The 144,179-nt window shown below is 33.2% G+C and overlaps 2 protein-coding genes and 1 non-coding gene across 4 annotated transcripts; 1 reads left to right on the top strand and 2 right to left on the bottom strand.

Moving 5' to 3' along the window:
- The first annotated feature begins 51,563 nt into the window (after positions 1-51,563).
- Positions 51,564-59,748, top strand: LOC107900981 (copper-transporting ATPase PAA2, chloroplastic). Of its 2 annotated transcripts, XM_016826787.2 has the most exons (18): positions 51,564-52,422; positions 52,507-52,584; positions 53,334-53,431; positions 53,565-53,618; positions 53,827-53,913; positions 54,093-54,257; positions 54,470-54,580; positions 54,912-54,980; positions 55,173-55,282; positions 55,830-55,935; positions 56,408-56,474; positions 56,975-57,054; positions 57,188-57,633; positions 57,915-58,089; positions 58,385-58,516; positions 58,701-58,851; positions 58,949-59,114; positions 59,419-59,748. In XM_016826787.2, the coding sequence occupies exons 1-17, from the start codon at positions 51,783-51,785 to the stop codon at positions 59,074-59,076; spliced, it is 2,697 nt and encodes an 898-aa protein (XP_016682276.1). In that variant the 5' UTR covers positions 51,564-51,782; the 3' UTR covers positions 59,077-59,114; positions 59,419-59,748. The 2 variants fall into 2 exon arrangements, with proteins under 2 accessions (XP_016682276.1, XP_040951295.1); XM_041095361.1 differs by lacking the exons at positions 58,949-59,114; positions 59,419-59,748 and having other exon boundaries at positions 58,389-58,516; positions 58,701-58,737.
- A 22,380-nt stretch (positions 59,749-82,128) lies between these two features.
- On the bottom strand, positions 82,129-85,194 carry LOC107900980 (dolichyl-phosphate beta-glucosyltransferase). Its single transcript, XM_041095559.1, has 8 exons — positions 85,177-85,194; positions 84,771-84,804; positions 84,401-84,518; positions 83,807-83,909; positions 83,600-83,731; positions 83,415-83,498; positions 83,219-83,283; positions 82,129-82,677 (listed from the first exon to the last, which is right to left on the bottom strand). Exons 1-8 carry the CDS (start codon positions 85,192-85,194, stop codon positions 82,491-82,493), a joined length of 741 nt encoding a protein of 246 aa, XP_040951493.1. The 3' UTR covers positions 82,129-82,490.
- Positions 85,195-100,936: 15,742 nt separating this feature from the next.
- LOC121218830 (small nucleolar RNA R71) lies at positions 100,937-101,042 on the bottom strand. The gene has a single exon (XR_005915307.1). It is a non-coding gene; the product is annotated as a small nucleolar RNA R71 (small nucleolar RNA).
- Between the last annotated feature and the right edge of the window lie 43,137 nt (positions 101,043-144,179).

Raw genomic sequence — 144,179 nt, 5'->3', positions numbered from 1 at the left:
TGGCCGGCCACAATTCATGGAAAATGGGATGACTTAGTCTCATCATTTTGAATTCAAACCAAGGCTATTAATAGCTATAGGGTGGATGGTTTCAACAGAAAAGTTCTTGAGCTAATTTCTAATTATTTTCCAAATGTAAAGACCTTCAATTAAATACCCCAAAGCTTCCTTTTCGGCAGCCACCTACTTGTGTCGAAACTGGGCTTTAATTCCCCTTTGTTAGACCGTTTCTCAGTCTAATAATTTAGCAAACATGTCCATCTTTTAGCACATGTTTTACTAGGTGAAATTATCAACCTCATAATCCAGTTTGCATGGTCTTGCCGTCCACATGAATTGATTTGTGCATGTCCATGTTTCATTCATATTAATCATCTTCAATGGTTCTCCTACATAGTAAAAAATCACATATTAATAAATTAACATGAAATAATATAAAATACGTACAAAAATCATATAATTAAGCACAGTTTCACATACTTTATAAATTTGTTCCCAATATTACTAATTAAGTAAAATTCACTTATTTTAATAACAATTACTCAATACTAACATATTTATTAAGTAAAAAAAGGTGGTAAAAACATATAGAAAAACCCTATATAATTTTGAGTTTACAATAACAGATAGTGGTTGGTTGATTTCTATGTTGTTAATTAACCCTCATTAGGGATCTAAATCATTAGCACTCCTAAATTGATTCCATTTTACCTCTCAGTCACAACTTTACCAACTTAGACAAATTAGTCTAGTTTATCTCTCGATCTCGCCGGCTAACCTAAGACTAATGAATTGGTACTAAAAAAGATTACCTCTCGGTCTCACTTAGCTTGGTATTTCCTTAGGGTCATCAATCCTATGTTTTGAAGTGTATTGAATTTAGTATAGTTTTATGATTTAGTCCTCGGACCTAAAAACTAACCAAACAACATTTCCATTAACCACCTACCTAGGGTTTAGTTACGAATTACCATATTAAATCTAATAAATATGAAAGGAACATACATGGAAGCCATTAACTTAAAATTGAACAAAAAGATGAAAGTTTTGGTTTTTAACTTGATAAGCTTAACAACAATGTAAAACAAAAGCAATAAAGATAAGAAATGTTGTGAGAAATGAAGTATGGATGTAGAGAAATCGTGAAAACTAGTAAGCTTTTCAACCTTCTTGTGCTAGAGATTTTGAGAAATGAGGGCTAGAACTCCTAATAAGTTTCTGTAAATTGGGTTCTGGGTTTAAGGTTGAATACCTCCAAATTAGCTTATGAATGAATGTCGTGCTTAGCTTCTAGGATGAAAGAGACTCCGGTGTTTAGAAAAGCTAAGCTATCGAGGATAAATAAGCTCAGGTGAGTTTTTGTACTTTGTTTTGGGTGGTTGATAAGATTGAGTTGTTAAATGAATTGTATTGAGATTGTTCTGGGTTATTTGAGTCCATTGATGTGTGCAAAATGGTGACAGAGAATGTTGTGAATGTATAATTTTGTACAAGTATGTGATTCTAGGAAAGTATGATATTGAATATTAAACAAACATTACATGGTGTTGAATACGTGGTATACTTTGTCTTATGCAATTAGTATCTTGATTGTATAAAATATATTATTATATTATATGTAGAATATGAAGGTAATTTACTTTGACGGGGTAGATGCATTTAGGCAAATGGGTAGAGCAGAGGAATGGGTGGATGGGTAAGGAGATGAAATTTCCATGATATTCCACAATCGAGTGTTGTTGGGTGCAATCGTGATATGCAAAGCTTCGGACTTTGCTAAGGGGACACTGCGGTGTTCGAGCATTAAATTCAAATATAAGACAGAATGATATCGATTGGCTCACTAAAGTGAAATCGTGACGACGATTATCGACTGGTCCTTCAGGGTGACATTGTGATAATGAAAATTAGGTTCTATAGAGAAACACCGTTACGATGGTCTATAGGTTCTATGAGGTGACACTGATACGGTGGTAAGGTTCTATGGGGCGACACCTCCAAAGAGGTCTAACGTGTAAGACCGTAGCTCGACTATGTCCACCAGTAGAGTCTGCAAAACGTTAAACATAGGGTTATAAGGTGTAAGACCATAGCTCGGGTATGGCAACCAATGAAGTCCGTCAAGAAAGTAATCACGGAGTAGTCCACCGAGATAGTAAACACGGGAGAGTCTACCAAGACATTAAACATGGGATTACACTACGTAAGACCATATTTAGGCTATAACAGTAGATTAAGTGCGCCAAAATGTGGAGCCAGGGAAATTTAATAGGGTAAAGTGAGGGAAGTCATTGGAAGGCTTTGGTAGCGAGTAGCATATTGAGATGAGTCGACCCTTCTTAAACCATGTAAATATTAAAGAGTGAAACTAAGTAAAACCAGAAAGAAACATAAACTAAAATCCTAAAACTATAGAGAAGAAAATTACACTACTCATAAGCTAAAAGATGGAGAAAAACCTAAACTAACAAGCTTTCTAACCTAAAACTACAACCTTCTTTTCTTCAACCAACTTTTGGATTTTTAAAGCTGATTACAACCCAATTTCTACTGACCTAAATGCCCCTAGGCATTTAATTTTGATTGGTGTTGGTGCTAGAAAAAATCTACCCCTATAGTCATTTTTCTCCTTGTCAGGCAACAGTTTTGTGATACCCAAGCTTGGGTATTGTGATACCCACGACAGTCTTAAAATGGGGGGTCCTTTGGGAGTTGGATATCATGATACCCGTGCTTGGATATCGCGATTTCACTATGAAGTGCCTCGATCTTCTTCAATTCAGCACTATCAAGGGTATCACGACTTCCAATCTTTGATGTCGCGATACCCCCTTCTAGGTGATATTTTTGCTTACGTTCCAGCCTTCGATGACTTCTTGCAACAATCAATTGATCGTTAGGGTCCAAATGACACATTTGGCCAATTTGGGTCTCAAAATGAGCATAAAACACACTATATCATTTATTAAAGTGAAGAACGAAAATTCTAAAAAAAACACAACAAAAACATAAAATTTGCTCAAAACAAATCGTAAAGTGTAATAAGGAGCCTAATTTGACATATCAAATTATAGCAGATCACCCACTAACATACATTAGAAAATGGTTTAATTGATATTTTATTTCTTTGGCTAATCAAACACCTATAATGATAAGACTTTTACAATTTAGTCCTTCTACCCTAATTAAGCAATTAATTGAAAAAATTGAAGGACTAAACTTTAATAAACTTTTATACCAAATTTTTAAATATCCATACTTAATATTTACGGTATTGATTTATGAAAACAAAGTCCTGAACCACCTTTTTTTGACATCACTAAAAATCGAACTATTATAATTCTCCCCCTTAAGAAATTTTGTCCTCGAAATTTACCTGAGAAAAGATGAGGGTACTAGGATTTCATAGTTTCTACTGATTCCCACATAGCTTCTTCTGTACCATGAAAGTTCCACATTACTTTCACTAATGCTAAACGTTTATTTCTCAAATATTTCACTTCTCGCGCTAAAATCTTAATCGGTTCTTAATTGTGCATCAAATCAGGCTATAACTCGATTTCATTGGGAGATAACACATGAGAAGGATCATATCTGTTTCTTCGTAGCATTGATACATAAAAACCATTATGAATCTTTTCTAATTTTAAAGGCAGAGCTATTCGATAAGCTACAAGCTCAATTCTCTCTAGAATTTCATAGAACACTATACATCTTGAACTAAGCTTCCCTTTTCTGCCAAAATAAATCTTGGACTAAGCTTCTCTTTTCTGCCGAAACACAAAACCTTTTTCTAAGGTGAAACTTTTAGGAAGAATTTGTTGCCAATGTTGAATTCAATGTCTTTTCTTTTTAAGTCAGCATATGACTTTTTTCGGTCAGAAGCAATTTTCAAGCAATCTTGAATAATCTAGACATTTTGTTCTATCCCATGGATCAAATCAGTTCCCACTAACTTTTTTCACTCAACTTTGAATAACATAAAGGAGTTTGACATTTACAACCATATAATGCCTCCTAAGGTGTCATTCTGATGCTTAACTAATAACTATTATTGTAAGCAAACTCGACTAATGGAATGAATTTTTCCCAGCTTCCTTCAAATTCAATTACACAACAATGTAACATATCCTCAAGTATCTGAATCACTTTGTAACAACCGATTATCTTTATTGACCCAAAATATAGGAAAAGTTAAGATTAAATTGTAAGAATTAGCGAATTGAAGGGCTCTACTAGGAAATTTAGATATCTTAGTAGACAAATTGTGATTAGTTGGATCTCAATTCTGGTTTGGTTAAGATGGAACCGACTAGTCCCATAGTGGGAAACATAATGATTGCCGATGATTGGCTAAAAAGATTGAGAGACTGTGTATAAGATTTGTATATATAGGTGAATCGTCGACAATCTAAAGGAAGGAAAAATTCCTCTCCAATTCTTTTTACTAACTCTCTTCTCATTGGTATTGTGTTCTTCGGTTTCTCCGAGAAAGAGGAGAACTTGGGAGAACTTTGCATGGAGCTAATGTTGTGAGAAATGAAGTATGGATGTAGAGAAATCGAGAAACTAGTAAGCTTTTCAACCTTCTTGTGCTAGAGATTTTGAGAAAGGAGGGCTAGAACTCCTAATAAGTTTCTGTAAATTGGGTTTTGGGTTTAAGGTTGAATACCTTCAAATTAGCTTATGAATGAATGTCGTGCTTAGCTGCCAGGATGAAAGAGACTCCGGTGTTTAGAAAAGCTAAGCTATCGAGGATAAATAAGCTCAGGTGAGTTTTTGTACTTTGTTTTGGGTGGTTGATAAGATTGAGTTGTTAAATGAATTGTATTGAGATTGTTCTGGGTTATTTGAGTCCATTGATGTGTGCAAAATGGTGACAGAGAATGTTGTGAATGTATAATTTTGTACAAGTATGTGATTCTAGGAAAGTATGATATTGAATATTAAACAAACATTACATGGTGTTGAATACGTGGTATACTTTGTCTTATGCAATTAGTATCTTGATTGTATAAAATATATTATTATATTATATGTAGAATATGAAGGTAATTTACTTTGACGGGGTAGATGCAGTTAGGCAAATGGGTAGAGCAGAGGAATGGGTGGATGGGTAAGGAGATGAAATTTCCATGAGATTCCACAATCGAGTGTTGTTGGGTGCAATCGTGATGTGCAAAGCTTCGGACTTTACTAAGGGGACACTGCGGTGTTCGAGCATTAAGGTCAAATATAAGACAGAATGATATCGATTGGCTCACTAAAGTGAAATCGTGACGATGATTATCGACTGGTCCTTCAGGGTGACATTATGATAATGAAAATTAGGTTCCATAGAGAAACACCATTACGATGGTCTATAGGTTCTATGAGGCGACACTGATACGGTGGTAAGGTTCTATGGGGCGACACCTTCAAAGAGGTATAACGTGTAAGACCGTAGCTCGACTATGTCAACCAGTAGAATCTGCAAAACGTTAAACATAGGGTTATAAGGTGTAAGACCATAGCTCGGGTATGGCAACCAATGAAGTCCGTCAAGAAAGTAATCACGGAGTAGTCCACCGAGACAGTAAACACGGGAGAGTCTGCCAAGACATTAAACATGGGGTTACACTACGTAAGACCATATTTAGGCTATAACAGTAGATTAAGTGCGCCAAAATGTGGAGCCAGGGAAATTTAATAGGGTAAAGTGAGGGAAGTCATTGGAAGGCTTTGGTAGCGAGTAGCTTATTGAGATGAGTCGACCCTTCTTAAACCATGGATAAACATGCTAGTAAGAGAATCTGCCAACGTATTACGAAAAAGTAAAGATTTGCCTATGTGGCCTTATTAGGGTCGAGGTACCCTCTTTGAAATATGTGGTAACCATCAATATGAATTTGCCAAATATTGGAGAATAAACTGACTTTGGGTTTGATTGGTGAGTCCATGAAGCAGATTCTAAGCCAAACATTTGAATTTGGTAAAGTCCGCCAGAGATATACAGAGAAAGGAATGATAGGATAGGACAATGTGGCGCAGGGAAAACCCGTAAGGATTTATTAGAAGAGGAAGTTCTGCCTAGGACTACCTTTAACGGAAGTTCTGCCTAGGACTACCTTTAACGGAAAGTCCGTTGAACTATAACAAAGGAAATGAGAGCCCATCAAGGACAAGTAGCGTGAGAAAGGCTAGGTGAGAATACCCAGGGAGAAACGGTCAAGGGGATCAAATGTGGGCTACCTAAAAGGGTAGGTTATCACCGAAATGGCACGTCAGTTCCCTATGGTATTCAGAATGAATTAAAGGGGACCAAGTTATGAATTCGATGTTATGGTGAATACATAGTTAAGCGTCGATAATTGACAGCAATCCGAAATGGTGAAAATGGGTGTCAGTAAAGAGGACTATCTTGAAGAGCATAAGTAATGATTGGGTCAATGAGGAACAAGGTTAGGACTTACGAGAGAGGAATTCTAGATGGACCATAATTGTAATCAAATCGATGGTTATATCCACCCAGATTTGGCTCAGTGAGAAGGCAAGGCACATGCTACGCCAACAGTAAATGCAAATTATTCCAATGAAATTTTGGGAGTTCTTAACTCTATGCATATGATCTTATCTTCTTAAATTTTTAATCAAATATTTATGAATAATTGAGCGGATCACACTAAGTTCACTAAACTTATAAAATTTACCATTTGTATGCAAATCTAACATGGACTCGGAGAATAGAGTGGTGGGACCAAGCCAGACACCGCCAGATTCTAGTAGCGGGTATGGTAGTTGTTCATGTATATAGAGGGGTGCCCTTAGAGTCCATGCCTCAAGGGTTAATTAGAGTATGTTTGTATCCAAGTTTAAATTTTAAGTTTGTAAATTTCTATCTGATTGTTTTAAGAAGAAAAGTTGTAAAAATTCATACTTGAAATGATGAGAGTTCTAATAGTAGTTAAATTTTGAATTTAGGTCATCTAAGTATGTAATCAAATTAGATAAAAAAATGGTTAAGTGAATCAGGTTATTGCAATATCTAGTACCCAAACCAAATGGTAGGGTCTGGTATAGGGTGTTACACACTCACTCTGATTGTCTATCAATCTGTGGGTGAAAAGCCGTATTGAAATTTAGCTTGGCGCCCAAAGCATAGTGTAACTTATCCCAAATTCTGGAAGTAAATCTCAGATCTCAATCTAAAATAATAGACAAAGGCACATCATTTAATCTCACAATCTCAGAGATATAAATTTCAACCAATTTCTCGAGTGAATAGTCGATTCTAACAGGAATAAAGTGAGTCAATTTAGTCAACCTGTTAACTATTACCTAGACTATATATTTCTTTTTTGGCATTAATGATAAACCTAATACCAAATCCATAGTGATTCGTTCCCATTTCCACTCTAGAATCATTATAGGCTATAATAAACCTGATGAGACCTGATGTTCTACTTTAACCTGACATACCAGACATTTTGCCATGTATTCAGTGATCTCTCTTTTCATTTTCGACCACTAGTATAATAATTTCAAATCATTATACATATTATTTTTGCTCGGATTTATCGTATACGTACTATTGTGAGCTTCATACAGAATGTCTTGTTTCAACTTTTAATGTTTCAGTATGCACAAATGGTTTCGAAAGTATAAACTCCCATTATCATCAATATTGAACTCAGTGGTCTAATTATAAAAGTTTTCGTTTAGCTTGTATCTCTGTATCATTTTTTTGCAACTCTTGGATCTTCCTTCGAAAATCAAGATTGGCTCTCAACTCAGCTAAAATAGAGTCGTATCGCTCTAAAGTCAAACAAGCTTTTACCGTCTTTTAAGAAAACAGGGATTTTCGGTTCAGAGCATCTACTACAACATTGGTTTTAGTTGGATGATAATCAATGATCAAATCATAGCATTTAAGTATTTTAAGTCACCTAAGCTGTCTCAAATTCAATGTGACATTTTCCCCTGTACAAATAGTGTCTCCAAATATTTAGACTGAAAACTATCGCTGCAAGTTCTAGATCATGAGTAGGATATTTTTCTCGTGTAACTTAAGCTGTCGAGAAGCATAAGCAATCACTTTTCCTTCTTGCATTGGTGCACAAACCAAAACGTTGAGTCGCACGTTGTTGAACACAAAAAATTCTTTTCTTAATTTAGGTTGAGTTAAAACTGGAGCTTCAATTAACATTGTTTTCAATTCGAAACTTTGCTGGCACTTTTCTGACCAAACAAAGCTGACATTTTTCTGTAGTAATTTCGTTACCATGAGTATAATTCATACGTCCAAATCAATGTTTTTGTGTTAAAAATAAGATTGAACATCTTTTAAACTACTAATTAATATGCAAGCATGTACCGATACCTTGGACCTTATTTTAATACAAGTCCAAATTTGTAGATGCTATTGACTTTGAAAGTACTAATAGACTTCTTGAAAAGTATCAGTATCTAGGTATGAGGTTTCAGTACCTCATTCCAAAACCTATTAAATTTGCAGAAATTTGACAGTTTAGACCATTAAACTAAGGCTCACAACACGCCCAACCACGGTCAAACGTGCACCAAAACCATACACACCTTAACATGCTAAATCAAGTTCAAAACACCAAATTTCATACATATAAACATATTAGATAAAAATAGCTATCTAAGTAAAATTTCATGCATAAAAATAATTTGCATAACATTCAATTGGATTCCAAAATTCAAATAAAATCTTGAACATAACATCAACATACCAAATATGTGCCAAGAAACCAAGTTCAACATAGTAACTAAACAATTATCAAAATTCAACATAGGGTATTTAGTACATGCCCAAAACTAAGACAAAAGTGCAAAGAATTGTTATAAATAAATAGGTAGAGTTGATGATTCCCGCTTTCCTAATGTTGCTTGGGCCTAAAGATCACAAACCTCAAAATGCTTGCACACAAAAAACAAGTCTCAGCAGTCTTTAACATATTGTCAACTTCTAAAAAACACAATAAAATCAATGTCCTAATATAGCATTATGACATAAACAATGATCCACTTTAAGGCATCATACATAGTTCCAATACCAATATTGCATGATCCTATCTAAAGTCACATCACAAAGTAGTATAACACAATATCAAGTATTGTTTTCATATTGTAGTGCCTGAATAATTGAAATTAGACTTGCAAATGGATACAAGAATATCCAACTAATTCTCCAAAAGTTGGTTCATAAACACATATATAGGCACACAATAACAAATCTTTGGTACGTGTATAACATGCCTTAATCCAATCAATCCCCAAAGTTGTGCAAACCGTCGCAAATCAAATCTTCTGAGTACATAAGGCAAACCCGTAACACAAAATCTTAAAACATATACCCTATGACATGCCAACTATACCCGAGAACTATCAAAAATCATTTAAATAAGCCAAATTCCATATTTTACCATATTTCAAAAATTAATTATTTTTTTAACAAAACGAATTAGCAACACATGCACATTCGAAATTCAACCATACACATCCATCTAACATCAATATAACATTTCATACTTACTTTCAATTTGAACACTGAACATGTAACCATGGCATCAAATCAAATTTATCACCACAAAATCATATATTAGCAACTCAATTTAGATTATAACACAAGATAAATTCAAAGATCAAATTGTACTAATTGAAAACTACGCAAGCTTCATCAATCTTCTCATTGCCTTTGCCTTCGAGCTTTCTCAAATCTCATTTTCTTCAAAATTGATATCGAAACAATAAATCAAGTTAGAAAAAGAAAAGAAACAATAATTAAAACCTCTGAAATTCAACTATAGCATGCAAAATGCTAAACCAAAACTCTCATCCATTACAATGCCTACTCTCAAAAACTCCAACCAAACCTTACCGTAACTTGAATCTAACCTTAGATTCACACTTAAAAACCTAAAAACATTGAATTCTCAGCTGGAAACTCAACTCCTCTTCACTTTCTCTTAAGCATTCATCAATGGAACCTTCTAGAAAATAAGTCCAATCTCCAATCAAATCTATTTCCTAGCATTCTAATAACATTCTAAACTCATTAGCAACACAAATCTAATGTGAAAACAACAAGAAATCCAAGAAATCTCAACTATCTCTCTAACCCCATGAACTTTAACATAGCTTTCAAAATAATAAAATCATAATAAATCAATTTTCATGGATAGAAAAATCATTAGATTGAGTTAAAATTACCATTAACTTGTTGATTTTTCAAAATCAAAGCCAAGAAAAATCAAGAACTTATTCTCCCACCAATTCTACGTTCTTGCAAAAATAAAGAAAATAGAGAGGGTTAATATATATTTTACCCCCTGAATTTATCCACTTATATCTAGTTGCTATCTGAACTTATATTCTATCATACAGTTTGTTACAATCGCACTAACATCGTTAGTTTGTGTTGACGTGGCACTGATAATCAATTTGGTGGTGGCATGCAGTAGCCTCTTAGAATGCCATGTGTTGAACATAAATAAAAAAATATTTAAAAATTTAAATTAATATAAAAAGTATAATTTTTTCACATCAAGAATGAACCTAGACTAATGGTTGTACAGATACATCTGAATTTGGACAACCACTTGTCCATATTCATTCAACATGTGTTTTTTAGTATTTTATTTTTTTAAAAATATTAGGTTATTTATATTATTATTTTGAACTTAAAAATATTAAAAATTTTATAAAATTTTAAATATATAAATTAAGAAAAAGTATAAAAGGTTAACCTAAACAAATAGTTGTCTAAATTCAAATGCATCTGGACAACCATATGTCAACATTCATTCTAAACATGCTTTTTAGTGTTTTTATAAATTTATAAGTTCTTTATTTTTATAAACTTATAAACTATATATTATAATTTTTTATGTTTTCCAAAATATTATAGCCTTTTTATATATTTTTAATTATATATATTTTATATTTTATATAATTTAAAATTATTATAACATAAAAAATTGATATTTTATAAAAAAATTAAAAATATATAAAATTACGAAAAAAAAACACATTTGGAATTAATCTAGATAAATGGTTGTCTAGGTTCATTCTTGAGGTTAAAAAAACCAGGTGTTAGTGTAGAGGTATAAAAGTATGTCCAAAAAAATTAGGTACCAACTTGGAGCAAATGGACAAGTTCAGGGGGCAAAATATATATTAAAACAAATAAAAAACAAAAATGGGAAATCAGGTTTTGGCCTTGAAAATATGGATGATTTTGCTAGAAAACAAGTCTACCTTTCAAGATTAATGATTTGAGATCAAAACCTTTGCGAATTGTTGAAAGAATTTTGAAAGAAAAGTTTTAAAAATCTTACAATTTAGTCCTTACCTCATTATCCATTAATTAACACTAATTAAAAACACAATAATCTCAGTAATTAACTTAAAAATCATTCTCAAAAACCTCTCAGTTTGACTTCCAAGAATAGTTCAATTTACGATTCTAGCCCTAAATCAGCTTTCTTGATTCTAAAAAAATCCAGGGCTTTTTTGTAATACTTTCACTGAAGGGATATGTTTATTCCTCATCTCTTTCACCTCACAAGCCAATATTTCCATTGCCTACTGGATCCTCATACGATAAATTCGATCTAATCTCAATTGACTCCACAGAAATAACATGCGACGGATGTAATCTTTACCTTCGAAGCATTGAAACATGAAACACATTGTGTTGGGGATAAACCCAATTAAGCAATGAACAAGTAAAATAACGAATAAATTGAAAAGATCAAACACAAATATTTTACATGAAAAAAACCCTCCGAAGAGGATAAAAAACCATGGACAGAGATAATTTCACTAAAATGACAAAAACAAATAGTACAAAATATGGAGATAAACCTAAACTCAAAACCCGAAATAAGAACCCTCAAAACACAAACTCAAAATTCTCTGAAAGCTTGTAAAAACTAATACTTAAATGTGTTATGGGTTATATTTCTAGGGTGGAAAAGGGCCTATTTATAAGTTAAATTCGTAGGTCAAATAATATTAAAATAATCCACACTAATCAGAGTTTAAGTGGGAAACTACAAATAGAGTTTAACAGTGAGAAGAAAAGCTAAAAAATACGAGGCATAACCCCACAAATCTCAACCTTGACTCTTATTTCCACAATGCCTTCTTTGCTAAAGCCTGCCATGGGCTTATCTTGAACTATGTAGGATATTATTTGAGTCAAAGTTATGTTTAGAAGCTGGAAGACTTCTAGTCTTCGACTTGTGCACTGCAAAATCAAAACTAACCCAAGTTTGATTTCCATAAACACATTGCCCTATCTTTTCAAAACCTACACTCTAAAAAAGAACCTCTCTTATACAAAACAATCATATATTTTTCCTTTCTATGACCAAGTTGTCTCCACTTCAAACGAGTCGAGTTCAACTCCTTAATAGACAAGGGACGTCCTGTTTCGTCGATCACCATTGATTCTTTTAGAACATAAAGACTGCCAATCTTTTTGCCTTTTATCAAAACAAGAGCCCCACGAGATACCTTACTTCCGCTTGACTCGATGTTAATTCTACAACCCTTCAAGTCTAAAATTTCCAAGGAGATGAGATTTTTCTTTAATTCATGCACATGTCTGACATCTGACAGTGTCTTAATTTTCCCGTTGTGTATTTCGATCTGAACAGTACCAATACCAATTACCTTACTGGATGAATCATTCCTCATGCGCTCAACTCCACCTTCCATTGAATTATATATGGAGAACCAATCCTTATTGGGACACATTTGGAAAGAACACCATGAATCTAGGATCCACTCAGATGTAAGCTCGGAGCTTTCAGTTGTTTACAGCAACAAGAAATCATCACCCTTGTCATTGGCCAATTAGCACCAGTTAAATCTTCCTCGTTTCTCACAAGAACCCTTTTATTTCACAGTTTGTAACAATTTACCTTGGCGTGACCTAACTTTTTACAATAGCGACATCTCTTGTCTCGCTTTCTTGATGCTACCAAAATCGAGGTTTGCCTATCTAACCTCATATCTGAACCAAACTCAATGTCGAGTTTGTCTTTTTTCAACAGATGACCCTTCCCATTCTTGAATGAGAGATTATCTTTTCCATAAATCAGGGTCTCCCTGAAAGAGTTGTATGAAATAGGTAAATAACATAATAATAGCATAGCCTAATTTTCATCATCAATCTCTCAACATTTTTTAAACCATTCAAAATATTAATAAATTGACTGATGTGACATTTAAGGTGCTCGCTTTAGTCCACGCGGAATATGTATAGACATTGTTTCAACACCAATTAGTTAGCCATAGACTTTTTTGTGTAAAGAGTTTCTAGGCTTTTCCATAAGGTAAATTACGTTTTCTCCATCAAAATCTCGTGCAACACATTATTTGTTAGACATAATTGAATCATGGACAATGTTTTTTATCTAACCTATCCCATTCTAATTTATCCATGCATGCAGGCTTCTTCTCAAGATTGCTCTGAATCAAAAATGATGTCATCCAAACTTGCCACAGATTGAAATTTTTGATGCCATCAAACTTATCAATATCAAACCTTATTGTTTCCATCTCTAAATGGGTTGAATGCAAAAATTGAACTAGCTCTAATACTAGTTTGTTAGGGATAAACCCGGTCAAGTAATGAAGAAATTGAAAAGATCGAACAAAAATATTTTACGTGGAAAAACTCTTCGGAAGAGGATAAGAAACCACGTGCAAATATAATTTCACTAAAATGACAAAAAAACGAAGAGTACAAAAGATAGAGATAAAACTAAACTCGAAACCTGAAATAAGAACCTTCAAAATGTAAACACAAAATTCTGTGAATGCTTGTAAAAGCTAATACCTAAATGTGTTATGGGTTATATTTCTCGGATGGAAAAGGGTCTATTTAGAGGCTAAATTTGTAGGTCAAATAATATTAAAATAACCTACACTAATCAGAGTTTAAGTAGGAAACTAATATTAAAATAACCTATACTAATCAGAGTTTAACTGTGAGAAGAAAGGCCTAAAAATACAAGGCATAACTCTACACACATTATGAATGCAACCTAGCTCTAGTGGAAATGTCAAATAGTGAGCAAAAAGACCAATCCACTCTAAAATCTCATATAGACAATTGAATCTCAAACTTAATTTCCCTTTACTCCTAAACCTTAACACCTTCTTGATGGAAAAACTTTCAAAATCACTTTGTCTCCCATTCTATACTCAATTTCTTTCCTTTTCAAATCAACATACGATTTATGTCTATCTAAAGCAAATGAGTCACCATGATGCGTAGAGGTCGGTCAATGCCCTCCCCTCCATTGCAATGGGCACATTTCTATTAACTTGGCACATCAAATGCAAAAAAAGGTCAGATCAAATTTGGCTATTTTGGGAAGCCCAAAAAATCATACAAGGACCAAATCAATCAAACGACGTCATCATCAAAACATGTTAACAATTACGACAACACTCACACCAAAAAAGACAAAACCATCACAACAGTGGGGATGGCCAAAGATGTTACCAACGACAAGCAAACTGAGGTTGCCATACTATTGTGCCAAAAAGCGAAACAAGTGGGAAAAGAAAAAAAAGTGAGTGGTGGAAAGGCCAAAAAGCTTTGAGCCTCACACTCTCACCCCGTCTATGGCCAAAACTTGGAAAATAAGGCTAGAAAAAGTAAAGAGACTAGTTAGGCTAACAGAGAGACAAAGGAAAAAAATGAATGGTTGGAATAGGGGAGGGAAGAGAAATCAAGACTTGTTTCCAATAAGAGACACCCTTAAAGTACCACTGGTAGCCACATTATCAGCAACAGAGGAAGAGGGGCACAAAGAAAGAAAAGAAAGATTTGAAAGAAGAATAACCTAGTAGAGGAAGAGGGGAGAAGGGAGAGCAAGAAAAGAGGGAAAGGAAAGAGGGGAAGAGAGGGGGACGATGGCCAACGCTAAGGTTGTCAACAACAATTAGGAGAAAACAAGGGTTAGGGTTGCTTTTTCCTAGTTGAAAGAAAATGAAAAAGATTGGGAGGGACAATGGCTATAAGACATGATTAGATTACAAACGATTACATCCGAATTTAATTACTAAATAGCTATTCAAACACAAAACTGCTAAATCAAAAAAAAAAAGCCTAGGCAATACTAAAATCACACTTTGATATATTTATTAATTATCTATACTATTATTAAGCTTTTGACCTAGTTTATTGTTATTTAACTCGATGACACTTACATAAAAATTAAACTATTAAATAAACAATACAAATTATTAAAGATATGCTAGTAAAATATATATTTAAAATAAAAATAATGAAAAAGGAAATAAAATATTTATATTAGAAAAAAATAAAAAAAATGAAATGATTGAATATGAAGAGAGTGAGATTAAAAGCTAAAATGAGAGGTTGGATGAATAAGGGAAAAAATTATGTAATATTTGTTCCTTAATTATTCTTTGGAATACCAACCCTCAAATCTTCAACCCAAAAGATAAATGCTAAAGCACGTACCGTTCAAAGACAAGGGAGAGATGGTTGTTCCTTAATTAATCTAATATTCTTTGTAGGATAATGTTTTGCTGGATTTTAACTTCTACTTTATATAAATTTATTAAAAGAATAACAAATTCACATTATCAAACTAATTAATCCCCTTTTGGCAAAAACAAAAAAACAAAAAAAAACCTAATAATCCCTTAGTTGACATCTTATCATTGGGAGAAAGAAAAAAGTTGCTGAAATTATTGATTGTAAGTTTGTAACAACGTTTTAAATGGGTGTAATTAAAATGTAACGTGAAAACCAACAGTTAGTACCACAATTTCAAAGCTTTGTTTGAAAATAGAGTAGTTTTGTGTTTGGTTGTTGTTGTTTTTCCAATTCACTCTAAAATGTTTTACATGTTTCAAAGCTTACATAATTTCTTTCATTACTCAATTTTTATAAATTTTTATTTTGGGTACTGAAAATAAAAAAATTACAATTTAGGCACTCACCCTACATATTTTTATCATTTTAGTCAAATTTGCGATCAAATACACTTATTTTACTTTCCCAACTTTAATAAATTTTCATTTTAGTCTTTCATTATTAATTTTAGTTTTTTTTAATAAGGGATAAACCTGAGATTTTATAGGGGAATTTGAGTTAGAAAAACCCTTTTATCTTTTTAGTTTCATTTCTTTTAGAATTGATCTCAGTTTAATCTCAGTAAAAGGAAAGGAAAAAAAATGTAGGGCTTTATAGGGAATTACCGGACATTTATAGAAAATAAAATACTTTAGTTTTTACTAGAAAAATCAATTTATCTTTTTCATTTCTCTTTTTTATAATTAACTTTAATTTTTGAGGGAAAAACTTGTGATTTTATAGAAAATTACTTGTATTTTTATAGAGAAAACTTAATTTTTTTACAGAAAAAACCAGTTTATCTATTTAATTTCCTTTATTATTTCTTTAGAATTAATTTTAGTTTTTTAGTAAAAGGAAAATATTTGGGGTTTTACCATGAATTACCTGGGTTTTTTTACAAGAAAAACCTTGGTTATTTGAACCAAGCTAGACCAATTGGACCAGGAACCATCTAAGGTATCGATCCGGAGAAAGCATTTAGATTAATTGAGCTGGGAATCGATACAGACTGGTTCAACCAAGTTAAAAAAATCAGTTCAACTAGTTTTTAATATTTTTTATTTTTATTAATTCTTTAATGATTTATTCAATCGAATCGTTTAGACTAGCGAACCGATGTTGGTGCGAAACTTCTAAATTGTTGGTGAGGAAAATCTCAAATACAATAACGAAATACGAACCATTAAGATTCTATTCAAGCCACTATCAATGAGATAGGGCTCCAAGGCGTATATCAAGCCACTATCGTTAAGATTCTATTCACCCCACTTATACTTGGTGTCTAGATGAGTTTCAAGCAAATGATCCTCAAGGATACAATGAAGCTTGATAATTATTTGCACTGACGAAAATAATGCACTAAGCATTGAGTAGAGTATAACAAAAAAAATCAATTTCTATAAAGAATTTTTGCAGTAATTATTTATAGAACAATCTAAGAATTGAAGAAGATGAAAGAGAAAAGAGAGAACTTCCTTTAGAACTTTTGGTATTTCTTTGTATTTATGCAAATGAAATTCAACTCTTGTTTATATTTATCATGTCTTTTCATGGAGACATAACTTTTCTATATGTGTATTTTCTAAATAACTTACTATTCAAGTAATATAACTCTTTGTATAATTATTTGTTAAAAACCAAGTGATATAACTTTTTGTATTTAAGAGACATAACTAATCACTATAACTATTGATTAATAAAAAGTAATAACTTTTGATTGCTTGCACCATGTTATTTATAACTATTGGTTATTTATAATTTTTCATTTGCAACTATTGAGACAGTATATATTTTAAAAATGTTCTAATAACCAATGACCTCACCGATTCAACCACTGGTTCGATTCTAAAAACCTTGATAAAAGCCTGAGTTTTTACATTGAATTGAGTTAAGAGTGAAAAACTTGGGTTTCATCTCAGCAGTTAAATAACTTAATTCCATGTAAAAATCTAAGGTTTTTTTTTTTTGAAAAAAATAAAATTGATTCTAAAAAAAATGAGTGACCAAAATGAAAACTTACTAAAGTTGAGTGACTAAAATGAGTATATTTAATGGGAAAATAATAGTAGGTGACTAAAATGATAAAAGTATGTAACAATAATGCCTAAATTGTAATTTTTTTATTAATGTTGCTCAAAATGAAAATTTGTAAAAATTGGATCACCAACTATGTAGTTTGTGAACTTTTTAATAAAGTATAAAATCATTTGAGTTGAAATTAGTAAGGTGTTTCTCAAAATCTCATATTCAACTTTGAACCGTGAAAGGTTGATTTTACGGAGTAAAAGAGAGATTGTTTTTTCAAAATATGTGATGGAAAATATAATTTTATTACACCGAAAAGAAAGTAGTATGTTTTTATATATATTATCAACATTAAATTATTATATTTTGGATTAATAGGCAAATTTGCTACTCTACTTTTAAGTAAAACTTAAAAATTATTATATTTTATTTTTATTAATATTTTCTGTTACACTTTTGGAGTAAAGAATTAGACTTTTAAATCGTCTCGACACTATTATCAAACACAAAAACAGGTTTGATACTCTGCCGTTGATGCATCGGCTCAATGAAACAATTTAAGTAGCAATAATCTAAAAAAATAATAGGATGTATGAAATTTTATTGATCTAACGGAGTAACACTAAAAGGAAGGTTCTACGTTGGAAAAAGAAAATTGCAAGTACTAACAGAGAGGATGAGAAAACCATAAATGAATCACAACTCAGGTTTTGCATAACATACAATTCTATGCTAGTCTTGCTATATTCAGCAACCCAGTATGCATTTCCTCATACCTATCATGAGTCGAGTCACTCGTTTAAGTTCAAAAGTCCATTCGAAAATTAAGAGGGTGAGCAAAAATATAAACCCAAAAATGAGCTTAAACAAAAAAAATAATGCTTGTTTCCCAAATGAGCCAGTCTTGGGTAGAATATTTTTCACTTGAACCAGGCCGAGTAGACCCAACTCGGATTAGACTAAACTTTCTTTTTTTGCTATTATTTTGTTATCATTTCACTATTGTATTACTACTATTTTTTGTTATTATTTGGATATTGTATAATTCTTGTTTTATTGTTAATTTTGCTACTATTTTAAAGATATTTGTTTGCTAAGTTGCAACTATCTTAGTATTATTTAAGTATAAAGACTTTTTTTAATGTATTTTTAATTTGTTGGTAAACATTTATTTTAATGTTTTTAGTATACTTGATATCTTATAGTTTTTAAATTTGTTTTTATATAAAAAAATAATCCAAAAAATTAATATGGATGGACCAACCTAACCTGAAAATGAAACTAAAATTTTACTCAAACCCGACCCGAACTCAACCCGACTTGGCCCATAATCATATCTACTCCCATCACAAAGTCCGTGTACCTTGTATTAGTTAGAGTATGTTTGTTTCACTAAAAATAACTTTTAGAAAATGATTTTTGGACAATAATTTACTTTCTTGGAAAAGTTAATATTTTCTAGTGTTTGGATGAATTTTGTAATATATTTCTGTTGTTTGGTAGATCTCTTAAAATATTTTATAAAAATTGTTTTTAATGAAACAAACATACATTTGATATTTTCTTATCTTTTCATTTTTAATTAAGTTTTTTATATCTATAAAATTATATTTTACATTGCTTTTGCATATATTAAAAATATTTTGTTAATTCAGGTTCATTACAACGTCATTTTTTAGTTACATGACTACCAAATGAGTATTTTTTATTTAAAAATGTTATATCAACAAAATTGACAAAAAATTTAACAATGTCAACAATTGGACTTGATTTTCAAATCTAAAAAGTAGATGAACTAAATTCTTGAAAATAAAAGTATAGAGACTAGATTGCAAATTTGTGACGAGTACATAGACTTTGACATATTTTAACCTTTATATTGCAAAAAAAGTATTAATATATTTATAATTGTAATAAATTTTTATTATTAAAATATTTATATTTTTTATAAAATAAAGAGAGATGGAGAGAATAAAGAACAAAGAAAATATGAAAGCATAGATAATGTACTTTATTAATCAAATGGATGATTACAATGTTTCATCAAAGTCTCTATTTATAGGCATAAGAAGTATAAAAGAAGTTGAGATCTAATTCTAATAACTATTAGAATTTAAAGTACATTAAAACTTTTATCTTAATCATGATGGACGTCCACTTAATAAGATATTCATAACACTCCCCTTGGATGTCCATTGGTAGATAATGTGCCTTGTTAAAACCTTATTAAGAAAAACCCTGTCGGATAAAAATCCAATGAAGGAAAAAGAGTACACAATTTATACTACGCATAATATGCTGCCTCATTAAAAACCTTACCAGGAAAATCCAATGGGACAAAACCTCGATTAAGGGAAAAAGAGTGCAACACGTATTTACTCCCCCTCATGAAAACATCACATATTTTCTCATATTCTATGTATTCAATCTTGAATACTAGTTTTTCAAATGACTATTTGAATGTATTTGCTAAGCATTTATATTACCATTCTTTTAAAAGTCATGAGTGAGGGAAATTTGGGGAAATATATTTTGATCTCTTTAGAAGATTCAATAATAATCATAACAAATTTTAATCATGATTCTTTTATAAAAACACAAATAGGTATTTTGGATCATTTTATAATCCTTCTTCAACTGCTATTCACTAAGTCAAATTTACCACATATGTTCAAATTATTTCAATTCATATAAATGAATAATTTCCCGAGAATTTCAATATGCTTCTAGCATTCTAAATCCTTCAAGGATTTTAATATAAACTTTACTATATAGTGATTTATAAATGTTGTAACAGCAACCATTAGACGCAAGTCAAATCTTTTATGAATTGTCAATTTAATTTTAAATGTTATTGCATCCACCACAAAAGAATATTATATCTTTCCATAATCAATACCAGTACTTAGCGAAAAAATTCATTTTTTTATTCCTCTTTTACAAAACTACTTCATTTGCACCCTCAGTGGCTTTATACCTTTAGATATTTGGACTACTAGTCTAAAAACTCCACGAATTTAATTGTACTTGAGTTGTGTCTTTCTATTTTGATCAATTTATTCCATATCTATATTTTTCAATAGATTTATTCAAGATCCCCCTTTTATTTTATTATTTCAATAATAATATTACATGCAAAATCATTTTCGACCACTTTTATTATTCAGTTCCACAGTTTCTTAAATTGACATAACTTATCTAGATCTCTTATTTTCATTATTTTAAAATTCAGTTTCAGGTACCTGAATCTCTTCTGAGGTTTTACTTATTAGTTATGTCTTGGGTTTCTTCTAGAACCCCCATCTCCACTATATGATCATCTTGAATGTTTGCTCATTTACTTTTATGAGGATTTTTATCTTTGGTCCCGACCGATCTTCCACTTTTCAGGCATGGATTACTTTTTTCTACAATAACAGTTTGCCCTATTATAACATCAATTCGTATTGGAGTATTTTCAGCCAGTATGTAAGATTTAATGAATCTGGTAGTTGATTTGTAAAATGAATCATCTGTTGAACTTCTAGTTCACATTACTTTGTAAGAGGATTTTAGACATTGATAATTCATTTCAAGTACTTTATTAATCCAACTTTTTATCCTCTCCCCCTTATGTTGGGAAAACTGACAACTCATGTCATAATTAAGTTTCGAATTAATAGCTCAAAAATATTATAAGGAGACTCATATAAATATACATTCTCAATCTTTTATTATCACCCATCTTTGTGCTTTGTGGTGGAGCAGTTGGAACATATATCGTACATCCAAAAATTGTAAGACGGGAAATATTTGGCTCTTGACTAAAAATCAATCGTAATGGGGAGTATTTATAATTTATTGATTTGATGCGTTCGTGTAAATCAATACAATCTCATGTTGAAATAGAATGCTTTGTTGTCATAAGTAATGATTTAGCTATTAGTTAGAGGCATTTGATAAATAATTCAGCTAAATCATTTTGTGTGTGAACTTGAGCTACAAGATGTTCAGCTTTTATCCCAATTGACATGCAATAATCATTGAAAAATTGGGATGTAAACTAACCAACATTAGAAAGATGAATTGTTTTAATTGCATAATCTGAAATTAATCATTTAAACAAGCAATCTCGCAAACGACAGGTTACGAGTTGATAATGTATGTGATTATTTTGTAGATGCATCTATCAAAATCATATAATATTAAAACCATCCACATGGTGGATGAATGAGCCCATATTCATTTTAGAAATGCAAGACATTAAATCTCAACTTTAGCTAGTGAGTTTCTAAGAATCAATTTTTATTGAGAATAAGCAACAAATGAGAATTCTTTAAATTAAAGAATCTTCTGGTTCTTTAATGAATGTCCATATGAATTCTCAATTAATTTTCGCATCATATATGATCCAGGGTGGTCTAACTGGTCATGCCAACTAGTAAATGTATTTGTATTAGTAAACTTCTAGTTTACTTTAACATGTGTTTCAATTGTACTAAATTGTAACAAATTGATAATCCTATTATTATTCATTTTAATTTTATCCACATATAAGTACTACTGTGACATTTACTACTAGAAATGTCTAAATCAATGTGAATTCTATAATGCCACTAATACAATAAATATAAATTCAAAATAATTATATGCAGTATTCACTTCAAGGAATATGCCAAAATTTTCAAATGCCCAAAAATCTATTAATAGCAAACTTTGAGAGTGGATCTAACAAAGCTAACAATACTATTTCTTAGGCCCCTTTGACTGAGTATTCTACTTTAGATAAATCTGTTAACATTTTGTTTTTTATTCAAATAGGTTGTTACTTATTTAAATAGGTTGTTAAGCTTTACTAGTTAAGTCAGGATCACATTTGTAATCTGTATATATATTCCACACTCTATCAAATGTATAGATAAGCTCTTCACTCCATTCAATTACTTATCTCTTTATGGTAATCAGAGCCTCTTAAACTCACACGAGTTAAAGTTTTTTCCCCCTTTCTTCTTTCCCACTCTCTCTTACTCTGAAACAATGGCAGTCACGGTTGTTAACTCTAAAAACACTACTCCCTCAGCCAATATAGTTATCCAATTCAATCCTACGTCCAAGCTGCCGATCAAATTAATCGGTAGCCAAAATTACTCCACATGGAAAGCTCAAGTCTCTATGTTGATGCACAGCCACAACATCTTTGGCCACCTTGATGGCTCTTTATCCGCCCCACCACCAACGATCACAACCGACAACCACAATGTCATCAATCCAGCGTATCAAAAATGGTTTCAACAAGACCAGCTTGTTCAAAATGCTCTCTTAGCTTCGGTTAAACCAATACTTGCCTCAACCGTAGCCAATGCCACAACAGCCCACAAAGTCTGGCTTGCCCTTACTTTCGCAAACAAATCACAAACCCAACTTATTACTCTGCAAGATAATCTTGCCTGACTCACAAAGGACACCCATCCTGTTGCTGATTATCTCCATGATATTAGAACCATTGCTGATGAACTTGCCACTGCAGGTGAACCTTTGACTGATGTTCAACTCACAGTTCGCATCCTACAAGGGCTTGGGCCAGAATATACTGCCATCTCTGCTGTCGTTCGCTCTCAATCAACTCCGATCTCATATGAGGAATTGTATGAGAAGCTTCTTGATCATGAACTCTTCCCTCAAAATGAAGAGAGAAAGAAACCACCAACTGTTGTTGCCGCTGTGGCCCAAAACAATTCCAATCAAAGGCCATCCACCCTAAGAAATCAAAATTGGCGCTTTACATCCAAAAACAATGCTCCATGGTGTCAACAGTGCAACTCGACCACCTCCTCATATGACAAACCTCGCTATCAGTTGTGTGAACGTATTGGTCACACGGCCAAGTTGTGTCGGTCACAATCTCATAATCATCATCAGGCTCGTGCTAATTATGCTGGCTACACTACTCAATCTGAACAAACATGGGTGGTTGACTCCAGAGCAAGTCACCACATGACATCGGATTCCGGAAACTTGGTCCATGCACATGACTACCACGGACTGACTGAGATCACCATGGGCAATGGTAATACCATTCCAATCTCTCATACTGGTAACACTTACTTAGATACTTCAAATCAACAATTTCAACTATCCAATACCCTATGCTCTCCTAATATTGCCTATAATCTTATCTCTGTCTCACAATTTTGCCTTGATAACAATACATCAATTGAATTCTTTCTTTTCTCTTTTGTTGTGAAGGATCTGAGTACGGGAGTACCTCTAATGCAAGGACCGAATAGATATGGTTTGTATGAGTGGCCGCGAAACAATCTGTGTCTGCCCACTCCTAAATGTAATGTGGCGGTGCAAAATTTAGACCTGTGGCATCGACGGTTGGGATATCCCAATCGTCGAACTTTACTTCAAATTTTAAATAAGTTTTCAATTCCATTTTCTACTTCAAAAATTTCATTTGTTTGTAATTCATGTGCTTCGAATAAAATGCACAGGTTTCCATTTTCTGAAAATACATTGCCCAGCACCAAACAGCTTCAAACACTTTAAAAGCGATATTATGTTCTTTTTGTTGATCAATACTCCCGCTACATGTGGTTATACACTTTAAAAACAAAAGCTGAAGTTCAAAACATTTTTAAAACACTTCATCCTCTTTTAGAACGACAATTTGACACTAAAATTTATTCCTTATATACCGATAGTGGTAAAGAGTATCTTGGGCTAATATCGTATGTACACACTCATGGCATTCAACATCTAATTTCCCCTCCGTACACACCACAACGAGTAGCCCTTGTTGAAAGACGCCACCGACATGTCATTGAACCCGCAAAGACCCTAATGCACTAAGCCTGTCTACCTAGTACATTTTGGACCTTTGCTTGTCAACATGCTGTTTTTCTTATCAATAAAATGCCGACACCAACACTAGAAAACATAACTCCTCATGAAATACTATTCAAGGTTAAACCAAAACTAGACAACCTCAAAACCTTTGGCTGCTTGTGTTACCCATGGCTCCGACCCTATGCGAAACATAAACTAGTCACAAAATCCAATCCGTGTGTATATCTTGGTTTTTCATCCAAGTACTATAGTCACCAATGTTTTGATCTGGTGTCCTCTAAAATTTATCTCTCCCGAGATGTTGTGTTTTATGAAAATGATTTTCCATTTCAAACTAGGTGTAACCGTTTCAAATTGAATTTCAAACTTGCATCTTGGGAATCAATTGATCAGCAACAAGAGGCCAATAATCTCAATCAAAATATAGATTTTAGTGTGCATGTAGGTGATTGTTTCCGGCTATTGTCTCCCATCTCCATCGACCAACATCGAAGGTCGCATTCGTGCTCAAGTACTCTTGCATCTCCTACTGCCCCTATGCCCAACGTTGAACCCAATTCAACCGAAACCACCACCTGCCCCACTTTTCTCCCATCGCCTTGCACTCCAGCTGAAACCAACACACCTACACCCTCGGCTGATCCCGCAAACAATGCAAGCCAACTTGAACCCACAGCCAACACGCAACCCACCACCAACATGCATCCCATGATGACTAGATCCAAAAATAATATAACAAAGCCAAAACTGTTCGCAGCTTGTACCACCACCAAAATCGAACACCTCTTGCCTACAAATTACAAACAAGCCTTGAAACAACCCCATTGGCACAAAGTAATGCTAGCCGAACATGACGCATTAATTAAAAATTAGACATGGTAATTGGTTCCATATGATCCCTCTCGAAATGTGGTTGGTTGTAAATGGTTATTTCAGATTAAATATAAGCCCAATGGTACGATTGACAAGTACAAAGCGCGTTTTGGTTGCAAAGGGCTTCACCCAACGAGAAGGCCTAGACTATAAAGCAACATTCAGCCCTGTAATCAAACCGGCTACCGTGCGGCTTGTGCTCACATTGCCACTCAAAATTCATGGCTGATTCGTCTGCTTGATGTTAACAATGCTTTCTTACAAGGTACTCTTGATGAAGAAGTATACATGAGACAACCTCTTGGTTTTGTGCATTCCTCGAATTCATCTTATGTCTGCAAATTAAAGAAAGCAATTTATGGATTGAAACAGGCACCATGGGCGTGGTACACGGAACTCACTCGTTATCTGGTTAGTGTTGGATTCTAACGTTCAAGGTCAGATACGTCTCTCTTTATTTATCAACAATCTGGTTGCACGGTATATATGTTAATCTATGTTGATGACATCATTGTAACAGGCCATGGCACTACAATTGTTGACAAATTCATTTCTGGATTGGCACAACATTTTTCAATCAAGGATCTTGGTACATTACATTACTTTCTTGGGATTGAGGTAGCCCCATCTCAGGGATGTTTGTATTTATCTCAACAAAAATATGTTACAGATTTACTGCATGAGGCCAATATGCAGGACTCTAAGGGCGTCTTGACTCTAATGAGCTCTGACACAATGCTTGTTGCTTTCTCTTCTGATTCGATAGTTGATGGCACAGGATATCGTAAGCTTGTGGGTAAACTTCAATATCTTGCCTTCATACGACCAGATATAGCCTTTTCTGTAAACAAATTGGCTCAGTTTATGCACTGTCCTAGAGCATCACATTGGAGGGCCCTTAAACGATAGCTTCAGTACCTCAATCGGACATCAAACTAGGGATTGCGAATAGTCAAAGAGAACAATCCACGTCTTTTTGTCTACTCCGATGCAGATTGGGCTGGTGATCTAGTTGATCGTACATCCACAACGGGGTACATTACTTACTTGGGCAGTACACCTATCTCCTGGTCGTCCAAGAAACAACGAGCTGTATCTCGTTCCTCTACAGAGGTTGAATACCGCACTGTGGCTGCTGCTGTTGCCGAGACTAATTGGCTCACTAATCTGCTATGTGAGCTACGGTATACTCTCGCGACACCACCAGTTATACATACAGATAATGTCGGTGCTACTTATTTGTGCAAAAATCCAATTTTCCATAGTCAGATGAAGCATATTGCCATCGATTTTTATTTTGTCCGTGACCAAGTTGAGAACAAACGGGCTATAGTTCAGTATCTTCACTCTGCTGATCAGGTGGCTGACTTACTTACTAAATCGATTTCTTGCAAAACCTTTGATCGATTTTTCACCAAGTTGTCGCTTGTCGAGCCAACCACCAACTTGAAGGGGCGTAACAAAGCTAACAATACTATTTCTTAGGCCTCTTTGACTGAGTATTCTACTTTAGATAAATCTATTAATATTTTGTTATTTATTCAAATAGGTTGTTACTTATTTAAATAGGTTGTTAAGCTTTACTAGATAAGTCAGGATCACATTTGTAATCTGTATATATATTCCATACTCTATCAAATGTATAGATAAGCTCTTCACTCCATTCAATTACTTATCTCTTTAGGATCTTATTTTTCAGGTGTACAACAGGTATAACCAATGACTTTTCATACATAAGTTTTCTCTCTTGCAAGTTCTCATCAGTAATATTTTACCACGTAATTTTAATTGAAGACTTATTTTGAATACTGTAGAGTTATGCTCATAATTTTTAAAAAAAACTTGCAACCTTAATTGCATCCAACCATAATAAGCTTTAGATAGAATTATCATACTCTATTTCTCATAAGTAAATCTTTCACAATCAAATATTTTGTTTTCGACCCATTAATAGGGATGATGACAAAAGAATATCACAAAGATTATAAGATAAATATAAATTAATAACCCAATCCCCTTTTTTATTCATTTGAAATATAATATTTTCCTCATTCACAATCACAATATGAGATCCATTACAAATATCTTTTAAAAGTAATGCATTAACCATCATAAATTTTGTGTTTTTTAAATATTGATATATTAGCTCTTCTAGAGCTTTCAACTAATTTTGTACTATCAAATATTGGAATAATATTTGTTTGTTTCAGTATCAAATAAGATAAATATTTTCTATCTGTAATGATAAAATTCATTACTACATTTTCATATCCTTCTTCAAAGAATATCAACAGAAACAAAATATTTGGGCATACGCCACATATGTGGCCAATAATATTTCATATCACATTGATAACATAAGTTATCTTTACCCTTTGAAAAGTTAACTTAAGAACTCTCATTGTTCTCTTATTTATTACTATGTTCCTACTTTTAGTGGTCCATGAGTATATCTTTTTATTTTCTTTATGTTTACATTCACTTCGGGGAATGCAAAAAATCTGGTAGGACAGACTTCTAAACACCTCTATTGATTTTTTATTTCATAATTACCATCGCAAACATGCGTGGATTTTAAATCAGAATCTATCCATTCATGTTGTCATGATTATTCTCCAATTATAATAAACATGATATAATAAATAAAACATAGTAAAATATACCTAGAGATCTTTAACATCATCGCCATCACCTTGACTATTATTATGAGCACTATTACAAGTAGTAAAACAACTTTGTCTTCGTAATAACATTTATAATCTAATAGTAAAAATTATTTAATAAATAATCAAAATTTTCATGTATGGTCTTGAAAATTATGCGATACACATTGTATCAAATTTCAATACCACATATATATTATAAAATCTTATCTTGCTCTAATAAAATATTTATAAGTTCAATTTAAAAGATATCATACAATCATTCAATATTAGCAAGTTAATAAGACTAAATAGATCCTATCAAATTTCTTTTTAATTAACAATGGTAGGTTAATAACACTTTCCACCATAATTTTAATAAAATTTCAAGAATAAATAACAAGAAAAAAATTTTAAACATAAAAATATTATGCATAATATAACTTAATTAAAAAAACTTCAAAAAATTTAAAAAAAAACATATCATATTAATAGCAAACGTATCTAATCAACAATTATGTCTTTTACATAAAAAAAATTTAACCTAAAAAGACAAAAATCAAATACCATCAGAATATCAAATTTATGTCAAAAAAATAATAGTAGTCATACCTTAATTGAAAAAGAAAATATGGTCGAAATATAAAAGTTTCTTACGAAATCTATACTTTCCCCATGCTTGTACAACAAATCAAAGATCGAGAATAATAACCATAATCCATTCTGAGATTGAATCTTTCAACATCCTGAAGATGAAGTTGTAAGGGTGAAAGTTTAAGGTGAAAAAAAATTGATCTGTAGGATGATTTCGAAAGATTTTGAAAAAATAGAGAACTATCATGCTAATAACGTGTTATAAAATAAAGAGAGATGGAGAGAATAAAGAACAAAGAAAATATGAAAGCATAGAGAATGTACTTTATTAATCAAAGTGATGATTACAATATTTCATCAGAGTTTCTATTTATAGGTATAAGAAGTATAGGTCTAATTCTAATAACTATTAGAATTTAAAGTATATTAAAACTTTATCTTGATCATGATGGACATCCACTTAATAATATATTCATAACAATATTAAATTTTTTAATAATATGTGAAGATTATTATTTAAAATTATCATTTTAAAATTTTTTTATTAAAATAAAATTCAATTATTAAATAATTTATTAAAATAATAAATTATATTAATAATTTATTATATGACTAAATATAAATAATTAAATAGGTATGTTTAATGATATTGAAAAATATAATATTTTATATTAATATTTTAAATATTTTTAAAAATAAAAATCATTATCAATATAATAATATTAACCTTGATTTAATTTAATTTTTATATAAAAATAAAATTACCTGTATAGAAGTTCTTTTTTGGAAAATGATTTACGCTTTTTAAAAGGATAAGCCATTTTACAGAAAAATAGTTTATTTTACGTTGACCTGTAAGTCATTTTTCATTGACTAAATTATTTTATGTGAAACAAATACAGAAAAATATAAAAAAATATTTTTCGTAAAACATTTTACATATAAACAAATAGAGCTTATTTTCCAATTTTGTCCAAAAAAAAGGTAATATTTACTATTATCAATCATCATAATCATATTTCATACTTTTTTTTTACTACAATACTTAACAATTTTGTAATATAAATTTAATAGTTATAAAACTCGACATTTATTTTTTTAAACAACACCATACTTGGTTTCCATGGCCATTAAGTCTAACATTTCATTCAATTAACTAGTCATTTAAAATGTGAAATTATTTTCGTAAACTTGTCAATTAAAATAAATTAGTTCAACCTCGTAAATTGAATTTTTTTTATTCTCATCAATTGCATAAGCTCGATCCTAGTTGGGTCGGTTCGAGCGGGTTACCCAACCCTTGGCAAGTCTAATGTAAATCGAAAAACATAAATTTTTAATGGTATTAGTAGTTTAGACTTGTAACGGGCCGAATTTTCAATGGTACCGAAAAATACGGTTTTGAAACTCCATTTCTATAAATTAGGTTTATAAATATTAAATATGAATATTTACGGGAATAAAATAAAAATGTATTGAAGATTGATCCAATAATTTTGTTGAGTTAATAGTTAATTAAGACCTAGAGACTAAATTGTAAAAGTCCAATCGCTGTAGATTTTTAATTGACCAAAGGTTTAGGGACCTAAACAGTAAATAGCCAAAGATCTAAAATAGTAAATAAACCATTTTATAATATAAAATAGTGGATGATGGAGTTATTTTCAACTAATAAGGTTAATTTTAATTAAAGTAAACTATTTAAGGTTAATTAATGTTTAATCAATGTATAAAAGCTTAATTTAGTGGGAAAAAATGTCAGCTTCCTCATTTGTTCTTCTTGCCATCCATGGAAGGAAAAAAAATAAGGAAAATTCAAAAGACATTCAACCATTGATTTTTAAATTAAATTCAAGTTTTTTTTTGTAAATTTTATGAATTTGGGGTTATGGAAGCTTGATTTAGTTAGCCCATGTACCAATTTGTAAAACTGTTAAAGTTTTAACGTCAAAGAACTGTATCTTGAAGATAGGTGGCAAGAGTTTTAGTTGTTAAAGAAAAGTGGGATGTCAGTGGCTAATTATGAACGTGAGTTCGTACGACTCAATAAGTACGATGTTAAATTTGTGTCATCTGAAATCAAAAGTTGTAAGCGATTTCTACGTGGGCTACGTGATAAACTCCGGGTACAGTTGGAATTGCACCGAGTCACAGAATTTTTCGATCTAGTCGAACGGGCAAAGATGGCAGAGCAAACTCTTGGTCTTGATAAAAAGGTTGAATTTACTCGCGCTACTGGAAAGAGGTTTGGAGCTACTAGCTCGCATCTACAACCGAAACGAACTAAGAAATTTTACGCTGGCTGGAAATTAACTTTTAAGTCCGACAGATTTGATAAAAACCATGATCGACAACCGACTGTGTCCACGGGTAGTGTGCGAGGTCCGTCCAGGGATACATTATATTCTAAATTGTGAACATTGTGGGAAAGAGCACCGTGCTGAATGTTGGAAGCTAACTTGAGCTAGTTTTTATTGTGGATCTATGGAGCATTTTACTTGAAACTGTCCAAAGAAGGAGAATGCTATTCCTGTTTCTTCTCAAAGGTCTGTGCATGCATCTAGGGGCCGCGGAACCAGTTGCGGTGGTTCTTTTGCTAGAGGAGGTGCTAGGAAGGGAAATGATACTGTTACTCACCAGGCAGAGGCTAGAGCACCAACACGAGCTTATGTTGTATAGACATGTGAGGATGGTGATGCTACCGGTGTTGTGGTAGGTATTTCTTTATTGCATTTAGAACCTATTTATGCTTTGATAGACTCGGGATCTTCACACTCATATGTTAATGCTGAGTCAGTTAAATCGGGAAGTTTAAAAGTCAAGACGTCTAGGGTGTCGATAGTTGTGTCAAGTCTTTTGAGACAGCCCGTAATAATGGATCAGGCGTGCAGACGATGTCCGTTGGAGACACAGAATATAACTTTTCTTGTTGATTTACTAATAATGCCATTTGGCGACTTTGATTTAATTTTGGGAATGGATTGGCTTACTGAACATGGAGTGATTCTAGACTATCGTAAAAACAAATTTGTGGTTTAGAGTGAAGACCATAACATAATTAAAGTGAATGGTGTTCGAACGAGTAGGTCAACTCGTATCATTTCGGCAATTTGAGCTAATAAACTTCTCTATCAAAGCTATGAAGCTTTTCTAGCCTATGTTATAAACTCGAATTCTGGTGATAGTCAGAGTAGTAAGATTCGAACTGTTTATGAATTCCCTAATGTGTTTCCCTAAAAATTACTAGAATTTCCACCAGATCGGGATGTTGAGTTTACAATTGAAGTGTTTCCTAATACGACTCTGATGTCCATGTCTCCTTATCATATGACACTTACAAAGATGAAAGAATTGAAGGTGCAATTGCAAGATTTGTTGGATCGTGGCTTTATATGCCTTAGTATATCACCTTGGGGAACTCCAATGTTATTTGTCAAAAAGAAAGATGGCTTGATGCGACTTTGTATAGACTATAGGCAATTGAATAAGTTGACGATTAAGAATCGATACCCCCTACCTCGTATCGATGACTTGTTTGATCAACTAAAAGGAGCTTTTGTTTTCTCTAAGATTGATTTGAGATCGGGTTACTATCAGTTGAAAGTAAAAGATAGTGACGTACCTAAGATAGTATTTCGTACGCGTTATGGCCATTATGAATTCTTAGTGATGCCTTTTGGTTTGACTAACACTCCTGCAGCATTCATGGATCTTATGAACCGTATTTTGCAACCATATTTGGATCAATTTATGGTAGTTTTCATTGACAACATCTTAATCTATTCAAAATTTGAAACCGAGCATGAGCAACACCTTAAAATTGTTTTACAAGTGTTACAAGAGAAACAGTTATATGACAAGCTTAGCAAGTGTGATTTCTAGTTATTAGAAGTTGTGTTTTTGGGACATGTTATCTTAGCAGATGCAGTTAGATTTGATTCGAAAAAGATTGAGACCATTGTTCAGTTGAAAGCACCGAGGAATGTGTCAAAGGTTTGCAGTTTTCTTGAGCTAGATAGTTATTACAGAAGATTTGTAAATGGATTTTCGAAGATAGCTTTGCCGATGACACATTCCTCGGCCGATGACACATTTGGATCAAAGAATGCCAAGAGGGTTTCGAGAATTTAAAATAGATGTCGACTGAAACGCCCATTTTAACTTTACCTGAATCGGGAAAAGATTTTATAGTCTATAGTGATGCCTTATTGAGTGCTCTCGGCTGTGTCTTGATGCAAGAAAGAAAAGTGACGCATATACGTCTCATCAACTAAAAACGCATTAACGTAACTATTCGACGCATAACTTAGAGTTAATTGCTGTGGTCATTGCTCTAAAAATCTGGAGACACTATCTATACGGTGAAAAATTTTACATTTATACTGATCACAAGAGTTTTAAATACTTCCTAACATAAAATGAGTTAAATTTAAGACAACGATGTTGGGTCATGCTTCTAAAAGATGACAATTGTGTTATTAATTGTCATCCTGGTAAAGCTAACGTCGTAGCTGAAGCATTGAGCAGAAAGACAATCGTTGAATTACAAGTGATGTTTGCTTAACTTAGTATCAGTGATGATGGAAGCCTGTTGGCCGAGTTGAAGGTCAAGCCGGTGTTGTTTGGTCAGATTAAGGGAGCACAATTAGATGGTTCCAAGTTAGCGAAGAAAAGAGACATTGTTCAAAATGGCACAATAAAAAGTTTTAGTATTGATGATTGTGGTTGTTTGAGAATTCAAAATCGAAGATGTGTTCTAGATGTTCCAGAATTAAAAGACTTGATACTTCGTGAAGCTTACGATAGTCCTTTTACTTTCCATTCTAGAGGAACGAAAATGTATCATGACCTACGAGAAGTGTATTAGTTGCCCAGAATGAAAAGAAAAATAGTAAAGTTCGTAGCTAAATGCTTAACTTTTCAACAAGTTAAGATAGAACATCAGGTTCCCAAATGATTACTTCAGCCCATTTCTATTCCTGAGTGGAAATGGGAACGCATCACGATGGGTTTTGTAACGGGATTACCATTATCTCCAAACAAGAAAAATGTTGTTTGGGTGACAGTTGATCGACTTACGAAATTGATTCATTTCATTGTAGTCAAGACTGATTAGTCACTTCAAAAACTTGCTGAAGTGTCAATTCAGGAAATTGTGAGATTGTACGATGTTCCTATGTCGGTTATCTCTGATCAAGATCCACGTTTCACTTTGATATTTTCGAAACAGTTGCATGAATCTCTTGGTACGAGACTCAATTTCAGTACAGCCTTTCATCCGAAGACAGACGGACAATCTGAACGTGTTATTCAGATTTTGAAAGATATGCCTCGTACTTGTGTAACCAATTTTGAATCAGGTTGGGAACGTTACTTACCTTTGGCTGAATCTGTATACAATAATAGTTTCCATTCGAGTATTCAAATGGCTCCATATGAAGTTTTATATGGTCGTAGGTGTCGAACACTTATTTGTTGGATGAAATTGTGTGAAACAAAAGTTGTTGGGCCGGAATTGATTCAAGAAACGGAAGATATTGTTAAGATAATCCAAGATAGATTGAAAATAGCTTTCGATAGACAAAAATCGTACGCATATTTGAAACATAGAGATATTGAGTTTGCTGTTAGTGACAAGGTGTTTTTAAAGGTTTCACCATGGAAAAAAGTTTTGAGATTTGGCTGAAAAGGGAAGTTGAGTCATCATTTTATTGGACCGTATGAAATCATTGAAATGTTGGATTGCTGGCACCCCTACGGCGTAGTGGAAAAATTTAATAATCGGCGACCCTAACCACAGATCCATGTGTGAGGAACAAAAAGGGGTGAAAAAGGGTTACGAAATTACCTAATGTTTGTTCTGAGTAGACAGCAACTTCTCAACAATGTGTAGTCTGATCTACAATCGAACCAAGCTACAATCTATCGAGACTCCGACCTCTACGTAATCCACCCAATTGACTACGAACGGAAGAAATCCCCAAAACAGTTTTGAAAGTAATTTTTCTTTAACGGCTGCTAGACCAAAAACAAAGAAAAACGGGATTCTTATATCCTATTATTTTAGGGTTTTAAGGAATTAAATAAATATAATAATATTTTAAACCGAAAATTATAATTACATTAATTATAATATAATTTCGGTAAACCATATATTTATTTGAATTCTTATGCTAACCAAATTCATGTCCTCATTATGCGTACAACAAACTTGTACATAATGTGTTGGAAATTTGATTACCGAATTAAATTAATTCTATAATTAATTTAATTCAAGCGAAACCCAAAAATAATACCAACTATGGTTTATTCCGTTCATTTCAACTATAGGGTGTGACCCTGTACGTTCCTGTAACGTTAGCAGTAATACTAGAACGATTCCAATGTTACAAACAATGAGTGGCATCTAGCAATGCATCATTGCTACCTAAGTCACAAGAGATCATGATTCGACATAACCTTTTTTTTTATGATTAACCTTTTATGCAATAATTCTTAAGTCATTTATCTCTGGATTGGACACAAGTCATGGAATAGTCACACTTGTATAGTCCATTCCATGTTCCTTGATACCTTAAGCAGACTACAATATACAAATAAGTATGACATCTCATATCAACTTATTTGAGCATGGCCATGCATTTCTAGTCTCACTTAATCAAGTGGCCCAAGATATTACTCCCATTATGTAGGAGGGACTTATTCTATATCGACCAACCATATCCCTCTACATCGATTGTGGTATATCCAACATCAGCCTTTATAGAACAACCAGTTATGATGTACATTTGACTGTATCAAAATATACTACTCACGATGTTGGGATTATGATGATCTCAAGTCTGAGGATCATATACATATTAATCACTATGAGTAATGTCATGACAATTACATAATAATCCAGGAAACATACTCATAATGGGTCAATTCAATATGTTGTTCTCTAACACACATATTCATGCATCGATTCTGACATTCCATATCAATGATAACTCTTTATCATCAATCAACTACATGTTAGTCTGAATGCATTATCGTTTTCCTATCTAACAACAATACTTGACTAAGGATCTTTTAAGAATAATCATATTATTCTTAGGACATTATTATAAAATAGTTTATTTATACACACAAAAGAAACTGAAATAATAATGGTAACGATAAATCAAGTATGTTATTACAACCATCCCATGATTGATCTTTGGGTATACTCTAACAATCTCCCACTAGCACTAAGACCAATCACTTATATATCTAATACCAAGTGACTTAGTGTGACGATCATGCTTCTGCTGTGTCAGAGGCTTGGTCAGGGGATCAGCAATGTTATCATCTGTAGGTACTCTGTATATCTCTACATCTCCTCGATCGATAATCTCGAATGAGATGGTAGCGCCTAAGTATGTGTTTGGATCGCTGGTGAGATCTAGGTTCTTTAGCTTGTGCAATGGCTCCATTGTTATCACATCGGAGTTCTATAGCATTTGATATGCTAGGCTCAACCCCTAGTTCAGTAATGAACTTTTTGATCCAAACTGCTTCTTTTACTGCCTCACTGGCTACAATATACTCTGCCTCTGTTGTAGAATCGGCTACTGTACTTTGCTTTGAACTCTTCCAGCTTACAGTACCACTATTAAGGCAAAACACAAAACATGATTGTGATCGAGAATCGTCCTTATCGATTTGGAAGCTGGCATCAGTGTAACCTTTTACACTTAACTCTTCCTCACCTCCATATATTAGGAAAGTATCATTAGTCCTTCTCAAGTACTTAAGGATATTCTTGACTGTGGTCCAGTGACCTTCACCAGGATCTACTTGGTATCTGCTCGTCATGTTAAGGCATATGAGACATCTGGACGGGTACATAACATGGCATACATGATAGATCCAATAGCGGAAGCATATGGAATTTTACTCATGCGTTCTCTCTCTTGTGGAGTTGAAGGACACATTTCCCTCGAGAGTGAAATACCATGTCTCATAGGTAGGAATCCTCTCTTAGATTCTTTCATACTGAACCTTTTCAGTACTTTATCTATGTATGTACTTTGGCTTAGACCTAATAGCCGTCTTGATCTATCTCTATAGATCTTTACTCCTAAGATGTAAGTTGTTTCGCCCAAGTCCTTCATGGAAAAACAACTTCCTAACCAAGTCTTAATAGGCTGCAGGGTAGGTATGTCATTTCCTATGATAAGTATGTCATCCACATACAGTACCAAGAATGTTATAGTGCTCCCACTAACTTTCTTGTAAACACATGGCTCATCTTCATTTTTGATAAAACCAAACTCTTTGATTGCATCATTAAAACGAAGATTCAACTTCGAGAAGCTTGCTTTAATCCATAAATGGATCTTTGTAGCTTACATACCTTTCCAGCATCATTTGGATTGACAAAACCTTCAGGTTGTGTCATGTACACATCCTCTTCAAGTTTCCCATTAAGGAAAGCTGTTTTGACGTCCATCTGCCAGATTTCATAGTCATGAAATGCAGCTATAGCAAGCAAGATCCTGATGGATTTAAACATAGCTACAGGAGAAAAAGTTTCATCATAGTCAACACCATGAACTTGGTGAAACCCTTTAGCGACTAATCGCCCCTTGTATGTTTGTACATTACCATCCATGTCGGTTTTCTTTTTGACAACCCACTTGCACCCTATGGGCTTAACCCCTTCAGGTGGGTCAACCAAAGTCCATACTTGGTTTTCATACATGGAATCCATCTCAGATCTCATGGCTTGAAGTCATTTCTCAGAGTCTGGGCTCGTCACCGCTTCTTGATAAGTCCTAGACTCATCTTGATCTATAAGTAGAACGTCACCATGCGTTGTGATGAGAAATTCATATCTCTCGGGTGCTTGGCGTTCTCTTAAAGATCTACGCGGTGGTTGTGTTTCTACAGCAATTACTTGTTCCTCAATCCCTTGTGGAACTTGCTGTTGTTCTATCTCTAGTTCAGTGGTATTTTGCGATTCTTGAACTTCATCAAGTTCAATCTTTTTCCCACTTCCTTTTCTAAAAACAAATTCTCTCTCTAAGAAGACACCAGTCCGAGCAACAAGTATTTTGTTCTCAGTGGGATTAAAGAAATAATATCCTTTAGTTTCTTTTGGATACCCCACAAAAACACATTTTTCAGATTTGGGCTCAAGCTTAGTAGACGTCTGACGTTTAACATAAGCTTCGCAACCCCAAATTTTCATAAAAGAAATACTGGGACATTTCTCAGTCCACATCTCATATGGTGTCTTTTGAACCGATTTAGATGGAACACGATTTAGTGTGAAAGTAGCTGTTTCAAGTGCATGTCCCCAAAACGAATTCGGCAGATCAGCATGACTCATCATGGATCGAACCATGTCTAACAAAGTTCGATTTATTCTTTCAGAAACTCCATTCCATTGAGGAGTAACAGGAGGAGTAAGTTGTGAAACAATCCCACATTGCTTCAAAAGATCATCAAACTCTAAGCTCATATACTCCCCACCTCGATCAGATCGAAGTGTCTTGATAGTTTTTCCTAGTTGATTTTGTACTTCATTTTTGAATTCATTGAACTTTTCAAGGGATTCAGACTTATGGCGCATGAGATAGATATACCCATATCTACTGAAATCATCAGTGAAAGTAATGAAGTAGTGAAATCCTCCTCTAGCCTGTGTATTTATTGGCCTACATACATCAGAATGTATTAAGCCCAATAAATCACTAGCTCGTTCACTTTTACCAGTAAAAGGAGATTTAGTCATTTTCCCAATAAGCAAGATTCACATACTTCAAATTGTCAAAAACAAGTGAATCCAAGAGACCATCTTTATGGAGCTTGGATATGCGTTCCTCGCTTATGTGGCCCAAATGACAATGCCATAGATAAGTTTGATTTGAGTAATTTATTTTTGATCTTTTAGTATTTATGTTGTAGATGGGATTTGTTTGATCTAAAATATAGAGGCCATTAATCAATTGTGCCGAACCATAGAAAACATTATTGAGATAAAAGGAACAACAATTATTCTTAATAATTATCTCAAAACCAATTTTGTCTAAACAAGAAATTGAAATAATGTTTTAGTCAAACTGGGCACATAATAACAATCCTCTAAACGTAAACCAAGTCCACTAGGCAAAGATAAATTATATGTTCCTACAGCTAATGCAGCAACTTTTGCTCCATTTCCAACTCGTAGGTCCACATCTCCTCTAGCCAAAGTCTTACTCCTTTGCAGTCCCTGTACAGAAGTACAAATGTGAGAACCACAACCAGTATCTAATACCCATGAAGTAGTAGTTGATAAATTAATATCAATAACATAAATACCTGAAGTAGACGTTCCACTTATTTTGGCCTTCTTGACTTCCTCAAGATAGATAGGGCAGTTTCGCTTCCAATGTCCAGTCACACCACAATGAAAACAATTTCCTTCCTTAGCCACCCCTCCTTTAGGTTTCAATACAGCCTTTACTTTTCCAGGCTTGGGCCTACCTTTGCCCTTGGGCTTTATTTGAACTTTGGCCTTTCCCTTGCCCTTATTATTACGGACCATCAGTATAGGCTTGGGTCTAACCTTTTTCATGTTGCCTTCAGCAGTTCGTAACATACTGAGCAACTGTGGCAGAGTCTTATCAATTTCATTCATATTGAAATTGAGGACAAACTGGCTGTAGCTATCCGACAACGATTGTAGAATAACATCAGTGGCCAACTCTTGGCTCAATGGAAACCCAAGCTTAGATAGGCTTTCAATATATCCAATCATCTTAAGGACATGAGGTCCTACTGGGCTTTCTTCAGCCAACTTACATTGGAATAGGGCCTTAGAGATATCGAACCTCTCTTGCCGTGCTTGCCCCTGATAAAGTTCTTTCAGGTGCTCAATCATTTCATAAGCAACCATGTCCTCATGTTGCTTCTGAAGCTCAGGGTTCATAGTGGTAAGCATAAGACATCCAACGTCTACCATGTCATCGAGATACTTCTTGTAAGCATCTCTATCAGCCCTCGAGGCATTAGCGGGTGGTTCGTTAGGAACTGGTTGTTCAATGATATATAATTTTCGTTCTTGTTTGAGGACAATCCTCAAGTTACAGAACCAGTCAAGAAAATTTAAACCATTCAACTTGTCCTTCTCAAGGACCGATCGTAATGATAGTGTATTTGTGTTTGCAGCCATAATATATTTACAACAATGAAATTATGTGTGTGAAAAATTTATCAAATTTATATTAATCATTAAAAGGACTTAATTAAATGATGTTCCCACTATTTTATTACAAAACTAATACCCTCATAGATTAGTTTCAGAAAGACTTTCTCGAAAAGTAGTGGGTTAAGGATCCATATTTCACCTCCTCTTAAGTCAGCTTTGGCTTTACTCTCAAGATTATGGTTATCTAGGTAAGCAACACTTTGCTAATTACATCATATGTAACTCCTAAAGTTTGGTGAACAACTCTTGTTCTAATCATCTAATGATTTATCCAAATTACTCGCTTCTAGGTTTCTAATCCTATTAGAATAACCTAGTTAAGTCATTAACCAATTTTAACCAGCAAATATCACTTATTTATTCTTCGCGTTTAACCAAGATAAATACTAGTACTTCACTTTAGCAGAACCTACACAGTATTGATCGAGGCCTTAATGAGGGCAAAATTGGAAGGCTATGTTGACTTAATATTTTAATAGAGGGATTTTCTTAAGATCATTCCATCTCACCAATTATGGTTTACTTTAGTCCATTTAGCCATTTAATTGATCTCATCAATTAATGTGGTTCAATATTATCAAATTTTAACATGGTTAAAATTTAGCATGTTTTAGACATCCATAGCATCTCATACATGAATAACGCAATAAATAAATGCAATAGTTATAGCCCATAAACTAAGGTGGCGCAACCCAAGCCAATGGGAGAACCAAAAGGAAACCTAAAGGTGTAAGCCGCTTTTCAAGCTATCAGTCCACACTGGTTGGCCCATCTTCCTTCTCGGCTAGCCCACAGCAACTCTTACAAATTACAATATGTAAAAACTCATTTTACATACGAGGGAGTAAGATGAGAAGAGAAATACAAAAGAATAGTAGCAAGGCACGACACGCAGGCCGTATTTGTAAAATTACAACCTTTTTATCAAATGGGCTGTCGGGCTATAACTATGCATTTCAAGCACCGTGCATGTCAAAAATAGCATACATAAATAAACATTTTTGTTAAGGTGTATTAAAACATATCCTTTCAATTTTTATGGCCCACTAAGTTTTATTTATTATTATTAAAAAAACATACGATTTGATAACTGTTATCAACAGAATCGTGTTTTCGGGATTTTAATCCCTGAGGTTTCATGCCGGAACAACCCTTGTTCCACTAACCAGTTAACTCTTATCGGAATCTGTCAACACCACCGTCGCACCGTCATAGATCTATTAACGCTTAACAGTAATAACATAAAACCGATTAGGCCATAACACCATGATTAACATTTTAATCCATTGTCAAAAGGAACGATTATCAGGTTACTCTTAAATGATTTAAACAGTCGTAAATTTAATAAAATTGAAGCATGCATCTCATACAATTGCATCACCCAAGTATTTAAACACGAGTCCGTGTCATACAAGTGGCTCTGATACCACTGTTGGATCACCGGCACCCCTACGGCATAGCGGAAAAATTAAATAATCGGCGACCCTAACCACGGATCCATGTGTGAGGAACAAATCGGGGTGAAAAAGGGTTACGAAATTACCTAATGTTTGTTTTGAGTAGACAGCAACTTCTCAACAATGTGTAGCTTGATCTACAATCGAACCAAGCCGCAATCTATCGAGACTCCGACCTCTACGTAATCCACTCAGTTGACTACGAACAGAAGAAATCCCCAAAACAGTTTTGAAAGTAATTTTTCTTTGACGACTGCTAGACCAAAAACAAAGAAAAACGGGATTCTTATATCCTATTATTTTAGGGTTTTTTAGGAATTAAATAAATATAATAATATTTTAAACCGAAAATTATAATTACATTAATTATAATATAATTTCGGTAAACCATATATTTATTTGAATTCATATGCTAATCAAATTCATGTCCTCATTATGCGTACAACAAACTTGTACATAATGTGTTGGAAATTTGACGAATTAAATTAATTCTATAATTAATTTAATTCAAGCGAAACCCAAAAATAATACCAACTATGGTTTATTCCGTTCATTTCAACTATAGGGTGTGACCCTGTACGTTTCTGTAACGTTAGCAGTAATACTAGAACGATTCCAATGTTACAAACAATTAGTGGCATCTAGCAATGCATCATTGCTACCTAAGTCACAAGAGATCATGATTTGACATAACCTTTTTTTTTATGATTAACCTTTTATGCAATAATCCTTAAGTCCTTTATCTCTGGATTGGACACAAGTCATGGAATAGTCACACTTGTATAGTCCATTCCATGTTCTTTGATACCTTAAGCAGACTACAATATACAAATAAGTATGACATCTCATATCAACTTATTTGAGCATGGCCATGCATTTCTAGTCTCACTTAATCAAGTGGCCCAAGATATTACTCCCATTATGTATGAGGGACTTATTCTATATCGACCAACCATATCCCTCTACATCGATTGTGGTATATCCAACATCAGCCTTTATAGAACAACCAGTTACGGTGTACGTTTGCCTGTATCAAAATATACTACTCACAATGTTGGGATTATGATGATCTCAAGTCTGAGGATCATATACATATTAATCACTATGAGTAATGTCGTGACAATTACATAATAATCCAGGAAACATACTCATAATGGATAAATCTAATATGTTGTTCTCTAACATACATATTCATGCATCGATTCTGACATTCCATATCAATGATAACTCTTTATCATCAATCAACTACATGTTAGTCTTAATGCATTATCGTTTTCCTATCTAACAATAATATTTGACTATGGATCTTTTAAGAATAATCATATTATTCTTAGGACATTATTATAAAACAGTTTATTTATACACACAGAAAAGAAACTGAAATAATAATGGTAACGCCTTATATTAATAAACATGATAAATCAAGTATGTTATTACAACCATCCCATGATTGATCTTTGGGCATACTCTAACATGAAAGAGTGGGACCAGTGGCGTATCAGTTGGCATTACAAAAAAAATGCATGACGTTTTCCACATTTTCATGCTTAAGAAGTATCGATCAGATCTGTCACACGTTATTTCAATGGAAGAAATTGAAATTCAACCTGACTTATCTTATGAAGAAGAACTGGCTGAAATTTTGGCTTGCGAGGTGAGAAAGTTACGTAATAAATGTGTTTTGTTAGTAAAAGTTCTATGGCGTAGTCATAGTGTTGATGAAGCAACCTGGGAGCCAAAAGAGACGATGAGATCTCAGTATCCCTACCTATTTTCAGGTAAACTTCTGGGACGAAATTTATTTAGAGGGGAGAATTGTAACGACTCAATAGTCAGTGGTGACAAAAAGTAAGATTCGGGACTCCGTTCCCGTAAAACATAAATGTTGACGAGGTTAGTGTAGTAGTAAATTTGATTTTAGTTAAGCAAATTTTTTGAAATTAGGAATTGTTATGGAACAATGGCTAAATCACGTTAAAGTTAAAAGTTGAATTATAGATTGAAATAAACTAAAGGGGATAAAGTAGCAAGTATACAATTTAATAAATGGTTGTGTATAGATGGTCGGTCATAGGTTAAATGTTATACATGTGTATATTATATATATGTTATATATATTAAGTAATAATGATAATTTAAATGAAAACAAAAATAAAAGAAATAAGAAAGAAAGTGGAAGGAGATAGAATGAGAGTATGTAAAATTAAAAGAAAGAACAAGAGGCCGACGACAACCTAGGGGGTTTTTGAACATTTAAACTTTAATCGGCTAGTTAATTTAGTCTGTTTTCTTGTAATTTTTACATTTTTGGAATCCTGGTACCTAAGTCAATTTAGTCAAGATTTTAGATGTTGACATTGTTAAATAGTTTAAGTATTAGGGATTAAATAGATAAAATTTTAAGTTAAAAATGGAAAAGGATTAAAATGAGAAATTTGTGAAATTAAAAGGTCAAACTGGAAAAGAGGGAGCTAAATTTATTTAGAGTGAAATTAGCATAAAAATATAAAGTTAAATGTGGAGGTTAAAACTAGTCTTGATTTAAGGACTAAATTGAAGTTTAAGCAAATATAATGTAAAAATTGAAAATTTAATGTGAAATTGAATTGTGTAATATTAATGTATTTTAATTGTTTTACTCCATAGCTAACGTTGTATCAGAATCCTTGAGCAAAAAGGAGAAGAATAAAATCGACGATGAATAGCTCGGAATTCACAGTTTGTGTTTCTATAATCCGAATTAAATAGTAGATTGTTGCATATTTAATTATTTGCATATGATAAGCATTTGAGGTAAGTACTTTGGTACTTTGAGATTGAATTGAATTCATAATGGATTTAAAATGGATTGATTTTGTATATTATAAAATACATTGATTATATGAATATTGAAATGACTATATATGATCATGTGTATATATGTGAAATTGCAACATTGGTTGTATTGAAAAGTGAAATGAAACCCTATTAATTGTTCAGGTTGAGTCGGATATAGATGGCATGCCATAGGATAGGAAGAGTTCAACCTCGAGTCGATAAGGCACTGGGTGCCAAACTGGTGTATTGGTTGGATCCATGTATCCGTCCAAGTCTAAGTCATGTTAATAGGGGGAATTAAATGATAAATTTATGTGTTTGAGATTGAGATGGAAAAGTTGAGAAATGAATACGAGATGAGAAATGAAATACGAAATGATGAAATGAGATGTAAATCTTGACACGAATTCAAGTATTAATCTAAATGATGAATCATGCCATTATATGAGTTGGATTACCAAATGCTATATATATGGAATACCATTGATATGTGCTTGAACATATGAAATATTATTGCCATGTGCTAAAATTTGTGAACTCTATTGAATGTGAATGAAGAAAGAGTAAGTTGGCATTATTGATTTGATACATATGTTTTATAGCATTACTTATTGCATCTTTATATCTTATCTATTCATTTCAAGTTTAAATTATTCGAATTATAGAAATACCACTGAGTTATACTCAGTGTGCAGTTTTGATTTCCGTACACAGGCTAGGTACTTTTCAACTTATTGCCAACTCAGCATCAAACAACAAATCCCAAGCTCAAGTGTGGTGATTTCTTTTTTTGTAATGGCATGTACCTAAGGAGTCATTTGTTGATGTTGTTTATAAGGTGTTGTTATTTTAGTTTGCTAGTGAAATGATGGATAAATGTATATGGTTGTGGTTGAGGCTATGTTGGTATGTTAGCCTAGTTTATATTTTGGTATTTGTTAGTTTAAAGTTTAGTAGCTTAAGTAGCTAAGTGTTAGTCCAATTATGATAAAATTTTGGCATGAAGGAAATCTTGAATGGTTGATTGCTTTGCTATTGTGTTCATGATATAAAATGTGGTATCAATGAGGGTACATTGGTTAGGTACTTAAAATGGATTGTTTTGGCTTATTTTAAGCATGTTCAATCGTGTTTTGAATAGGTTAAATGGCTAAAAATTGAGTTGCTTAGTGCCCAACTAAGTAGGAAATGGTAAACTTGAGTTTTAAGGTACTTATAAGTGCAGACGGCCTAAGACATGATTTGCCACACGATCGTGTGCCACACACAGGCAACACACACGGGCGTGTGCCCTGAGCATGTTGAAAAATAGTATAGGTGTTTCCACAATAGTTGACACATGGCCTGGGACACGACCGTGTGACCCAAGTCAGTGAGTTACACAGGTAGAGACATGGGCTGGGACACGGCCGTGTGTCCCTTATTTTTAGGAATTTTTTAAAATGGACCCAAACTTTCAAAATTGTTCAAAATTAGTCCTTGCGTATTTTTAGACTATTTTTAGGTTCCCGTAGACTCGAAATATGGGCTAGAGTAACTTTTACTCTGAATTAGAATGAATTAGCAAACCTGAATTAAGTGTATTCTACTAACATCATCGAAGGTAATAATAGTCAGAGTATGGACCAATATTCTGATGTTAATAATTGGAATAGTCTTGTTATGTATCCGACTTCTAGCAGTCTATTAAGACTTGGTTAGGAAGTTGTTTTTCTATGAAGGACTTGGGCGAAGCCACTTACATCTTAGGATTCAAGATCTATAGATATAGATCAAGACGACTACTAGGTCTAAGCCAAAGTACATACATAGATAAAGTACTGAAAAGGTTTAGTATGGAAGAATCTAAGAGAGGATTCCTACCTATGAGACATGGTATTTCACTCTCGAAGGAAATATGTCCTTCAACTCCACAAGAGAGAGAACGCATGAGTAAAATTCCATATGTTTCCGCTATTGGATCTATCATGTATGCCATGTTATGTACCCGTCCAGATGTCTCATATGCCTTAAGTATGACGAGCAAGTACCAAGTAGATCCCGGTGAAGGTCACTGGACCACAGTCAAGAATATTTTTAAGTACTTAAGAAGAACTAAGGATACGTTCCTAATATATGGAGGTGAGGAAGAGTTAAGTGTAAAAGGTTACACTGATGCCAGCTTCCAAACCGACAAGGACGATTTTCGATCACAATCAGGTTTTGTGTTTTGCCTTAATGGTGGTGCTGTGAGCTGGAAGAGTTCAAAGCAAAGTACAGTAGCCGATTCTACAACAGAAGCTGAGTATATTGTAGCTAGTGAGGCAGCAAAGGAAGCGGTTTGGATCAAGAAGTTTATTACTGAACTAGGGGTTGTGCCTAGCATATCAGATGCTATAGAACTTCGATGTGATAACAATGGAGCCATTGCACAAGCTAAAGAACCTAGATCTCACCAGCGATCCAAACATATACTTAGGCGCTACCATCTTATTTGAGAGACTATCGATCAAGGGGATGTAGAGATATGTAGAGTACCTACAGATGATAACATTGCTGATCCCCTGACCAAGCCTCTGACACAGCAGAAACATGATCGTCACACTAAGTCACTAGATATTAGATATATGAGTGATTGGTCTTAGTGCTAGTGGGAGATTATAAGAGTATGCCCAAAGATCAATCATGAGATGGTTGTAATAACATACTTGATTTATCATGTTTATTAATATAAGGCAATATAAGGCGTTATCATTATTATTTCAGTTTCTTTTCTGTGAGTATAAATAAATTGTTTTATAATAATGCCCCAAAAATAATATGAATAAGGTCCTTAGTCAAGTATTATTGTTGACTAGGACAACAATAATGCATTAAGAGTAACATGTAGTTGATTGATGATAAAGAGTTGTCATTGATATGGAGTGTCAAAATCAATGCATGAATATGTGTGTTAGAGAACAAACATATTGGACTGACCCGCTATGAGTATGTTTCTTGGATTCTTATGTAATTGTCATAACATTACTCATAGTAATTAATATGTATATGATCCTTAGACTTGAGATCATCATTATCCCAACATCGTGAGTTATATATTTTGATACAGTCAAACGTACACCGTAACTGGTTGTTCTATAAAGGCTGATGTTGGATATACCACAATCTATGTAGAGGGATATGGTTGATCAATATAGGATAAGTCTCTCTTACATAATGGGAGTAATATCTTAGGCCACTTGATTGAGTGAGACTAGAAATGCATGGCCATGCTCAAATAAGTTGATATGAGATGTCATACTTATTTGTATATCATAGTCTACTCAAGATATCAAGGAACATGGGATGGACTATGCAAGTGTGACTATTCCATGACTTGTGGCCAATCCAGAGATAAAGGACTTAAGGATTAATGCATGAAAGGTTAATCACAAAAAGGTTATGTCGAATCATGATTTCTTATAACTTAGGTAGCAATGATGCATTGCTAGATACCACTCATTGTTTGTAACATTAGAATCGTTCTAGTATTACTGCTAACGTTACAAAAACCTACAGGGTCACACCCTATGGTTGAAATGAACGGAATAAAACATAATTGGTATTGTGTTTGGTTGTCACATGAATTAAATTAATTATAGAATTAATTTAATTGGGTAATCAAATATCGAACATATTATATGTACAAGGTTGTTGTACACATAATGAGAATATAGTTCTATTAATATATGAATTTGGTTCGTATATAAATTTAAATAAATATGGTTTACCGAAATCCTTGTTATAATTAATGTAATTATAATTTTCGGTTTAACGCATTATTATATTTATTTATTTTTAATTATGATTATTATGTTCAGATAAAAATTTTATGAATTATGATTCATTATATATATACCAATTATAAGAGGGTTAGTGTGGGAGAGTTTAAAAAAACCCTAAGAAATAAAATCCCAAAATTTTGCTTGTAAAGTCTAGCAGCTGTCAAGCAAAGAATTCTCCAAAATAGTTTTGGGGATTTCTTCCGTTCATTGTCAAACCGGGTGGATTACGTAGAGGTCAGAATCACGAAAGGTTGCGACTTGGTTTGATAGTAGATTAGAATTCTCATTGACGAGGCATCGCTGTCTACTCAGATTGAAATTATGGTAATTTTGAAACTATTATTTCACCCTGATTCGTTTCTCGCACATAGATCCATGGGTTTGATCGCTGGAATTATTTTTTATTAATTTTCGCTGCGCCATAGGGGTACCGGCATTCCCAACATATATTATGACAATATTAGTTAGCTTATACTACTACTTACGATGTAATTAAATGTTCTGATTGGTTAGTAATGCCTGTGACCCTAGTCTGACGACAGAGAGGGGTTAGGGGTGTTACAAAAGTTAACTTTATTGTGGGTTGAGGATTTTGCTTGAGGACAAGCAAACGCTTAAGTGTGGGGATATTTGATAAGTGTTAAAAGTAACATGTTTTAATCCCATTCTTAATGCATTTTTGGATGACTAATCAATGCAAAATGGTGAATTTTATGCTTCTAATCCTTTAAATTCATGTTTTTATACTTAGGAGAGTATTTAGGAGCAAAACGAGTGAAAACAGAGCGAAAGTCAGACAATTGGAATAGATTTCAAGAGCCACACAAGTTGGGCCTTCCCACACAAGCTGGACACACGACCGTGTGCGCTACACAGGTTGCCACACGGCCATGTGTCAGACTGTGTGGATTTCGCGATTCACACACCAAATAAGCGAAAAAACATAATTTTTAGGTTTTTCGGACATTCTAAGACCTATATATACCAAATATAAGAAGAGAGGGGAGAGTTGTTAGAGAATATTGAAGAAAACAACTTGGAAAACACCATTGAAAACGACTCTGAAGCAGATTTCCACCAAGATTGAAGATCTCCTTTTGATTTCTTTGAAGTTTATTATGAGTTTCTCTATTTCTTGTGGTTATACTATTTTTGAGATGTTTTTATTCGCAATTATAAACTAATTTTCTAAATACCTAAGGGAGATGAACCCTATGATGAATTCTGTCTTTTGATTTCTGTTTTACGCCATAAATACTTGAATCTTATTCTCAATTATGCATGCTTAATTCTTGATTTAATATTTTCGGATTATTAATTCATGTTTGATGTGCTTAATTCAGAGAAGGAATAGACCCTATTTAAGAGTAGATCTAGCATAATTGAGTGGAGTTGCATGCAATCCTAAAAATAGGATGACATAAATCTATCGGATTAGAGTCAAATCTAATAGGGGAATTCATAGATTGAGTTAATGCGATAATAATGATTTTAATTAGAAAGAAATTTCAATTAATCAACCTAGAGTCAGTTGCTTTTAGTCTTGATAATATTAACATAATTTAAGGATTTCTACAGATCAAGATATTAAGTGAATAAATTGTTTAATTCAGATTGATAATGATAGATGCAGTTTAGGTGGATTCTTTCATGGATATTGTTTCGCTTCTTGGTTATTATTCAATTATTTTCCCGATTTGTTCTTTGTCGAGTTCTTAGTTAATTAATTTAGTTAATTTTAGTTTAATTCAATCACTTCAATTTATCGGTAAAATAATAGAAAGACGGAAATTACTAGTACTTTTAGTCCTCGTGGGAACGATATCTTTGCTCACCTTAGCTATACTATTTGTCGATAGATGCACTTGTCTTTGTTGTATTTTTAGTTGGTTTCGTGGACATCAAGTTAATAGGGTAACTAATTATCCAATTCATCATTTCATTACATAACGTAACATGATTCAATCCAATTCAAGGCCAATTTCATATTTTCATCAAGTTACACTAGTTTTAGTTCTATTCAATTTAGTCCTCTATTTCAACAAGTAATCTCAATCATAATAATTCAAATCAAATAATCATTTTCAACTCACCTCAATATCATACTATGCAAAACAATATAAATATGAAACAATTATAATGATTCAAATTATATAAATACAAACTGAAGACTCAAGTTACTCGGCGTTGGCTCTCGTCTTTCCTTTCCCTTTTGATGGCCTTGCGTCGTCTTTAGCTACAAATAATAATCCAACAATACACAACATCAAATTCCAATTCAAATCACAACCAATTACAAAGTCACACATATTTTGCAATTTATTCAATTTAGTCTCTAAACCCGAGACAAGCATAACTTTCAATCTAAACCCTCAAATTAAAATTCGATTTCACCTATTTTCATTAAGGACCTTCTATTTCCTATTCCTACCAAGATTTCATAATAGTTTTTTATTTTATTCAATTTGATCCCTATTGTACGAAACTATCAATTGAACTTTACAATTTAGTCTTTTTTTTAAACTAAGCTTAATTTCTATCAAATTCACATCAATTTCATCAAGTTCTCAACTATGAAAACTTTCTAAAACTTTAACAGTTTCACAATTTAATAAATGTGTTAGCCAATTCAAGCTCCTATGACCTCAAATCTATAAAAATTAATGAAAAATGACTAGGGACTTATTTAGCCAAAAGCTTCAAAGTTAGCAAAAATGGTGTTTTCCTTTTATGTTTCTTTTTTTGTTGAGATGAAGAAGATGAAACTCTCTTCTCTCTTTCCGCTAATTGCATTTTATACTATGGTTTTATTTTAATTAAACTAGTTTAATTAAATTAACCTTAATTATTTAAGCTTAATAACTAATTAAATTAAGTAAATGACACCATCCATCACCACCCACTAACATATATTTAAAATCGGTCTGTTTTCTATTATATTCCTTTGGTTAGTTGTAATTTAAGTCCTCAAGCCTTATTCTAATTAAAAATCTATAGTAATTAAACTTTTATAATTTAGTCCCTAAGCCTTAATTAATCACAATTTTGATTAAATCACTTAACCAAATTTCAATTAATCAATACAATAACTTCGTAAATATCTCTATTAAATATTACGGATTTGGATTACGAAAATGAAATTCTGAAACTACATTTTCTGATACTATTAAAAACCGGGTCGTTACATTTCAAACTAACTTTTAGACCCAACCTCAAAAGCTAAAAAATAAAGCTTTTTGCTTTTGACTTTTGACTTTTGAATGTAAAATTGTCAAAATATCCTCATTTATTTCATCAATCAAATATATTTTTAAGCTTTAACTTAGCATTTTGCAATGAGCATGTAAATTAATAAAAAAATTAATTTTCTCTAATATTGTTTATATATTTAAATTAAAGTTTACAAATAATTTATATTAATTTCTTTAAAGCCATTTAAATTTTATATTTCATATATTAACATATTAAATTATTTAAATATTATTTCACTTATTTTTTACTTACCAATATCGTATTTAATATATATATTTAATAACAGTGAACAACATTTTTTTAACAATGGTAACCTAGCCCCAAGTGTAATGGATTAAAACGCAGCGTTTTGGAATTTTAAGTAAATTGAATATCTCAATTGCTGTTGTCGAATTTCGACCACAAGGTTAGGTGAAGTTCAGTTCGATAATACCATACAAAAAAACGTGCGGATACAGTTTCAAGATTACATGGCGGATTATAATTGGATAATGTTCTAAAAGGAAAAAGGAAATTACGGTTCTCTGCGTTTCAACTTTCAACAAGGATCAACATCATTGTCTTCAAATCTTTCTCAGTGCATTTCTTTGGTCATCTTTTTTTTTTAAAAAAAAATCCTTATGCGAGCAAACAATGGCAATGGCGGGGGATCTGTTAAGACTCTCTGTATTAAATCGGCCAAAGCTCTCTTTCAGTAATGGCGCGAAACTCAAAGCTGACCGCTTTGGCTTGCTAAAACGATGCCCTCGTGGTCGTTTCCATTGTCGGCCTCGGTCAACTCCTGGATTCGTCTTGTTCAGTTCACTGGAGACTAGATTAGAGTCGGAGGAATCGTCTATACTGCCGGTAGGACAGAAGCTTAAAGACCCGTCGGTTCTCCTCGATGTCAACGGGATGATGTGCGGCGGATGCGTGTCCCGAGTCAAATCGGTTATCTCTTCCGACGAGCGAGTCGAATCAGTAGTAGTCAACTTGTTGACCGAGACGGCGGCGATCAAGTTGAAGCGGGAGGTGATGGAGAGGGAAACCGTGGAGAGTGTTGCGGAGAGTATAGCTCAGAGGGTGAGCGAGTGCGGGTTCATGGCTAAGAGGAGGGTTTCGGGGATTGGAATCGCGGAGAACATGAGGAAGTGGAAGGAAATGTTGAAGAAGAAAGAGGAATTGTTGGTGAAGAGTAGGAATCGAGTGGCTTTTGCTTGGACTTTGGTGGCGCTTTGTTGTGGAGCTCATGCTTCACATATTTTGCACTCCCTAGGGATTCATTTCGGCCATGGTAATTTAATTTAATGCAATTCAATTTCTTATTTAAATTTGATATGTGATAATGACGCCTATGGTTTAATTATGTTTGATTCAGGATCGTTTCTGGAGGTCCTTCATAATTCTTATGTCAAAGGAGGATTGGCTTTAACGGCTTTGTTGGGTCCAGGAAGAGGTTTGTTGTTTTATCCCTTATTTTCACATGCATTAACATTTAGGCGGCATGTAAGAAATTCTATGTTTGGATATATGGATTAGAAAATTTTGGATTTATATTTGGTTTGTTGTATTAGTTGTCAGAATGAATTGCATACTATAAATTAGTTAATATTTAATATGATATGTATTTGAAATGTATAGAAACTTGCATGTCAAATTCACAAATGCCTTTAGGAATTTCAAATTCACCGTGAAAAAGACCTCCACAAATTCATGAATTTGAAAAATAATCATAATATCTATCTATAGTATATATAAAGTGGCTGATTGAGTTGGTGTCAGGCTGTGAGTTACTAAAATACCTTTACTTCAAAGGGTAATTAGTATTACTTTAAAAATATTTTCATCTTTTCATACTTTAATATAAAATTCAAATAAAAATTATTTGCAAATTGACCACAAGACCTACAAATTCATATAAAAGACCCTTGTCACTCCACTGATAATAATTTATTGATATATTTTATAAATAATTTTTTAATATAAAATCGTGGGTGTAATAATATTAGTTATATTTATATGTGTTTTATCACACAATTTAAACTATTTTGATAGCTAATTTTCCAAACAAAACCCATATTTAAGGAAGATATTCCTTGGTCTTAAGGCAGTTACTAGCAAAACTCTTTCTAAAGTGTCTTAATGCTGTAGTGACCGGGGAGTAAAGATTGACTTTGATCAAAGTTCTCAAAAAATGTTTTGCAGATTTGCTAGTTGATGGATTATTGGCATTCAAGAAAGGATCTCCCAATATGAATTCTCTTGTGGGTTTTGGATCAATTGCTGCATTTATCATTAGTGCAGTGAGAATTTTCTTTCTTTCTTTCATTCTTTCTTTCCTTGTGGTTTGAAAGCTGAGATTCAGTTTTCTTAATATAGCATCATGGAATCAATCTGCTAAGTTCTGTTGGTCCTTATATTTGCCTTGCCTTGTAGGTCTCACTTCTTAACCCTGGGCTTGAATGGGATGCTTCATTCTTTGACGAGCCGGTGATTTCCCTTACTTTTACTCTGCAATATTTATTTTTGATATCATGGTTCTGCTGTATCTGCCAAATGCTTCGAGATAAGTTTCCTTTTTCTCACATCTGTTGATTCACTATTTTTAATATGCAGAAGCTACTTAGGTGGAAGTCTGAAAGTTTTGGTCTGGTTGATAATAAGTTCTCATGAAGCACTCCTGTATTTTGACATGCAGGTCATGCTTCTTGGTTTTGTGCTCCTGGGACGTTCGTTGGAAGAAAAAGCAAGGATTAGGGCATCCAGCGACATGAATGAACTTTTAGTGAGTCTTAAATCTGATACTTCCTTGTTTTGTTATTACACTTGTTTTCATGTTTGATGGTATGAATCTTGGCTTACAGATCCTTAAAACTAAGATTTAGTTACATAACGTGCTTCTATCATATTCACTCATCTTCATGCCATTTGGTTGATTTGACATGTGAGATAATTGTTTTGCAGTCATTGATATCCACTCGGTCAAGACTTGTAATTACTTCATCAGACACTGATTCCTCTGCTGATTCTGTACTTAGCTCTGATGCTATTTGCATTGAGGTCCCCTCAGATGATATTCGAGTTGGAGATTCAGTATTAGTTTTGCCTGGAGAAACAATTCCTGTAGATGTAAGTCATGAATATGTTATATGATCAGGATTTAGTGCATCACAGTCTGATTCCTAAACTTGGTCATATACAGATGAACCGTATGTATTTTTAGTTAGAGCAAACAACATATTGATAATTATATGAAACTAAGATGAACCTTTTTAATCACTGTCTGATTAAATTTACCACATATAAATGGACTTTTTCTGAAATTAGAATTCCCTACATAGGGGAAAGTTCTTACAGGAAGAAGTGTGGTTGATGAATCCATGCTGACGGGAGAATCACTTCCAGTATTCAAGGAAAAGGGTCTTATGGTCTCTGCTGGAACTATAAATTGGGTAAGATGTGTTGAGGAATATAATTTAGAAATGCTATGACTTATGCCAATAGCAATACTTTAGGGAGAGAAATACTTGACCATTGCTTATTTCAGAGATATAGGAATAACCTTTTGTATTAAAATTTAAAATGCATATTAGCTGATTGCCAAAAGGAAAAAAAAATACGTATTAGCTGGATTGCTTGGGATGATTAGATCTGAATGAGGAGCGTTAGAGAAAGACTGAATGTTATTATTAGTTGTATTTTTTCTAAATTATTCTTAAGAATTTTAGATTGAACCCACTACCCACGCAATCATCATTTATGTTTATGAATGTTCTCTTTCAGGATGGCCCTTTAAGAATAGGAGCAACTTCCACAGGCTCCAACTCAACTATTGCTAAGATCGTACGCATGGTTAGTGCCCTAGTGAACTTTTTTTATTGGATTAATCATACAGTCATGTCCTCACATCTGATGCTTGATATGAGTGACTATGTGCCTGCTGCACAGGGCATTATTCTCCCATTTCTGTGTAATTACTAGTATAAAAAAAATAAACCGTTGCTTCCATTTAGCCTGAGTAGGATATCTGCAACCAATTTTCAGGTTGAAGATGCTCAAGGACAAGAAGCACCTGTACAGAGGCTTGCAGATGCTATAGCCGGGCCATTTGTATACAGTATAATGACTCTGTCAGCTGCAACGTTTGCTTTCTGGTATGGGGTTTGTTTCTTCAAATGTATTAACTTCAGACTGAGTGATTTCAATGAGATGCTTAAAATAGATGGAAAAGATGAGATTCTAATTTCCTTAATCAATATATTTATGTAACTTGTAGATACTTTCACAAAACGAAATTGGGTAATTTGCATTCAATTTGCAATTCGAATAGTTGACCTATCTATGAAGAAAGTATGACAAGTTTATTTGCACTTCATTTCTTGTTGTTATCTCCCGATCATTCCCCCCCAAGACCCAGCATACTTCTACTGCTGCAAACACTTGTAACAACTGGATCATTAATTTAAGTAAATGCCGGTCAAGTTTTTTTTTCCCCTACTTTGTTCCATTGTTGAAGTACCATTCCTGCATTAACTGACTGATTTCTTTATTTTCCCTTTTGCCATGGTACTCAAACCAGATTATGCTGGTCCTGTGGCCCTTAGTTTTAGTTGCTTGTAGATGTGTTATTTCCTCCTAGCATGCTGTTGATTGTGTACTAGCTAATCTTGCGTCTTTCTCCTTGTTGCTTTCTATGTCCAGGTATTATGCTGGGTCGCACATATTTCCAGATGTTTTGCTCAATGATATTGCTGGCCCTGATGGAGATCCATTGCTTTTGAGTTTGAAACTTGCAGTGGATGTCTTAGTGAGTTTTCTTTTGTCTACCTGTGTTTCTCCACATTGCCTAAATATTAGTTGCCTGATTGTTTGCATTTTTTATCCATTTGATTGGCAAGAAAGTTATTTATTATTACAATAATCTCAATATGGTAAAAGAAACTTTTTTTTAATCTTCAAAAAAGGAAACAAGTTAAAAAGTGTTTCCATTCTGCATGTTCCTGTTAAAAGTTGCAAATAAATTTTGGGGAGTTTTTCTTGTAGGAATGACGGCAGCTAATTGCTGGCAAGGTACAATATAATTGAATATGCAAATTTAAAAAAAATATATATATATTTTATAAGAATTGCTTAACTTGGTAGCATTTGAAGATGGTTGCTTGCATAGATGTCACAATTTTCTTAGAGAATTGTCACTTAAAATGATATGTTTTATTTTAATCGAGCAAAACAAGATTTATTTGCACTACAAGTTTGTACTGCTGGTTTTTGCTTTTCAGGTAGTTTCCTGCCCTTGTGCTCTGGGTCTTGCCACACCAACAGCAATCCTTGTTGGCACCTCTCTTGGTAATTATCTGGCATGTCAATAAATCTTGATTTTGATTCATTTTCTGTATGGGACTAATTTAGTGAATCTTAACATACGTCTATTCACCAGTTAGAAGACAGTATGTGCAATTGGAAGATTTCATACTTTAGTTCACTTTAAAGCATGAGTGAATATATTGAGAGCTTATATTTACTATAGGTGACTAAATATATGGAGAGCTTTGGCTGGCTCATTCTTCAATGATACATTGAAGACAGGAAGGAATTCAATTTGAAAATCATGATTTTGGGGAATTGTCAAATATGCTTTTTTGGAATTTTTGTTTGTTTTGGAACATTTTACCCATTATGACATTGAGACCATTGTAATATTGTTCACTGGTATAAGGTGTATGCACATTGGATACACTTGAATTTGAAGAATAACATACTGGCTATTTAACTTTATTGGTTCTTTGTATTTTTCAAATAACAACTAACTCTGTTAAATTGTATGTTGCTGCAATGAAAATCATCAGGAGCAAGACAAGGACTGCTTATAAGAGGTGGGGATGTTCTGGAACGCTTGGCCAATGTAGACCGTATTGCTTTTGACAAAGTACTTCTACCCTTGAAAATAATGCACTCTCTCTCCCCTCCCCCCCCTCTCTCCCTCTATCTGAGTTTGTATGTGTAGATAATTTGCTATGTTAGAATTTCACTCAAACATTACCCTTTTTACCAATGTGCAGACTGGGACTCTCACTGAAGGAAAACCAACTGTCTCATCAGTTTCTTCCTTTACTTATGATGAATCAGAAATTCTTCAAATTGCTGCAGCAGTGGAGAGAACAGCAATACATCCGATTGCTAAGGCTATTGTAAAGAAGGCAGAGTTGTTGAATTTGGTACTCCCAGAAACTAGAGGACAACTAGTTGAACCAGGTTTTGGAACCTTAGCTGAAGTAAATGGACGTTTGGTTGCTGTCGGTAAATTAGAATGGGTTAATGAACGCTTCCAGATAAAAGCAATTCCATCTGATTTGATGGCTTTAGAACATGCTGTAATGCGTCAGTCATCATCACCATCAAACTATTCAAAAACAGCTATCTATGTTGGACGTGAAGGAGAAGGCGTAATAGGTGCTATAGGAATGTCTGACAGTCTGCGGTTTGATGCCGAGTCTACCGTGAGCAGGTAATATTTCCTTTTCGTAATCATGTGGGCAAGTTCTTCCATTTAACTGGCTTGGCATGCATATTAAGTCTTGATAAGTGGGCAATACCCAGCTAATATTTTCCATTGATGACTAGAGATGCATCTCTATTCTTTATGTTTCCTGCTAGAATAGCTACTTAGATGTTTCACTTCCTGCTCTGTTTTTTCTATAAAAAATGCTGATGAAAATGTTCCTTGTGCTACTCTTACTTTCTTAACTTTTATCATTTGTGGTTGTTTTGTTGCCTTGTTTATGTAAGGCTTCAGCGGAAAGGTATCAAAACAATCCTTATTTCAGGAGACAGGGAAGAGGCAGTTGCAACTATTGCGAAGACAGTTGGAATAGAACATGAATTTGTTAATGCATCCTTGACACCTCAGCAGAAATCAAGGGTTATATCTACTCTTCAAACTGCAGGACATCACATTGCCATGGTAACTCTCTCTCCCAGTCAGTCCTCTAGAATTCGATTAGTAATGTAAAGCATAAATTCACCTGGTTCTTCAGTCAATGATTGGATATATTTTAGTAAATTCAGGCACTGTTGCCTGGTCCACTGACTTAGATGATCATTTGCACCTTTGGATGCAACTAGAATAACAAATTAATTTTATAGTAAACTCAGGAAAAAGATTTAGGATGACCCTAATTAAAGCAAAGACTATGCAAGTCTAATACTGCAGCTTCATTAGAAAATATACTCAGCTAATTTTTTCCCCCTCTCCTAAGGTAGGGGATGGCATTAATGATGCACCATCCTTGGCCCTTGCGGATGTGGGGATTGCTCTACAGACTGAAGCACAAGAAACTGCAGCCTCGGATGCAGCATCTATTATACTTCTTGGCAACAGACTCTCACAGGTATGCTCTTCTTTAACCAAAATTGTAGTTTCATGCAACAAGTTAGATGAACTTGTTGAGTATAAACCTTTTAGCAAAGTTGTTTGCGCTTTTGTATGACTTGTTCATGAAAGAATTATGTTTTCTTAGCTCAAAAGAAATACCAGTCAGATTGGTATCATCTTACTTAAGACTTCCCCACTAGGTAGTAGATGCACTGGATCTTGCACAGGCAACAATGGCAAAAGTGTACCAAAATTTATCTTGGGCAGTAGCGTATAATATTGTTGCCATCCCCATTGCTGCTGGTGTTTTACTTCCCCAATTCGATCTTGCTATGACACCCTCATTTTCTGGTATGTGAACTGAAAACAAGAGCTAAAACTTCACTTTTATATGGTCTCTCCATTGACTATGATTGAGTTGCTTCAATTTTTTGTATTGAATTTATAGGTGGGTTAATGGCCTTGAGCTCAATATTTGTTGTAACCAATTCCTTGCTTTTACGGCTCCATGGGTCTGAGAAGAGCTGGAAGAATAGTATTGCGAAAATTTCACAAATGCCTGCCGGTCCAGGTTAACAAAGTAATTCATTCCAATGTGCAAGTATCCTGAGATGGTATATCTTTAACTATTTCCATTCTTGTTTTCTTCTGTTCATTTGGTCGAACTTCTTTTGTTCATTACGTTGGTAATAAAGCATGTTTGAAATTGTTTTGTACACAATCAAAGCCTCCAAACCTCAAAGGTTACTGTGCAATCCGTATAGAACCTAAATCTTATAATGCTGGCACTTCTCATTTCTAATTATAAATTCAATTTCTACATTGAATAGATCAAAGATGCATTTGTACTCTACTTTTCTGTCTTGATTTCTTCATATGCTTATCTTTTTGCTACCATATATTTTTATTGCTGTGCAGCTTCCTGGAGCCCTCAGGTGCATTGCCTCTAAGAACACTGCTTTTTGATAGATCAACTTGTAAGTAGCTTATTGAGTACATACTAAAGGTGATTTCGAGCGGTTAATCAAGGTGTATCGCGTTATGAATAGTGCCTGTTTTTGTTATTCATTTTATCTTTGCTTATTATCTTCAGCTGGCTTTTGTATTTTAAATAAACATTTATGTAGAAGTATTATTCTATTATTTAAGCTCCTGATTAAATTCACAAGTCAACCAGGCATTAAATCAGTTAGGAAAACTATGAAATTTTTTTCTTGTAATTATATTCAATTATATTATTTGAGGGTATTTTAGTCTTTTTATTTTTTTAAAAATAATCAATAAAAAATTTGGATATGATGAGATTTGAACCTATGTTTTTTAAATCAATAAGATATTAATATTACCACTTAAGCAAAACGTTATTTTAATATAATATTTACATTTTAATTGTATTATGTATGTTTTATTCCCTTCATAAATTGTATATTTATATTATATATAAAGTGGCTGATTGAGTTGGTGTCATAAGTTAACTCGACACCAATTTAATTGTGAAATTATTAAAGTATTTTTACTTTAAAATGCAATTAATATCATTATAAGGTATTTTCATCTTTTGATTCTTTTATGTAATATTCAAATAAAACAATTGAAAAAACATTATTTGAGAGTTGGAACACAAGATCAATTTCATATAAAAAATGTCACTCCACTAATAATCATTTGTTGATATATTTTTATAAATGTACTTTTTTAATATAAAATATTTTCGTTCACTCACATTATGGGTGTGATAAAATTTAGCATTTGATAATGTTGATTGAGTTGGTGTCATAAGTCAATTCACACTAACTCATGATTGATGACAATATCATGATAAAACAATTGCATTACGTTTAGTATTTTTAGTATAATGTATTTATGTGTTTGAATTTCATTTTACTCACAATTAAATCTACTTTTTTTTCATTTTAATATGGTACAATTTCATGTGTTATTATTAATTAATATCAAACCATACAAAAATTCATTATTTATTTGTAACTTTTTTTTTGTTGTTGGTAATTATTTTAGTAACCCTGCTTTTTCATCTTCAACCTTTTTTTTTCTTTCACCATCATAGTCTCACTATTTATTTCATGGAGGCGTATGCCAATCTTCATATTTATTACATTGTATGTGTACCTTAACCTCCTCCAGTTAATTGATTATTAGAAGGACAAACGTTGTCGTCTAATCACATGCAAAACCATTGTACATTGATCATTCAATTGCTTGGTACAAAATTGCAAAAGCTGGGGTGAACCAGACAGAGACTGCTGAGTAGTATATCAATGGACATCGGTAATTGCACCTTGGTTTGTATCTCATTATTTTTCTGTTAGGTTTCCTCTCCCATATCACTGAAAAATCTCGTCTTGTTTCGTCCCCATCCAGACCTCAAATTTCCCATAATCATATACCACATAACTCGTATATTTAAAGCATTCATTCAAGGTAGAACCCCCAACCCTCAATTGCAAAAGCTCTAAGAAAGGCCCACAATTCAAAGGGACTGTACTGCTTGTCTTTCAATAAGGACTGAATCGAATTACTAAATTCTGGATGAAGGGATCAAAGAAAAATAAGTTGGAGGTTGCAAAAAGTTGAGAGAATGAAATAATAAAATAATGGAAGTTATGGGAAATCAGATTCTTTTGTTTTGTCCGGCAGTGTCATTTCAATCATATTACAAATTTCTCTGTATCATTTTACTTTTATTGTATTTTCTATAAATTTAAAATTTAATTTTTATATTTTTATTTTGTAAAATTTAGTTTTCCAATTTCTTTGAATTTTTAAATTTAAGATCAATTACTAGTATTATTAAATTTATTAATGTGACATTTTAAAATAAAAAATATTTATTTGATAGAAAAATAAATTTAAATTTAACAATATAATTTAAACAGTATTAACCGTTGAACTTGAAGTAAAAGAATTAAATTCCTAAATATAAAAATATGAAGATTAAATTGTAAATTTATAAAGAGTAAAGAGACTTTGTAACATATTTTAACATTTGTTTTCTTCATATTTTTAAGTTGAATTCATAATTAAGAAAATTTTGTCTCATCTCAATTTATCGTCTTAAAATAAATATATTAAGACACATTGTTATTAAACCTGATAACTTTTTAGATAAATGAAAGGAAAATGATAATTCTAAAATAAATTTTTATTATTATGCCTATTATATGTTTAATATGAGAGTAAAAATCTTTATATATTAAAAGCAGTACAATGTTATATTTATAACATTTGAAAAAATATTGTCAGTTTTATAAATTAGATTTAACTAAATAAGATTGAGAAAAATAATCATGAATTCTGAACATGAATCATAAAATGAATTTAAAAGATATAAAAAAATTATCTCATTCTTCTTCCACTTACAATTGTTTTTGAACAATCTCATTATAAGTTTCGATCATATCTGTTCTTTTTGACACAATGTCTAGAACTACCCATAATCCATTTTTAATCCATAAATAGGAGGATAAAACATTTCAGCGTATTCGAACTCATGTCCTACTGCATTGATAACAATACGCATGTCAATCGAGTTAAGACTCAATCGATTACTTACAAAAACTTTTGTGTTTATTCTAAAAATATAAAGAATAAAATGTACCTTAGGACCCATTGATTACCTTAATTTTCTGTATTTAGGTATTAAACTTTAATTTAAAGAAAATAAAACCCAACATAAAATCATAAAATACAGATGCTAATGCCTAATGGTTCTAGCCAAAACATAAATAAATAATAACAATAACCATAAATAAACACACATTAAATGGGCACGTGATTGGGAACTTATTTAGTTGCAAGGGTTTTCATGCAAAAACGCTTTACATGTGACTGTTGGGTCCACCATATTTATTCCACTTTACTTTGATTTTTATTTGTTGATTTCTATCTCAGGTGTGCGGGTTAATTGACAGCACAAAATACTCTCAATCAAACTTTTTTGTTCAATAAGGGTGCAAGAGATTGGCTTTAACAACCGACTTCATACAGTCCGGGCAACTAAAAAAGACGATGTAATTTCAGAAAAATTACTACCATCAAAATCACCCTTATTACTGCTAACGCATCTGCACAACAGTTTTCTTCTCAAAAAATATGACAAATCTAATTAGATCGAAAGCTCTTGAGTATAGTTCTACGGTCGGTAATGACAGGGTCAAGTAGCAAACTTTTCCATTACATAAACAACAGATAAAACATCAACTAAAAGTTGTTTAGCAGGAGATAAGCCATCTCTTAAAGCCCAAAAGTCAGCAACCATGTTAGTTGTGTAGTCAATATAACAATAAGATATGGTGACCCAGTTCTCATTATGGTTTTGAATAATGGCACCGCACCAATAGGCCCCTAAGTTCCAAAAAGAAAACCTATCACAATTAAGCTTGAACCATCCAAGTGGAGGATGAAATCGTTGAACATGGATGATTGTAGCTAAGTGATTATGTTTGTATCTTACAACAGATAGCAAAATGTTGAGCAACCAAAGAAATGGTTTTGGGAATGATCTGCTGTTTGTTAAAAGAGTTTTCAACTGCAAGGGAGTTGCAAGCAAGCCATATACTTGCAAGGAAAATAGCAAAGATGGTAGACCAAAGTATGGAATGACCTGTATACAAAGGCTTGGAAGTCGGGTTAATCTTAAGCCACTCATAAAAAGGAAGGTTTAAGGAGCTTGTCAAAGAACTAGGGATTGATAGTTTATGCCAAAAATCCTTAACATGATCCCAAGTTTCAGACGCAGTGTTGCAAAAGGGATAGAGGTCGATAACATCCATTCCTCTGGAACTCAATAGAGATTTAGTAGAAAGAATATTCCTAGCTAATTCCCGGTTGAAAATGAGAAGCTTAGGAATGAGGTTAAGCTTCCGAATCCAATTTTGAGTATAAGGGAATACACTAAGGTGAGTTTGGATGGGCGGTGTGTTTATCTACGGTTAGTGTAAAAACCACGGTAGCGGTGAGATTAGATCCTGTAGCGATACTATAGCGTGAGACAAAAAGTAAGGTAAACGCACCGCACCCAATCGCCTATCCAAACCCACCCTAAGGCTTAGTTTGGATGGGCGGTATGTTTAGCTCTGGTGAGATTAAAAACATCAGTAGCGGTGAGATTAGTTACTCTAATAGTGAGATTGAATACTGTAACGGTGAGATTAGAAACAGCGGTGGAGTGTGTGTTTGGATTCAAACGCAGCTGTAGCGGTGATGTGAGAATAGAAAATGACTTTTAAGGACATCGGATTAGAATTGATATATATATCAAAAGTTTTTTAAATTATTTTACTTTTATAAAATTATTAAAATATGTGAATTTATAAATTCATTTAATAAAATATTAAAATGTATCTTTTGATAGTTTATTTATTATCCTATAAATTATAATATTTATTAATTTATTATATAATATAAGTATTTATCCAACCTAATCTAGAGATAAATTGCTTGGGCTTTTCAACTTTAGACATTAAAAGGGAAAAAAACATTAAAAAATTAAAAAGGGCCATGGATAAAATTAGAAAAAAGGGCTGTGTTGAGTGCACTAAAGCAAAAACTATCAGTGAGCAACTGGAGGTATTATTCAAACACCTCATTAGTGAGATTGAACTAAAAAAGTGGTTCAAACACATTGAAATAGAGCTAATTGGTCATCTAAAGGAAGCCTAAGGATTATTCGAGAAAGATAAAACTAGAAGGTAAAGCAGATTGAAGAGTAAAATTGCTAGTAGGATTTGGCCAACATCAAGCATAGTCAGAACCAAAATTAATAATAGAAGTTGGAGTAGCGCGTATCATATCAAAGATTTCTGAAGAAAAAAGGAAAGAAACCTTGTTAGGAGTAACTCTAAAATATTTTATTGAAAGGTTATTTTCTTCTCTATTAGAGATTTAATAGATCCACTTCCAGCCCAATTATTATTCCAAAATCGGAAGGAGGGTCAATCACAAATTCTAAGAAAATATAATATCGTATGTGTATTTGTTGGACAAAACACGTTAGCGAACAAATATAAATATAAATAATTATATAAACAAATAAAATAAGTTAATATAAAAAATATTTATATTTATGTAAAAACACCAGATTTAAATAAAAAAAATATTTATATTTATATTTATTTAAAACATCAGATTTGAAAATAATTAAATAAATAAGATTTTAGAAAACCAAAAATCGAATAAGGGAATCGAGTTTTACTAGATGTTGAGGCCTATTTTCACAGTTTCCTTAAGACAAATTTGACCGCTCCTATAGTACTTGGAGAAATATTGGTCGGCTGTCTCTCAAGATACAACAACAGAATGATTGCGGTAGCAGCACCTCTGCAGTGATCAACGAACTAGCCTTGCTTTTTTCTATCACCGAAATGTGTGAAAATTTTGGAGAGGAAAAAGAAAATATTTTTTTTAAAGTGAAAATTTTGTTATTTCTCTGTGTAAGTAAAGAATTCTGCAGAATTTTTTAGGCTTTTATAGACATTCAATATGGAGGAATTTTAGAAATTTCCATTTAAATCAATTTGAATAAAATCAAATTAAATTGAAAATCAATCTGACTGAAATAAAATCAAATCGAGATATTTTTCGTTTTAATATAGATTCTGTATAATATCTGTTGAGAAAATTAAAATACGTATTGGGCTAAAATATTCGCAGGCCCATTTTGAGCCCGACTGGTCCAGACATTTCGTGTCACCCATGTCATGCGAGTGTGCCCCCAACCCCGACGGGTTTGGACCTACACCCCCTGCGCTCGAGGCAGGGTTTCAAGCTTAGTCATTCAATAACCCTTGAAGTGGGTTCTCATATATATACATATCTCACAGTCGGTATTTAACCAAAGTGGGATCTAAGCTTTTCATTTTTCTCAACATAATTCATAAGTAGCTTACTTTGAGCATCAATTTCTCATTCATCACTAACCATTTTGAGCATATGATATACCATTTTAAAGGTTTCATGGAGTAGAATATAAAAGCATAATTTTATGATTCAACTCTTCACCATTACTAATCGAGAATATGCCTCAAAGTTTCCAAAAAATACATATTTTCACACAATCCCCCATATGAATGAAAATTGATAGTTTTGACAAAAACATTGACTCGATGTGATGATAGAATCTATGATCGATAGTTGCATAGGATAGGTAGGCATCCACCCTTGAACCATCCATTGTGAAAGTAAATTTACTTTACTAGCTGACCAGTAGACGCGATGTTCTTGAACTGTTCTGCTTTTTGTGTAAATGATGATATACCTCTTACAACTGCCTCCCTAGCAAGGTTTTAGTTCTCATGGGTATGCTCATATAGCCGTGAACATCTCCTGGTTCTGCAAGAGTTTGAGAGAACTATGCCCCAATAGTCTCCTCGAAGCAGCCCCACTTCACTCTCACATAGGTGACTTATGTTGCTCGGCTCACCGAAACACACAACAGTCATTAAAAACATTGCTTAACCTATCCCATTTTTAGTCACTGTTTAAATCATGGGAATGGACTTGGGATAATAACCCCCATAGTGACCTCATAGGTCTATACAAGTAGGTTGTCCTTTTGAACATCGATCTTGAGATTTCCAGTCAACTAGGTAAAGTTTTCCTCCACATAGCGCCTTTTATTTTCATGGGTTTCAGTCTCATTCCTTTCAATGTTTTATCACCATGATGTCAATTTAAGCTTTTAGTTAGCGAATCCGCAATGTTATCTTTTAATTTTACAAAATCAATAGAGATAACTCCGTTTGAGACCAGTTGTTTAACGGTCTTGTGTCGATGACGCATATGTCTCGACTTACCATTATAAATTACGTTAGCAAGACACCCCCACACTTTCAAGTGGTTATAGAATGATTTTCTACCTTTCAATAACTCATATGGTGTCTTGTCTCTTTTCTTGCGGGGTACCTTATTTAAAAGATAATTAGTTGATAGAAAAGCTTCCGTCCACATTTTCTGTGATAACCCAAAGCATTCTAGCAAGGTATTCATCATTTCCTTTAGAGTTCAATTTTTCCATTCGGCTACACCATTTGATTGAGGAGAGTATGGTGTGTTACTTCATGAATAATGTCATGTTGTGTACAGTATTCAAATAGTTCAACATATTCACTACCACGATCACTTCTCACTATCTTAATCTTTTTATTAAGTTGGTTTTCAGCTTCCTGCGTATAGAGAATATATTTTTCTATAGCTTTGTCTTTACTCTTAAGCAAATATACATAGAAATATTTTTGTGCTATCATCAATGAAGGTAATAAAATATTTATTCCCTCCTCTCGTTTGAACAAATTTAAGTCACAAAAATTGCTATGTATTAGGTCAGGTGGTTTTGTGCTTCTTTCAACAGTTTGAAATGAAGACCTTGTTAATTTTGCCTCAACACATGTTTCAAAGTTATGATTATAATTAATGTGAAATGAAGGACTGTGCTCTAAGTTAATTAATGTATGTAAAGTATCATAATTAACATGTCCAAGCCTACTATGCCATAAATTAAATGACTCAAACATATAAATAGAAGAAGAAGCAATATTCTTATTCGTAGTTTTGCTTTTACAGAGATTACATTAAGTTTAATATATATCCCTTTCCCACAAACATTCCCCTCTAGACAAAATTAGCTTTTGGGATTCAAACACCATCCTAAAACTGTGTACACTTAGGAGTGTTATAGAAACACGGTTCTTGCGTATGTCAGGCACATAAGTTCATATCAGACACTTCATTGGAAATTTCTTCCATAGTATTGGCCTCGTTTGCTCAAATTTTCTTTGGAATCCTATAATCAGATGACTTGTGCCCCATATTGTTGCAATTGAAGCATTTCCCTTGAAATTTTTACTTCTTAGAAATGCCACATTTTGGTCCCAGTTTAGACCCATTCTGAGGTTGTTTTTCCTTCTTGAAGGCCGTCTTGACTTCTACGACGTTTGCCCTAGCACCATTTGCTGCTTTGTTGAGCCTTTTTTCATACCTCAATTGTCTTCTTCAACCTGAAGTCTGACAATTAATTTTCCCACTGACATTTCCTTTCTTTTGTGCTTTAGGTAATTCTTGAAGTCATTCCAAACAGGAGGAAACTTCTCAATAATGGTTTCCACTTGAAAAGATTCCCTTATAACCATCCCTTCAGCAAGAATTCTGTGAATGATCAGTTGAAGTTCCTACACTTGATTCACAACTAATTTAGAATCAATCATTACAAAATTCAAGAATTTAGCAACTAAAAAATTTTTAGCTCCAGCATCTTCGATTTTGTATTTATGGTCCAATGATGTACATAATTCCTTAGTTGTTTTCTTAACATTATACACACCGTACAGTGCATTCGAAAATCCATTCAAGATGTAGTATTGTCATAGGAAATCAGAATGCTTCCAAGCTTCAACAACAGTGAAAACAGTAACATCATCTACCTCGCCCTCTTTAACAGTAGGAGGGTCATCTTTCAAAAATTTGGCCAAATTCAACATGGTCAAATAAAAAAACATTTTCTGTTGCCAAATCTTGAAATTTTGTCCTGACAATTTTGCAGGTTTCTCGTTGTGGCTTACAGCAGCTGCCACTGGCAATATTGAGTTTTGGATCAAAGATTGCGTTTGAACCAAAGCTTTAGATTGCGAATTGGTTGAATTGGTGGGAGTTTCCATTTTTCTGTTAAGATTTTAGAAACAAAATCAGAATTAGAAAAATTATCAACTTTTGTTAGACAGTAGGAATTTAATAAAACCCATAACAAAAGTTTACATGGTCTAATTGAAAAAACACAATAAAACAATGCACCAGGTAGGTAACCCTAAAAAAGAGGTGGTGTGCTTGGCACTCTTAAATACCAAGTCTTTCAAAGAACCAATCCTAGACATGCACTCTCATACTGTATTTTTTTTTCAATTCACCCTTGATAAATTTCTTTTTCTTTGATGTCACCATTTTGAAACTACAATTTAAGCTTTCACAATTTAAAGCCACAATTAAGGCCACAATAAATAGAAAATTTAATTTCCAATTTATATTACCATTTGCTTTTGTTAAATGGTAGACTTAAAATTCTGAAGCAAAATCAAAATCAATTCTATTGACCGATAGGATTAAATCCCAAAATAGAATTGTATAATTAAATCTTGTTTGGAAACAAAATCAAAATCGAATAAAATCTGTTAAACGGAGGGAATAAATCCCGAAACAGAATTATTTAATTAAATCTTGTTTGGAAACAAAATCACAATCGAATAAAATCTATTAAACATTGGTAATAAATTCCAAAACAAATTATTCAATTAATTCTCGTTTGGAAACAAAATCAAACTAAAATAAAATCTGTTAAACTGTGGGAATAAATCCCAAAACAGTTTATTCAATTATTTCTCATTTTGAAACAAAATCAAAATCGAATAAAATCTATTGAACAGCGAGAATAAATCCCCGAACAGATTATTCAATTTTAGTTTTTATTCTCAAACAAAATATGTTATTATTTTTTTCTTTTCTTTGCCTTGGTGTCTCATTCGGCTCAGATTAGAGAATTGTAAAATAATAAAAAAATTTTCTTAAAATTATTGGACAAAACACGTTAGCAAACAAATACAAATATAAATATTTTTATAAAAAATAAAACAAATTAATATAAGAAAATATTTATATTTATGTAAAAAACGCTAGATTTAAATAAAAAAATTAAATAAATATTTATATTTATTTAAAACATCAAATTTGAAAATAATTAAATAAACAAGATTTTAGAAAACCAAAAATTGAATAAGGGGATCAAGTTTTACTAGATGTTGAGCCTATTTTCATAGTTTCCTTAAGACAGATTCGGCCGCTCCTGTGGTACTTGGAGAAACGTTGGTTGACTGTCTCCCAGTATACAACAACAAAATGATCACGGCAGTAGCACCTTTACAATGATCAACGAACTAGCCTTGGCTTTTTCCATCACCAAAACGTTTGAAAATTTTGGAGAGGAAAAGAAAAGAAATTTCTTTTAGAGTGAAAAATTTGTTATTTCTCTGTGTGTGTAAATAATTCTACAAAATTCTTTAGGTTGTTATAGGCATTCAATATGAAGGAATTTTGGAAATTTCCATGAATAATGTTACAAATCTTTCCATTAAAAGTGCATTTAAATCAATTTGAATAAAATCAAATCAAATTAAAAATGAATCTGGTTGGAATCAAATCAAATCAATATATTTTTCCTTTTAATACAGATTATGTAAAATATCTGTTGAGAAAAATAAAATACATATTAGGGTAAAATATCCATAGGCCCTTTTTGGGTCCGACCGATCCGGACATTTCGCGTCACCCACGTCATGCAGGTGCGCCCCCAACCTCGACGGGTTTGGACCTGCATCCACTATGCGCAATGTAGGGTTTCAAGCTTAGTCATTTTATAACCATTGAAGTGAGTTCTCATATATATACATATCTCACACTTGGTATTTAACTAAAGTGAGATCTAAGCTTTTCATTTTTCTCAACATAATTCACAAGTAACTTACTTTGAGCATCAATTTCCTATTCATCACTCAACCATTTTGAGCATATGATATACCATTTTAAAGGTTTCATGGAGTAGAATATAAAAGCATAATTTTATGATTCAACTCTTCACCATTACTAATCGAGAATATGCCTCAAAGTTTCCAAAAATTATATATTTTCCAATAGTATTAATATGTCAGTAGCAATAATAACGCAATATAATACATTAGTAGTAACACAATTGAATACCTGTAATCGAACAGAGTTGAAAATTAGAAGAAGAATTTTGTTGAGGCCTGTATGAACAGTTTCCTTAAGACAGATTCGACCTCTCCTCGGTGCTTTAAGTAACGTTGGGCGTCTATCTCCCAGGATACAACAACAAACGATCACAGTAGTAGCACAACAACAATGATCAATCGAACACAATCTTGCCTTTCACTATTACCAGGAGGAATGAATTTAGAAGGAATTTTTGACATTGATGGTTTTTGATGATGTGTTTTGGAAGTCTCCTAACTTGGCTTTATATAGAGGAGAGGAAATGAATGAAGAGATTTAGACAGACTCATGAAGAGTTTTGTTGAAAAGTGAATAGATATAAGTGCATAGAATACTTCTAACACAACAAGATCTTTGGAATAATGTAATCCGTAGTTTCGAGTATATCTGAGGTATCTTAGTACTCTTACAATCGCTTTCCAGTAATTCTCTTTTGGAATGCTTGTGAATCTGCTTAAACTGCTTACAGTGAAAGCAATATCAGGTCTAGTGCAACTCATAAGGTACATTAGACTGCCTATGGCTCTTGCATATTCCACTTGGTCAACACTTTCACCTTTGTTTTTGGACAGATGTTGACTTATATCTATCGAAGTTCTGGCTACACCAAAATCATCCTTGCCAAATTTCTCAATAATCTTGTCTACATAGTGTGATTGCGTCAATACGAGACCTTCAAATGACCTTTTAATTTGGATGCCCAAAATCATGTCGGCAAGTCCTATATCTTTCATGTCAAATCTTGAATTTAACAAGTTTTTGGTACGTTTTACCATTTTATTGTTACTTCCAACTATGAGTACGTTGTCAACATGTAAACATAGAAGTACTTATCCATCAGTAGTGGTTTTGACATACACACAATTGTCACACTCATTAATTTTAAATCCATTTGATATCATGACACTGTCAAACTTTTCATGCCACTATTTTGGTGCTTACTTAAGTCCATACAAAGACTTTACTAAATTCCACAAAGTGACAATAGCAAGTATCATCCTTATAGAAGTTATTCTTGATACAGGAGAAAATGTATCAAAGTAATCAAGACCTTCCTTTTGTCTATAACCTTTTATAACAAATCTAGCCTTCTACTTATCAATTTTTGAATCTGCTTTCATTTTTCATTTGAAAATCCATTTAAAATTTAGTGGTTTAATTCCCCGAGGTAGATCCACTAATTCCCACGTATGATTTTTCATGATGGAGTCAATTTCACTCTTGATAGCATCTTTCCAAAAAGTGCTTTCAGATGAGCATATAGCTTCACTATAAGTTTGAGGTTCAGTCTCTAGCATATAGGTTAGAAAATCTGATCCACAGGACTTTTCCACCCTTGCCCTTTTACTTCTTCTTGGCTCTGCCTCGACTTCAACCTCTTGCTGGAAGTCTTGACTATCAATAGTATCTGAAGTCCATTTTGTTGAACTTGACCCAACTTCCCTAGTCTTACAAGGGAATGTATTTTCTAAGAGTGAGGCATTTTTAGATTCTAATATCATATTCTTGTAAATTTTAGGATTTTTTAATTCATGCACAAGAAACCGATATGCATTGATATGGCGTGTATAGCCAATAAAATTACAATCCACTATTTTAGAACCTATTTTCATTTGCTTCGATAAAGGAGCCATTACCTTTACAAGACACTCTCACACTTTCAAGTAGTTGTAGGAAGGTTTTCTGCCCTTCTATAACTTATATGGTGTCTTATTCTTTTTTCTTGTAGGGCACCTTATTTAAAAGGTAATTCACTAATAAAACAACTTCTCCCCACATGTTCTGTGACAACCGAAAACTTCCTAGCATTGCATTCATCATTTCCTTTAGGGTTCGATTTTTTTGCTTTGCTACTCCATTAGATTGAAGAGAGTATGGTGGTGTCACTTCATGAATAATACCATGTTGTGCACAAAATTTACCAAATGGTTCAACATATTCACCACCACGGTCACTTCTCACCCTCTTAATTCATTTATTAAGTTGAGTTTTAACTTCTTACTTATAGAGAACAAATTTCTCTATAGCTTTATTTTTACTTTTAAGCAAATATAAATAGTAATATTTTTTGCTATCATCAATAAAGGTAATAAAATATTTATTCCCTCCTTTAGTTTTAATAAACTTTAAGTCACAAATATCACTATGTATTAGATCAAGTGGTTCAATATTTCTTTTAATAGATTGAAATGAAGACCTTGTTAGTTTTGCCTCAACACACATTTCACATTTATAATTAACGTGAAATGAAGGAATGTGCTCTAAGTTAATTAATCTACGTAAAGTATCAAAATTAACATGTCCGAGTTGAGCATGCCATAAATCAAATGACTCAAGCATATAAACAGAAGAAGAAACATCATTCTTATTTATAGTATTAGCTTTTACAAAGATAGCATGGAGTTCCCACATATCATTTAATACATATCCCCTTCCCACAAACGTTCCCCCTTTTGACAAAACTAACTTCTAGGATTCAAATACCACCCTAAAGCCATGCATACTTAGGAGGGTCCTAGAGACTAGGTTCTTGTGTATGTCAGACACATACAACACACTTTGAAGTTTCAACTCTTTGCCAGAAGTCATTTTCAAAATCACAGTGCCTTTCCCCTTGATCTTGAAAGTTACAGTGTTGCTCATATAGAGTTTATTCCTTTTCTCATAAGGAACCAACTCAACAAAGGAGTCATTGTCACAAAAAATATGATGTGTTGCACCAGTATCAAGCCACCATTCTCTTGGATTTGAATAAACCAAGTTGACTTCAGAAATCACAATGCAGAGGTTAAGATCAGATACTTCCTTAGAAATATTTTTCACAGTGTTGGCCTCATTTTTTTGACCCTCTTTGGAAGCCTACAATCGGATGACTTTTGTCCCATCTTATTGCAATTAAAGCATTTTCCTTAGAATTTTGGCTTCTTGAAGACACCGCCTTTTGGTCCTAGTTTAGACCCAGTCTGAGAATGTTTTCTTTTTTTTGTAGTCCTTCTTGACTTCCACTATGTTTTCCTTGACAAAGTTAGGATTGGTTGCTTTGTTTAGCCTTTTAGCCGCACGTTGATTGTCTTCTTCAATTCGTAGTCTGACAATCAGATCTTCCACTGTCATTTCCTTTCTTTTATGCTAAGATAGTTCTTGAAGTCATTCTCAGTAGTGGAAAGTTTTTCAATAATGGCTGCCACCTGAAAGATACCATGAATGATCATTGGAATTCCTGCACTTGATTTACAACAGCTTTAGAATCAACCATTAAAAAGTTTATGAACTTGGCAACTAAGAATTTCTTAGCACCAGCATCTTCAGTTTTGTCTTTATGGTCTAGTGATTCCCATAAATACTTAGCTGTTTTCTTGATACTGTATACTTCATAAAGGTTCTTAGATAAACCATTCAAAATGTAGTTACGACATAGGAAATCAGAGTTGTTCCATGCTTCGGCAATGTTGAAAGCGATATTAGCATCTTTCTCATCCTCTATAAAAATAGGAGGATCATCCTTCAAAACTTTTTCCATATTCAACATGGTTAAATAGAACAACATTTTCTATTTCCATGTTTTAAAATTCTCTCTAGTGAATTGCGCAAGCTTTTCATTATGACTCATAGTCACAAGTAACGTTTGGCTTGCAACCTGAGCCCGAGCAGTGACAATCACCTTAGCCTTTGAATTGGATGAGTTGTTTGACGTATGAAACATTTTTCTATATTCGGAATGAAGAACCAGAATCTATAAATAAATTAAAATATAAAACAGAAGTATAAACCAACCTAAATAAGTTACGTTGGTAATATGTACGCCTTAGATTAAAACTACAACAAATCATCTATCTTAAGAATGTAAGAAAAATATAATATCATATGTAGTATTAATATGTCAGTAACAATAATAATGCAATACAATGCAGTAGTAGTAACACAACAAAATACCTGTGATCGGACAAAGTTGAAAATTAGAAGAAGAATTTTGTTAAGGCCTGTATGAGCAGTTTCCTTACGACAGATTCGACCTCTCTTTGGTGCTTTAAGTAACGTTGGACGTCTGTCTCCCAGGATACAACAACAAACGATCACAGTAGTAGCATAACAACAGTGATCAATCGAACACAATCTTGCCTTTCTCTCTTACCAGGAGGAATGACTGTAGAAGGAGTTTTTGATATTGATGGTTTTGACGATGTGTTTTGGAAGTCTCCTAACTTGGTTTTATATAGAGGAGAGGAAATGAATGAAGAAATTTAGACCGATTCATGAAGAGTTTTGTTGAAAAGTTAATAGATATAAGTGAACAGACACAATGAATGAAAAGGTGCAACATTAAACCAAAAATAATGAATCTATTCTTCAAGAGATACAACTGTTCATCAAGAGACATAACTATTGTTTTATTTGAGCATAAATTTATCATTCATCACTCAGCAATTTTGAGCATATTATATAGAATATAGATCCATAATTTATTATTCAAACCTTAAATTTTATCAATAAAATAATATGCCTCAAAGTTTCAAAATATCCATTATTTTCCAACACAAACAACTTATCTCAACCCTTGTTCAATGATGTGTTTGACACTCTTAAGAGCTTTCGAAGTAATATAAGGATTTGAGGAACAATGTTCACCATTTAGATACTTGGCTTTAAAAAGCTTTGCCCATGGGGAATTATTTTTATGAATAAGCTTCTAACAAAAGTTTCAAGAGTTGAGCTTGGTTTTTGAGAAATATTTTTTGAATACCAAGCTCACCATATCTTTTTGAAAAAGGTGTAATTTGCCAGATTGCATGATGGAGTTTGTTACGATCTTTAGTACCCTCATAGCAAGTTCCTATTAATTTTGTGGGTCTTTACAAGTATTGATAGGAAGCTGTCTATATTGCAGATAATAAGAGGGATGAAGGATATGGTAGATTTTGTAAGAACAAGTCTACTAGTAGGTGAAAGCATATTTGCTTTCCTACCAGCAAGTTTGTATTTGATTTTCTCAATAATGAAATGGTAGTTGGCTTTGCTAACTCCCTTATGATAAATGGGGAACCTAAGGTATTTTCCTAAATTAGTTGTTTCTTGAATACTAAAAGAGTTCAGTATTTGTATCATCTTATCTAAGTGGATGTTGGGAGAAAGAAAGAATCATAGAAATCTAAAGACTAACCTTTTGTCTTAATTTGAGGCAAAAAGTGTTAAGAATTCTTTGAAGAATAACCACTTATTTTTTCGGCACGAGCAAAAAGAATGATATCATCAGCAAAAAAGAAATACAAGAGATCCGAAGAATTCCTAGAGCATTTAAAGGGGCTCTAATCCTTCATAAGACAAGCATTTTGTATTGAAAAGACTAAGGTATTCCATGCAAAGGATGAAATCGTAAGAATTAAAAGAATCCACTTATCTAATACCATATAAGGGTTTGGAACTGTTAACCTTACCTCCATTAATGATAACCAACATTTCCAATGAGGTAATACAACTTATTATAAGATCAATCCATTACTTTGGAAAGTTAAAGAACAAAAAGACTTTCCTAATAAAGTCTCATTCAAAATTATCAAAGGCCTTTTCAAGGTCAATCTTGATGGCAAAGTAACCTTGTTTCTTTTCTGTTTCATTAAGCAATGGATTGCCTCTTGTACAATAATGGCATTGTCACAAGCTTTTCACCTGAAATAAAGATTACTTAAAGAGGGAAAATAAGTTTCACAAGCAAGGCCCAAAACCTAGAAACAAGAATCTTTGCAATCATTTTGTAAGAAATGTTACGAAGACTAGTAGGTTGAAATTGATTAATGGTAGGGGAAAGAGCATTTCGAAAAATAGGAGATGAGTGTACCATTTAATTCCTTTAGCATGGTATGAATGTCTAATATTTCCATAATCATTTTGTGAAAGTTTGCTTTAAGAGTATCCCAACATTTTTGGAAGAAAATGAGGTGAAGACCATTAGAGCTCGGAGCTTTCATAGGTTTAAAGGACCATATTGACTTGCAGATTTCATCATCAAAATATGAAGGAAAAGAGTGTTAATCTTGACTTGAGATAACTTAGGCTAAACAAAATGACAAGGAGGAGGTGAAAACTCACTAACAACTTTCTCAAAAGAAAAGAATATTAATAAAATGGTTGTTAATGAGGTTGGCAACAGAATTTGGGTCAAAGACCAAAATTCCCATGTGGTCAAAGAGACTAACAATTCGATTATTACTTCTACGAAGGATAGTAGCAGTATGAAAGAATCTAATGTTATGTTCTCCCTCGATGAGCCAATTAACTTTATATTTCATTACCTAGAGTGTTTCTGCTTGGTTAAGAATGACTTGATACTTAAAGTATGGTACTTCTAAAGCTCAATAAGAAAATTGCAAGGTTGTTTTTCTAAGGCTTTTTAAATGCCAAAGAACCTAGCCATGATTTTTCTCTTACAAGAAAAAATATTTCCAAATATTTTCTTACTCCAAAGAGAGAGATCAATCGAGATTCTTGAGAGTTTAGAATGAAGGTCATCGTACTAGATATACAACTACTGTGAACAATATAAAAAAGTTATTATGTTGAAACCAATAGGTAGGAAGCAAAAAAGGCATATCACCAAGTTTTGGAAGATTAGACAAAAAAGTAAGCAAGATCAGATAATGGTTAAAATGAGTTCATGCTAGATGTTTGGACACTAGCATCAGGGTAGATGGACTTTCAAAATGAATTAGCAAGAGCAAGGTCTATACGCTATTGTCTAAGATTTTCTTTATCCCTAAGATTTAACTAAGTAAAATTTGGTCTTGAGAATCCTTAAGCTGGTGAGAGAAAAAAATGCTAAAACAATGGTGGAAAACCCTTTGTCTAGTAGAATTTTTAAAAAGACTACCTTTTTTATCCGAGATAGAGACGACTTCATTAAAGTCTCCAAAAAATAACTAAGGAAGACTATGTTTTGATGTAATATCCATAAGATTATCCCATAAAATGACATAGCCATAAAGACGTGAACTAGAATAGATAGTAGAAAATAACCAAGCTTTCTTTAAGGAAAGTACCGTCACAATAGTGTGGATTTCTTATTACCTGTCGCAAATGTTGTCAATAATTATTATACTAAAATTCCATATCATCCAAATACAACTCTTACACCCAATGGTAGTACTATCCTTACAAGAATTGTACGGGATTTTTCGATGATATGTCAAGCATTGTAACACCCCATACCCGATCAGATCGTTGGGTCCGAGCTATAAGGTGTCACATTTATTGTCGGCGCAACTACGATCAAAATAATTACAATTCATATCATTAGGCTTAAAATTATGAGTATTATAAGCAAATAATATGATAAAAATCATTCACAAGTCTTATACGAGCTTAAGAAAGCTCCAAAACTAACCCGAGATTAAATTAGGACTAAATTGCATAGAATTCAAAGTACAAGATTGTCGTCATTACGTGAGGGAGTTCCTCGTCTTGCCATGGCATTATAAGCCATTTATCACCACGATGTGGTACGTTTAACGTCGCGATGTCACATACTATTTTTCCAGCTTGCATATATCTGAAATATTCAAATAATTATCACACAACATTCACACCTAATGAACAACTATTATATGGAGCGTTCCAACACCAACTTAAACACATCACAACTTTAAACATATTAAATCATTACCCTATCATTCATAACCTAAATAACTAGTGCAATTTCATTCAAACTTATACATACATATCTATAATAAACTAATCCTTAACATTTCAACCATTCATATCAATTTGGAACATATTTAAACAAAGGACTTACAAGTATAATATGATCACTTGGCCAAATTTTCACATTAACATTCCAACTTCAAAAGATACATGAACTTAGATGCAAACCAAACTTGAATCAACTTAGGTACATGTTAAATAAATAGTGAAAGAAGTACAAAAATATCGTTGAGTTTAGGATTGCTAACTGGATGTTGAAGTTGATGCTCGTGATCTCAAATCAAACCTAACCTGTGCATGAAAAATAAATCGTACGCTGAGCAAAACACTCAGTGGTAAATCTAATTAATAAGCTTATGCAAATGCATACAATTAATAATTAACTTAGTCTCAAATCGATTTGTACCAAATGTTTTCCATATCATATATTCATGCTTATACCAATCATAAAAACTACTCTTACCATACTACCATTTCTACTTAACATGTTTAAGTTCATTACATGATTAATTCATTACTTACACATCTAGGCATTAACATTTATACTATTAAGGTTACCATTTCTCATTAAACAATATACAAATAAAAACATAACATCAATGTTTACATATGATCAAATTCATACATGGCTTTTAGCTAATTTCTAGTATGAGGACATCCTTGTTCACATCCAACGCCTTTAGGGCTCGTTTTCAATTCATTTTGCATTTACCATTCATATTGTATATCATTCTTCATATCATCAAAGTAATTCATTCATTTATAACCTTATTAACCAACACAAAATCAAAATAGATACATAGATCCACCATCCCGAGTTGCCCAACAATGATGGTCTTCTCACTGAACGATCTATCACCTCGAATTACCCAGCAATGATGACTCTATTAAACAATCTACCACCTCGGATCGCCCCAAAACAATGATATTCTATCAATAATCTGACTCTATGGCATGCTAACTATATCTGACTTAGTCTGTACAACTGATAGGGTATTCAACTTTTGATTCACTTTATACAGTTTAAATAATTCTTTAACAAATTTGATTAATCACCAATTCACCATTACAATATATAATACAACATGTTTCAATTCAATTTCATTCTAGTTGTCAAATATCAATCAGATCAAGGAATTACAATTCTATTCAATTTAGTTCTTATCCCAATAATCTGTAACACCCTAACCCATCTCCGTCATTGGATTAGGCTTACAGAGTATTACCATACAAACTGGAACATTTATCTTATAAGATAAACAATCATGCAATTTAATTAATAAAATTAAATAACACAATTTAATTATAGTAAACATACGCTTACGGGCCTTAAATCAAGTCTATAGGGCCCTAAAATAGTTTGGAAATAATTTGGGATCAAATCGAAACAATTCAAAAAATTTAGACAAAACTTGAAAATTTTTGAAATAGGGGTCACATGACTGTGTGACATACCCCAGACCATGTGAACATTTGAAGTCTAGACACACGATCATGTCCCAACTCGTGTGTCCACCCATGTGAGTATTCAAAATAGAGCCACACGGCCGTGTCGTAGGGCATGTACCAAACTGTGTGTACATTCGATGTTGGGTCACACGATCATGTCTTAGGTCATGTGACAGACCATGTTACATACTGACTTGAGACACACTGCCGTGTTGCAGGCCGTGTACTAGACCGCGTGAAACTTACACTAAAAACAATAATGACACACGACCGTGTGACAGCCCATGTCCCAGGCCATGTGTTTCTCAAAATGAATTTAAAACAAGCCAAAGCATTGACCTTTTCTTGCATAACAAACCATACCATGCCAATCATTTCACATGACCAAAACATTTTAATAAATACCTAAACCATACCAAAATCAACCAACTTAGGCGCCTAACTAATATACCTGCAATTAACACCACAATTTAACACCTCAACTTGACTTAATTTGACATTTCAAGTTCATTCCTTAAGCATACTTCACATATACCAAATAGCCATTTCAAAGCATCTCATTCAACCACATCTTACCCACTTTCATATGAAATAACCTAAATGTCACATACCATATATTTTCACTTTCATTTGCAATTCATCAACTAAGGTCCTTAAGACACATATAAGCTTGGCATAAACTCAAAACAAACCAAGTTATCAAATCAACATTCAAGTCTTATTACATGCCAAAACACACATATCACTTAATCTAAATGTCGTACCGATGTACCCTCATTGGTACCATTAGTTAACATCCAAATCAACTCAAACTAAATGCCATAAATTCATACTTTAAACCTACATATATACATTTACAAGCCAACATCAAGGTATATAGGCAAATAAAATTAAACCACATCACATTGTCAAATAGCATAAATAAAATCCTATTACATGCCATTTATAACCATTAACCAAAACAACCAAAACTACTAATATGTCGAATGGATAGTGTGATGGTTCTCCAGCGAGATTCCAACTAATCTAGCTTTCGATGATCTACAAGCAGAGAAAAACAAACATGTAAGCAACTAATGCTTAGTAAGTTCGTATAAAGGGAACTTAACTTACAAAACATTTTAAGTTAAACAACCAAACATAATTTCCTTATGTCATAAGTCAACTTGCCTTTCATATACACACCACTTCATAAGGTTTGTTAGTGAAACAGTTCATATATAATTTCAATCAAAACATGGTATAAAACATATCTAACATTTCACTTTCAAAGTTCACCACTCAGACATATTTACTAAACTATCTTTTCCTTTCAATTACACATTTTATTATAATCTATGTCATTACTCAAAAATCATAGTTTACTTTATGTAATAACATACCCTTTAAAGCTTTATATACATGTTGAACCAAATGAAACAACTTTGAATATTTGAAAATACTCATACAACCATTTAATTCTCTAAACACACCACAAACATAGCTAGATAACATATTTTTAGACTTCTGAATCATATAATTATACCAAGGCATTAATATTCATTATCAAACTATACTAATCAATACATTCATCTCATATATTTCAATGTAAACAATAGCTCAAACCAAAGCAATACATGCTTCCATTAATATACATGTATACAAAAACATATTATTGTACATAAATTCAACTCAAGAGTAATTTAACATTTAAACATAAAATTTCATAGCCTGTTGAACTATAGCAAATTGAATTAGATGATCTAGTTTCCCCTAAAACACACTAGAGGCATAGAAGTGCTAACAGAGACACCAAAGTGTGAATAAAGGCACAAAAGTGCAAACAGAGGCACCGAAGTGCAATTCCATATAAGCACGCATACTAACCCTATTGGCATGCCAATTGTATCCTAACCGTTTACTACGTTCAACCGAGCATTATACTTAGGGTCCGTTTGATTGCCAGTAAAATGTTTTCCGTAAAATGATTTCTGGAAAATGTTTTACTTTTCTGTAAAATGATTTACTGGAAAATATTTTCTGGTGTTTGATTGAATCTGTGTAAAATAATTTCTGCTGTTTGATAGATTTCCTGAAAATATTTTCCGGAAAAGTTGTTTTTACATTTGTTCTAGTGATTCAGTGTTCTATCCTCATATCCTTATGTCCTATTATATCTATATTTGGGCTAAAATGAAATGGTAAGTGAAATTTATTAGTGAATTGATGAGTAACATATAATAAATAGTTTTGAGAATCTTAATGCTTAATGTCTACTTAATTCCATTTTAATATATCATAAACAAGGTATTTATATGTTTAATATTGATTACTTGCAAAGGCAAAGCTTAATTCTTGACTATTTACTAAGTTTTTACAAGCTTAACGCATTATTTTTTCAACGCGTAGGTAAAGGCTCGACTTAAAGCGAAGTTACTATCTTAACTAATCTCATCGCATCTTGAATATTTTGTTAGCTCTGTGAACTTGGTTGAGCTTTATTTGGAATATATGTTGATTTGATGGTGTTTTATGTTTTATAATGTTTAGAAATATTAGGGAATGATTGGTAATGGTTTTGGCTTGATTTTAGGTGTTCCGGACATGTTTTGGGGGCCCTTGCACACTTATTTCGCAACAAGTCAGGCTTGTGTGAATACAAGTAGACAGAATGCCCCAATGAACAATTTCAAGGCACTTGTATCAGTACAAGTCTAATAATAACCTTAAATAGTATCAATCATATATCATATTTATGTCCAAATATGAATACTTCAAAAATTAAATGTCAGAGCAATGTAGGGTAGGGAATACTGTAATGAAGTACTTATCCAGGAAATAAGTTCGCGATTCGATCATCAAACTGTTAAAAAAAATGCTACCTCAACTAATATTACAACTGTAAAATACTGCATGTTCCAGCCGCGGATTCCAGAAAGAACAAGCTCCGATAAACTGGTTTCATCTGATTGTAATAAGTGTTTTCCCAAAGAACGTATAAGAAAAACCTAAGGTTATCGAATCAGTACTGCACCGTGTGTAATTTTTCATCTTTGCTCAATTGATCAGAGAAAATCCTGACATCAGGAGTTAATTTTCCAGATTCGAGTTCTGTATCCTACGGACATGAGGGCAAGCTCCCAAAGCATGTTTGGTATACTCAATGGATTTACCTTGGATCCTGGAATTTCGGACCAGTTTACAGATATCTCCAGCATTGGAATACCAAACCATTTGCAAAGGAAAACTATTTCAACATCGAAACACCACCTGCACATATATTTCATGACCGATTCAGTTACAGAGTTTTTCACAGGGATCAGAGCAAGGACCAATAGAGAATTGAAAACAAAGTTAGTCCAAAGTGTGTCCAAAATGAGGGACATGAATCCTTCAGGTTTCAATGGAAAGAGAATTGAAATTTTCTATACAAAATTACTTGGCAAATCTTTTCAGAACAGTGGATATACGGAAGGATGAAACTAACTTGAATATGAATACCTATTACTAAAAAGATGACTTAATTCCCTTTGTCATTATTTCTTTCACAACAACGAAAAACCGAATTTCCATTACGAGTTCACCTCCATCCACTACTTTTTAATCTTCTATTGTCTATTTCTCCTTACTAGATGTTTAGCTGTAAACAGGAAACACAGAAAAGTACCAGAGTATTCAATGCGAAAATGAGCATGTCGATGGCAGGACAGTGATCTAAGCATGTAGTTTAGATTTGCTTTGATGTCTTAATGACAGGATAAGCAAGTAGTAATGCTTAAGGATAGGTGTTCAATAGTGTCTCTGAGATCACCTTTTCAACCGGATATTGGTAAAAAGCTTCCTTGCTGCAAACCTAGTAAACATCTTAAAACCACACTGCATTTTATGAAGAAACTCCAGATCAGGAAAATGTTAATAAAGAATTCAATATATTATGTTAGTAATATAAAAGATATGCTTCTTGGGCCAAAAAAAGAAACAGAAATCCATACAATGAAGGAACATACCTGCGTATCACGAATTCCAGGACCAGCAGCCAAGAGAACCACAAGATGAAAACCCTTCATCAAAAAATTGCGGTACCACTTCCTCTAAAAATAGAAGATTTAACAAATTCAACAAGAAGAACTCTGCAACTTAGAAATGACAATCAAAGTATGATTAAATAGCAAGCATCGTAAGTAAACTTAACCGTAGCTAGAGCTTTCTCCTCATGATGGGCACGAGATCCAAATGCAACTATTGGGATATCAGAAATTCTAAAAGTTGCCTCTCCGGCTACTGAATCACCAGGGTGATAATCTTTTCTCACAATTGCATGGATCTGAAGTACAAAAAATTAGATAATTTTTATCACACAGTATGTCTTCAGTGACTGTGGTCAGAGTCTTTTACAAACCTGGTTTTCAAGTTTTTCTAGGTCAGTAACCTTGGAAGCCCCATCGGCATCTAGCATTAGAAGTAATTCACCACGTGAATGTAGCATTCCCTGTTTTACAATGCTTTCACAGCGGTAAAGAGCTTCAGTCCATTGTTATCGTGCAGGAGGCATCAGTCCATGACATTTCATATTGAGAATTCCTATTGCTGCTAAATGAACAAGGAAGAACAAATCTAATAATAACCTTAAATAGTATCAATCATATCAGACACAAATTTCCAATAGAATCAAAATAAATCACAGATTGATATACCCTTTAGCATGATCCAAGGATAATCCTATAGAAGATCAATTGGGAACTGCAGTTGAATCATCAAATAAGAACTTCCTACATGAACAACTTCTAAAAGATACCGTCAGTCCATATCTAAAACTTGCAAGCAATTTTTTTTCCCCTTCTTTAGAATTGAAAGTTGCAAAAGGACCCTCAACTTCAATTCCAACCCAATTTCCCATCACATTAAAAAAAACACAAAAACTGAACAAAATCTCAGAAAACCAGAGACAGCAAAAAGAAGTGAAATTTAAAGATAGGGGGAACATGATACATACGTATTAGAAGAAGGACCAAAGAGAGGATTTTCTTTCAAAGGTTCAAAAGAAAGCCTGCCAAGGAACCTAGCCACACAACCACCTTCAAATCCCTGATTGTTCTTAAGACAGTTTCTTACTTAGGCAGTCGATGTGGGTAGCAATGGTGTTAGAAGAAGAAGAAAGAGTGGAAATTAGAAAGATGGCTTCCAGCATTAACAACCGAACGAAGAATAAAAGAAGAAGAAAGCTTACCCATCATTTGAAAGCAGAAATGGCAACGGCAGTAGCAGCCAAAAAGAAATGAAAAATAAACGGAGCATAAAAGCCAAAAAGAAATGAAAAATAAACGCAGTAACCGTCGAAAAATGAAAATGGAATTGCAACATACCAGCAGCGGTTTCCAGTTCTGAACCAAAATGAAGCTTTCAATAACGGAAATTTGAAGGAATGAAGGAAGGGAGAAGAATGGATGAAGGGAGCTTAGGGAGAAGAATGCCTGAGAGCTTTAGGAAAATGTCTTACGGAGATTGAATCGGTAAGACAATTTCCCAAAAATTGTAAGGCATTTTCCCGTGTTTTGTAGTTGATTTTCCAAAAGGAAAATATTTTACTCCAATCAAACACTGGAAAATGGGGAAAATCAATTCCGGAAAATATTTTCCCCCTATCAAACAGACCCTTAATTTCATAATAGCAGTAAACAAACCATTCAGAGGCACTTCTTATTTCTGTACACATACTATGAATCTGTTACATTCATTTCAATATTGTGAAACCACAAGATTTACCATTACCAAATATTCATTTTCCATTTGTACTTAATTGTAACATTTAATAATTTTCAAGCAAACAATGAAAATTTTACATTCATTACAATTTAACTAGCAATTTTACAGGTAAGTTCATATGGGTCTTACTAGTTTATTTTATATTATTTTAAATTCATATATATATAAATGTTTTTTCTTCAAATATATATGTGTTTAGATATAACTAGAATTATAGTAAATTGGCATGTATGGCTAATTATGGATTGAATTGAAATGGCATGTGTTTATTGGTTATTATGTAATAATACATGGTGAAAATGTGAAAATCAGTTGGTTACAGGGTATATAAATGAAATATCTAATCATATACAACTTATGGTAATGACATGTAAACAGAAATGATGCTCGTGTGAACTTAGTAAAAGGTTAGGATACGTTTGGCATGCCATTAGGGTTAGACGCATGCTTGATCAGGAATTTTACATGTTATAACATTGTCTAACATTTGTTTCATATTATCAGGTTATATATAGATCATAGGTTTAGCTCAAACAAGTAACCTCAATATAATGTCAACTTATGTAAACAATGTTGTTATAATGCCAGCTTGTGTGAGCAACCTTGATATACTGTTAGCTTGTGTGAGAAACTTATTCCTGTGTATTCGAGTCCATTTTACTATAGTTCCATCGAGTGATATTCAATTGATTAGAAATTGAAACTTAAATATGAATTGGAAATGATATGGCGTATATTAATGTTTGATATGTGATTGGTATGTGATTCCATTAAAGTATTCATATTCCTTATGATATGGGAACATGGCTAACAAATTTGATTGGGACTGTTGTTATATGACTAGTTATGCCATCATGTGCCAAGGATAGCCATGTTGAATGCAAAAATGATTAGTTTAAATTACACTTAAAATGCTCAAGTTAAGTGTAGTGATTCCATTTGAACTTACTAAGCATTCTTAATGCTTACTTTAGTTGTTTTTCTTCCCTATAGAATGTCACCATGCAAAACTTGCTGAGTCAAGTCAGTAGAGAACCTTAGACTATCAAAAGATGGTAGACATATTTTCATTTTGAGTCTAGATATTATGACATGTATATAAAGGCACCTTGGATGTTAAGCATAAGTTGATGCTTGAATTGGTAAAGTTTTAATACTAGGAAGAAAAAATGATCAAGATCATATACGATTCTAGTATGTTCAAAGTTATATAATAAAGTGAATAAGTTGGTAAGTTGGTGAATGATTAGAAAATGGTAAATCGTGATGGTTGATCATAATATGTTTATATGTAGCTTGACATATGTGTTTATTTTGGTGTAGTTTTTGATAATGTAAGTCTTTCATGCACCAAAATGTACAAGTATGTATGTGTATTAAAGTTATATGGCTTGGCTTGAGTTGGTTAGGTGGATAAAGAAATGACTTGAATTCAAATGATGTTTATGGATGGAATGTTATGTTAACGGTTGGTTTACATGTTTTAATCTTTTTTCTTTTGTTTGACACATTTTGGTATGGATGTAATTGATATATGAAAGGATGTGATGATAGTTTGTGTTGGAAACACTTGAATTAGGTACCAAATATACATTTTGGAGAAAACAAGGCCAACTTCGCGACGATGAGTCTTTGACATCTCAACCACACTTGAAAATGATTGACATCACGACGTGGTTATAAATGTTGATGCGACGTGACTCACTGAGTTGGAAATACCGTGACGAGAAAGTTATGAAGTCGCGAAGTCGGTTCGAGATTTTAAAAACATTACATGTTGGTTTTAATTCATTCTCAAGTTAGGAAAAGAGCTTTCATAAGCTCATGTGAGACCCAAAAATTATTGTGTAACATGTTGTGAATGTATTTAATGCTTCTTTACATGTTTGGATGAATGAATGGTGTGCAATTGTCTGTAGGTTCTCCAAAAATTAATGCAGCATCTTGAAGCTCAGACCTTGCGATTGGTTTAAGTAAGGGGAGTTATAATTCTACCCTTGCAAACACTTTATGATACAGTTTATTGTTCTCATCATTGACACTTCAAAACAAGTTAGCATAGAATTCGATTACAACATTTCGAACATATGGCTTTATAAAACTCACTGAACCCATTAATCCATTATTTTTAAGAAAAACATATATATCGTGATAAAAAAATATTTATTTTCTATGTTTTGTTCTTCAAAGAAACTCCTTTTTAGCATAAAAATATACCTCTTTGAATAGGTAGTATCCAAGACCACTTTGTTCTTTATCTTCATCAATCGATCCTCCTCCTTTTTGGGAGCTTTAGAGGCTTCCTCTAATAGCTTTGGAACTCCTACTTCCTTCAACTTCTTGGTCCTTTAACTAGCAAATTTAGGAAAATTAGGAAGCTTGGTCCTAGCCTTCATTACATTCTTCAAAGGAATATCCTAATCGAAGTTAGGCTTAGTAACAGTTTTAGATTCATTAGAGGAGTCATTTGACCTTTCTTTTAAAATATTTCTCTTATTGTTGTGCTTTACTGCAATTGGGGCTTTTCCTTTATCAATCCTCTTTGCAATCATTTTTCAAACAATTCTTTTGTTGCAACAAAGTAGGTATGGCTTTTGGTGGCTAGAATAAGACCAAAAGAAGTAGGCACTTTGTAACAACCCAATTTTAGTGAAATTAGAAAGTGGTTTTGGGACCACAAATTGACGATTAAATATTTATTTTATTTTTATTTAATGTCTATGGAATATTATAAAGGTCGTATAAAAATTTTGTTAAGAGATTTTGACGTTTGCATGTTTAATTTCGTAAAAAGGACTAAATCGTAAAAGATGCAAAAGTAGAGTTCTATAAGTTAAAGGTATTAAATAGATTTGAAACTTTAATATAAGATACTTATATGGTAATTAGACCATTATTATTAGTGGAATTTTATGGACATAAATTAGATTATTTTTAAGTTAAAAGATAAGGTTAATTAAGTAATTCAATTAATAAGTTAAAGTAAAATAGGTAAAAATAATGTATCATCTTCCTATTTGTTATCTTCCACCAAAATTTGATATTGGAAAAGCCATAGCTAGAGCTTTAAAGCTTCAGTCCCTTGCTTAGCTTGCATGTAAGTGAAATTTCATCTCGTTTTTAATGATTTCTATGTTTTTGAAGTTGTTGTAGCTTAATCTAGCTAACCCAAGTACTAATTTGCAAAATTGTTAAATATTTTGGGTTTTTCCATGAATATATTTGCTTGATTCTTGAATTTTAATGAAAGATTATGAGTTCTTATTGTTAAATAAACAAGTTTTGTAAATGGATTTTTGATGAAATAGTCAATTAGGGACTTATTTGTAAAAATAGTAAAAGGCCATGACAAATTGTGAAATTTTGATTTGTATGAGGTTGATAGGTCTCTAGTGAATTCGGCTAGCATGAAATATGGATGAAATTGCATAAATTTTACTTTATGAGTTTAAGGATTAAATTGTAATAATGTTAAAATATTAGGGGAAAAGTGTAATTCTACAAAAGTATTAATTTTAGACTAAATTGAATAGTATGAGTAATAAATGGATTGAATTTTCTTATTTAGATCAAGATAAACCTCGAACTGAAGTTTCACTTTGTTTCAACATCTTTATAATCAAGGTAAGTTCGTATGTTTAAATAACGTTTTAATGTTATTTTAATATATATGTTTTTATGCTATTTATCATGTAAAGAAATGATAGAAATCCAACGATGTTACGACGATTATCGAGCCCATTTGAACCTTAGGAATATATAGGATACAAATGCCATATCATTAGGGTTACCATGTTTCAGGTGCTAGTCTTGAATGTCCTACCTATGGCTGAGTTCTGGCATGTGTTGCAGATACTCAACAGCTTGTATGAGCAGCATCGTGTAGCTTACATTCTGACTGTCAACTTGTGTGAGCAGACCCATTTTACAGCTTGAGTGAGCAACGATGTAAAGGAAAGGAAATGTTATATGTTTAGCACACTTTGTGTAAGCTTTCCTGCGTATCCGATGTTATTCTAAATGGTTCAACGGGCATGAAAAGGGAAAGGAATGGTAAGTGTCCTAATGACTTATGTCATGAATCTATGAAAATAATTGAAAAGGAAATGTTTAATGTAAGTATACTTATGTTCATGAAGTTGATGATTTCTAATGAAATTGTTCATGTATAATGACTTACCTTATGATAGTGCAAGTGAATTGGGAGTTAATGTGCTAACATATGTTGTTGATGGTGCTTAGGCTTGTTCCAAGCTTGTGGTTGGATTATATCATGCTTAATTTTAATGTTATGCATTGAAATGGTAAGTTATGCTCATGTTTTACGAACTTACTAAGCATTATATGCTTACGTAGCTTTCTTTCCCATGTTTTATAGATAATCAGAAGTTCAATCAGTTTGGAAACTCATCGGAGATCTATCACAATATCCAGCGATTATATAGGTAGTTTTTGATGTTTTGGCCAAGGTCATTATGGCATGTATAGGTGGACTTATGTTTAATGTCTAGTTGAATGCTAAATGTTGATTTTGGTATGTATATATGTTGCTTGTTTGGTACCATTTTAGTAATGGTTGAATTAGGTCATTTATGTGCTTATGTTGCATGATAGAAATGGTACAAATGGTAAGTTTAGATTGACATGGAATAGGTCAGTTTATGGTATATTTTGAGATGGTTGAAATATGGTCAATTAGGTATATGTTGATGTATGTTTGATTAACTATGATTGAGATGCCTTGTTGGCATATTGGTTGAATGGAATTTGGTCATTTGAATTGGTCATATTATGCATGTTTTGGTATGTTTGTGATGCTTTGGTCATGTGTGCAAATTGTGTTTAGGTACAAGCTTAAAATGGGTGATGGAAATGGCTTGAATTTGGCCAATTTCATGTCCTCACAGCTTAAGACACGGGCACGTGTCTTAGCCGTTTTCCCCTATAGATTTCAAAGGTTACAAGTCAAGCAGTTACACGGCCTAGCATACAGCCTGGCACACGGGCGTGTGAGGCCATTTCGAGAGTTACACGGCTTGGCACACGGGCGTGTGGCTTGGCCTTATGAACTAACTCAGAGAGTTACACGGGTACAAACATTGGCTGGGACACGTCCGTATGGGAACTTCGATTGTTACACCGCTTGAGACATGGGCGTGTGTCTCAGCCGTGTGAGTCACACGGCCGTGTGACCCCTGCAATTCAATTTTTCTAACTTTTTCTTAAATGTTCCAAATGTTTTCGATCTAGTCCCGAGTCGTTTCAAAAGTGTTTCTAAGGCCTTGAGGGTTCAATTAAGGGACAATATACGTGTGTATGAACAGATTATTCTATGCTTATATCAATATTTGGAAATATATGTTTTTATGTTAGATTTATACTGTAATTTATCTATAACCCTATTTTGACGACAAATATGGGTTAGGGGTGTTACACACATCCCTAATTATTTCAACATCAGTATTTGAGGCACCATTTTTGCCCTGTTCCTCACTAAACAAAGTAGGGTCTTTCTTATTTCCTGCTCCACTATTTTATTACTCCACCATTGGTTCTTAAATGTTTGTGGTAAAGGCACCATTATCTATAGAGCTTTTTAGAGAAGAAGGTTCTACGATAGCAGCGAAAATATTAACTATAGTGTTATCGATTGTAGAGACCTAATTATCTTGACTTTCTATTGCTTCTATTAAGGCTTTGATTCTTTGTTCTAGGATGGAATTATTTTCAGGCATTAGAGGAATGTTTAATAGTGCATTGATCTCTTTAATTGATTACTAGACAAGTTAGGATGGTCCAATAGTTTGAGACCCATAGTAAATAAGGAAACTTCTCCCTCTAAGCCTCTTAGGGTGAAACAAAACTTTCTGAGTATGGGTAAGGGAGAATAGGTATCTATGAAGTCTGAGTTACCTATCTCTTTAATGTGTTTGGGAAATGGGCACTTTCCTAGTTGCTTCATCGACCCTCTCAATAGGGGGATTGGATGTCTCTTTTCTGGTAGTCTATTGATCTAATCATTGCTTCTCAAATTACTAAATAGAGGTAAATTTTACACAAGCCATTGGCAATACAAAGATGTTTTCTTTGTGACCCCCCACATCGACCCAGGCGATGGATTCAAATGAAATACACCACATCCATAATCGAAGCAACTCAAACAAAAAGAAATGTAACACCAAAGCAGAGCCAAGGACACGTGGCATGTAAATCATAATTAATAATCCAAGACATGCAATTGGTCATCTATATATATACTTAAACAAGTGCAACATGACATCAAAACATCATGTACATAATATTCAATTATCCAAAATCAACATATAAGACTCACGAGTTCTCTAGGACTTAGGTATATGTCATTAACTATTCAACTTTAAAAGAAACCTTATGTAACAACTCCTTTTTCAATGGTACCAGCAACAACAGTTTTGACACTTTGTATTCCAAAGATCAAGCCAGTAAATACTATTTAATAATATTTAAGATTTTATTATAGTGTTTTATTTAATTTTTATATGATAATATTTGCTAATTCGACAATTAGCTAAGTACAAGTGGTTGACCCTAAAGTCAACCAATTTTGGAAAATGAGGTATCAGAATCTCATTTTCGTAAACCGGTCCCATAAATATTTCATAAAAATATTTTAGGAGTTTTTATATTGGTTATATAAATTTTGGTTCGATAATTTGGTTGATTTAATAGTTAATTAAGGAAAAATGACTAAATCGTAAAAATTGTAAAAGTTAGTCACTATTGATTTTTATTAATTTAATGGCTTATTTAATGAAAGTGGTGGGACTTACATGGTATTTAGACCATATTACATATATAGTTACGGTTAGTGCGTGTTTTTAGCATTGTTTAGTTAAAAATTTAAAAGAAATTAATTAATTAATTAATTTAGTTAAAAAGAAAAATTAAAGTGGAAAGAAAGAGAATGTCTTCATTCTCATCTTCCGTCGTTTACTCTCCATTGAAGGAAGCCATAGAAGCTTCAAAATTCCTTCATAATAGGCCATTGCATGTAAGTCCCTCCAATGCCCGTTTTTAAGAAATTTTATGTTTTTAATATCGTTGCAACTAGTTCTAGTTAACCTGTATCTCCATTTTCAAAATTGTTAAAGTTTTAAAATGTTTCCAATGATGAAAATTGAAGCTTTTGATGTTTAATGGTATTTTTGTGAGCTTAGTTTTGAATATCGACTAATTTTTTAAGTAAACTTTATTAGTTTTGTGTATAAGGACCAAATTGACGTGATACCCTTGACAATGTTAAACGAAGAGGATTAAAGCCATCTACAGTGGATCTCGATACCAATGATTGCATCTCTCTCACCGCCCTCGCAAATGACAGGAAAGAGAAATCAACACTAACAAAAATAATTATAAATATCACGGATTACTTCAAGTGTGACAGATTAGTTGTAATATTTGTAATGTTACAATGAAACACTAAAGTGTTCCAATGATTGAACTCAAAGGAGTTGACGGCTGAACAATTTCTAAATAACGAGCGTATGAAATAATGATTCTAATCAACTACTCGTAAAAAAAAATATTACGATAATTCCTAAAATTAAGAGCAATTAAACTAATCTACAATCTAGCTAACAATGACTAAATTTTAAAAAGTGAAAAATTATGAAATTAACAATTAAATAACAAACGGTGTTCGATTAATCTTTATGTGGTTTATCAACTTTTGAATTAGGGATCCACACCACTTAAACTCCCAAAATGGCTCCATTTTACCTCTCAGTCTCAATTTTACTAAGTTAGAGAAATTAATCCGAAGTATCTCTCGATTTTCCTGGTTAACCTGTGACCAATGGATTGGTGCCCAACAAGATCTCCTCTCGATCTCACCTGCCTAGATATTTCCTTAGGGCTATCAATCCTAAGCTTCTAAGTTCATTCAAAATAGTCTAATTTATTACGATTTGATCCCTCATCCAAAAATCAACTCACCACATCTCCATCAACCAACCCACTTTAAAGTTAAGTTACTCATGCTAAAACTAAAGCTAATGAACATGGAAATGAAAAACATGGAAGCCATTAAAGAAAATCTTAAGAAAAAGGTAAAATTTTGGATTTTTATGCAAGAAAATTTAATGGACATGTAAAGAGAAGCATTTAACAAGAAAATCTAATGCAAGAAACATAAAAGGAACAAACTTTAACAGATTTAAAGTAAAGGAAACTAAAATACATTAAATTAAAGCTAAAAATGTTATTACAAACAAGGTACAGGAACTGAAAGTGCAAATAAACCTAAGCTATTGTGATAACTAACTTAACTAACTACAAGAACACTAAGAACAAGAAGAAAGTGAAATAAAATAAACTTTAAAACTAAGAAGGAAGAATAGAAAATATAAACCCTAGAAAAAGTGTAAAAAACTAAGAGAAAACCTAGAAAAAAACTAAGGCTAAACTAAACTAATGTGTCATGCTTCTCTCTCAGCCAAATTTTTGCAGATTTAAGCCGTTATTTTGACCCTATTATGTTGCCCAACATACCCTTGAATGGGCATTCAATGATTGGTGCTTTGGTTGGACAAAGACTACCATTTGTGTCATTTTTTGTCCCCTCACGAGATGGATATCACGATCCTGTAACACCCCTCACCCATCTCTGTCTTTAAATTAGGGTTATGGGATGCTATGATAAATAACAAAATAGGAGCAATCAGTTTCAATTCATAAATCCTTTAAAACAATCATTTATTATCAATCATTCAATTAAACCATGTTACACGAGTAAGATCGAGCTTAAATCGAGGTTACCAAATCTCTAAAAAAATTTAGAACTAAGCAAAGACTAATTTGAAACATTTCAAAAAAGATTGGAAAAAAGTGTAAAACAGAGTCACAAGACCGTGTAGCCAGGTCATGTGACAAGCTAAGGCCATGTACAGTAGGGTTACACGATCGTGTGGACCTAAATGTAAACTCCTACAAACATTTTACATGGCCTTGTCGCTAGGTCGTGTGAAAGATTGTGGTCATGTTTACCTAAAACCACCCTAATAATACAGAGCACACGACCGTGTCACATGCCTATGTGTGACACACAGACATCTATCAACCCGTGTGAGCAAAAATGAACCTTCACAATCAAGTGACCTAAACCAATGTTTTACTTAAACTATTCATATGCAGTCACCAATTCAAAAACCTATTTCAAATACACAAAACCATTCCAAGACATAATCAAATCCTAATTCTAACCAATATGCCTTAAGGAACCTCAATCAAATTGAACACGACACGTAACATCTTGATTCATTTAAACAATTAATACTAAACTTCATTCCATTCCCTACTTTCATCAATTAAATATTCATTTGACCATTCTCATGTTGGATCACCAGTACGCCCTATAAGGGGCCAGCGGAAAAATATTCTGGCGATCGCCAACCACAGATCCATGTGCGAAGAATGAATCGAGTTGAAATTGGGTTGGAGGTATACCTTTTTCAAAACTAAAAATGGAAAATAATGTTGTTGGTTAAAATCATTTGCACGATGTCAATCCTAGCCACAACAAAGTGTTTCAGTCTCTACGTAATCCACCCAGTCAATCATGAATAGAAAACTATTTTGAACTTTTCAGAGAGTATCCAAACTTTTGGCTACTAGACCTAGTTTTTTTCTTCTCCCCACACCATAATATGGTATTTTATTCCTTTTAATAATATCATGTATATTGGAAAAAAAATAATTCCCTTCTACTTTTTTTTAGAGAAAATCATGGAATATCGAACTTATATTCTTTCCAAAAGAATACTAACTTCCATAAATATTAACTCTAGAAAGAAGTTGTTTATCTTATTCACTAGGTAATTCAATCTGCCAGGCTATTTTGTCCGTCGAGTGATACTATTCGCCAGGCAATACTATCCGCTAGGCTATTCTATTTACTAGGCAATTCTTATTCGCCAAAGATAAGAATCCACCATAATCGTATGTAGGAGGGTATATGCCCATTCTATTAGCGTAAATTATGTTCGCTTGAATCATAGGGCATGACCCTATAGGTTATTGTAATGTGGGTAGTAATACTAGAACACTTCTAATGTTATAAGTAATGAGTGGCATCTAGTGATGCATCAATGCTACCCAAGTTACAAGAAATTGTGATTTGCTGTAACCTTTCTATGATAAACATTTCATGTATCATATTCTTTTATCCTTTATATCTAGATCGGACTCAAGTCATGGTATAGTCACACTTGTATAGTCCAATCTCATATTTCTTGATATTCTGAGTAGCCTATAATAACCAAATATGTGTGATATCTCATCTCAACTTATTTGAGCATGACCATGCATTTCTAGTCTTACTTCATCAAGTGGCTAAATATATTACTCTCATTATGTAGGAGGGATAAATCCTATCTTGATCAATCATATCGCACCACACGGATTGTAGTATATCCAACATTATTCTTTTTAGTTCAACCCGTTACGGTAAACATTTAATTATATCAAAATATACAACTCACGATGTTGGGATAATGATGATATCAAGTTAGAGGATCATATACGTAGTTATCACTATAAGTAACGTTTATGACTATTACATAATAATCCAAGAAACATACAAATGGCGAGTCAGTCTAGTATGTTATTCTCTAACACATACACATGTATTGATTTTTACATCCCTATGTTAGTGACAACACTTTGTCATCAATCAACTACATATTAGCCTCAATGCATTATTATTGTCCAAGCCCACAATAATACTTGACTAAGGACCTTTATTATTAATCAATTTATTTATACACACAGAAAAAGAAACTGAAATAACAATGGCATTGCCATTTATTAATAAACAAGGTAAAACTAGTATGTAATTACAACCATCTCATGATTGGTCTTTGGGCATACTCTAACATCACAAACACAAATACATTTCAAGGCTTATAAGCGTACCATATAACATGTTATTATCTTTACTCATTTAAGCACATTATAACATTTCCATTATCTTACCATTTCACCTTATTTAGTAATCAATTAACATTCACATTTATACATTTCATCACATTGATCACGTATCAGAACAATGTTCAAGATAACACAACCATTTAGCAAGACTTATAAAGAATGTCTTCTTATAAACATGAAATATGATTATGCACATATCAAAACACTATCAACCAAAGTGACATTTATACATAATGAGCCTAGATACATGCCACAAAAATGATCCCCGAACCATAAAAGATCTATCGAGTTAGAAGTTGAATCGTATGAGCTCCTAGTTGATTCAATCTTCGTGTTCCAAAAAATATCTAAGGACAGGAAAACATAACTGAGTAAACATTACATATGCTTAGTAAGCTCATAGATATTAAACTTACCTCATAACAGAACTAACATAACAAAATACCAAGTTTAACTATGTTTCCTGTCACCATATGTCACAACCGAAAAGTGAATATTTAATATACAATCATCTAATTTGCCCATTCGTTCATATAAAGTCAATTCAGTATCATTTCATCAAGCCCATCCACAAATGTAACATTTTGCTCAATTATAACAAAAGAGTACACATAACCATATGATCACATTTGTTTCCAATAAATATATCGACTCAGACAATATATTCTCCTTTAATAGTTAGCCTGATGAGCTAAATGAATAGATAGGGATACACAAGTAACTACACCACACCACACTAGTAGGCATCCATGTGCTTTAAACATTAGGCACCGAAGTGCAGAGCAGTAGGCATTGAAATGCGAATTAGTAGGCACCATAGTGAAAATCTCATACAAGCTCATGACCAACCCTACTGGCATGCCAATTGTATCCTATCCTATTGTTCATCCTGGCACAACTTACATATCAGTACAATTCAATACAGTACAGTCTGTTTCTCATCTTTGTAACAATTTGCACACATATCATAGTAAAATTAATACCCATAAAATATTCAATACAATCACAAACATCACAATTATATATAAAATTTCATCTTATGAACCTACCTGGTACAAACAACAAAAGTAGAAATGTTAGGGACTAGTCAGTAATTTTCCCTTTTCGTCGATTATCTATCGGTTGGTTCAAATCTTGATCTATACGGTAATTTAAATTAAATTATCAGTGCCAATTACCTTAATTTTATCTTATTAAATGTATATAACAACTTATTTTAGTTTACATAATTTTCCCAAAGTTTCACATTTTATTCAATTTAGTCCCTTAAATCGAAACTATCATATCTTTTATGTTTAAACTCTATTTTCTAATTTGTTTTCAATTATATCCCTCTTTTACCCTATATAAATAGTAATGATAGAAATTCCATACCAAATCCACAATATTTTGATTTTAGTCCTTAAACTCAAAACTAACCAATTTCACTTTACAAATTAGTCCTTAAACATTTCTAAGCTTACAACCCAACCATTTTCTACCAAGAACATCTAAACTTTTACAAACTTTAAAAATTTTGGAAACATAGGCATGATTTACTTAGACCTAGTTACAACGATCTCAAAAAACATAAAATTTATGACAAAGGGTAACCGGAGGACATATGTGCAAGAAAGGAAGCTTGGTCGATTCTCCCCATACTCAACAATGGTTTTTCTGGTTCACAAAGATGAATAGGGAAGAAGATAGCTTTTGGTTTCTTTTGTTTATGTTTTAATAATTATTAATTACCAAATTACCCTTTAATTTAACATGTAATTTCATTAATTACAAGTTTTGACCATCCTCGTATAGCTCTAAGATCTAATTACCTTTTAGATCCTTAAACATTTAATAATAATACATTTTAACTAGTAAAATTAGTACTGCATAACTTTTATGATTTTTACAATTTAGTCTTTTTTCCTTAATCAACTATCTAAGCACCAAAATTACTAGGCCAAAATTCAATCCAATTATACAAAAATTTCGTAAATAATTAATAAAAATATTTACAATTTTGATTTCTGAAAGAGAGGTCTCGATACCTCATTTTTCAAAAACCATTAACTTCCGGTACTCACCACTTGTACTTTAACTGACTAACCAATTAAAAAATCTATCAAATTAAAATTCTCCATAATATTATATTTAACTTGTAAATATTAATTAGCAATCTCTACAGACTCACTCATTGGAATTGTGAGCCCAAAATCAATATTTTCAACGCCACTGAAAAATCAAGCTACTATAACTCTCCCCCTTAAGAATATTTATCCTCGAAATTTCTTTCTTGATAATAGGTTTGGGTACATAGATTTCATCGACTCTTTCATTTTCCACATAGCTTCCTTAATACCATATCGGGGCAATAGAAATTTTTCTCACAGTACTCGTTTGTTACACAGTTATTTCACTTCCCGAGCAAAAATCTTAACCGGCTCTTCTCAATAAGACAAGTTAGGTTGTAATTCTACCTTGTTGGGAGTAATCACATGAAAAGAGATGGCTTTTAAGCAATCCTAGATAATACATACTTTATCTTTAGTTTCTCAGATCAAACCAATCCCGATTAACTTTCTTTCACTCAATTCTGACCAGTAAAGCGGAGTTCAACACTTGCGTTTATATAAAGCTTCAAATAATGTCATCTTAATGTTGGACTGATAACTGTTACTATAAGTGAACTCAGCTAATGGTAGGTATTTCTCCCATCTACCCTCAAACTCGATAATACAACATCGAAGCATATCTTCCAGACTTTGAATAACTCATTATGACTGACCATTTGTCTACGGAGGGAAAATAATATTAACATCCAATCTAGCACCTAAAGCCTCGGGTGATATACTCTAAAATCTAAAATTAAACTTCAAATTGTGATCAGAAATAATAGATAACGGTACATTATGTAATCTGATAATCTTAGAAATGTATTACTCAGCAAGTGATAGGTGTTAAAAGTAACATATTTTAATCTCATTATTAATGCATTTTGGGTGATTATTCGATGCTAATGGTGAATTTTATGCTCCTAATCCTTTAAATTCATGTTTTTATACACAGGAGAGCATTTGGGAGAAAAACAAGTGAAAATAAAAAAAAGTCGGAGCGAGTTACAGGAGCCACACTGCTAGACCATTCCACACGCCTTTGGCACACGACCGTGTAAGCCACACAGGCTACCATACAGCCATGTGACAGACTATGTCGATTTCGCGGATTACACTCCGAACGGTGAAAAAAACACGATTTTTAGGGTTTTTAGGCATTCTAAGACCTATATATGACATAAATAAGAAGACAAGAGGGAGTCGTCATAGAAAATTCAAGAAAACAACTTGAAAAACGCCATTGAAGCCGATTCTAAAATAGATTCCCACTAAGATTGAAGATTCCCTTTTGACTTATTTAAAGATTATTATGAATTTCTTTGCTTACTGTAATTATATTGTCTTTTGAATTTTTTTATTTGCTAGCATGAACTAATTTTCTAAATACCTAGGGAGATGAACCCTATAATGGATTATGTCGTTTAATTTTTATTTTACACAATAAAGACTTAGATTGTGTTCTCAATTATGTGTGCTTAATTCTTGGTTTCATATCTCTAGACTATTTATCCATGTTTTATATGCTTAAATTAGAGGAGGAATAAACCCTATTTAAAAATAGATCTAGCATAATTGAGTGGAGTTGCATGCAATCTTAGAAATGGGATGACATAGATCTATCATAATAGAGTCAAATCTAACAGGGGAATCCATAAATCCAGTTAGTGCGATAATAGGAGTTTTAATTAGAAAGAAATTTCAATTAATCAACCTAGAGCCAATTGCTCTTATTCTTGAAAAGAGACATTAACATAATTTAGAGATTTCTACGGATTAAGATACTAAGTGAAGAAATTGCAGAATTTAAATTCATAACGACATATGAAATCTATGTGAATTCTTTCTTGGGTATTGTTTCACTTCTTAGTTATTATTCCATGATTTTCTTGAATTCTTTTTTGTCATGTTCGTAGTTAATTAATTTATTGATTAAATAAAAGAAAGTTAATAATTACTAGTACTTTTAATCTTCGTGGGAACAATATATGTGCTCACCGTAGCTATACTATTAATTGATAGGTGCACTTGCCTTATTCAGATTTTTAGTTAGGTTTACGACACATCAAGTTTTTGGCGTTGTTGCCAAGGACTAAAATATTAGGAAAATTTTATTTTAATTAATTTAGCCATTTTTTATTTTTATTTTAATATTTTTGTTTTTAATTTAATTTTTACATTCTAAATTTTTTTGTTTGTTTGATTCTGACAGGTTCTTCTGGTTTATGACAGAGGAAACCCGTCGGAACCATTAATTTTTTACAGTGAGTTTGAAAGAACTGCTCGCAGAAATCAAGGGGAAGTTAGAGAAGCAAACCAAGGTCAACAGATTTTAATAGACGATCAAGTGAAAAAAGATATTACTGTGGAGATGGATAATAATCAAAATAATTAGCAGCCTCCTGCACATCTTGCTCCTCATACTATGCTTGATTATGCTAAACTCTGATTGGGCCTGAATCGAATATAGTTAGACAGACTATTGCTATAAATAATTTTGAGCTAAAGCCAAGAACAACTCAGATGGTACAACAGTATGTTCAGTTTGATAGGTTGCAAGATGAAGATCCGCATGCTTACGATTGTTCCCATTCTCTTTGAGGAGCAAGGCAAAACAGTGGTTGAATTCACTTTCATGGGATTCTATCACGACTTGGGATCAGATGACTAAGAAGTTTCTTTTGAAGTACTTCCTACCAGCTAAAATAGCTAAGTTGAGGAACGAAATTTCTTCTTTTGCTCAAATTGATTGGAGACATTATATGATTGATGGAAGAGATTTAAGGATCTTTTGAGAAAGTGTATTCATCATCGCTTACCTTTGTGGTTACAAGTTTAAACTTTTTACAACGGTTTAAATCCCTCCACTAGGCAACTAATTGATGCAACAACTAGCAGAACATTGAATAATAAGACAGTTGAGGCAGCTCAAAAGTTCATTGAGGAGATGGCATTGAATAAATATCAGTGGCAAGTCATAAGAATGAAACTAATTAAAGCAAATAGTGTTTTTAATATAGATGCAAGTGTTGGAAAGTCAGGAGGAAGCACTTAGTAAAAAGATTGATGGTTTGAGTTGCAATAACATGATGAATATGGTAATGCAATATGATGTGATAGGAGCAGGGATAGTCAATCCGGAATGTTTACCCTTTGGTTCTAACATGGAGGATGAGCAAGTAAACTTTATGGGTAACAATTCTAGACCTCAAAATAACCCCTACAGCAATAATAATCCGAGATGGAGGAATAATCCAAATTTCTTTTGGGGTGGTCAAGGTAATCAAAGGTCACAGCCCTCTCTGGGTTTTCAGCAACCCTATTAGCAAGAAAAGAAACTAAACCTTAAGGAGATGTTAGCTAAATATATTTCGGTGTCTAAAACTAGGTTTTAGAACACTGAGACAACTCTGAAAAACCAGCAAGCATCGATTCAAGGGCTTGAAAATTAGATTGGACAACTTGCTAAACTTGCAAGGTAGTTTACCTAGTAACACTGAAACCAACCCAAATGAACCAGTCTATACAGTCACTGTTCGAAGCGTGGAAAGGTTAGTTGAGCCTAAAAAGAAGCTGAATCTAAAAGTTATTGAGAAAAATGATGGGGTTGAGGAAAGAAAAAAAGAGCATAAGTCAATGGTTAGAGAATACAAACCACGAATTCCATATCCAACTATATTGAAGCAAGACCGCATAAAAGAAAAATATGGTAAATTTCTTTAACTTTTGGAAAAATTGCATATTGACTTACCTTCTGTTGAAGCCCTTTCACAAATGCTAAGGTATGGAAAATTTTTAAAGGAGTTGTTAACAAATAAAAAGAAGTTAGATGACTTGTCAACTATGGAGCTCAATGAGGATTGCTCGACCATTCTCTAAAACAAACTACCTAGCAAGCTTAAAGATCCAGGGAGGTTTATTATTCATTGTCTTATTGGTAGTTTAAATGTTGAAAAAACTTTGGTTGATCTGGTTGCTAGTTTAAATTTTATGCCTTATAAAATGTTCAAACAACTTGGTCCCAGGGAACCAAAACCCACTAGGACGAATATTCAATTAGTTAACAAGTCAATTAAGTATCCTAGGGGTATTATTGAAAATGTACTTGTTAAAGTTGATAAATTTATATTCCTTATTGATTTTGTTATATTGGACGTGGATGAGGATATTGAGGTACCCATGATCTTAGGTAGACCATTTTAGCCGCTTGGGTAGTAGTGAACTTGTGCTGAGTGTAGGTGATGAAAATGTTACTCTTAAAGCACATGATTTTTTTAGAGTTCCTAAGGAGTGAGATAATACTCGTTATTCTGTTAATGTTAGTAATCATGTTACTCAAAATTCTTTATAGGAATTCACTAATGAATACGTGTTTGAACAATATCTGTCTCAAGGTGATAAATATCACGGGACGAGTGGAAAGCGAATGGTGCAGCACGATGAACTAGATGAATGGCGAACAAAGGTTGATGAGAACCCAGGAACGGTCAAAGAAATAACTACAAAATGCCATAGTTTACATGGAAAGAGAATTAACCAATTCAACTTTGAGGATAAAGTTCTACTAGACAAGTTAGATCCACGAATCTTCCCTTCAGAACTTAAGTCAAGAGGACCGAACCCATTTGTGGTAAAAAAACGATTTCCATATGGAACCATTGAGGTAACACACCCAGATTATGGCAAGTTTAAGGTAAACATTCATCGTCTCAAACTTTATTTTGCTGGCAATACTAACAAGCTTCTAGATCTGCCTTAACCGTTTGCTTGAAAAGGGAAGTCGAGCTTAGAGTTTAAATAAGTGCTCCTCGGGAGGCATTAATTTTAGTGTTTGCCGATCACACCATCAGTTCTGTTAATCTCAAAATTTATCGATTTCCCCATCTGACACTTAAGTGTAATTTGTATCTGTCCAAAATTACCATGACACCATATAATGTTAATCATTTCATATCGAATGTCAAAAGTATCAGATCGATGATAATTTCAAAACCATGAATTCTTAGTGAATTATATTACTAGAAAAATATATTGATCTAACAGATTTGTTTTTCTAGAATAAATTTCAAACTATTCTGCCAATATATTATTTTCAAATACTACAACAGTGGAAATGTAAAAATAGTTTAACCTAGGGTAAATCAATACTTATACTTTAGCAGCAAAAAGAGAAATTGTACAACTAATGACATCTAGAGTAGAAGATTCTTCCCAGGCTCGAATGGCATAGGCTCTGGCAGGTGCACGAGCCTTAGATCTAACTGTCATATTTTTTGTCCCACCTCGAGTGGCTCCAGTGATATTACTCTATCTCGTTCATCTATTCCTCTATGAAAAAAATATCTATCTATCAACCTGATCATCCATATCACCCGATTTCTTTGGGCAATCTCTCAGAAAGTGCTCCGTAGATCCACATCTAAAACAAGCCCCAACTTTAACTCAACACACAGCCTTGTGAGTTTTTTCACAATGATCACAAATAGGTAAATCTACATTAGAAACATTGACAATGCTAGCAGCTAGCGTATTTTGGAACCTCAGATTACACGATCTCAGTTTATCTCTTCCAAATATTTCGACTTCTTGGATGAAAGAGCCTGAAATGATCTCAAAAAACTTCTTTTTCAAGATTATCAAAATTTCATATCAACCTGTTTCTCCTCATTGCAAATGCTTCCATTTTTTGTGCTTGTTCGGATAGAACCACAAATTCCTGCAGTTCCAGTGCTCTGACTAACTTGTGGATCTCACCATTCAGACCACTTTCAACACGAATGCATATCTTAGACTCAGTCGGTACAATTTCACGAGAATATTTGCTAAGTCGTGCAAACTCTCTTTCATGCTCGACCATGAATATATTTCCATATTTCAGTTCAAGAAATTCTTTCTTTTTCTTGACCAAATACAATCTACTGATATACTTCTTTTTGAATTAAGTTATTAAAAAGTTCCACTCAATTCTTTCTGTTGGTACAATGGCTAACAATGTGGACTACCACTAATAGACATCGTGTTTCAACAAAGATATTGCACACCTTAAACAATCTTCAGGTGTACAAACCATTTCATCAAAGACCCACTGTATATTCTCTATCAAATACTCAACCATTGCCAGATCGTCATCTATTTTTCCATGAAATGCTTCAACACCATATTTCCTTATTTTATCAATCGAGGGTCGATATGAGCTTCTGGTATTATGAGGAAAATAGGTGCTATTAGAGGCACAATAGGGGCAGTGGTTCCGAGACCATAAGTTTGGTTTGCATAAACTCGGTAAAACACTAGCCCATCAAATCAAAGAAGGCATTTTTCGCCTCATTTTTAGAAAATTATGAAATAGGAATGCTATGACTCGCTCCCTGATTGAAAGCCAGAAAATTGCTATCAGCTTCATCAATGATAGTATGGTTGATTCAGTTGACATTTTTATATCTATAAGAAAACAAATTCAAATTGGATCAAATAGCATCACACTATCACAAGTTATTGTGGCATGTATTTTCTAAACTCTGTACACACTATGTTCAGTCCTATAATCAACTAAATTGTAGCTCTAATACCACTAAATGTAACACCCCTCACTTATTCCCGTCACAATATTAGATTTACGGGATGCTACAATAAACAAAAAAAATAGGAGAAAGCAGTTTCAATTCATAAATTCTTCAAAAAATCCTTTATTATCAATCATTCAGTTAAACCATGTTATACGACCAAGATCGATCTTAAATCGAGCTTACTAAAGCTTGACTTGCCATCAAATGCAGAAGTTAATTCGGGTCAATTCTGCACTTAAAGAGCATGCTTTCTATACAATTTAGTATTTTATATTTCTTTTTTGGTAATTAGGCCTCAGTAATAAATATTAATAAAATAAGTGTTTTTAACACATTTTATAAGAAGCGTGACCAAATCAGCCGACACGGGCCTTAGGTTGTGCTAATAAATTTAACTGAGTGTGTAGGATAAAGATATAAAGACCCAATTAACATAAAAGCAACGGATGAGTGATGCACAAGCTTCACGGGGCGTCAAAGCACCAAACAAACAACAAAAGGCTAAAATTGGGTGTCATGTCACGCCACGCAAGGGGTGTGGCACAACACAAGTCGATGTCCTACCCAAGCAATTTGAAGCTATTTTTGCTTGCGCAATCAAATTGAAACGAAGACCTAGGACGTGTCGAATACCTTCAAAAACCCTAGTAGTTTAGGAATATATTTAAATTATTTCTTTTCGATTTTTCATAACTTTTTTGTTTTTCCTCTTGAAACCAGTTTTGATTCAAGAGTTTATAACTTTAATTAAAGTATTTCAGATTATATTTTCTTTTGCATTCGATTGAATTCTTTATTCCAATTAAATGATTTGCTACTTTGTTCCCCATTTGATATTCAATCCACTATTATTCAATTATTTTTACTCTTCTGAATCGTTCGTGTTTTTTACATGATTTATTCAATTGAGATCGAGATTATGAATATCATGAGGGGCTAAATACCCTAAGGAAATTCATGAGTGGATGTGAGTGTGGATGTGATTGACGAAGGATTTAGTGCTTCCTGAGAGGGATTAGTTTGTATGAATTACGTGTGCTTAAACTACTAAGATTGACAACCCTAGGAAGTTACCATAGCCTAGATGAGGTCGGGATATAAGTCAAACCAAGTAAATCGTAATTTATCCTAGTTGAAAAAGTTAGGTCAAGAGATAAGCGAGTATCAACCGATCGATTAGTTAATTAGAGGCCTAGAGGTAATAATTGGTTAATCGATATCTAATTCACCTTAAAACCCTTTTCAAAGTTAGTTGCAAACCCTGAAGCGAGTTAATTTTACTGACTGGTTTATTCATTTTTTATCATTTTTTTTATTTTTCTTATTTATTTATTTTTATCTCATCAAATTATTTTATGATTTATCGTAATATAGGAATTAATTACTACTACTTAGTCTTATTATTGCAAAAACATTTTCATAATTTATTTCATCCTTCCTTGGATACGATCCTTGGAATACTTCCAAGTATTTCGTTGGAAAAAACTATATTACAATTTGACCTATACACTTGAAGATACCGAAATTCTCAATTTTTGTATGTCTAGTGTTATATTTTAACTATAAGCCATAACTCATTTATAGGCGGTCAAGTTGTTGGCGTTGTTGTCAGGGAGGTTTTGACAATAAATTGTGAAAATAATTTTTTTTTACAATTAATAGGATAAGTAGGAACATTATGACTTATAGATACGATTTTTATTTTTATTTTTTACTTTTATTTTTATTTTTTTCAGGTCGTTTATGACCCGAAGCTCCAGCACTGCAATTGAACCATATCTAGATCTGGAGTAAATACTTAGACGCAACCATCCAACGATAAACAATGATTCACACATTGCAATTAATTTACCCTGGGAAAACCCATTATTCGAAGGGCCACGAGAGCAAAAAAAGAAATAATTGAGAAGAAATCCCAATGGCTCTGAAGACGCTGCATGAGTATGCTCCACCTAAACTACATGCGGTTTGAGGAAGCATAGAACGGTTGACATTAATGCAAATAATTTTGAAATAAAGATGGCCAGTAAACAGATGATTCAAAACACGCTGCAATTTAAAGGGAACATAGTTGAAGACTCGAATCAGCACTTGAAACGTTTTCTTCAACTATGTGACACCTTCAAGTATAATACGGTATCCGATAATACCGTGCGTCTTTAGTTATTCCTGTTCTCCTTGTGTGACAATGCAACTGATTAGTTGGATTCATTAGACCCGGTTTCCATTACCACATGGAATGATCTAACGAAAAATTTCTCTATATTTTTTCCCGATTAGTCGAACCATTCAGTTGAGGCGAGAAATTGCCAATTTTAAACAATTTGAATGTGAATCATTGTATGAGGCGTGAGAGTGTTTCAAGAAGACGTTAAGAAAATTCCCACACCAGAGGCTGCAAGTTTGGCTTCAAATACAAATATTCTAAACCTGTGTTGACAGACACATAAAGTCTAGCTTAGACAAAGCATCCAACGGATCTCTCATGTTTCACATGTGTGAACGAGCCTACAAAATCATTAAAGACATGGCCATGAATTTGTACATGTGGCCTAATAAGATATTCATGTACAAATGTCAACCTCCAATGGCGAAATTGGTAAATGAAGAAATCGACAATAATGAATTCCAATAAATATTAGAGAAGCTTAACTATTTGGAGACACCCGTCAAATCGATGAGAATGGAGCCACATTATGAGAACCAACCGGAGCAAGCAAGCTACGTTAATAACAGGTGTGGAAATCCCTATTCCAATACCTATAATTTTAGTTGGAGGGACCATCCAAACCTTAGGTGGAGGTAATTAAGGAGGCACGAATCAAGCCCAACCTCAACTGAACCCTCCTTACCTACCTCCACCATTACAACAAAGAGTCATGGAGAATGACCACACTGCATGTGGTCAAAGATTCGATCGACTAGAGGGAGAGATGTAAACTATGAAGACAGACATTTGACAAGTCCAAGCTACATGCAGACAACTCGAGTCTCGAATGGATAGCCTTTGTAACCAAATGAGCCAATTAATGACAATGTTTTAGAAACAAAATGGTTAAGGTCTCCTCAGCAACACGGAGAACAATACTAAGAGAGATGGGCAGGAGAATGCAAAGGCGAGCACTCTGTAATCGAGTGAGGCATTAAATTCTTCAATCATACCCGTCCATGAAAAGGAGGAAACCTCGAAAGACATCAAATAACCCACAGAGGAGGAGGAAGAAGCTAAGCACCATGAGCCAATTGAGGAGGTAGCTGAACCGATTTTTGATCCAATAATGTCAAACTCGAGCACAAGACAGGTATCATTCCCGATGAGACTAGAGGACAAGCAAAAGAGGGACAAGGTAGATTTTATAAATTGTCTTAATTTATTTCAATCCCTCAATGTCAGTTTTTCGCTATTAGAACTCGTAGAAAAATTACTAAAATATACCAAATATTTAAAGGAAACCATGAAATGGCATAGGAAAATGAAATAGGGCAAGCAAATTAACATCGATGCTTTTGTAGCGCGCTAATTACAAAGAAGATACCCCTAAACTTAAAAGATTCAGGTAGCTTTACAATCCCAATAGAGATAAGGGATCGATATTTTAGCAAAGACCTTTACAATTTAGGGGCTAGCATAAATATAATGCCCTTATCGGTCTATCGAACACTCAGTCTCGGGGATCTGGATAATGATATAACTTGTCAATAGACCTTTAGTGCACCCGAAAGGTGTAATAGAAGATGTATTCGTTAAGGTACAGGGATTTATAATCCCCGTCAACTTTGTAGTCCTCGACCTTGAGGAAGATCGAGAAATCCTCATTCTGTTAGGTAGGCCATTTCTGGCCACTTCTAAATCAACTATCGATCTTGAGCAAAATGAGCTAGTTATAAAGATCGATTATGAAATAGAAGTGTTCAAAAGTATTCGTGATTCCCAAAGTGAGGGATTAGCTAAGGAGGAGTGTTATGCTTTATTCAATAAAACCCCTAACAGCCTCGATCGAAGGTATTTTAAAAGTTATGCAAGTGTAGGTAATTACAAGATGAGAGAAAGAGACAAATGGCGAGACTCTGTTGAAGGATAGACAATTAAAAGAGTCAAGATGGGTGACACCGACAGCTGAAGTTGATGGTAAAGCTCAAGGAATTTTCAGACAACTTCAGCAGTGTAACATAATTTTTAACCATCGAACTCAATTAAATTGTAAACATAGTATACTAAATTGTTTTTAGCTTGTTAGATGTAGGAATTAGACTTTTGTGTTATAATTACTAGAAAAAAAAGGTTTCCGATAGCAATTTAAGAGTTAGACATTAGTAGGGTGCACATACGGGAAACCGAGGACCTTCTACAAGTCTCGAAGAGACCAAATCGAAGCCATGTCATCAAACAACTATTCCATGGCTCGAAACAACCCCTGTAAGCCTAAAAATGATGAATTTTATCGTCGTGCCGCACAACACCATACCTATGGCGCAACACACCATTGAATTCAATACAAACAAGGGGAAATTTGTTGTAGTGTCACGCCAAGCACCCCTTGTGGCACAACATGCAAACCATTTTCAGAAACTCTTCGATCTTGGATCGACGTGATCTTCGAAGATATTTATCAAGTTTGCATGAAAATTCTAGCCCCATAACACCTCTATATAATGTCTTTATTAGCAGCCAATACCCTCTAATCCATAAAAATTAATTATTTCTCCCCCCCGAGTATAGTCGTCTTCCCCTACCAAACGTAAATCAGTTATTTGTGAAATAACACTGAATGGTAGCAAGACGAAGCATAGACGGAAACTCACAGCCATTCAAACCACATATAGACACAAGACAAGCAAGAAGTAGTGTATCGCAACCACAGCAGTAGACATGGGAAGAAACAATCATGCTAATACAAAAATACCTGGAATATCAAGCCGCATGCAACCAAGAACGTGGAAAGTTGGCAACCTAAGCAGTTGAGAAATATGGAATTAAAGACGTTCGATGGCCATCGCAACACCCTAGGGGAAACCTCTCCAAGACCAAAAGTCCCACAAATCCATTGCAAGCTATCGACAACAATAAAGAGCAAACTACGTTAAGAGAGGACAACATTCGAGCACATGTTGAAATGCTGAATATATGGTGTAAGGTATTACCTACATCAAGCAAATTGCGGAACACTATGCAAGAAGGTATGGCATAAAAACTACTCTATGGACGGCACCATACCCACAACTGTTCAACAACACAACTGTGAATGGGAATATGACAAACCAAATGAAGAGCATAATTTAGAGATCAACATTGAGCGAAAGGCATACTACAATACAAGGCAAAACTACAAGAGATAATAACCTGAGGGAAGCAACAATAAGAAAGCAAAATAATCGTGTATCGACCTTGAACGAAAACAATAAAGGTGACCATTTCAAGCAAAAGAATAGGAGAATTCGGAAGCTAGTGGAAGAGTCTGACGTCTATTCTGATTAATTATGAACAATTTATTCAAGATTTTGTACTTTATTTTTGGATGATTTTTTAATTTTTTCTTTAGTTTTAATTAGTTAAGGTTTAATATTTTCCAAATATATTTGTGTGTTTTAAAATTTTCGTTGTAGGAACCCCACAATTTGTGACGGTAAAACCATTACGAGCCAAAACCGAAAGGAGAAGTAGTCCCACCAATTGACATGGCACGTATCATACCAATCGAGTAGCATATTTCCTTTATATTTTTAGTTGCACATTAAGGGCAATGTGTCGAATAAAGTGTGGGGATTGACTTAGAAAAATTTTAAAAATTTTCTTTTCAATGATTTTATTTTCTTTGTTTTTAGTTTTTAATTGCATGTTTGTGCTTGAGCTTGTAGAAATATAAGTGATTGATTAGGAGCATATACCTAGGGTGTTTGTTTAAATTGTAAATCTAGCCTAAAATTAAATAATTTAGGTTTATATTTAGACTAATTAGTTCAGTTTAATAGAACGTAAATATATCAAGTGATAAATGTAGATAAAAATAGGTAATTATATTTGTAGAACTATAAGATTTTCGAATTTAAAAGAAAATACTCATTAAAGTTGATGGTTTTTGAAAAAATGCAATATGAATAGTATAACCCTTATGAAAAGTGCCCAAAAAAAATCTCGATTGTATTGGCACAAATAAAAAAATCATAAGGGACTATTGGGGAAATATTATTGCATTAGAGTTTAAAGCATGGAGAAAAATAAACCAAGTAGGAAAGAAATATTCGAACTGACTATACTCCGCAAAAATAAGCACTATTCATATATACATTTTGATAGAGTTATATATTTCATTCTCTTTAACCTGTTTACTTTGTAAATTACTAAATTGATCTGTGTAGATGTAAATAACTTTGAATTATTTAAATTTCTAGATAGATTTATATATTTAGGCAGATCTTCTTAGTGTCGATGCTCCGATCCAATCTTGTGTATCAAGTCGACTCAAGTACACTTTATTTTCTGTGCATGATTATTTCTAGCTTTCAGTTTTAGTTTTGGTTTCTATTTTATTTTTGGGTTAGTTTGCTTGAGGAAAAGCAAAAACTTAAGTGTGGATTTATTTGACCTACCGTCAAATATAGAAGTTAATTCAGGTCAATTTCACACTTAAGAAGCTAGTTTTCTATGCAATTTAGTATTTTATATTTCATTTTTGATAATTAGGCCTTAGTAATAAATATTAATAAAATAAGTATTTTTAACATATTTTATAAGTGATGTGACCCAATAGGCCGACACGGGCATTAGGTTGTGCTAATACGTTTATTTGAGTGTGCAGGATGAAGATATAAAGGCCCAATTGACATGGAAGTAAGGGAGGAGTGATGCAAAAGCTTCCTGGGATGTCAAAGCACCAAACAAATGGCACAAGGTTGAAATTGGGTGTCATGTCATGCCACACAAGGGGTGTGGCACGACACAAGTCGATGTCTTGCCCAAGTAATTCAAGGCTATTTCCGTCTACGTAATAAAATTTATACAAAGATATAGGACATGCCGAAGACCTAACTTAGGCTACCAACATTTCTATAAATAATGCATTAGGGGTTTGATGTAACTAAGTCTTCCTAGACACCATAAAATACCCTAGTAGTTTAGGAATAGATTTAGATTATTTTCTTTTTGATTTTTCATAACTCTTTTGTTTTTCCCTCTTAAAATAAGTTTTGGTTCAAGAGTTTATCTCTTTAATTAAAATGTTTTAGTTTATATTTTATTTAGCATCCGATTAAATTCTTTATTCCAATCAAGCAATTTACTACTTCTTTCCCTATTCGATATTCAATCCACGATTATTCAATTCTTTTTTCTCTTCTGAATCGGTCGTGTTCTTTACATGATTTATTCAATTGAGATCGAGATTATGAATACATGAGTGGCTAAATCCCTTAGGGGAGATTAACGAGTGGATGAGGATGTGATTAACGGAGGATCTAGGGTTTCTCAAGATGGATTAGTTTGTATGAATTACATGTGCTTAAACCACTAATATTGACAACCCTAGGAAGTTACCATAAGGTAGACGAGGTTAGGAGATAAGTAGAACCGACTAAATCATAATTTATCCCAGTTGAGAAAGTGAGGTCGACGGATAATCAAATATCAACCAATCAATTAGTTAATTAGAGGCCAGGAGGTAATAATTGGTTAATTGATAGCTAATCCACCCTAAAACCTTAATCCGAAGTTAGTTAAAAACCCTGAAGCAAGTTAATCTTCCTGATTTTTTTAATGATTTTTATCTTTTTATCTTATTTATTTGTTTTCGTTGTTTATTTATTTTTATTTTATCAACTCATTTTATGATTTATCGTAATATTACAATTAATTACTACCACTTAAACTTATTATTGTAAAAAAAATTTTATAATTTATCTCATCTTCCCTTTGGTACAATCCTCACAATACTTCTAAGTATTTTGTTGTACAAAACTATATTACAATTTGCCTCGTGCACTTGCAGGCACTGTTTTTCTCAATTCTTATATTTTTGGTATTATATTTTAAGTGTAAATGATAACTCATTTATAGGCAATCAAAGCTCTAAATACAATTTAGAACCTATCAGGACTAATTTGAAACATTTTAGAAAAAATTAGGCAAATGTGTAAAATAGGGTCACATGGCCGTGTGGCCAGGCTATGTGACATACTGAGGCCGTGTAAAGTAGAGTCACACGACCTTGTCACTAACTAAAGAAGTGTGGACATAAATGTAAACTCCTATGGACATTCACACGACCGTGTGAGAGACTGTAACCATCTTTAACCTAAACCACCCTGACAATACAGAGCACACGACCGTGTCACTTGCCCTTGTGTGACACACGGTCGTGTGTTAGCCCTTGTGAGAAAAAATTAACCTAAATAATCAAATGACCTAAAACAATCTTTTACTTAAACTACGTGTATGCAATCATCAATTCAAAAACCTATTTCAAATACACAAAATCATTTCAAGACATAATCAAATCCTAATTCTAACCAATATCCCTTAAGGCACCTCAATCACATTCAGCACAACATGTAACATTTCAATTCATTTAAACACTTAATACTAAACATTCATTACATTCAACATCAACCATACATAAATGCTCATTCCATTTCCTAATTTCATAAATTAAATATTCATTTGACCATTCACAAACACAAATACATTTAAAGGTTTATAAGTATACCATATAACATGTTATAATCTTTACTCATTTAAGCACCTTTTACCATTTCCATTAGTATACCATTTCACCTCATTTAGTAAACAATTGACATTCATATTTATATATTTCATCACATTGATCACATATCAAAACAACATTTAAAATAGCACAACCATTTAGCAAGACTTATAAACATGTCTTCTTATGAACATTAACATATTATTATGCACATATCAAAACATTATCACCCAAAGTGAACTGTATACAAAATTGATCCTTAAACCATAAAAAATCTATCGAGTCAGAAGTTGGATAGTGTGAGCTCCTAGTTGATATGATCTTCACGTTCTACAAAATATCTACAGGACAGGAAAAACATAACCTAGTAAGCGTTGTCAACGCTTAGTAAGCTCATAGGTAATAAAATTGTAAGCTTACCTCATAACAGAACTAACATAACAAAATAACAAGTTTAACCATGTTTCCTGTCACCATATGTCACAACCAAAAGATGAGTATTTAATACCCAATCATATAATTCATCCATCCATTCATATAAAATCCATTTAGTATCATTTCATCAAGCCCATCCACAAATGTAATATTTTTCTCAATTATAGAAAAAAAGTACACATAAACATATGATCACATTTATTTCCAATCAGTATACTGAATCAGACAATACATACTCCTTTAACAATTAGTCAGATGAATTAAAAGAAGAAATAGGGATACGTGGGTAACTACACCACACCAGTAGGCACTTGACTGCCTCAAGACGTACCAATGTCCAGGGTAGAAATCTTGCACAAAATATGTCAAATAGGCGGTATCCACAAGTATACAAGCCAGGTTGTAATATAGTTACAACGAAGTAGGTGAGTACTCCGAGGATCGTACCTAAAGGAGGCGAGCACTAAATTAATTCTAGCCTAAGCAAAAATAAAGCTAATCATTACTTTAAATAAATTATATTACGATTAAACATAAATAAAGAGTTTTTGCTAACTAAAGAAATAACATAATATAAATGGAAAAAATTTGGGAAATTTTCTATGGAAACTTAATCAGATATGAGCATGGGTGACTAGCTCACTTCGGCAATCATAACTAACTATTGCTTCAGGTTCCCTGTTCAATCAACTAGCCACTACCCTAGTAGGACTCTCCATCTTCCACTAGAATAATGAGTCAGCAAGAAATAGTTATCTCTCGACCTCACAGTCCAGACTGGTTCGGGGTTAAGGTGTCACAAATAGGCCATACCGATTTTGGATTAATTCCCACCTAAATGACTTCTTAGGGTCATCAAGCCTAGGGTTTAACCTCTTCCTTTCCCAAACAGTTGATCCGCTAAAAAAACCCTATACAACAATCAATTAATCATGCCTCAACTCACTAATCCCTCACAAGAGGATTAGTTCCTCATCGATCTGAAAAACATAATAAAATTTATATAAAAGATGAACATTAATAGTAAATCAAGATACGAATTTTTAAGAACCTAAACCCTAAAACCCTAAACCCTAAATGCAAAACAAAAAAACCTAAATTTTTTTAAAAAAGGAAAAAACTAAAAATCAAAACTATGAAGAAAATTATAAAATATGAAAAGTTTTCCATAACAAGTGTTAAATGAGCCTATTTATAGAGTTAGATTTGTCGCCGTGCTCAACCCTAGGTTAGCTAGGTTTGTCGTCGTCCTCAACTTTAGGTCAGCTGACACTCTCATGTTTAATATTTCATTTTACAGACCAAAATGCCCCTAGCTCATAAGTATTTCTCGTACAGGACCAGTGCCGTAACACCCTAGTGCTTGTGCCTTGACATCAAGGGTAGTATGCCCGTACTCAGGATAAATTTAGGTTGTGTTGCAACATCCTTTGGTTGTGTCTCGACACTGAAGGCAGTCTAGGAATTCTTACTTTTTGCTCCCTATGTAGAGACATCAAACTCCCCGTATTGCAACACAACGACCAATATTGAGTTGGTACTTCTTCTAATGGTTTCCTGCACACTTAAAAAGTATATTAGCTCACCCTTAGGCCTCATTCGGCCCCTAAGGTCAATAAAAGACTCAAATTACATTTTATTGAATGTAAATAAAACTAGGAAAACATAATTAAAACATGATAAAAATGCTTGTATCAAAGCTTTTCAAGTGCAAAAACTAGTTTAATTTGCTACACCAAATTACGGCATATCAAACTCCCCCACACTTAAGTCATTGTTTGTCCTCAAGCAAACTAAACGAAAACAGTAATTAAAAGATGACCCTTAAGCAAATATGGTACAAATGTTAGTTTTGGAGCACATGATTAGGAATTTCATTTTTACACATAATCTTGGCATGATATATAGCTGACTTACCACTTTTGATATCAATCACCTAAGTTTAGTATATTACAAAGCATACAAACATTAGGGAGTTCAAATGTAGGGATCCATCAATAAGTTATACATGTAATTTGATCATCCTAACAGAATACAAATAGTCATAAATATAATTTTTTAGTATGATGTCAATTCATAAATAAGTCTACTTAGATCACATAGAGCTTTTCGGCTTGTAATGTTCTGAGGCTTAAGACATATATAGGATTCAAGAACAGTAAGCATCAAACCATTTCAAGAAAAAAAGTAGTTTAGCACATCGTATTGTTCCCTATTCTCCCCCTTAGCGACCTTTACCCGCTCACCGCCTTATTTGTCCTTCTCTCACCTTCCTTATTTCTCCATAGAAAATCACAACATAATATAGCAACTATGGCTAGCTCACAAGTTTGTGTGCAATAATGAATGAGTATCTCTATTTTGGTGACTTTGTCACTTTTCTTTCTTCTTTTTCAATACATTTCTCATTCACCAATGCTTTTACTCTCAATATCAGTTTCTACTCATTTTTTATTTTCTTTTTGAAATTTTCTTTTGCTACATAAGTTGGCTAGCCTATAATCACTCTATTACGTTGATCCTTTCTATTTCACTCTAATTTTACAAAATTATACCATAATTTATCTACTTAACCCTCAATACGTATAGCCAGAAATCTATAGTCATGCAGTCTAGGACCAAAGAAAAATGGAAAATACAAATTAACATTTTTTGCTCAAATTTTGCGTGAAGGTTCATCAAGAAGTGTTTTCTGGCTCAAATATAGGTACTAAGGATGAATAAATAGGGTCAGGTTTTTGGCTCTTGGTGTATATCAAATAATGCCTTAGGTCATCCCTAGTTATCTCAATATTCACAAATTTAATCACCCAAATAATCACAATTTCAACAATTTATCATACATACTAGCATGCTCGTTTCCCTTTATTTCCTATATCATATGGTACATTCAATTGCTCAATGCCTATTTACAGTGTAATATATAGAATTTAGTATTCTAATAATTCAAAATTTAAAATCATCGACTATCATGCCAAACTTATAATAAATACAATCAACCTATATTCATGCTCCTAACTTGTATTTCTACAAGTTCAAGCACATAATTGACAAAATTCATAAGAAAAACATAAAAATTGAAACAAATTTCCTATGTTAACCCCCACACACTTTAGAAAACACATTGTCCTCAATGCGTAGCTCTAAAAAGATAAGGAAAGAAGTTATTGATTGATCGTGGTAGTTCTGTAAGCATTTGGTTGGTGCTTCTACCTTTGATCATTAAAAGTTCACAATGTTTGTAACAACCCGTTTTCAGTGAAATCAGAATACTGATTTTTAGACCACAAATATAATGTGAAAGAATTTATTTTATTATTATTTTAAGGTCTATGGTATGTTAGTAGCGTCGTATAAAAATTTCGTTAAGAAATTTTCCCGTTTGCATGCTTAATTTCATAAAAATAACTAAATCATTTAAGGTGCAAAAGTGTTGTTCTAGTATCTAAAGGAGTTAAATGGCTATAGAACTTTTATTTAAGGGATTTAAATTGTAATTAAACCATTATTCTTATCATTGGACAAATATGGACACCTTATTAAGTGATTTAAAGGTTAATTACTAAGGCTAATAATGTAAATTAGTAAATAAGTTAAAGAAAATTAAAAGAAAAATAAAACCAATCATTTTAATCTATCTTCTTCAACAGGAAAACCAAAAAAAATGCCTCCAAGGAAGCTTGCTAGGTTCGGTTAGGAGTATCCATTGCATGTGAGGATAATTCATCTCATTTTTAATGATTTTTATGTTTTCGAAATCGTTGTAGCTTAATCTAGCTAGCCCAGGGACTAATTTGAAAAAATATTAAAAGATTAGGGTTTTTCCATGAACATTTTTATATGATTTATAAAGTTTAATGAAAGATTATGAGTCCTTGTTAATAAATAAACAAGTTTTGTAAAGTAATTTTTGATGAAAATGTCAATTAGGGACTTATTTGTAAAAATAGTAAAAGTACATGGTGAAATTATGAAGTAATGATTTTTATGAGTTGATATGTGTTCATAATAAATTCGGCTAGCATGGGTTAAAGATGAAATTGCATAAATTTCCATTCACGAGCTTAAGGACTAAATTGTAAAGAAGTTAAAATGTTAAAGGCAAAAATGTACATTTGCAAAAGCATGAATTTTGGATTAAACTGAATAGTGTGTGAATTAAATAGATTAAATTTTCTTATTTAGATCAAGATAGACCTCATACGGATTTAGATCAGGGTAAAGCTAAAGCTTTGGATTAGTCGACTCCGTTTCTACGCCTTAATTGTCTAGGTAAGTTCGTATGATTGTGTATCGTTTTAATACTATGTTTCAAGCTATATGTAATGTGTTGATTTTATGTCACTGGATAATGTAAATCAAACGATGTTACGGAATTCGTTAGGGATTTATTATGAACCTTAAAAATTCATAAGATACAAAAGACATGTCATTAGGGTTCCCATGTTTCGGGTGTTAGTCTTGAATGTCCTACCGATGGCTAAGGTCCTTTAGTTTTTTTGGATACTCCACAGATCGTGTGAACAGCATTGTGTAGCTTACATTCCGACCCACAACTTGTGTGAGCATGCCTATTTCACAGCTCGTGTGAGCAACGATGTAAAGGAAAAGAAAGGTTATGGTTATATGTTTAGCACACTTCGTGTGAGCTATCCCGCGTATCCAATGATATTCTAAACAGTTCAATGGCCATAAAAAGGAAAGGAAATGGTAAGTTTTCAATTTGAATCGCGATATATATGTATGAAAAGAATTGAAATGGTGAGTTACACTACAAGTATGTTATGTTAAAGAAGATGATGAATTCAAATGAATTATGTTCATGTGTAATGGCTTATTTATGTTAAACTCATGTGCGTTATGTTTGAGTATGCTAACATGAGTTGTTATTGGTGGTTAGGCTTGTGGCAAGCTTATGGTTGGATTGTATTATGCATAAATTTAATGTTATTTTATGAAATGGTAAGTTATGCTTTATGTTTTACGAACTTACTAAGCATTCTGTGCTTACGTAGTTTTCTTTCCTATGTTTTATAGATAACCGGAAGCTCGTTCAAGTAGGAAGCTCGTCAGAGACCTATCACACTATCCCACAGATATATCAGTAGATTTCAATGTTTTGCCTATGATTATAATGGCATGTATAGGAAACTTATGTTTAAAGTTTGAGTTGAATGCTAAGTGTTTAATTTGGTATGTATATATGATAATTGTTTTGTACCATTTGAAAATGGTTAGTTTTGTGTCACTTAGGTAGTTTTAATGCATGAGAATAATGGTCCATATGGTACAGTTATTTTGATATGCTATGGATCTAGTATGGTATGTTTTAAATCTGGTCAATTGTGGTGTGTTTGGTATGAAAATAAGTTAGGTGTGCATGGTTAAGGTATGGAAAAATATGCACATGTTTAGGCATGTTTGATGTTGGATGATTAAGGTGTCTTATTAGCATATTTTTTGGATGTACTTTGGATCTTTGAATGGGTATTTTTATGCAGGTTTTGAGCATATTTTAAAGCCTTGATCATGTGGGCAAATGTACTAAGTTTTATGCTAGAGATAGGTGAATGAAATGGCTTTTTTTTGGCCTATTTCTTGTCCATACGGCCATGCGACATGGTCGTGTGTCTATTGTAGGTTTTAAAGGTTACATTTCGAAAGTTACACGGCCTGGCAAATGGGCGTGTGGCTTGGTCGTGTGACCCAAGTCAAAGAGTTACACGGGCACGTACATGGGCCGAGACACGATCGTGTGTCCCTATTTCGATTGTTACATGGCTCACAGGCGTGTGTCTCAGCCTTGTGAGTCACATGGCCGTGTGACCTCTACAGTATAAATTTTCTAAATTTTTCCTCAATGTTTTAAATGTTCCTGATTTAGTCCCGAATCATTTCTAAAGTGTTTTTAAGGCCTCGAGGGCTCGAATAAGGGATGATATGCATGTGTTTGAATGGATTATGCTATGATTTATGAAATCGTTGGAAATAATTGATTTTAAGTTGCATTTTTACAATAATGCTTTGTAACCATATTCCGACGATGAATACGGGTTAGGAGTGTTACAACTTTTGTGCTTCTGTTATGTGGGGATTTTATACAAAAATTCATAAATATATATAAATATTTGTTCAGTTCTAATATTTCGCAAAATACAATATCCTAAAAGAAACAAGTAACTTTCCTAACGTAAAATAAACTTAACTTAAATTTTGTCCTATTATTCATCTTCCCCTTGTAGTCCTCTTTTTCTCCTCTATTCCTTTTGTTTTCTCTATAAAATTACAAACTTCTTATACACATCGTCTCCCAGCAACTTCTTTAGAGGGTTTATCTCCTTATCCATCCACTCCATAGTTGTTCCACCTCTTTTGGACAACTCCATGATAAGGTGCGGGAAGAAGGTTCCTTCTGCCTGATTTCTTACACATTCAATCATATTTCAATATATCCAAGTACCAATACATATCTGTTTCTTTTGCAAGATCACATAAACTAGAATTGCTTGTATTGGTTTGATATCAGAAAGGTCAGCTGTAGGCCAAATTCATGATCATACGAACTTCATCCATATCTTTTTCCCTTGGAGTCATTAACGCTTGGTTGAATGCCTCAGGTATTGCTGCGCCTGTTTGATACGTCCATACTTCTTTCCCTTCCGTCAGAAATCTCAAGACCTCTTCCATGCCTAAATTTATAAATTCTTTGAGATGTGTTTTGTATAGGTAATCTTGGTAATAGTACGGAGCATCGTAAAATTGAAAAATACTTCCTTCAGTTACCAAGATGTTGACCCCTCTAACTTTAACATATGTTCGTAGCTCATAGTATGGTCATTTCGCTTCTCTCTCTTTTAATGCAAGATAGAATTCCTGCACCACGGGAATTATTATTGGTTCTTCAGGTTATAGGAAGAAGTTAGTTCATTCTCTTTCTAGTGCAATTTTGCATACTCCTTTACAATTTCTCATTAATGAGTCGAATCATTATTCTTAGATGAATGTGAATGGCTGCAACCATTGTAAATATTTGTCTATATTGTTTTCCTAAAATTCAATAGATGGATTCATAATGTTATATCAGGATCTATAATTTATTTGAACCTGAATGTTATTGTTGTATTGCTCTCCAAGATTATGGGGCTTCTTTCACTATCGATAGGGAGATCTTGTTTTATACACAATGTTTAGGGATGATAAAAAAATCTGAATGGTCTATTTATATTAGAGGAAGATAATGAAACAATTAAGAGTTATATTTGTGTTAGGCACTTTATTCCTGATCAATGAGTTAGAGAATTCTAAATCTACTAAAATTCAATTATAAAAACGTTAGATGTTAGTTAAAAGTCAGACAACATCTTATGCAGGGGTGTCGCAACATCATTTATGAATATTGCGATGTTGAGCACAGTTTACCTGTGCTATACTTTCTACAGTGTCGCGACATACAGGGTTGGTGTCGCGACATTAAGGCCAGTTTCTACTATCCTCTTTCTCTGCCTTAGGATATTTTATTCTTTCATTTTCTTCATTTATTTCCTGTTCACTTTCCAATATAACCTCGTTCCTACTTTGGCTCCATAAAACTTTGCATTGTAAGGCTTGAGTGTCAATTATTTACTTTGTTGTCCCATCAAAATAATGTTTTACTTTCTGTCCATTTACCAGAAAAAATTGTCCTCCCTTTCCAATAAGTTCTACTACCCATGAGCTGTTACATTATTTATTATGTACGGGCCAGTCCACCTAGAATTTAACTTACCAGGGAATAATTTTAATTTTAAATTAAACAAAAACACTTTTTGTCTAGGAAAAAATTCATATTTTCGTATTTTTGTGTCATGCTTGATTACCCACAAACTAATTTTTCCCATAAACTAATTTCTAAAGAGACATTCCTAGTGGCATTTTGTATGATGTTCTGTAGGCCCACAACGCATCTTCTAATCTTGTTGTCCAATCTTTCCTCTTTGGATTTACTACTTTTCAAGAATTTGTGTGATCTCCCGGTTGGACACCTCTGCTTGGCCATTAGCTTGTGGATTGTATATTGTTATCATCTAATGTCTCACACAGTACTTGGCTAGAGCAACTTCAAACTGCTCACTACAAAGAGATCCTTCATCACTTACCAGCACACGAGGTGTTCCAAATCTAGTGAAGATATTTTTTTCTTAAGAATCGAACTACTGCTTTTGTATCATTAGTAGGTAATGTCACTTCTTCAACCTATTTGGAAGCATAATTTATGGCTAGTAGGATGTAATGATTCCCAAACGAACTTGGAAAGGGTCCTATAAAGTCAATTCCCCAAACATCAAATATCTCTACTTCGAGTATCCTATTTTGTGGCAATTCATTTCTTCTTGATATACTTCCAATCCTTTGGCATCTATCACATCCTTGTACGAATTCATAAGCATCTCTGTTCATAGTTGACCAATAAAATCTTGATTACAGTACCTTCTGCACTGTTCTTTATTCTGCCAAAATATCCCCCACATGGTTATGTATGACACCCTTGTAGAATATTTTTTAATTCTTCTTTGGCTACATATCTTCATACTAATTGATTTGCAAATTGTCGAAATATATACAGATCTTCCCAAATATAATTTTTTATTCATGCATGATCCTCTTATTTTGTTGCCATGATACATGTGGTGGAAAAATGCCTTTAGCGATGTAATTCACATAATTTGCACATAATGGTGTGCTGTTATTTCTAACCCTCACCTGATGGCCTTCTGTTCAGAATAATTGTTCATCTATGAAGGTTTCCTTTATTTCTTCAAAGTTCTGCTATTCTAAATCATTTTCCATTCTGGATAGATTATTCATGATTTGATTCTCCATTCGTTTTCGATCCATTATCCATAGATAGAATTCTTGAAGAAATAATACCCATCTCATTAGTCTGGGTTTTGCTTCCTTATTTTTCATGACATACTTTAGTACAGAATGGTCAGTGTAAACATAAACTCTAGTTTCCATCAAATAAGGATGTAATTTTTTATAAGCAAACACGATAGCAAGCATTTCTTTTTAAGTAGTAGTGTAATTACATTGCGCTGGATTAAGTGTCTTACTTGCACAATGGATAGCTTTGCACATGTTGTTTCTCCTTTTTCCCAATACTGCACCTACAGCATAACTGCTAGCATCACAAATTACAATAAAGGGTTCTAACTAGTTAGGAGTAATAATTATAGGTGCAGAGATAAGTTTTTCTTTTATTACCTCAAATGCTTTGATACAATTTTGATCAAATATGAAAGGTATCTCCTTCTTAAGAAGTTGATTCAATGGTTTGGATATGTGAGCGAAGTCTTTTATGAACCGCCTGTAGAACCTAACAAGTCCCAAAAAGTTTCTCATTTCTCGAACTGTCGTAGGGTTCAGGAGATTTTTGATAACTTCGATCTTAGCCTTATTTACTTCTAGACCCTCCCTTGATATTTGATGTCCTAGCAGCAATCCTTCTTAAGTCATAAAGTGACATTTTTCCCAATTGAGTACTAGATTTGTATCTTCACATCTTTGTAGAACTTTCTCAAGGTTATCCAAGCATTCTTGAAAGGAATCTCCATATACCGACAAATCGTCCATGAACACATCAAGCCTTCTTCCAGCATATCAACAAAAATAGCAGTTATGCACCTCATAAATTTTGCCGAAGCATTACATAATCTGAATGGCATTCATCTAAAGCATATGTACCAAAAGGACATATAAAGGTGGTTTTTTTCTTGGTTGTTTGGATGTATCAGAATTTGATGTTATCTAGAATATCCATCAAAGAAACAATAATACTCTTTTCCTACTAATCTATCAAGCATTTGATCAATAAAAGGGAGCGAGAAATGATCTTTTTTTGTTGAATCATTTAATTTTTGATAGTCTATACATACACTCCAACCAGTGATTGCCTTTATTGGTATCAACTAATTCTTATCGTTCTCAACTATCATTAATCCTCATTTCTTCGATACGCATTGTGTTGTACTAAAACATTCACTATCAGAGATTGCATAAACAATACCCGCATCCAGCCATTTGAGGAGTTCTTTTTTTACCACTTCTTTTATAATAGGATTTAGCCGATGTTGTGCATTTACCACTGGCTTTTTCCCTTCTGCTAGTCTAATCTTATGTTGACATAATGCAAGATTAATTCCCTTAATATCAGCAATTGTCCATCCAATGGCTTTCTTGTGCGATTTTAGAACACTTAACAAGGCCTCTTCTTGCTTTGAACTCAACCCAGCAACTACAGTCACAGGTAAGGTATTTTGCTCCCCCAAATATCCATACTTCATGTGTTTTGGTAATTGCTTTCACTCTAACTCAGGTGGTTTGATAATAGAGGGTACCATTTTTGGTATACTTGGACTGATTTTTTTTGTTGTCTCTTGCTTTGTCTCTACCAATCAAGTTGAAGAGCTATTTGGTCATTTTCTTACAATATATCTGTAACAGCTCATTTTTCAATGGTGTTAAAAATAGTGTTTTTGGGACCACGACTCTAATTTTTGGCCCATAAATATTAATTATTTAATATTTACAAGCTCCTTCGTGTTGTTCTAAAACTTGGTTATGAAATTTTATCATTTAAATAGTTAATTAAATAAAAGGACTAAATCATAAAAGTCGTAAATGTTGGTCCTTGATGTAAAAAGGTATTAAATAGCCATTGAATTAAGTGGAGGACTAATGGGGTAATTAGACCATCAATTAAAGTTGTGGACGATTCTAAAGATGTAAATGTTAAAATTTGATGTTATAATTAAGGGTAGAAAGGTTATTTAATAAGTAAAAGATAATATGATAAAAAGCAAGTTGATAAAAATGATTTTCATCTTCTTCCTCGATACTTTAGAACTGAAACCCTAAAAGGAGGCTTGGGTATTCGGTTGAACTTCAATCCTTGATAAGTAAGTGAAATCTCGTATGTTTTTAGTTATTTTTATGTTTTTGAACTCGTATTAGTTTAATCTAGCTAACCCAAGAACTGATATGTAAAATCGTCAAGTGTTTTGGATCGTGTCATTGAAGAGTTTGAGTTGTTTTTGAAGTTTCGTGTTAGATTATTAAGTTTTGTTGTTAGATAAAACTACTTTGTAAAATAGTTTTTAACAATTTTAATGTTAAAGGACTTAACTATTAAAAGTGATAAATTATGAGGATTTTATGTGAATTAACAACAAATAGGAGCTTTAGAGAGGGCCTAATAGGTTCAGTCAAGGTGGGTTACAAGAATAAATGGTTAATTTGCATGTATGGGGATTAGGGACTAAATTGAGTAAAAGTAAATGTTAAGGGCAATTTTGTAAAATGTTAAAAAGGACTTAATTGCATAAAATAATTTAATCTTCTTGTTGATTTAGTTAATTGAATGCAATTATTATATTAGATCAAGAACATGTTCATAACCGAGGAAAGGACAAAGTAGCTGAGTAGTCCTTGTACTTTGTTTGTTGTTGCAAATCAGTCCGATAAGTTTGTACTATTATTTTTATGTTTATAACAATTTCTTACATATTACATGTTTTCTTATAATTAGATCTAAAGTTGTATTTATCCATTGAATGTTTAAAGAATGAATAATAAATGAGTATAGTGAGTACGTGGTGTACCAAAATAGCAGGCCTCGGACAGGTGATCTGTTTAACAAGCTTCGAGCTGGTGATCATTTAGCAGGTACTATGTACTGATGATACAGACTATAGTGATGGCTTGAGATCCTACATGTGTTGTAGATTCTCTACAGCTTGTGTGAGTAACATTATGAGCCGGTTAAAGTTATAAATGTTAACCCAAATGAATGTTACCCTTTTGATTACTTGAGATGCGATATTGTTAGAAATTATGACTTGGTTACTATCATTTATCATATGGCATTTTGATGATGTAAATTATCCAAGTTTTGTTGGAAAGTTGAAATAATACTAAAATGAAGTATGATTTGAATTATTATACTATACAATACTCACCTGTTGTGAGTTGTGATTGTCAGGAAATTAATTCTTAAATCAAATACATTATTTTGTTATGTTTAATCCGGTAAGATTATCGTTTAGCCAACGAACTTACTAAGCTTCCGTAAGCTTACTCGCGTCTTGCTCCTTTTCTCATAGATTACATTTGTGGAGGGGAGATCGGTTCAAATCGCAGACTCACACTATCTTGATGTCTCTTTGGTAAATTTTGTAAACATTTTGGTTATATGGTATGTAATAGGGCAATTGATTATGTTTGTAATGTTTCCTAACTATGTGTGGTGTTTTCGTATATTTGATGTTGTGGAATGGTAATCCTTACATGGTATGCTTGTTACATTTAAAGTTGAGCTTGAGTGTTTGTCCAAGGAATGGTATGTATCATGTTTAAGTATGGTATGATGAGATTGAGATAGATTAGTTGGTGTAGATGTTATGACTTGTAGGTGATTTGAAATGATAATATTTGCGTATGAGCAATATTTTGTATCTTTATGTATGACACCTTGGTTTGGCCTTAGGTGGTTGAACTTAGTATGTTTTGTATGCTTTTAGGTGTGGTTAAACTCTTGTGATCATGTATTATGAATTAGTTTAGGTACATGTGACTTTGGATGAAAACTAAGCATGATTTTCGTCACTTTTGGATACACACAGCCTGGGACACGGGCTGTCACACACCCCTGTGTCACACACGGGCAACCCACATGGGCATGTACCCCTAGCGTGTTAGGTACAGGGTTCACACGAGCGGGCACACAGCTTGCGCCACGGCCATATGACCCAAGTCAAAGAGTTACACGGCCCATGCACAAGGGCGTGTGAGATCACACACAGGCATGTGGGATAACCACACAACCATGTCTAGAGCCACACGGTCTGGACTCTGTCACACGGCCGTGTGACCCCTGTTTTGGAAAATTTTCATTTTTGTTCCAAATCTCCTGTTTTGCTCCGAATCGGTCCCTAATTGCTTCTAAACTATTTTAAGGCCTCTTAGGTTCGATTTTAGACCTGTGAATGTATTTCTTGCTTCATTTTGGATCATTTATGAATATTTTTAATTAATTTAATGAATTAAATGTTATTATTATTGTTAAAGTGTTTCAAATTGTACTGTAATACTCCGTAACCCTATTCCGACAATGGCAATGGGTTATGGGTGTTACAGTATCATCCCATTTCTCTTCTTCTGATTCATATTCATCATGCTCAACCTCATTTGCTTTGATTGATTCCAATTTGTTGCACTTTTGTTATTCTGACTTGGATTCAGCCAATTCCCCAGCTTCTATTCCTTCTCACAGCACTAACTTGATAATTGTTTTCAATCTTTCCCACGCTTGCCCTAATGTTTCAGCAATGTATTGTTTAAATTGAAATAATTTTTCATAAATGTTGAGTACCTGAGTCATAGGCAAGACCCATCGAAGAAATAATTGCACAAAATCAACCCATGTAGTGATAGTATCAGGTGGAAGAGCATCTAACCAAGCTTTTGCTTCCTGTCCAATGTGAATGAGATTAGTAATAATTTAATATTGTTTGTTGGAACACCACCATGTATGATAGTGCTACATATGTGTTCAAACTGTTGGAGGAAAGCTATAGGATCTTTTGTTTTATAATCATTAAATCTAACATTATTAGAAAACCAGGTTAATAATGAAGGTGTAACACCCTATACCCGGTCTGGTCGCCAAGCCCGGATACGGGGTGCCACACCACCGTCTCATGTCATATATAAAAAGTAAAAGTTCATTCTAAACAAATCATCTTTTATTTTAGTATTCATATAGGTTTTAAGTCAATTATACTTGTTAGTTAACAATGTTACGTGCAACTTATACCATAAATAATCCTAAAAACGAGCATTAACATGCATAAGGTCCATTTAGCAGAATTCTCAAAATGTGTCCGTAGGTATCGATACTGATTCTAGGGTATTGATATTTTCTCCGTGTGGTATCAATACCACCTGGAAAAATGATACCAAACTTGCATTCTATTTCTCGACTAAATCTCAGAGTCTCAAAAATTATCGATAGCTATCATGAAATATCAATACTTTAACCCCAAGGATCGATGCTCGAGCAAAGGTATCGATACCAAATCTCTATTCTGACTCCCTGCACATTTTAAATCACATAGGTATCAATTTTAAATCCCGAATATCGATACCTTTTCCCCTGAACATGAAAATGCAGCACACAAATGTAATTACCCTCTAAAACAGTTTCTAAGCATCATGCCTCAATTATATCGATAAATAATCACCCAACAACTAAATTTAATAGTTCAAGTCGTCAAATCATGTCCAAGCAAGATACATCAAGCCATCATTAAAGTTCATGAACATAAGCAAACATATGAACTCATAAACCTCAAAAATCGAAACACAACAGAGTCGGTAAATAATCCAAACATATTATGGCATTAAACAAGTCTACCACATTGCCTTATTTTCCAATAAGAAAATAATTGAAAGAACACCTACGAGAATAAACGAGTCTTTCTTGGATCACTCCCTAGGACAACCACACCGCCCACACCGAATCGTTACTAATCTGTAAATGTTGAAAAGAGTGGGTGGGCTTCACATGCTTAGTGAATGACTGAAACAAACACAATGCAAACATTCTGTCATGCATCCACAATAACCACATACATATACTATACTAGATTTTTATGTTTAGTAACGTGTAACACTTTAACATGCATCGCTCAACAGTTCATTCGCACAAAATTTATAAGGATAGTTTGCATAGGAATCATATATTTAATCAGGCATTTATCACACAACACACACATATAGATATAATACAAGATAATTTGGAAATTGAGTTATGAAGCTTATAATAAGCTCTATCATCACTTACCGGATACACGGATCTCTAACACACCAACATAGACTCATAGAGTCACACATATACCAGAAGTGAAACGTATAGCTAACACTCTACTTATTTCCCCTCACGTGTCCTGTTGAATGGAGCTTAGCTCACATTCTCGTATCCCTCCAAACATGTCCCAAGGCCTCAACGTCTAAAATCACTATACATACAGGTGAATACTCACAATCCTACGGCATGCCAACCATATCCAACGGTTTCAAGAATCACAAGGCCAAAATATCCAATTTAACACACATATTACTTACCGATTATCTGAGCACTATCACTGCAAGTTAGCAACTTTTGCAAAACAGTATCACTTTCATATAACACATATATATATCATGTACACATTTTGCACTTTTCACAGCAATTACCATATCCACATATCACATATTTGAGCTTCTTATCACTAGACACAATTTCATAATCATATAAGCACATAAACCATAAAATAATGTAAATACAAGAAAACTTACACTCAGAATTTAGAGTAAAAGTTTAGGCTACTACTAAATTCTCAAATAACACGTGACTCGTGTTTACGAGCAGAAATTTCAAACACTCACAACTAATGCTTTTTTCGAGAAGGCGAAAGCTCAATCTAGCTCTTTCTTTAACTAGTTGAAGGCTCTAATGAATCCAAGGCTTTACGCAAAACAATCTTACAATAAACACAATCAAATAGCGGCCAAGGATTCCCTCAAACCAACCAAAACACAAGCCTAAATTGAGTTCCCAAGTAACTCAAAACCATTAACAGAACAAACTTAAAATGCTTATAACTCGGTCTACCCTTAACCTTTCCACCTCAAACGAATTTTGTTCATCTTATTAATCACCTACGCCTAATTTCCAACCTTGAAATTACACTAAAATGCTCAATTCCTGGTATCGACATTTTTAGACATCTTTTAGACAATTTTCACAAACTTCATTCAAACATGAGAAATCATTAATGAAACTTCAATGGAAGTTTAAAAACCTCTTAATCACATTGAAACTAATAGAATAACACTTTAAAATCACGTTTTTACCCAAAATCTCAAAATCTACCATTAATGACTCCATTTTCGAGTTTTATTAAAAACTTGCAATTCAATGGCTAACACTTCAATTTTGAAGACTAGATATCATGAAAAACTCACAAGAATTCGACATATTACCTTTGATGGAAGATTAGACGAGTTTCGACTCAAATCTGGAAAACCCACGTCTGGAGAATATGATGAAATTTATGGATATCTTGAGTGTTTTTCTAGGGAATTTATGAAGGCAATTGGCTTATGAATGTTAGGAAATTAAAGTGCTATGGTTTGGGAAGAAAAAACCAATGGAAAGGCCAAGGGAATAGAAAGGGATGGCAAAGCTTGTGTTGGGGGAAAAACCTATCGTGAAATCTCGTTGGTGGGGGAAAAAATAGGTTGAATTTTAAAATTTGGGCTAATTGCCTTTAAAAACTCACAGTTTTAACTCTATTTCAATTCAGTCATTTTCCTAAAATTAAAGATTTCTAGAGCATTTTTTTAAAAAATTATTTAACAGTTAAAATGTCATAGTTGAATGTAATCTCGATTTACCATGCTACAAAATTTCAAGCACACTAGAGCTCAAATTCCTAAAATACCCCTAAAACTTTTAGGCCCTATTTTGGGGTGTTACAGAAGGATTTAATTCAAATGATGACTATAAATAATAAGGCAAGTACTACCAGTATGCAACCAGTCTAGAACAAGAAAAACTTCTAATAGTTACGTCATGTTATTAAAGGTTGCTTATCAGATTGCAAAGATCAAATATTGTTGGTGTTTTGCATTTGGTATCACTATAAAGATTTAGTCGTTGATCGTCTTAGATAGGTAAGAATTGTTGCGAATGCCTTCCTATAACCTGAAATTATAAGAAAGCAAGAGGGTGTTAATAAAGATAACATATTAAAACTATATCTATAATTTATTCATTTCCTAATTATTTTATTAAACACAAAAATTAAAATTAATCTAGTGACGTTGCCTCCCCAGCAACGACGCCAACAACTTCACCACCTCCAAACGTACCAACGTTCGGACTAGACATCCTGCACAAAATATGTTAAATAGGTGGTATTCGCAAGTATATAGGTCAAGTTGTAATATAGTTACAACGAAGTAGGTAAGTATGTCGAGGATCGTACCCAAGGGAGGCGCGCATTAAATTAATTCCAACTTAAGCACAAATAGAGCTAATTAGTACTTTAAATAAATTATATTACGATTAAACATAAAGAAAGATTTTTTAATAACTAAAGAAATAAAATAATATAAATGGAAAAACTTTAGGAAATTTGCTATGGAAACTTAATCAGTTTTAAACATAGGTGACTAGCTCGCTTCGGTAATCATAATTAACTGTTGCTTTGGGTTCCCTGTTCAATCAACTAGCCATTATCCTAGAAGGATCTCTCGATCTTCTACTAGAATAGCAAGTCAACAATAACTACTTATCTTTTGACTCATAGTTCAGATTGGTTCGGGGTTAAGGTGTTCACATATAGGTCATACCAATTTTGGGTTAATTTCTACCTAAATGACTTCCTAGGGTTTAACTTTTTCATTTCCCAAACAATTGATCTGCTAAGAAAACCCTATACAATAATCAATTAATCATACCTCCACTCGCTAATCCCCACAAGAGGATCAGTTCCTCATAGATCTCAAAAACATAATAAACTTGATATAAAATATGAACATTAATAGTAAATTTGAAGCACAAAATCCATAAAGAGATTATCAAGTTCCACAAATCAGATCTCCCAACAAATGCAAAACTAAAAAGAACCTAAAGTATAAGAAAAGGGAAAAACTAAAAACCAAAACTATGAAGAAAATTATATAATATGTAAAGTTGTCTATAACAAGTGTTAAATGAGCCTATTTATAGAGTTAGGGTTGTCATCGTCCTCAACCCTAGGTCAGCTAACGCTCTCATGTTTAATATTTAATTGTGCAGACCAAAATGCCCCTAGCTTATGAGTATTTCTTGTACAGGACCGTTGTCGCGACATCAATGGCAGTATGCTCGTACTCAGGAAAGTTTAGGGGTGTGTTGTAACATCCCTTGGTTGTGTTGTAACACTAAAAGCAGTCTTGGAATTCTTACTTTCTACTCCTTATGTTGCGACATCAAAATCCCCGTGTTGCAACACATCGACTAGTATTGAGTTGGTACTCCTTCTAACAATCTCCTACACACTCAGAAAATATATTAGCTCACCCTTAGGCCTCATTCAGACCCTAAGGTTAATAAAAGACTCAAATTACACTTTATTGAATGTAAACTAACCTAGGGAAACTTAATTAAAACATAATAAAAATGATTATATCCAAGCTCTTCAAGTGTGAAAACTAGTTTAACCTACTACACCGAATTACGGCAGATCGGCACTGAAGTTATTTAAATAGTAGTCACCAAAGTGTTGATCAATAGGCACCAAAGTGTAGAGCAGTAGGCACTGAAATGTGAATCAGTACGCACTGTAGTGTAAATCAGTAGGCATCATAATGCAGGACAATAGGCACTGTAGTACAAGCGCGCAACGAGCCCTATTGGCATGCCAATTCTTTTCTATACTATTGTTCATCCGAGCATAATTTACATATCAGTACAATTCAATACAATACAGTTTGTTTCTCACCTTCATAACAATTTGCACACAATTCACAATAAAATCAATACACATAAAATATTAGATACAATCACAAACATCACAATTATATATAAAATTTCATCCTATGAACTTCTCAAGTACAAACAGTAGTAGAAAAAATGTCAGGGACTGGTCAACAATTTTCTCTTTTCTTCAATTGTCTACCAGTTAGTTCAAATCTTGATCTATACAGAAATTCACTTCAAATTATTAATGTTAATTAGCTTAATTTATCGTATTCAGTGTATATAAAAACTTAATTTCAACTTTCAAAATTTCCACAAAGTTTTAGATTTTATTCATTTTATTCGCTAAAACTGAAACTATCATATCTTTTACGATTAAACTTTATTTTTCAATCTGTTTTCAGTTACATCCCTCTTATACCCTATAGAAATAGTAATGATAGAAATTCTATATCAAATCCACAATATTTTCATTTTAGTTCCTAAACTCAAAACTAACCAATTTCACTTTACAAATTAGTTTTTAAACATTTTTAAGCTTACAATCAAACCATTTTCTATCAAGAACATCTAAAATTCATGAATGAAAACTTTTACAAACTTTAAAATTTTTAAAAACAGAGGAACGGTTTAGCTGGACCTAGTTATAAAAATCTCAAAAATATAAAATTTACGAAAAACGAGTAACCGAAAGACATACATGCAAGAAAGGAATTTTGGTCAATTCTCCCCTTACTCAAAAATGGTTTTTTTGGTTCACAAAGAGGAATGGGAAAGAAGATAGCTTTTGGTTTCTTTTGTTTATGTTTTAATAATTATTTAATTACCAAAGTACCCTTAAATTTAACTTGTAATTTCATTAATTTTACAAGTTTTGACCGTCCCACAATAGCTCTAAGATCTAATTACCTTTTAGATCCTTAAACATCCAATAATCATACATTTTAACTAATAAAATTAGTATTGCTTAAGTTTTATAATTTTTACAATTTAGTCTTTGTTTTCCTTAATCAACTATCTAAACACCAAAATTACTAGGCCAAACTTCAATCCACTTATCTCAATTTATGAAAACAAGGTCTCAGTACCTTATTTTCCAAAACCTCTGACTTTCGATACACACCACTTGTACCTTGACTAAGTAGCCAATTAATAAAATCTATCAAATCAAAATTCACCATAATATTTTATTTAACTCATAAATATTAATTAGTAATGTCTATGGACTCACTCGTCAGAATTGTGATCCTGAAATCATTGTTTCTGACATCACTAAAAATCAGGTTGTTACAGATCCAATGGTATGCATATCGTGATATTGTTGGCTGTCTTAAACTTGGGGTGATCCTTGGCAAGTGGGTATTGCGATACCTAAAGTGGATATTGCAATACCACTTTAGGTGGTCTTCATCTTTGGGGTCTATTAGGGTATCACGATTCCAATAGTAGGGTATCATGATACCCTCTCCTTTGGTGATGTTCTCACTTGATTTCGGTATCCAACATGTCCCTATAACATTCAATCATATCTTAGGGCCCCCAATGGCACTATTGACCAATTAGGGTCTCAAAATAAGTAAAAACGAGGCATTAACACTTATCAAGCCAAAACCTAAAAACTACGAAAAACTAAAGGAAAGACACTAATATGCTTGAAAATAAGCTCCTCAAGTGTATCGGGAAAGCTGAATTTGCCATATCAAATTACGACAGATCAAACTCCCCCACACTTAACTCTTTGATTGTCCTCAAGCAAACACACTAACCGCCTTCGGACGTACCAACGTCTAGAGTGTGAATATTGCAACTAAAAGATATAGAATTGAGGTGGTGTCTACAAGTATACGAGTCAGGTTGTAATATAGTTACAACAAAGTATATAAGTACTCTGAGGATCCTACCCAAATGAGGCGAGTACTGAATTAGTCTCAACATAAATGCAAATAGAAGTAACTAGTAGTTTAAATAAATTATAGTATGAAAAAACATAAAAATAAATATTTTGGGGTTTTTATGAATAATGAAATAAAAATAACAAAAAGAAAGTGAACTTCGGATATATAAATTCTAACTTAACCAAATCTAAGTATGGGTGATTCGCTCACTTTGCTGATCATAACTAATTCCTATTTCAGGTTTCTACTTAATCAACTAGTCGCTGCCCTAGTAGGATCTCTCGATCTTCCACTAAACTAACGAGTTGGAAAGAGGTATTTATCTCTCGACCTTACAGTCCAGACCGATTAGGGGCTAAGGTGTTCACGGATAGGCTATACCAATTTTGAGTTAATTCTCACCGAAATGACTTCCTATGGTCGTCAAGTCTATGGTTTAAGTTCTTTCTCTCCTAAACAACTAATCTGCTAAGAAAAACCTATATAGCAATTAATTAATCATACATCCACTCACTAGTCCCCCATAAAAAGATTAGTTCCTTGTAAATCTCATGAACACAGTAATCTTGACACTAAAGATAAACATGAATATTGAATTAAAAGAAAGATTTAGGAGAATCCTAAATTGTATTGATTGAAGTGCAAAATCCATAGTAGTTTGATCACGATTACAACTCACGTTCTCCGATGAACATGAAATAGAAAAGAACTAAAATAAACCTAAAGCCTAAAAGAAAGGAAAAACAAAAGACTAAATTTACAAAGAAAAACTTATAATGTAAAATCTGTCCTCCAACAACTGTTTTAAAAGCCTATTTATAGGGTTAGGGTTGTCGTCATCCTTAACCCTAGGTGCTGACGTTCTTGTGTTTAATTTTCATTGTGTGGACCAAAACGCCCGTAGCTCGTAAATGTTTTCCATACAAGAGTGATGTCACGACACCCTAGTTCCTGTGTCGTGACATCGAAGGTAGTATACATGGTTCTGGGGTAGCTTTAGGGGTGTGTCGCGACATCCCTTGGTTATGTAGCGACACATAAGAAAGTATAGTAATAATGGCATTCTACTCTCTATGTTGCAACATCAAACTCCCTGTGTTGTAAAATAGCAACCAAATTTGAGTTCCTATGCCTTTGAATGGTCTCCTGCACACTTACTAAGTACGTTAGCTCGCCTTTAGGCTCAGTCAGCCCCTAAGGTCAATAAAAGACTCAAAATGCACTTTTTATTGAATTTAACTAAACTAAGAAAATATAAATAAAGCATACTCAAATTGCTCATATTCAAGCTCCTCAAGTACAAAAACTAGTTTCATCTGCTACACTAAATTATGGCAGACCAAAGTTTACTAAGGAAATTAAGCGCATGGAGCGCAAAAGGATAGATAAGAAAAGGGATCAGAATAAGAATAAGAATAAGAGGAATTCGAGTCCATTTAGTTTTGCTCAGCTGCCTAAGAAATGGGTCAAGTTTGATGGGCCTCTGCAGGTTGAGGTTACGGTTACTACTGTTGAGATTCTATTGTGTGGGGATTATGCTAGGCGCCATCTGGGCAAGTGATAGAGGAGGTTGGGAGCTTATCTTAGATGCGGGTTTATAGAGTATCGTATTAAAGACTGTCCATATCGGGTTGATCAAGTGCAAACTCCAACTCTGGGTTTGGTTCAGCCATAGAGAGTAATTCAACAGCCACATAAGGGTCATGGTCAAGCCAGGGGTGGTAATGGTATGGGTCGTAGACAAAGAGCACCGGGTAGAGGTACTAATCAGACTTAGGCGAGACAACCTATGTTGGTGTATGCGGTGAGGGCCCGCGAGGATAGAGATGTCGTCGATGTGATATTCAATACGTTTTTAATTCAATTTGCTCCTTATTTTGCATTGATTGATATTGGATCAACGCATTCATACATAGCTAGCACGATTTTTGGTAATTTAGGGATTCTTGCTCAAGATACTTCTAGTGGGATTTCTGTGATTAATCCGCTGGGTCAATCTTTACAAGTTAGTAAGGTGTATAGGCTGTTCCCATTAGAGATCCAAGGTGTTGTGTTTCTGGTTATTCTGATGGAGTTACTTTCGATGAGTTTAATTTGATTCTGTGAATGGACTGGTTTGTTAAGCATCGAGTCAATTTAGACTGTGCGACTAAGAGGGTAACATTCAAGTCTGAGGATGCTGTGGAGGTAGTAATGGTAGTGAGCATCAAAATTATCTCTCTAATGTAATCTTCACTCTAGTAGCTGAAAACTTAGTCTGAAAAGGGTGTAAAATGTTTTTGGCATTTGTACATGATACAAGTATTGTGGGATCTTCTGTTGAGAGTATTCGGACAATTAGAGAATTTTTAAACATCTTTACCGAGGAATTGTCAAGGTTACCACTAGATAGGGAGGTCAAGTTCAGAATTGAGGTATTGCTTAGGAAAGCTCTTGTGTCCATCGCTTCTTACCGTATGACACTGAATGAGCTGAAAGATCTAAAAGTATAGCTTCAAAAACTTCTCGATAAAGGGTTCATCAAACCTAGTGTGTCTTCATGAGGAGCACCAGTTTTTTTTGTTAAAAAGAATGATGGGACAATGAAAATATCTGTAGATTACCGAAAGTTGAATAAGTTGAAGGTAAAGAAAAAATACCAATTTCTGAGGATTAATGATCTATTTGATCAATTCCATTGGGCATCAATGTTTTCAAAGATTGGTCTCCATTTTGGGTATCACCAGTTGAAGTAAAGGAAGCTAAGACAGCTTTTAGGACTCGCTCTGGGCATTATGAGTTCCTTGTCATGCCATTGAGTTTGATAAATGCTCCAGTTGCTTTTATGAATCTCATAAATCAGGTTTTCAACCGTATTTGGATTAGTTCATCGTGGATTTCATTGATGACATTTTGAGTATGATAAACATCTTAAAGTGGTTTTGCAGATTCTTTGTGAGAAAAATCTCTACGCTAAGTTGAGCAAGTTTGAGTTTCGGTTAAGAGAAGTCACTTTTATGGGCAATACAATTTCTGCAGAGAGTATCTGTGTGGACCCTGAAAAGATTGAGGTTGTTTTTGAGTTGGAACAGCCTAGGAATGTGTCTGAGATCCTGAGTTTTCTCATTTTAGCGAGTTACTATTGGAGATTTATGGAGGTGTCCTCACTTATTGACTCTTTAAACTCCTTTGTGGGTGATTGAGTGCACTTTGGAATTTCGGTAACTGTCGTGTAAGTTTGGTGTTTTTTATTTAATTTTGCTCATTTGGGGGTTGTTCATTTGTAAGTGTTCGAGAAACATTTGGTTGGTTTGATTACATTTGTAGCACTCTATTTTATGTGGAAATCAGTTAGGTAAGGTTAGTGAATCACATGACTTACTTCCGGTGAATTAGGAGTTTTAGAGGATAGCTGTTTCTGTTTGGGTAAGTGACCAAACGCCGAAAGGTTAATTTTTATTTTGTTAAGGCTTAATGTTAGTAGTTGGGGTTGGATTAATTGTTTGGAATTAGTGTTTCATTACTAAAAAATTGGTCGTTGAAATGCGAATTTTAGGTTTTGGAATTCGCTTTATGGGTTTCACATAAAAAACATCCAAGTGCATAACGAAAAACTCAAAAGCAATGAATGGCGTGATGTTGAAACATCACACGGTCGTGTGCTAGACCATGTGGGCCACACAATCTGGGTCAATTGGGTTGTGTGGGCTACACCAGCATATGTTGGGCCGTGTGGGCACATTTTCTGAAAATTTTGTTTAGGCCCATATTGTAGTGTGATTCATATTTAGCCACTCTGTAGGGTCTATATTGTACAAATAAGTCATGAAATCATGATATTTGATGGTATGCTACTGTATGTAATGTGAATATGTTATGTGAAATATATGTGATCTTTATTTTGGTAATTTTGATAACATGTCTTATGAGAAATGCATACATGACATATAAGCATATGATATATGTTAGTATCTGAGCATTGGGGTGGGAATATGTTTGATGAAGGAAGTGTTGGCAGTTAATAATCTACCTTGTCCAATGGCTTGACAACATATTTTTTGAATCTGGTGGGTTACAGTGTATTATTATCTCGCATCTTGGATGCACTATTTTTGAAAAGTGACATACACTCACTTATTGGTGTGTGGGGTTGGATGGGTATTTAATACCCTAATTGGTATGTAGGGATGGTCGGAGATGGTGTGTAGCGGATGGGGATAGGATCTAAATATGCATCTGATTACATATCTGATTATGTTTCTGTATCTGAATATGAAAATACATTTGATTCTGTGTTTGATCATGCGTCTGTAAATGTATCTAATTTATGTGTATCCAATATGTTGCTTAGGATGTGTTACACACTGAGCTCGTAAGCTCACTTTTTGTTTGTTTTCCTCTCAAGTAACCAACAAACTTAGGACAAATCGGTGTAGCAAGAGCTCAGGTTAATTTTTGTTTTTAAATTTTTATTAAGTTAAAATATTATTTTGAATTGGATTGTTTTAGACTTTTTTGAGGACTAGTGATTATTTTGGATTTTATTTGTCATTTTGAATTGCTTTATCTTATTTAGGATATTTTGTTCCAAAATTGTAATGCAGTGAATTTCAAAATTAAACCACAATTTCAAAACTTTGTTTATCTTAAGAATTCCGCCGCAAAACTAGGTGACTTTATAAGGGTTTTCTGCAATTAAAATGAATTAACTTAATAAGGTGTATTTTTCTAAAAACTGAAAATATCAAGTTTTGTACTATGCTATGTTTCCAAATTTTAAATTTCTGGTTTTAAAACAAATGTATATAATTCCTCAAGATTTTGTTATAACGTCCAAGCCAAGTATGGGGTGTTACGAAAATCAAGATGAAAAAATTTGTCAAGTAAATGTTTCTTTCTTTTCTTTTCTTTTTTTTTTTTGATTTAGGTATTAATTTATTCAAGATATCTAACAACATTTTTCTTCCTTTTATTCTGATTTAGGTATTAATTTTTGCAAGATATCTAACAATATTTCTTCTTCTTCCTCTTCTTATCTCCCATAATTTTTTTATCTAATTGTTATGTTACGTTTTTATAACTATGGAATTATGTATTGTTTATTAAAACAATATATATTCTTCTCCAATGCATGATTTTATATATACATAGATATATTTAGAATACATGTATTTATGTATTACATTCAAGAAAAATAGAAAACGAAGAAGAAAATGCTCAAAAAAAACATGTAACTGTAAAAATTTGAAATGTTTTTATTGTCAATTAAAATTATAAATTAACATAAAAATTTTAAAAATTACCAATTAAAAATATTATCAAATATTAATACAAAAATTTATTAATAATAAAGATTATTGAAAAATAAAATATATCAATATTATCTTTAAATTGACAAGGTAATTTCATAAATCATCATTGCATTATCAAGAAAATTTTTTGAGATTTTAATTAATACTATTTTAAAAAAATACTATCAGTAATAATAAGAATACAAAAACATGACACATAAAAAAAAGATAACAAAAAAAGGAGAAAAACAAGTTGACAATAATTGCAACATTGAAGAATTCATAAACAAACCAAAGAGGCATCACCTTGACCAAACAGTTGAACATTACATCCTAGCCTCATCACTATCAAACCAACCTAACGATGAATTCTAGTTAACCAATAAACCACTACCAATAGCCCTAAGAGACCCACAACATCAATGACGCACAAAAGCCCAAGTCTAAGACAGTTTATCCTCCTCATCATCTCAAATTCTATTTTGCAAACACCATTGTTGTGCTCTATCATAATAAGGTCATTCGAGAACGATTTTTAATAGACCTAGTAACACCTTTGTCTTTGAAAACTTTATATATACATTAGAACATGACTAAAAAATAAAAACTAAAATTGCCACTAGTTTTAGAAAAAAAATAGAGTGTGCAAAACAAAAACTAGAAAACTATGAACAAAAACTATGATAACGTAGACTTGAAAGTAGCGAATGAAACAAAAATTTGGTTTGAAAAATTGAACGGTTATAATTTTGTTCATAAGATAAGAAAGCACTAGCCTCTCACCCCCGAGTTCCTTCACTTTTTTGTCATGCAAGCAATGACATATCCCTCAAGCAGGGATTGGCTAGGTGGCTACACATCAGGGCATCTTTGCTCACCCTAATGGTCTGCCAGCTAAGATTATCAGCGTGAGTCTCCTCTCACCCTCATAATTGGCATGGAGATCTGATCAGCTTAGATGGCTTTTAATCTCTCGTTTCAACCTTGGAATAAATAACTTTTTGTGTTAGAGTTGTGTGAACCAAATTTTAAGAGATTGCTAGCATGTCAAGTTAAACAAAATATTTCTTCTTTCTAGAAGATTTATTATTTATGAGTATAATATATTTAGCATTTATTAACATAATATATTTAACTATGATTAATATCAGGTTTTTTTCAACCTATAAATAGATGTAGTCGAAACTCCTCTTGTAATTATTCGAATTCGACATAGTGAATTTTCTTCTCCTCTACCCGTGGTTTTTTCCCGAAAGGGTTTCCACGTAAAAATCTGTGTGTTCTTTATTTTTATTTCTCTTTTCTTTGCGATATATTTTACAAATTGGTATCAGAGCTTTCGGGTTGTTCATCTCGATCACGATAATGGTGCCTTTGAAGTATGAAATTTCACTGTTGGATCACAACACCAGATTTACGTTGTGGCAGATTAAGATGCAAATAGTTCTTGAGCAGATGGATCTGAAGGATGCCCTGCTAGGGATAGATAAGATACTTTCAACATTAACAGATGAAGAGAAGAAGCGTAATGATCAAAAGGCTTCAACACAATTACATCCGCATTTGTCTAACGAAATTTTGCAGGATGTGATGAAGGAGAAGACCGCCGCTACATTTTGGAAGAGGCTGGAACAAATATGTATGTCGAAAACTCTAACTAGCAAGTTGCATATGAAGCAGCATCTTTATGCTTATCGTTTGGAGGAAGATGCGTCTATGCACAAACACTTAACAGTGTTTAAAGAAATTCTCTCAAACTTGGAGGCCATGGAGGTTCAGTATGATAAGGAAGATCTAGGGTTGATTCTACTTTGTTTGTTGCACCCGTCTTATTCAACCTTTAGAGACATAATTTTATATAGCCGCAAGTCTCTCACAATTGATGAGGTTTATGATTCTTTGACCTCGTATGATAAGATGCAACATCTTGTGGTTAAACCCGACTCTAAGGGAGAGGGTCTCATTGTTCGTGGGATAAAAGATCTAAATGCTGATGATGATTGTGGAAGGACACAGGAATGGAATCCTCGCGGTAAATCTAAGAGTAGATCGAAGTCTTCAAACAGATGTAAAACTTGTAACTTCTACAAGAAGAAAGAGCACATTAAAGCTGAGTGCTATAAGCTACAGAACAAGATCAAAAGGGAGGCTACGAATCAAAAGGGTAAAGAACCAAAAATTTCTGGTAAAGCTGATGTTGTAGAAGACTACAATGATGGTGAACTTCTAGTCACTTCTGTCAACAATTCTAAAGTGAGTGAGGAGTGGATCCTTAATTCGGGTTGCACCTTCCACATGAGTCCCAATCGGGATTAGTTTACAACTTACGAACAAGTGTTTGAAGGTGTTTTTTTCATGGGAAATAATGCTTCATGTAAAATTGCAGGGGTTGGAATGATTAAAGTTAAGATGTTTGACGGAGTTGTCAGATCACTTAGTGACATACGACATGTTCCAAAATTGAAGAGAAATTTAATTGCATTGAGTACTATTTATTCAAAAGGGTACAGATACACAGCTGAAAGTAGGGTTTTAAATATTTCCAAAGGTTCCCTCGTTGTGATGAAAGGGCAGAGAAAGACTGTCAAGTTATATGTTTTGCAAGGTTCTATTGTTACTGGTGATGCAACTGTCGCTTCCTCTTCCTTGTCAAATAATGATATTACTAAACTTTGGCATATGCGCCTAGGGCATATGAGTGAGAATAGCATGGCAAAATTGAACAAAAGATGACTTCTTGATGGACAAAGAATTTTCAAACTAAAGTTCTGTGAGCACTGCGTTTTTGGGAAGCAAAAGAGAGTTCGATTCACTAGAGGAATCCATAACACGAAGGGAACATTGGAGTATATTCATTCTGATCTGTGGGGCCATCCAGAGGGCCTTTGACAGGTGGAGTTAATTATATGCTAACTTTTATTGATAATTTTTCCAGAAAAGTTTGGGCATTCTTCTTGAAGTAGAAAAGCGATGTGTTTTCTGCATTTAAGTTTTTGAAAACTACAATTGAAAAATAGACGGGAAAATAAATAAAATACCTCCGCAGCAAAACAACATTGCAGAACGAATTAACAGAACGATCATGGAAAATGTTCAATGTATGTTGTCAAATGCCAACTTACCAAAGTCGTTTTGGGCCGAAGTAGCCTCTACTGCATTTTTTTTTATCAACCGATCTCCATCCGTTGCCATTAAGAAAAAGACTCCACAAGAGGTATGGTCTGGTAATCCTGCTGACTATTCTGATTTAAAGATCTTTGGGTGTCCTACGTATGCTCCTGTTGATAATGGAAAATTGGAACCGAGATCCATTAAATGTGTTTTTCTTGGTTATAAAACTGGTGTAAAAGGGTATAAGTTATGGTGTCCTGAAAATAGAAAAGTTGTGATTAGCAGAGATGTTGTTTTTGATGAAACTGCTATGTTGCCTAACTTATCTCTTAAAGACTCTTCCAATAAAGAAAATCAAAAGCAGGTGGAGCATCAAATTAATCCAGAATCTACAACGGAGTTGACTCCTCAAGCCAGTACACAAATTCAGAATAGAGTTGCTTCTTTACCACAATACTCTATCGTCAAAAACAGAACTATAAGTGAAATTAAACATCCAAAGAAGTATGTCGAGGCTAATCTAGTTGCTTATGCTTTAAATGTGGCTGAAGATATAGATACAAACCAAGAGCCATCTAATTATTCTAAGGCGGTAAGCTGTGAAGACTCAGAAAAGTGGATGTTGCTATGCAAGAGGAGATGGGATCACTCCACAAAAATAGAACATGGGATCTTGTGAAACTTCCTAAAGGTAAAAAGATTGTTCATTGTAAATGGGTGTTTAAAAATAAAGAAAGGGCTCTAAGAGTTGAAGAACCCAGCTATATAGGGGTGTTCATTCGGTTAACCGACCCAAAATAGCATTAACTGAATTAACCAACCTTTAAAAATTTTTAACCGTTAACCGAACAGAATTTTTTTCAAAAAAATTAACCGAACCGAAATTTTTTCAGTTAATTCAGTCGATTAACCGAATTAACTGAAAATTATATGTTTTTTTTATTTTTGGTTAAAAATTAACTGAATTAACCTAATTACTTGGATTAACCGAATTACTCGAATTACCCGAATTAACCTAATTACCCGAATTACCCGAATTAACCGAATTAACCGAATTGAATCACTACATAATTAAATTATTTTTAGACTTTTAGACTTTAATTTTAGTTTTAGTTTTAGAATTTTATTTGTATTTATTAAATTACTTGTACTTTTTATGATTGGGTTGGGTTGGGTAATTAGGTTGGGTTGAATACTTGGGTTTGGATTGGGTTTAGGTGAATAGTGGGCCTATTTATATAATATAATTTTATTTATTAATTTTTCGGTAAAACTGAAAAAATTTGGTTAACCGACCGGTTTCGAACGAAATTAACCATTAACCAAAAAATCAAAAAATAATTAACCGACCCCCGACCGAAAAAATTCAGTTAACCGACCAATTAACCAAATTCGGTCGGTTAACCGAATTTTTTCAGTTTTACCCGAATTTTG

This window comes from Gossypium hirsutum, chromosome D06 (genome assembly GCF_007990345.1).
Source record: "Gossypium hirsutum isolate 1008001.06 chromosome D06, Gossypium_hirsutum_v2.1, whole genome shotgun sequence".
Taxonomy (NCBI): Eukaryota; Viridiplantae; Streptophyta; class Magnoliopsida; order Malvales; family Malvaceae; genus Gossypium; species Gossypium hirsutum.
The sequence above is the reverse complement of the archived record's forward strand: the minus strand, read 5'-3'. Positions and strand labels throughout refer to the sequence as shown.

Excerpts from the sequence above, each read along its gene's own strand:
- LOC107900981 (XM_016826787.2), top strand. The coding sequence starts at position 51,783 with ATGGCAATGGCGGGGGATCTGTTAAGACTCTCTGTATTAAATCGGCCA. Across the intron at positions 53,432-53,564 it reads CTGCATTTATCATTAGTGCA|GTCTCACTTCTTAACCCTGG; the intron begins GTGAGAATTTTC and ends CTTGCCTTGTAG. Across the intron at positions 58,517-58,700 it reads TTGGCAACAGACTCTCACAG|GTAGTAGATGCACTGGATCT; the intron begins GTATGCTCTTCT and ends CTTCCCCACTAG.
- LOC107900980 (XM_041095559.1), bottom strand. Across the intron at positions 83,910-84,400 it reads TTTGGTCCTTCTTCTAATAC|CATTGTAAAACAGGGAATGC; the intron begins GTATGTATCATG and ends CCGCTGTGAAAG. Across the intron at positions 83,499-83,599 it reads AGGAGAAAGCTCTAGCTACG|AGGAAGTGGTACCGCAATTT; the intron begins GTTAAGTTTACT and ends TTCTATTTTTAG.